At 38.7% G+C, this 144,179-nt stretch overlaps 1 protein-coding gene across 1 annotated transcript; it reads left to right on the forward strand.

Moving 5' to 3' along the window:
- The first annotated feature begins 139,976 nt into the window (after positions 1–139,976).
- LOC149188043 (gibberellic acid methyltransferase 2-like) lies at positions 139,977–141,692 on the forward strand. Its single transcript, XM_089412915.1, has 3 exons — positions 139,977–140,591; positions 140,699–140,980; positions 141,105–141,692. Exons 1-3 carry the CDS (start codon positions 140,070–140,072, stop codon positions 141,468–141,470), a joined length of 1,170 nt encoding a protein of 389 aa, XP_089269041.1. The 5' UTR covers positions 139,977–140,069; the 3' UTR covers positions 141,471–141,692.
- The last annotated feature ends 2,487 nt before the right edge of the window (positions 141,693–144,179 follow it).

Here is a 144,179-nt window from a genome sequence, read left to right on the forward strand (position 1 = left end):
TAGTTCTGGTTTTGATAGGCACTATGATCTGTTGGAAATAATACTGAGAGGGGGGGGGGTGAATCAGTATTATCACATTAATAAAAAAATTTCATTTCCATAATCAGATTCATATATGCTACTTCCACAACTTCTTATGATTAAGTTAATCGATCTTCAATGAGTGCATTAGAACATTATCAACCATATTATCAGTTAATAGATGCAGTAACATAAAGTAGATCATCACACATAAGGCACACACATGAACACAATGATATAAGGTGGAAACCCAATGCGGGAGAAAACCACCTGCTGCAAGTCATCTCAATCTTCTTCTTAATAAGAAAATCCTTTTACAATATTTGTAATGGTGCAGTCTTATACCAGTACGGGAGCTACAACCCCCTTTTCTCTTGTACTAGCCGATCCATTTACTAGTACGCAGGCTACTACCTGCTACAATGCTCCAAAGATTTCCTTTAGCTCTTGTACTAGCTTAGATACTAGTACGTAGGCGCCGGCCTACAATCTTCTCTCCTCCAAGTACCACGTTTCATCAATTTTCATACTGGATACACTGAAGCACAACCCATAATCTGAAAGGCCACATTTCATCCAATTTTCATACTGGACCCAACAATAACATAAACAAGCTTCTGAATTACCCAAGTGCTAGATCCATACATATACAAGTGAGTCATCAACCAGATCTAGTCCATCAGATCACATGAAGATAAATCATTATGAACCCGATCCATTCATCTATCAAAACTGAAACATACTCTATCACTTCTCAGAATACTGTCATAATATCAGAAACCAGACATCACTTCAAAACCCAGAACACAGCAATAATAAACATGGACAACTAAATTGATTTCAAGAGAAGTACGCAGCTTCACCCATGTAATGCCTGCGTACAGTACGCACTGTTCTGAACTGTACACCTGCGTACCCACGCACTGTGCCAAATAGACTACCTGCGTACCTCCGCAATTGCAGCGCTTCTGCGCCTGCGTACCGGCGCACCTGCAACGCTTCTGTGCCTGCGTACCGGCGCACCTGCAACGCTTTTGTGCCTACGTACCTGCGCACTTTTCTTTCACTGTACCTGCGTACCTTCGGGCATAGATGATTTCAAGACTTCAAGAATAACCCAGACGGTCAGATCTACAGATCTGAACATGCGCCGAAGAGATCTCAGTCCATCAGTAGATTCGCCTTATTTAGATCTAGACCAGATCAAACCCTCATAAGATATTCAACCCAAAACATGCTTAAGCCAAATGATCTCCTTTGCTTTATATAGGCAAGCTCCTCCTAAGATCATGGAACAATACCATGAGCCGACACCATAATAACACAATACCGTCGGCTAAATACCAAGAGTAAAACATAAGAAACCCACATGTGAATTTCTTTGCCTTGAAATGTGTGCACTGGGGGTACGCACCTCCTGAACGGCTGGCCTGCGTATCTGGACGCGGTCCCTGCACGGTGTACCTGCAGGTACGCACTTTATGTAAGGTGTACCTGCGTACCCCTTATTTTCTTCAATATTTGATAGCTGATCATCAACCTGTGCTGCTGACTTGAAGTACAGTGATCTATCACCTGAAAGGGTTGCCATCAAGGACAACACTTTAGCCATAATGCCAACAATCTCCCCCTTTGGACTTGATGGCAAAACTTACTAAGAACTTGCCATTTGATTCCTTTGAGCTGTCTTGCACCTATGTATTATGTCACATCTGATATCTCTTCTGTAGATTCATCTGAATGTATATAATTGAGATGATCTTCTATGAGAGGGTTGCCATCAAGTACAACACATGCATCATAATGCCAACAATCTCCCCCTTTGAACTTGATGGCAACAACACCAAATCACTCTCCCCCTTTGACATCAAGGGCAAAGGGGTATGCTCCCCCTAAGAACATGCTCCCCTTGATTATAAACCAGATCTGCTGAAGTCTCTGAATGAGCTCCCCCTTTGTATATGTCATGGTGCTCCAATCTGATAATGGTCTTTTTGAGAACAAGCTGAGATGTCTGCTCTGCTATATAGTGTTGTTCATGCTCAAGCTCCCCCTGACTGTAAGCAAGGTCTGCAAAAAGATGTTCTACAAGAAGAACATGACTTTATATATCATAAATGACCTTCCTATCACCAAAAGACTCAATACATACATCCATCACCCATCACAATAAGGATCATCCATCCAACCAAGTGGGAATACATCAGAAATATGAAAACCAAATACATTACATCTTCATCCCATGCATAGTGGGGGGACATAGGCCGTTACATGACCTGAAGAGATGACTACAATAGATAGACCATTACAACATGAGTCTTGCTATGACCTTTACATCAAACATCTAAAGATCATGACAAACATCATCAACAGCACTGTATAATCTGCTCCATAGTATCTGTCAACATCAAGGACTTCTGCATCAACTCATAACCATAGCAAGATGAATCATAAGCATTGTCACCAAGGACCATAATGCCAACAATGCATTCAGGATATATGCTCCCCCTGAACCAGTGCCATCCGTCAAATTTGATCATGCATATCAATAAGAAGAATCAGCCAATAAATGCCTTAAGACAGGTACGCACTTCATCTTCTGCTCCCCTGCGTACACACGCAGATATCCTTCTGCTGCACTGCGTATATACGCAGACAGTCTTCTATCGAACTGCGTGCCCACGCACTGTTCCTTGAACCGCACTGCGTATTATTACTGCAGGGACGCACCCAAAAATACTATCGCGCCGCATACTTTTACTGCACGGACGCACCTGAAAATACTATCGCGCCGCGTACTTTTACTGAACGGACGCACCTGAAGCTTAGTTGCTCTGCGTACCCACGCAGTTCTCCTTCTTCTGCTCTGCGTACCGACGCAGGTCTCCTGTTTCTGCTCTGCGTCCCCACGCAGATCTCCTGTTTCTGCACTGCGTACCCACGCAGCTCTTCTGTTAAACACCTGCGTCCTTCTGATTAGGGCCGAATAGGCAGTCCACCAGAGTGGCACAGTTGCTCATATTCCCAGATCTGATAGATTCATTTCCAACTTCACTTGCCTACTGCCTTCAAACGAGCATATACGCGATTGTGTAGTATCCAACTCGCGTATATATGCGACTTGCCTTTATGAAGTTTGCATATGAGATTCAGGAACCTGAAGTTTTGTACTTTCAGCTCCCTCTGATTCTGGTATGTCAGTACATTGTGCTGTGCCATCCTTTTCTGACTGTACTTCCTTTTTCCTCCATATCTTCAAGCGTGATGATGACATTTTCTCCTTTTGATATGGTGCCCACACTTTGTTCCTGCATTCCTTAGCTATATGTCCAGGCTTGTTACATGCATAACATCTTACATGTTTCATATTCCTCCTGTAACAATCAACAGCTTTGTGACCAAACGTATTGCAAGCAAAGCAATATCCATAAAAATACCTTGATTGAGATGACTTGTCTGCATAATGGTCTTGAACTCTTCTTCTTCTACATCTAGCTGCAACATGTCCAAGATTATGACATACATAACATTCAACATTATTCATAGGAGGAGTAAAGGATTTTCTTTGAGGAATCTCTTTTCTTGGTTGATGGTGAGATTGATCTTTCATTTCTTCGTTGATCACTTTAGATTTCTCTTTAGAGTTCCTTGCCTCACCTTGTGGACAAGATTCACCTTCAACAGATTCATGGAAACCAAGACCATTCTTTATAGCAGGAGACCTTTGACTACTAAGAATATCATCCAAGACTTTAGAACTATCTTGAAATCGTAAAAGCTTATCCTTTTCTTCTAGTTTACCTTTCAAGATATTTACCTCAACCTGAAGTTGTTCTTCCTTTTCAAGAGATTGCCTTTTCAAATCTTCTTCAGCTTTCCTTCCTTCTTCCATTTGTTTCCTTAGTTTGAGAATCTCCTTTTCTTGTTCTTCATTTAGATCCTGCTGCATTTGACGAATTCTGAAAGCACATTCTAGCTGAGATTTTAGGCTGATAACTTCGTTTCCCTGTTTTTCAATATCTTGGACTAGATCTTTATTCTGCTTCTTTGATTCTTCAAGGTCTTCCTTTAGTGAGCGGATTGTGGCTTCAAGACTTTCATAATAGCTGGATCTATCTCTGAGTTTCATGATGGTTATGTTCTTTTCATTGACTTCATTTCTTAGTAATGTTACTTCATCCTGCAGCTTGTGATATTTATCCTTGAATAACTCTCGTTGGGCCTTAGCAGTATCATCCTTTATGTTCATAAGTTCTTCTTGAGTTCTAATTTTGTTTGTCAGTCTTCTAAATTCTGCTTCTATCTCATTTCTTTCTTGTTCACCCATGAGAGCTAATTCAATAGTTTCGCTTTCACTTTCATCTCTTTCATAAGGAAATATAGCTGGAACATCAGAGGATAACACAGTCATACCTGATAATGATTCTGAATCTGATTCTGAGTCTGAAGAGCTTCTTATGCCTAATCCCCAATCGATTCTCCCACTGTCATAGTTCTTCTGAGATTTCTTCTTCTTCTTATGAGCTTTCTTCTTAAGCTTCTTTCCCATTGTTCCACGGATCTCCTTCAAGCGATCAAGCTTCTATCAAAGGACCCGTTCTGATACCAATTGTTGGAAATAATACTGAGAGGGGGGGGGGGGTGAATCAGTATTATCACATTAATAAAACTTTTTCATTTCCATAATCAGATTCATATATGCTACTTCCACAACTTCTTATGATTAAGTTAATCGATCTTCAATGAGTGCATTAGAACATTATCAACCATATTATCAATTAACAGATGCAGTAACATAAAGTAGATCATCACACATAAGGCACACACATGAACACAATGATATAAGGTGGAAACCCAATGCGGGAGAAAACCACCTGCTGCAAGTCATCTCAATCTTCTTCTTAATAAGAAAATCCTTTTACAATATTTGTACTGGTGCAGTCTTATACCAGTACGGGAGCTACAACCCCCTTTGCTCTTGTACTAGCCGATCCATTTACTAGTACGCAGGCTACTACCTGCTACAATGCTCCAAAGATTTCCTTTAGCTCTTGTACTAGCTTAGATACTAGTACGTAGGCGCCGGCCTACAATCTTCTCTCCTCCAAGTACCACGTTTCATCAATTTTCATACTGGATACACTGAAGCACAACCCATAATCTGAAAGGCCACATTTCATCCAACAACATAAACAAGCTTCTGAATTACCCAAGCACTAGATCCATACATATACAAGTGAGTCATCAACCAGATCTAGTCCATCAGATCACATGAAGATAAGTCATTATGAACCCGATCCATTCATCTATCAAAACTGAAACATACTCTATCACTTCTCAGAATACTGTCATAATATCAGAAACCAGACATCACTTCAAAACCCAGAACACAACAATAATAAACATGGACAGCTAAATTGATTTCAAGAGAAGTACGCAGCTTCACCCATGTAATGCCTGCGTACAGTACGCACTGTTCTGAACTGTGCACCTGCGTACCCACGCACTGTGCCAAATAGACTTCTTGCGTACCTCCGCAATTGCAGCGCTTCTGCGCCTGCGTACCGGCGCACCTGCAACACTTCTGTGCCTACGTACCGGCGCACCTGCAACGCTTCTGTGCCTGCGTACCGGTGCACTTTTCTTTCACTGTACCTGCGTACCTTCGGGCATAGATGATTTCAAGACTTCAAGAATAACCCAGACGGTCAGATCTACAGATCTGAACATGCGCCGAAGAGATCTCAGTCCATCAGTAGATTCGCCTTATTTAGATCTAGACCAGATCAAACCCTCATAAGATATTCAACCCAAAACATGCTTAAGCCAAATTATCTCCTTTGCTTTATATAGGCAAGCTCCTCCTAAGATCATGGAACAATACCATGAGCCGACACCATAATAACACAATACCGTCGGCTAAATACCAAGAGTAAAACATAAGAAACCCACATGTGAATTTCTTTGCCTTGAAATGTGTGCACTGGGGGTACGCACCTCCTAAACAGCTGGCCTGCATATCTGGACGCGGTCCCTGCACGGTGTACCTGCGGGTACGCACTTTATGTAAGGTGTACCTGCGTACCCCTTATTTTCTTCAATATTTGATAGCTGATCATCAACCTTTGCTGCTGACTTGAAGTACAGTGATCTATCACCTGAAAGGGTTTCCATCAAGGACAACACTTTAGCCATAATGCCAACATGATCATCATCATTATCATCCTTACAGGAGGAGTGGAAAGGGATGTTTTCCAGATGAGTTCAAGAAAAAAAAGCCACCTACCTTTGATGGGGATTTGAAGAAGCCAAACGATGTAGAAGCATGGCTACTTGGGATGAAGAAATTATTTGAGTTGCATGATTACACAAAGAATATGTTCAAGTTCAGAATAGCTATCTTCATCCTCAGAGGGAAAGAGACATCTGGTGGGAAGATGTGAAGCAAGTCAGAGACATCAGGAAAGAAGACTTGAGTTGGCATGAATTCAGGAGACTTTTCAAGAAGTACTTTTCAAAGAGGTTCTACGACAACAATGTCAATGAATTATATGAGCTAAACATAGGATAAATGATAGATGAGGAGTATATGACCAAGTTCCTAGAGTTATTGAGGCATGTATCATATCTTAAGGATGAGAAGGAAAAAGTTTAGAGATTTTTCAATGGATTTCCATTAGCATTTAGAGATCGCAATTAGTATGGCTGACTTGAGGAAGTTATTAGGAATTGAAGAATTTTTATGAGCATTCAAAGCATAAGACAAAATATCAGCAAGGTTGGAAAGGGAAAGAAAAAGCTAAAGGTAAATGGAAGCTGAAAAGAACAAGGCCTCAAGATGTAGGTGAGATAGAAAATGTTGCACCTTACAATAAGTTTAATGGGTCACAACATGGAGGGCAACAAAGTAAAGGTGATGGTATAGGAAAGTTACAGTGTTGGACATGTGGTAAGAAGAATTTTAAGAGGGATTTTCCATAGAGTCTGGGTGGTAGGCATCAAATTTACAGTGCACTGGAAGCGCGGACAGCTAGGGATGTTGGGTAGAGCATTCCACAAATTTATGCAGATCTGGATAACAAGAAGGCAGATCACTAGGAAACTGTTATTGAGATGGATGGTAAGCTTTGTGATCAGGTTATCTCCATTTTATTGACCCTTGATCTAATTATAGTTATCTTAGTCCTGACCTAGTGGATAAATGTGGTTTGAATAAAGAAGTGAATGTAGAATACTAGTTAGTGCAATTGACTGTAGGTACAAAGAAGAGAGTGTATCAATGGGTAAGAGCTTGTACATTCAAATTGAATGGTATGCCTACCTCAACACATTTGAATGTATTTCCATTGGGATCATATACTATGCTTTTGGGTATGGATTGGTTGTATCTTCATAGGACCAAAGTGGATTTTTATGATAAGGCCATTAAGTATTTGGATGAAAATGGAGAACAGGGAATCCTGCAGGGTAAGAAGAAGGAAAATCAGCTAGAATAGTGACATTTATGTAGGAAAAGCACAGTCACAGTAAAGGGTGTGTTTTATTTGCATTGCAAATTTCCAGTGATAAAGTTAACGATGTTGAGGATTCGAAGGTACTGAGTAGGTACTCAATCTTGCAATAGTTTTAGGACATGTTTCCAATAGATATTTCACAGTTGTCGCCTCACAGGGAAGTGGACTTCTCCATTGAGATGGTACCAGGGGTAGCACCAGCATCGAAGGAAGCGTATAGGATGAGCACACTAGAACTAGTAGAGCTGAAGTTACAATTGAATGAAATGCGTGACAATGGATACATTAGGCAAAGTGTATCACCGTGGAGTGCACCATTGTTTTTTGTGAAGAAGAAGGATGTTACTCTTAGGCTATTCATTGATTACAGGTAGTTGAAAAAGGTGACCATCAAGAACAGATGTATGTTGTTGAGGATTGATGACTTGTTAGATCAATTGAAGGGAGGAACAGTGTTCTCGAAGATTGACTTGAGATTAAGATACCATCAGGTACGCATTAAAGAAGAGGACAACTACAAGACTTCTTTCCAGACCAGGTATGGGCATTATGAGTTTGTTGTAGTTCCATTTTATTTGAATAATGATATAGCTACATTTATGTGCTTGATGAATAGTGTATTGCATCCTTATCTAGACAAGTTTGTTATTGTATTCATTAATGACATCTTAATATATTCTAAAAATGAGGAAGAGCATGCCGAGCACTTAGCATCAGTCTTGAGATTACTGAGAGAGCATCAGTTGTATACTAACCTTAGTAAATGAAATTTATTTCAGACAGAGGTACATTACTTAGGACATGTTGTTTCCAAGGAAGGCATAACAGTGGATCTAGAGAAGATAAGGGCTATCATGGAGTGGGTAGCTCCTAGAAATGTGGATGGGGTAAGATCATTTATGGGGCTGGGAGGTTACTATAGAAGGTTCATCAAGAACTTCTCTCGCATTGCATATCCTATTACGTCACTGCAGAGGAGGGGTAAGAAATTTGAATGGACAGAGGAATGTGCAGCAAGTTTTGAACAATTGAAGTAGTTGTTGATGAATGCTCTAGTGTTATAGATTTCATATCCAGAAAAAGAGTTTTCGATGTCTACAGATGCTTGCAAAGAGAGGACTTGGTGGAGTTCTTATGTAGGAAGGATAGGTAGTGTGCTATGATTTGCAGAAAATGCATGAGCATGAGGAGAACCATCTAACACATGATCTTGAGTTGGCAGTGAGCATCCATGCATTGAAGATGTGGAGGAATTATATTCTTGGTAGGAGGTTTGGATTGATGAGTTATCATAGTGGATTGAGGTATCTATTTGACCAATCAAATTTGAATGCCAGACAAGCTAGATGGTTGGCCATGATCAGTGAGTTGGACTTTGAGATCAAGTACATCAAGGATAAGGAGAACAGGGTTGCAGATGCTCTTAGCAAGAAAGTACATGTGAATCACATAAAAAATATGAGTTCTTATGGGATAAAATTATAGGATTAGATCTCAAAGGAAGGAAAATAGGATGGCAGATACATGGAGCTTATGCATAGGTTAAAACAAGGTACAGGTGGTCAGGATGTTGACTATCATCTTACCATAGATGGTTTGGTGAGATTTAGGGCAGGGTATATGTGTCAAATGACAGTGAGCTCAAGAATATTATCTTACGAGAGTTTCATGCGAAACCGTACTTAGGTCACCTACGATACTAGCAAACATTGAGAACAATGAAGAAGTTTTATCATTGGCCGAATTTGAAGAAGGATGTGGCATATTTTGTGGCTAGATGTTTGGACTATTAGGAGGTGAAAGTAAAATGTAAGCATCCAGATGGACTACTATAGCTGATAATAATTCCATAGTCAAAGTGGGAGGTCATTTCCATGGATTTCATCACAAGTTTTCCAAGGACATCTAGACAACATGATTCGATCATGTTTGTGGTGGATAGGTTGACAAAGGTAGCATACTTCATTCCAGTGAGGTCTACGTATTCAGCTAGTGATGTGACATAGGTGTTCATTAGAGATGTAGTGAGGTTGCATGGTGTACCGAAGAATATTGTGTCAGACAAGGATGCTAAGTTCACTTCCAAGTTTTGGAAAGAGTTGTTGGCAAGTTTGGGTACAAAGTTGGCCTTCGACACAACTTATCATCCGCAAACATATCGACAGAAAGAGAGGGTCAACATGATATTGGACGATATGTGGAGGATGTATGTGATGCATTAGCAATGAAAGTGTGATGAGTATCTTCCACTGGTGGAGTTTTCTTACAACAATGAGTACCAAGAATATTTGAGGATGAGTATGTTTAAAGCATTGTATGGCTGGAGTTGTAATACTCCCGTTAGTTGGAGTGATCTAGTGAACAGAGTATTGATAGGACCAGACATGTTGGCATAGATGGAATAAGAAATGTAGGTAATTAAGAAGAATATAAAGGAAGCATAGGACAGGTAGAAAACTTATGCAGATTGGAACAATATCGTTAAGGAGTTTTAGGTTGAGGAATACGTGTATTTTGACATGAAGCTTAAGAAAAGCTCCTTGAGGATTGGATCATGTGCCAAGATGGCACCTCAGTTTTGTGGACCTTTCAAGATTCTTGAAAGGATTGGACCAGTAGCCTATCGACTTGCACTGCCTCTGACAATGAAAGTCCATGATGTTTTCCATGTGTCATTACTTAAGAAGTATGTTAAATATGTTGATCATGTGATTGACTGGTCTGTATTGTAGGTGGAGCCAGATGGATAATTCTAGTCAGAACCTTAGTGTATATTGTAGAGAAAGATGCTCATGGTCCAGAATCAAGAAATCGAGCAAGTTAAAGTGCAGTGGAAGCACTTTGGACCGAATGAAGCTACATGGGAGATGGAGAATCAGAAGTAGGTATGTATCCATCTCTATTCACTGATTGAGCGAATTGTTTTGGTATATGTTTTGGTGTGATGTTTTTGGTATATGTACATATGTATATGGATGTAACTACCCCCATAAGATATGTTATAAAGCTCCAATAAGTGGTATGAGTGTCATGTTGTTATGTTTGTTATGTTCTTATGTGTCATGTTGATTTTATTCTTCGCAAGTTGATCATTGTAAATGTTGCATCAAGCTAAGTTATAAAGCTCCATGGGTAGTATGTTTTTCTTTCAACAATCTTGTTGGTTGTAGGTGTCTTTGAACATCGAGGATAATGTTACCCTAAGGGGGAGGGTTATATAGTATCCATGATAAAAATTCCATGTAAATAAAGTTAATAAATGAGAAAATAATAACCAAGGCCATGGGACACGTATTCCAAGCTGAGTGTTGTGCAAAACATCCTAGTGTGGTGTTCATTTGGTTTATTATGGCTAAGGAAATTGGTGAAGTATTTGGAAAGGCAAAGTGGCATTAATTCGCATTTTATTTATGAAAATAATGGAAATTAGGAGAAAAGGAAGGTGAAAGGTCACAGGTTTCATGTGAGGAGGAAAATGAAGGAAAATAATGGAAAATTGAAGAAAATAGAGGCCTCATTAATAAAAATGCTTATGAGGATCAGTTGGTACCTTTTTTTAGTTCAGTTTTGGAGCTCTCTTTATTATCTCTCTCTCTCTCTCCCTCTTGGAAACTTAGAGTTTTCTTGGAGAAATCTAGCATTGGATCAAGGAAAGCAAAGGAAGGAAAAAGAAGGCAAAGGGAAGAAGAGATCAAGAAAGGAAGAGTAGGTCCAAGTAGCTACAACAGGATAATTTGCATGTATCGATTTTCATGTGTGATTTCCTTGCTTCATTTGGCATGCATGGTACATGAACTTATGTATTTGGTTCTCTCGTTGTCATTGGCATGGCTTTTTCTAGGTGTCACAGTGTTCTTAAACCTTGCCTTTCCATTTCCAGATAGTCATGGTGTGATGGGTTGTATTTTATTTGGTTAAGTTGGGTTGCAAAATGGTTTCAAAACTCAGTGAGGTGATCTCTGAAAGAAAGAACACAAGGCCTAGGAATGCTTAGACCGGGCTGGGATTATGGTAAATTCAGAATTTGTATGCCTCAGTGGGCCTAGGAATCCTCAACCGGTGAATGCTGGGATATATGGTCAAGCCTAGAGGTGTGAGCTCTCAATCAGGCCTAAGAATCCATGATTAGTGAATGGTGGGATATACGATAAAGCCTAGAAGGTGGAGTCATGATTAGGCCTAGGTGCCCTTGACCATTGTATGACAAGATGTACGGTAAAGCCTAGAGACTAGGAGAGAAGAAAATTCTTCACGGTGTAGGTGGATATATACTATGGCATCCATGCTTGTTTAGGATTTAATGATTTTGTGGGGATTGCGGTAAATCCTGAGGAAAGCTGGTTTGATTTGGTTTTGAGTCCCATATTCATGCTTGGAATATGGCATGAGGGTGATTGGCTGAAAGATAGATTTGGTCAATCCATTCTATGGTCGGGTGGTTCATGGAAGTCACATACCTGGTATTCATTAATAATAGGTCTTTCTCCTTGGTATTTCTTGTGTAAATGTACTAGCTTATATGTGTATTTTATGGTTGTTATATCCTTGTTATCTATGTCGGTTATATGATTGTTATGAGGATGTTTTATGACACACATGATGTATGACTCTCATCATGTTTTGATTTTCAAATAAATGTATAATGTATTCATAACCTAATAGATGATAATACAACTATTTTGATATGGAAACAATTCTTCTTTATGAATGTCAAATAAGCATGAGACCCCTATGCTCAGATCTGTTGTTATAACCTGTAGATTGCATATTTCTGACATGCTTGACGAAATACCTGTCACGGCTAGTAGGGTTCTAGCCAAGTCATTAATCAAGTGTTTGCCTTATTACCTTTGTTTCAATGGTGTTTATCATTTATGAAAGATTCATGAAGTTCTGGGCAGTGGCCTAAGTCCTAGCCTTGAAAAAGTGGCACAAAATTTGGGGTTGCTGGCTCAAAACTAGCTAAAAAATTCCACAGTCGTTGGCATGCCCTTGATTTTACAGCAACTGGAAGGCCTCAGTCACATACATGGATTGTCAAGGGAGTGGATGGGGGTCTAGATCAATGAAATGTTAAGTTGCCTCATGGGTTGATCACCTAGAAGGCTTGGTTGGATCTTAAAGGTTCTGTAGCATGTGTGGAAGGTCAGAATGTTTTGTTTTTGTCAACTCCACTTCCTTAATTATACATGGGTAGTTGAATCACATCATAGTATCCTATCTTCACATGTTGATCCCAACAGACCGATTAACTTGGGTAAATGTGGGAGGAGGGTGTAACATATAGGAAATAGAAGAAATGGTAAAAAGAACCAGGTAGAATTTGAAAGCAACTCGGGATATGTAGAAGACTTACTATGATCTAAAGAGAACACATAAATAATTTCAAGTGTGTGAGCATGTCTATGTTAAAATAACATCCAAAAAGAGTTCCTTGAATCTAGGGAGCTACTCTAAATTGGCCCCTCGATTTTGTGGGCCATTTGAGATATTGATGTTAGAAGAAGTTTTGAGGTCTAAAATGGGCCTAAAAATAAATGTGCTACAAAAATCAAATATATAAGAACCAATAGGATTGAAGATGATGATGTCAACCATCAGGGATGATTTGCCATTTTTGGAGTAAAAAAGTAAAAATATTAAAAAAAAAATACTACTTTTTCAACTCGTGTTTTCAACTTATCTCTGATGGTTTTACTCAAATTTCTAGTAGGAGTACTTGTTTGATGTAGAATTTAATTTTTCATCTAAGGAGTACCTATGTTACATACTTTTGATGGACCTTGCTACATGAAAAGACAGAAATACATGAAAAAAACATGATTGCAATCACATTTTTTCATGTATTTCTCATTTTCGTTTAGCATGGTCCATTGAAAGTATGCAAAATGGATACTCATTGGATGAAGAATTAAATCCTGCATCTAACAAGTGCTCATGTTCAAATTTTGAGTAAAACAATAGGGAAATAAGTTGAAAATACGAGTTCAAAAAATATTTTTTTTTTCTCTCTAAAATTTGATGATGTAATCTAATATTATTTTATTATTTCCACTATTATTTTATAATATTCCTTAGGAGGCCCATTTTAGAACTCAAAATTTCTCTAATACTAGGGTAGGACTCGCAGCCTACTTAATGGCACTACCAGCCCACATTAAGATTCATAACGTGTTTGATGTTTCTCTTATATATGTATATGTATATGTATATGTATATCTACATCTATATATACATACATATATATATATATATATATATATATATATCTATATATATATATATATATATGTATATATATATATATATATATATATATATATATATATATATATATATATATATATATATATATAGATATATATATATATATATATATATATATATATATATATATATATATATATATGACTCAAGTCATATAATTGATTGGCATGTTGTACAAGTTGAATCGAAAAGAGAATTCCAGGTCGAGCCATTACAAATTTTGGACCAAAGGGAGATTATATTTTGAAATTGAGCCATCACCTAGGTTAAAGTGGAATGGAGGTACTTTGGGCTTGAAGAGGCCACCTAGGAAATTGAACATGAGATGAGAAAGACATTTTCTATGTTGTTTCAATGAGGATGAATCTCTGGAAGAACAATGAGGAAATATTCCCTTGTAAGGAGAGGGGAAATGTAATATCCCCCAAAAAATTACTATGTGAATTTCATTTATTTACTAGTTGAAAAAATTAAAGGACGTGTGATGTAAATATTATTTTTATTTTCAATAATGAAATAAGAAATTATGTTTGGTATATTAATCCTCTCATAAATATGTTAAAGGCTAACATGAGAGATTAACCCTTAACTGCCAGGAAAACGATTGGAGTTAGTTATGGCTAGAGGGACAAAAATAAAAAGGAAGAAAAATCATCCTTCTATTATTATTATGCCTCTTTTTCTTTTGCGAAGAGATAAGAAGAGGAAAAAGAAAAAAAAATTAGAGAGGAAGACCATTGATAAAATGGCATGAATAAAGAAAAATATCATGTGGTAGACTATGTAAAAGGAACTATGTGAGATAAAGAAACTTACCTTTGAAAGAGATTACCAGTGGGAGGGAAAAATTGGTTGAACACAGAGAATTATCAAGACATTGTTAAGGGTTCATAGTTGATTCCTAATAAAAAAACTCTAGATAATTTTCCAGATAGCTAAGGGTGGAGCTCGGGGGATCTAACAGAGAGTCAGTTCAAGGGTGGGAGGATCGTGGAAGCCTTTAACCTATTCTTGAATGGATTTAGATAAGTATATTCAATATTTAACTATTAATATTAGATTGTGAATGTTGAGATGTATAGTAAACAGAAAAGTAGAAAGTTACTATAGAACTTACAAATTGAGATTATAATATGTTAGGAAATAATGTTATTGTTGCTTAAAATGAATGTGTTTGTATTAGGAAAGGAGTTGTGTTGGGTTAACCTTTTTGTGTTAGAAAATTATATATTACAGAGCAATGGAACACATAAAATATTGTAGAGATATAAACACAGAAAATGCATAAAACAAGAGAGACACATATATACGTGGTTCACCCAGTTTGGGCTACATCCACGGAGAAACAGCCAGTCCTTCGATTTATATTATCCAGCAAACTGAAGAGATACAACCTACAACATATCGCTATAATTCCCTCTTCGCTCTCAATCTCCTCTCTCTTCCTCACTCATGTGCCCGAGCCTATGATGCCACAATGTCGTATCTTCTCCTGTAGAGGTTAAAGAATTAACATAATTAGAAATACCATTGCATAAATACAATGTACCAACATTTTCTCCTTTTTCTATTACTGGGGATCCTTTTGTGACCTTCCAGGATTTATCTGTAAAAGTAGTCACATAGCCTTCACCTCCCAACTGCCCTGTTGAAATAAAATTTTTCTTTAGATCTGGGACATGCCTTACCTCCTTTAATAGCCATTGATTTCCATTCTGCTATTTTATGAAAACTGTACCCATTCCAACAATTTTACAAGTTTTATCATCACCCAATTGAACCTGTCCAAAATCTCCTTGAACATAATCATGAAAATGTTTCCTATCAGGTGTGGCATGGAATGAGGCCCTTGAATCTACCACCCAAGCATCAATAATATTTTCTAAAGAAAGAATCAAATCATCTTGCAACACATCACCTGTCATATTCGCTTCATGATTGTTTTCTTACTGCGCGTCTCCTTCTTTTCCCTTCCGAGACTTGCAGTCTTTCTTCGGTGTCCTTTCTTCTTGCATTTCCAGCACACTATCCCTGATCTGGACTTGGATCTGCCTTTTCTTGACTTATTGTGATATCCTAGACTATTTTCTCTTTCCATTTTTCTTCCCTTAGTCTCTGCAGTCAATGCATTACCTAATGTCTCATCGGAGCTTTTTCATCACATTTACTTGCTAAGGATTGCACCAACAACATCATCAAACTTTAAAGTACTAAATCAAAAGACAGAGTTACTAATGGCCATAACTAAACCATTCCAAATTTCTAGCAATGAGCACAGAAATAATAGAGCCCTAACTTCATCATCAAAAGTTACCCCTACAAAACTTAACTAACTAGTAACTGTATTAAATTCATTTAAATGATCAGCAACATATCCACCTTCTGACATCTTCATATTTAATAAACGCTTCATAAGAAATACTTTATTTGAAGCCAAGGGTTTTTCATATAGTTTGGCCAATGTCGACATTAAACCCTCTGTTGTCATTTCCTTTGAAATATTAAATGCTACCGACGCCGCTAGGCACAGCTGTATTATTCCAAGTGCCTTTCTGTCGAGAATATCCCATTCTGTGTTTTTCATACTCGTTGGCTTCTTTGTCTTTCCGCTCAATGGTTGGTACATATCTCTATGATACAGATAATTTTCCATCTGCATCTTTCACAGCTGGTAGTTTTGGCCATTGAATTTTTTGACCCTAAACCTACCATCTTCCACCATTGTTCCCACTTGAACCAGGAACCCTTCTCTCCTGCGAGTTTTTCAGCCAAATAGACCTTCAGCTCTGATACCAATTGTTAGAAAATTATATATTATAGAGAAATGGAACACATAAAATATTGCAGAAATATAAACACAAAAAACGCATAAAACAAGAGAGACATAGATATACGTGGTTCACCCAGTTTGGGCTACGTCCATGGAGAAACATCCAGTCCTTCAATTTATATTATCCAGCAAACTGAAGAGATACAACCTACAACATATCCGTTGTAATTCCCTCTTCGCTCTCAATCTCCTCTCTCTTCCTCACTCAGAATACAGATCTACATAGACGCAATACAATTCCCTCATATATAACAAGGGGTTGCCTTTTAGGGAAAAAAACCCTAAATTAAACATAACTTCTACTGTCAGATCTCTGTCTAATGAACGACCCAGATTGACTACGAAATTACAACATTTTACAAGGCAATTTTACATCTATTCTTAGCTTTGGGGGCACTGCCCCCGATCCCCCCGCCAGGGGGGCTCCCAAAAGGTCGCAGCCGCCCCCCCTGGACCCCCCCTATAGTGAATATTTTATGAGCAACATTGCCGCCCCATTTTGAACTAGGGTCCAATGCAACGATACCTTTGAATATAGAAGATAATTAGGCTCCACACCAAACATGTTGTTGCAGGACAAGAAATGTGCACGAGTGCAAGGCATGGGATTTTTATAGCATTTGAAAACGACAAGAGGATATTGTGAGGAATGTCATGAATTAAGTACAGATAGAATTAGAATAACAGACTAGATGAGTTTCTAAGAACAAAAAAAAAGAACTAGAGAATTGTGTAATATATATATAATATCAAGGTTAGGGTTGGGGCTTTTACATAGGTTAGTAGTGTGGACTTGTAGAAAACATATAAATGTCGTAGGTCAACACATTAGTCCTAAAAAAATAGGGTTAGGGCTTAGTAAAATGATGTGATTCTCCATTACAAGGGTCCACAGGGTCTTTGGCCTATAAACTTACATATATATTTATGTTTATAGATATATATACATATAATCATACTATTATGTTATAGTACTAATATTGTTGAGAAAATATAGAAGTAAATATCTTGAAGACTTATACAGTTGCAAAAAATAGATTATACAATGAAACAAAAATGAAGTTGCATTCAAGTATTTAATAGCAAACATGGTTTTGGAAGAAAAAAAAGATATTACATTAATTAGTTGTTGTAAATATTAAGAGAGCAAGAATTGCCAATATCAACATCTTCAAAGTGAAATTTCTATAATGAGAAGTAAGGCCTATAAATAGAGCCATATTGAGTGCAATTTTATATTGAACAACCTAGTTAATTATAAATGGACAAATTTCATGACATGCAAATGTATTTAATATTATCATTGAAACTGGAGGAGAAATAAATGTGCGAACAAAGGTACTGACCTAATTTACATAGTCCTTAGTACAACAAGAATGAAACCCTTATAGGGAAAGAAAAATCTCATGGCAAAACTCAAAAGTTATAATTACAAATATAAAGTCATAATAAATCTTTGTATAAAAGTCATACACAAAAAAATAGATCGATGGCTAGTCTAGGACAAGACTAAATAACCATATCTTGTATAAATTTAAATGAAATTGTTGTCATTCCTAGAGACAACCTCTAGGTTGAGTGGAGACCAGTGCCTAGGACATCTTAGTGAGTGCTTTTATATTTGACTACAAACTCATAGCACATTAACTCTTCAATATAGTTCAAAAGAAATTGACTCATAACCTTCCATAAGAGATGCAACACACGAACTAATGTAGATAATAATTCACAGGAATGTCAATCTTCAATTCACAGTGGACGATCCTAATTTAAGTTTGCAGCTTATCATCTATTTTTAGGGAATGAGATAGGAGAGTTGGGAAAAAATGAAAATCGATACATAAGGCTTAAATGTTTAAGAATTCTATGTGTCAGAGTTCAGAATGAAATGAAAGGAGAAGATATGTTAATGGGGTGCAAAGATACATGGAGCGCTTTTAAGGGCTTAGTTTCCAAATACATGCAAGCATCATTCATTAGCATCTGATTTAAACGAGTTTATACATTTATGAAAAACACATCCAGTAGCTACTATTACATGCAATCTAAGGAGAGTATTGAACACATATGTAAACACAAAAAAGAATACATATTGTAAACTCAAAAAGTCGAAATCACCAAAAACGTTTTATTAATTTCCAATGAAGCATACATTCATTAAGATCCACAGTGTTGTTCATATGAAAACAAGAAGCGATTTCCCAAAGTTTTGAACCCTCGTTCAATTCAATAAAATTTTTCTTATAGAGCCTCATAGAGAGAGAGCCCGTTACAAAAATATTCTTTCTTGATTTCATCATGGTAACTAATCATGTCAAAAACTTCACCGTGCTCTGTGGCATAATTGTACTAAACGAATACTAACAATCTAAATAGAACAAAATATTTACATAAGAGATCCGAGTAAAATTTTGTAATCGATCTAATCATAAATATATTCAAGTATGGTACGTTGGTGGTGTAGGCTATGTGGATGGTTCAATGATTTGAACAATAAGTGGATTAACAAATTTCTCACATCATTTCCATAATGCTGGAGGTGGCCAAGGAGCTGACAAGAATCGTTGATATGTGACTTTAAGATTGGTCAGGCCAACATAACTTAGCCTGTGACGAAATAGGTTCCTCACCATTCGCAGCAGTTGAAATTCTTTCTTTAGATAATTTACTAGTGTTTTACCTTTGTGGCTAGTGGTTTTCTCATGTGACGAACATTCCTTTCTTTTAGATTCAACAAGTCTCTTGCTATACTTCTCTCAAAGGGTCATATCCCCAATAAAATGCCAACAGTTGGGTAATCTTGCTACGACAACCCTTTTGAACTTGTCATTGAAGGCAACCACATCATTTGACACTATTTGGAGGCATTCCTATGCTTTGACTCTAACCTCCTCCTTTAAGATAACTTTGGATATCTCAATAACAACGCTAAATCTATCCACCATGTTGATAGGCCTCGGCTCATTGATCGGACTTTCATTATCAAACCGAATAAATTTATTGGTGATCTGATAGTTCTTCTCGCCCTCCTCTTTGGTAGCTTGTTGACGGTGCTTGACCCGCCAACATGTTAGGGGATCTCCCCAATAATAAGTCCCAATTAGACCTCAGACCGTTTTGTGTAGGAGTCCCAACAGTGGGTCGTACGGTATCGCCTTGACCGCAGTTTTGAACAAAGGAAAGGAAGATGTTCCTATTGGTAGCAAGGGTGTGACATATGCAGTAAGTCAAGGAAGGTGGATGAGTGGTTCTAACACACGGAGGGTGAGGTGAGTGCACCCCTTGGAAACCTGTGATAGAACGAAGTTAAGAAGGGAACACATGAGCAAAGATGCATCACAACATGGAAGGAAAGTAAGCTAGCAATCCAAAGTGATGGTTAAGCCAACAACACATTTCAGTAATATTCATGCATACATATACAAAAAATAGATACACATGCATGCATAATCAAACATATACATATATCATTTAGAGTAAACAAGATAGCTGAAATACAATACGACATATGCATGAAACGAGTTGGCTTTGTTATATTAATAAGTATAAGTTCCAGTCATACAATACAACCATGACCAACCACTAGTTCTGACAGTGGAATGTTACAGTCACTACCGCCTGCTCCTCTAAAGAGATATAATAGCTCTGCACAGTGGAGAAGCCAAGGCTCATTACAATACTGTCCAAGCTTTCTCGCAAATAATCTTATCAGAAGCTTGGCTGACCAAAAGCCTTTACAATGAGTTGTGAGGGACTATTTATAGTAGAGGGTGGGGTGGCCCTTGACATTCCCCTTTGTGACAGTTCATCTACCCTCATGACACTTCACCTACTCTATGACTGTTACATCCAACTATCGACACTTGAACTTACACTTGACAAGACACTACATACAATTTGCACATGTACACATGTGAGACAAAATAGGATTGAGCAAGCCATGCAGGACATCACTATGACTTGAACAACTGTGGGAAGACCATCTCTTCGACATCCTCATGGTGGTCAACAGTAGCAAACTGATGCCAAGCTCGGTAGTTTAGGATGGTGCCCGTGTACTCTAAGGTGACATATTTCTGGAAACGAACTCTTGCCTCCATAGCATCCGAGTACATTACTCGGGCTCCTCTGTCCAACTCGTCTGATAACATTCACATCATTGTCTTAAGTGCGACTAGACCAATAACATACTTGTGCATGGTGTCTGCACTGATCACTAAGTTTGGGCTAGTGGCTATGCACATCAACTCATCAAAGTACGAGTCAAGCTCCAGTCAGACTTGTGCCTTTTTCTTTTCTTGGGTGAGTGTACCAATAGATGGGATTGCATGTGTGCGCACAACAACATCCATACTCCTGAATATCTGTTCATGGGATGCCTACAAACTAGTGATGAGCTGCAGGAGATCTTCATAGTTCCGTGTTTGACTCCAGATGCATGCTTTCAGCTCGACCGCTCTAGGCTTCATCATCTTAAGCAAGTATAATGGGGCTCCCTTGTATCTCATTGTCCATGTTTGCATGTAATCAATAGCAGCATGCACGTTATACATGATACATACTCTCTTAACACAGTTGCTACCAACCCTTGAGATGGACAATTGCCTTATGCATGGTACTGGTGAGCTCCAGTATTGTAGCAATAATGCTACAACTCCTGGGGCTTCCTTCTCTAATTTTATCAACCCGGTAGTTCGTAACAAACTTGGAAGCAACGGTGCTGTATGCACAAGTACTAGCTCTTGTCGCAGCTGTCACTTGGTCAGCTGGCACAAGTCCACTAGGGCTCAAGCCAGCTTCTATATGTTCTCAGAAGAAGCTTTTTAAGTGATGAACGAAATCTATCTCAAAGGAAATTAACCTACTTTGCAAAAATGAACTGAAAGCCAACAAAACATGGAAACCCTAGTAAACCCTAATTCTACCTAGCTTAGTCCTTCTGGTGCAATGGTGGGAATGCAACTACTGAAAGTGATGTCATTACTTATACTAAGATGAGGTGCATGTATCTAAACTACTTTCATCTGAAGAGAACATGTTTTTGTATTTTTGCTCAAGTTGCTGGAATTATTATGACTATGCTTCTTACTGGGTTTTGACTGTGCAGGGGTAAATCAAGGGGAGGAAGGCTTGGAAAAGGTCAGGAGGACTCTAAGAGGGTCTAAGGGATCCCTCACATCATCCCAGAGAAGTTCACAAAGTTCAGATGCCTGGCAACCGTGTTTGCAAGCTTCTACAGGATGTCTGCAGGGGATTCTACAGGAAGTTCAGGATTTCTACAGGAAGTCCCGTAATTTCTACAGGATGTTCTGCAATCGGAGTTTTGGGTGATGGATGAGTGAATGAGCTGTATGGGTGGATAGGGAGGTAGGAGGGGAGCATGTGACGGCTTATGGACAGAGAGATGAGATGGAGAGGGGGTGTGCAAAGCTGGTTGGTCTAGAGGAGGGTAGAGGCAATGGAAGGCCAAAAAGATTGAACAACGCGGATGATAGAAGAGTTGGGAGGCAATTGATCTAACTGGAAGACGAGTAGATGGCCTAGGCACGGCTCAGAAGGATAAGGAAACGATGAAGTGGTGCTGCGCAGTGTAAATGAAACAAATCACCCCTGTCTTGCATATAAACGAAAGTTCATCAACCTATTCTAACTGTTTTATTAGGAACCAAAGAACAACAATGTAGTTTAAAGGGAAATCGTGCATGGTGCTGAAACAAAGAGTTATTCTCCAAGATCGAAATGCATGGACACTTCTACAACCGAAAACATTACATCAAGACTTTCATGAATATGTAAAACAGTGTTTTTGGTAGTTGGCACGGTCTGCACTTCCGGTCCCCAAACAGAGGTGAAAGTGAGCGTGCATTCAACCCTTTTTGGAACTCAAATTCACTTCAAGCTCCCTACTCTAATCTAAACTAATGAAGCAATTTTGTTCATAAAAATAACCTACGTAACCACACCAAAACAGTCAACTCAGCAAACTGTGTTTTCCAAGTGCATGTAAAGGAAAGAAATGCAATGCTGAAAGAAAGACAAGTAACAATACAAAGGAAGGAAGCCTTAGGCTCTCAGGTTGGGCCCAACCCTGAGAGCTTAAGCTCCTTTAAGAACTCAGAGTTGCCTCAAATTTGCCTGCTTATTCATTAAAAGATAATAGTCAAAAGTCTGATAACATGCCAAAAATGGCTTACAAAGAGCAAAACAGAGCTATAGCTCGTAATTCAGAAGCTGCAACAAAGTTTCAAAAGTCCCCATCGAAGGCTACAGCCTCAATATTTATACATTATGAGGGCCAAGCTGGCCTCCTAAATTAGTGGAGCTTGGCTGACCAAACTAAAAGTAAACTGTTGTTCCCTTAGAATCCGTTGGCTGCCTTCTAGCTCGGTGGTGATAGCTGTTGGAGCTCAAGGTTGTGGGTGAAGATCACGAGGAAGGCCATTCAATGTCGTGGACAGCCTTCCTACAAAATCTCAATGCCACCTTGGCTGTCTCCTAGCCTCCATCTGCGTGGTTTTGCTCCATTAATTGTCAAAAAACCTGAAATAAACGTGTGTTAGCCACCTAGGAATAGTGACTGCCCTTCATTCGCACAAATAACATAAATATACTAAAAAATGATGCATAAGTCATGAAAAATGAAGGGTTAAGCAAGGATAGTGAGGCCAAATGAGCCCAAAATGTTACCAAATTTGGGGCTCATCATCACCCCCCAGCTAAAATATTTGCTCATCCTTGAGCAACTAGTCCAGCTCCTCATCCTTCATTGCCTTTACTGCCACCCTCACATCCCAAGCCTCTGTAGTAGTGTCCTCCTTGCTGATATGGAACCCAGCCTTTCTGTTCACCTCTTCCCACTGTTCATTATCATCTTTTTCTGTGCTGCCTTCCATCAATCCTAGCAGCAGTGGTGGGCTTAATTTGAGGCCAATCCAGCTGGCCTGGAGGTTTTGCATGGATTTCTTATAGAGGGGCACCCGTACTAGGGCTTCCCTCATCCGAGTTGGGGTATGATACTCTCTGATTTTCAGACTGTGGGCCAATGTATTCCATCTGCGGGTGCAAGCTTGGACAGAGTTTTCCCCTAACAGTCTCTCCATGTCCTCAAAATGCGCTATGGCCTGGGCCTGCTGATCCATATATCTCAATGAAGCTTGAGGGTCGGTGGACAAGTGTTGGTGTGCCGAGATTAGTGCAACTGGATCCCCTGGTTCTGCTCTAATTAGCAATGGCTCATTCAGCTCTCGGTTCATGACCGCCTTAGCTTTTGCTGCTCTTTTGTCCTCATGGTTCAACCATGAGGAAAATGCCATTAATTTCATATCTCCCAAGGCGGTATTGGGATCCCATGAAATTACATTAGGCGGGGCCAAATTATGGGGGTAGAACTCCACTAATTTGGCCTTATCCTCTGGTAAACTAGTACTGCATAATTCAGTAAATTGCTGCGGGTCTTGGAGCTGAGAGATACCCCTTTGCACTAAGGTATTGATTTGAAATTGCAGCCATTGGTCTTTTAGGTACAGGCCATAGGATTTGGCCGGCTGTCTGCACTGTATAGCATCCATGGCCCAACTGGCCATGCAGGCCAATTGTGCCTCTTTCTGCTGCAGCTGTTGTCTGAGAGCTTGCACCTCAATTTGTGCTTGCTGTTCTGCTTCCTGTAGATGCACGGTTGACTCCCCAAGACCGGTTTGCAGTTCCTTTTTGCCTTGTTGTTCTGCTGTGATGTCCTCTGAGGATGTGCCTGTTCCTTTCCTCAGCTCTTGTAGCTGCAGTCTAAGTTTTTCGTTTTCTTCCTGTAGGAACACCCGCTGGCAATTTGCCACGTGTTTAGCCATAGCCAATTCCTTTCTAGCCTCCTTGAGTTGTTCCTCCAAGGGGCCTATGTCTACTACACCTTTTGATTTGCCTATTTTCATCCACGTGTGGGTCCGTACTCGCTCTTCCTCCAATGCAAAGAACAGTGGCACAATGAATTTCTGAGGTATAATTTTTCCAGCCTCTAAGAAGTTGTAATATGAACTCAAACTTGGCTGAGGGCTAGGCTCTGGAATATGCTCTTTCTCTACCTCTTTTGGTGGCTCTACTTCGCCCTCCCTCGGTGGTGATGAGGGTGCTTCTCCTTCCATCCTCTCTGTCTCCTTAAGCCGGGCCAAGGTTTCCTGTAGAGCATCCTCAGCATCCTGTAGCCGGGCTTTTGAGGTCAACTGGTCCAACCTATCTTGCCAAGTGGTTTTCTTCGGGCTCCCCCTCTCATAGGTGACTGATATCTTCGAGGGGGACCTCTCCCTAGGCGAAGTAGGGGCATCCTCTATAGTGATTGGGCTGCTGGATGGAGGCTGTGGCTTGCCCGTTTTTATTCTCACACTTCTCCTAGCTTTAAAATATAGAGGGACTTCCCTCTTTCTCTTCTCCTTTGGCTTAGGAGGTGTACTGAGGGCGGCCAGCACGGCTGCTGCCTCCCTTGCAAGAATGTCAGCTTTCTTCTCCTTGGGTTTTGCTTTTTCAGGGCTTCCTGTAGAAGACCCTTTTTCAGTTGATTTCTGGCTTCCTGTAGAAGCCGGTTTTGGTGTTCCTGTAGAAACAGGTGGCACCGCTTTGGTTTGTTTTGCTGAATGGGTTTTACTTTTTGACTTGGCTGTGGCTGCTGTCGAGGCACCTTTGCTGACGTGGACCTGCTCAGCCTTGTCCACTCTGCTTTGCAATCTCTTCTCTCTGGCTGTCAGCATGGGTGTGTCATCCTTCTCTTTAGCACCCTTTTTCTCGTGCTTCTTCTTTTGCTCTTTCTTTTGCTCTGTGGTCGTGGGTCTCGGGCCTTTTTCTTTCTTCCCTGCGGGCACTGACTCCTTCTCCTCACTGCTGGATGAACCGAGCTCTTCGGTCAACATCCTTATATCTCCATCCTTGGTCAAATTCCTGAAGGCTTCCCATGAGAGAGGAACCTTGTATGTGTGGAGCGCATCCTCCACGAGGAGTTTAATGAGTCCATGGTGGGCTACCTGGTCTGGTGTGCCTTCTTTCAACTTGGTGGCACATTCAATCATAGACTGTAGTAGAAAGTAGGGGATACTTAGTCTGTTCTCTACAGGTAGGTCCATCTGATGCCTTAATTCAGTGAGTAACCGAAAATGGTACCCGTATACAATGCTAAACCGGCCTTCGCAGGTGATGTACTTCATAATCTGGAGGCTAACTTCACTCCATAGTGGCAGCAAGCTGGTTCTACGAACCCCATTTTTGTCTTCTGAGAATTCCTCCTCTGGGGGGAAGAATTCCTTCTTAGCCTTCTGTCCCAACTTCCTTTCTTCTTTATCCCATGGTAACCCCATTGGGAGCTCAGTCACTCGGCTGATGAATTGTGGGGTGAGTCTGAGACTCAAACCCCTGAAGTTGACGGTGGCCAATGTCTTGGATTTCGGCTTCAGAGCTTGCAAAAACTCCTCTGCCACCTCATCATCGTAGCCCTGCAATTTGTCGCAAAACGACATCCATTGAGCTTGCGTGAACAGCTCCACCACCTCAGGATTTTCTCTTAGCTTCTGTGAGTCGGTTGGTTCCCTTCTGATGAACCCACCCGGCATGGTGAAAAACTGCTGCGTTAGCTGGAGGTGGCGGGTGCGAAAGAAAATTGGCCTACTGGGACAGAGCGTAGAATTACGCCTCTGCCACGCATACAATTCACGAAAACTTATCTCCCGACGAGCCTTAACACTGCATAATTATAACTCACATCCTGTAGGACGACAATTCATGCAAACGGCAGACAATACTTGCAAATTTTTTACGACCAGACTGTGGAACGTCGACTCTGCCACCTTCGAAACCAATTGCATGGATGGTTCAGGCTTACCTTTTTAATCCGCCACCTTTTGACGTGAAGAGCCCAATTTCCTGTAGAAGCAGCTTTCCTGTAGACGCAGCGGCACGAATTCTGGAGGATACTGCAGTGGGTCTGCGCCTTCTGTGCTGCTATCAGACGTTCAAACGGCCGAAGACTTGGAGTGCCGAGCTTCAGAGGAATGCGGATGCTCACTCGCCTTCCAAACGGCTGATGATAAATGCGTGGGGTGGCGATCTAGCCGATAGATTTGAATCCGGCGGAATTCGTGGCGCGGGGGTGAGCTGTCCCTGCCGGACCGTTGGATGACGTCGTCTACTCATTCCCCTGTAAATTCCCTGACTGCTGCATCATTCGGCGCAGATCCGCCGCCGTCATTTCTGTTACAACTCGTTTCTCCCCGAGTGGACGGTTCTCACGTGTCCACTACCCATTCTTTTCCACGGCCACCATTCTATACTTCCGACTAGACCAGCTGACTGGTCGACGTGGCCAGTTGAATGGCCATGCAACTGCTCAACCCATTCATTTCATGCTTGCAAACATTTCAAAGTGATATTCATGTAATTCGACGAAAGAAAGGGCGAGGCACTTACCTGTGCGGCCGCGACATGCTTTTCCAGGCTTTAGGACGACGATGACTAGATTTGCTTGCTGCTGCTGCCATTTACACAGGTCCGGATTTGCTTGCTGCTGCTGCTATGTGCACAGGTCCGGATTTGTTTGCTGCTGCTGATGATGAAGCGTATGACTCCGCTGCATGCTCCCGCTGTACTATTGCATGTTGCAGGCGATTTGAATGGTGTACACTCTAGTTGGCTAAACTGCTACGGGATTCCTGTAGGATATCCTGTAGCAGTTTGTCCTTCTCGGGTGCATGCTGATGAAGACAGTGGCATCACGATCCCGCTCGCAGGGCCCTTGGATAGTTGGGTTGAGTTTTGCATGGCATCTCGGCATCCTTTTTTTCATTTAAGAATTGCTTCCTCTTGCTAATTCACTGATCTGTTTTGATTGTGCAGGTATCTTCATTGCATGTCGACAGGGGTGGTAGAAGGAGGTGACAGCAGTGTGTGAAGGTGAAAATAGTAGCTTGCATGCGTCCATACCGGACCTTGGTCGTTAGATCTCCTCATACAATTAGTTCTGGCCCGTCCAAAACTTCTACAGGAAGTTTCCTGTAGAAATACAGAACTTCCTGTAGAAGACTGAGCTGTGAGGAAATCGTGCCCATACCTTAGAGAAGATGAGTGTTCTCGGAGGAGGTGCTAGTAGGGTCTCCTGGCAGCATGATATGGACCCTTGTCTTCAAGTTGAGGGACCTCTTCTTCCTTCATAAACCTGCAACCTGCATGCATTGCCACATTGTGAACTTGCTGTCCCTGCTTTTTGTGTTTGTTTTTTTCTTTTTTCTCTTTTTTTTTTTTTTTTGAAAGACAGCAGGGGCGCCTCCATGAGGTTTTCACCCTTTGCCATCTGCCTCAAGCGCCTCAGAAAGGTTTTCACTTAAGGGTCTTTTTCAAACTTTTTTTCTCTTCTTTTTTTTTTGAAAGACAGCAGGGGCGCCTCAATGAGGTTTTCACCCCTACCATCTGCCTTGGGAGCCTCAGAGAGGTTTTCACCCAAGGATCTTTATTTTTTCTTTTTTTTTTTTTTAAGATCTTCAGGGTATGCCCAAAACAGAGGCAGAACCCTTCTCTATGACCAGCACTGATTTCTCCACAGTTTTAATGAATTCTTGTCTTGAGAGAGGTTTCCTGTAGATTTTTAGTCGATGCCCATTGACAAGCATGGGGATGGCCTCCTCATCAATGGTCCGAATGAGAACAGATCCATTGTCATGACATTTCTCCACTGCATATGGTCCCAGCCATCTGGTTCTCAGCTTCCCCTTGAAATCTTTATGCCTGGAATCATACAACAGCGCCCAATCTCCTGGCTGAAATTGCTTGTCATTGAGGTGTTGGTCATGCCACACCTTCCTCTGAAGTTGAACCACTTCTGTGTGAAGAAGGGCCTGCATTCGGTGCTCATCCAATCCATTCAGCTGCAATAACCTTTCTTGTTGGGCATGGCTGAGATCTAGGTCCAGCTGAGCTGCCATCCTCAAAGTGTTGTATTCAAATTCGATAGACAGCAAAGCTCTCTTCCCATAGACCAGCTCATAAGGTGTGAAGCCGGTTGTGGTCTTCCAAGTGGTGTTGTAAGCCCATGTGGCCTCAACCAGGTGATCTGCCCAATCCTTCCTGCTGCTGCTCACCACCTTAGTCAAGATCCCTTCCAATGCTCTATTGGTGACTTCCACCTGCCCATTTGCTTGAGGGTGATAGGGGGTGGAAGTCCTATGCTTGATTCTGTGATGAGCTAGTAGGTCTTCAATTAAGTTGGATGTGAACTGGCTTCCTTGATCGGTGACTAGCTCTCTTGGGTAGCCAAATTTGTAGAAGATGTTTTCTCTTAAGAACTCAGCCACCTTGTCTTCTGTTGCTGCTTTGATTGCCTTGGTTTCTGCCCATTTTGTCAGGTAGTCGGTGCACACAATGATGTAAGATCTCTGCCTCGAAGGAGGGTTGATGGGACCCACAAAATCCATACCCCACTTCTCAAATGGCTCAAGAGTCACTTGAGGTTGGAGAGGCATTTCATCCCTTTGAGTTGGTTTCCCCATCCTTTGGCATTGGTCACATTGGCTGATATACCTTCTGACATCTTGATGAAGTGTGGGCCAATAGTAGCCTGCCTGCAAGATTTTGAAGGCAATCCTTTTTGCTGCAAAATGTCCTCCACAAGGCCCATCATGATAAGTGAGGAGGATATCAAAGACTTCCTCCCCCCTTACACAACGCCTTAAGATCTGATCAGGGCCAAGCTTGAATAGGTTGCCCCCGATCCAAGTGAACGAAGCACTTTTTCTGGCGATTCTGCTATTCTCTCTTGAGGACAGGTGCGGAGGGAACTGTGTGGAAACAAGGTAGTTTGCTATATTAACAAACCATGGAGAGAGTACTGAAATAGCAAACAGATGTTCATCGGGCATCTGGTCATCCACTGTTCCATCCTCATCTGCAGACAAGTCCAATCTAGATAAAAAGTCAGCAACAACATTTTCTTTACCTAGTTTGTCAACGATGGTCAAATCAAACTGCTGCAACAAAAGTAACCATCTAATAATACGAGCATTCACATCTGGTTTATTCATTAAATATCTAATTGCAGCATGATCAGTATGTACAAATGTTTGATAGCCAGTGATGTAATGTCGGAACTTGTTCAGTGCATGGACCACGGCCAAAAATTCTTTCTCGGTTACAGTGTAGTTCAGTTCAGCCTTGGATAAGTTTTTGCTAATAAAGTAAATGGCATATGGAAGTTTTTGTTCAACTTGTCCTAAGGCTGCCCCTATGGCTTTGTTCGAGGCATCAGTGTGGATGTGGAAAGGTAGGGCCCAGTTTGGACCTCTCAAGATTGGGGCAGACACCAACTTGTCCTTTAATTCATTCAGAGCCCTCTGACAATCGTCAGTCCATTTAAACTCCACATCCTTTGCCAAAAGGCCAAACAATGGCGAGGCTAACTTGCTGAAGTCTTTAATGAATCTCCTGTAGTACCCTGCTAATCCTAAGAAACTCCGAACATCCCTTACCTTTTGAGGAGGTGGAACCCTCTTGATGAGAGCAATTTTGTTAGGATCCACCTGTAACCCTTGGCAAGAAATGGTATGGCCTAGAACGGTCCCTTCAGTCATCAAGAATTCACATTTTTCAGGACTAAGGGATAGGTTCATCTCAATGCATTTGGTTAGGACTTTTCCCAGATTGGACAATGCTTCCTGGAAGCTGGACCCATAAGGAGTGAAGTCATCCATATAGATTTCTACTGCATCATGGACCAGTTTCGAGAAGATGCTCAAGACAGCTCTCTGGAAGGTAGCAGGGGCATTGCATAGACCAAAGGGAAGAACTCGGTAGGCAAAGGTACCCCAAGGACAAGTGAAGGTGGTCTTATCTTGGTCTTCCGGGCTGATTTGGATTTGGTTGTACCCGCTAAACCCATCTAGGAAAGAAAAGAACTTCTTTCCTGCCAGTCCATCCAACACTTGATCTATGAAAGGTAGAGGAAAATGGTCTTTCTTGGTAGCTTTGTTCAGTTCTCGGTAGTCCACACAGATTCTCCACTTCCCATTTTTCTTGGGAACCAACACCAGAGGGGACACCCATTCGCTATCCGAGATGGGGTAGATGAATCCTGCATCCAACAGTTTTTGCAATTCTTCCTTGACAATGTCCTTAAGGGCTGGATTCATTCTCCTCTGGGGTTGCCTAACTGGTTTACAATCCTCTTTGATGTATATGTGATGGGTACAGACCGAAGGATGGACTCCTTTCATCTCCTTATAGCTCCAAGCAAAAGCATCTAGATGACTGGCCAACAGGCTACACAGCTCCTTTTCCTGGGAAGGAGATAGGGAGGAGCTGATCTTTAACGTTCTCTCAGGGCCGAACTCCACATTTTTGACTCTGGGAGTGACAGGGTTGGTTGCACAAAGATCCACTAAGGCGCTGGCTTGGGCATCTTCCATCAATTTCTCTAAGGATAGTGCACTGGGAGGTGGATTCTGGATCAAGGTCTCAATCAAGTCATCCTCGGTTGGGGGGTCTCTTCTAGTGGTGTCTAGGGTGCACAAAGGTGCTGAGTACACCTCATCCTCTTCTCCTTCCTCCAACCAAAGTGGTAAGTCATGCTCTAATGAGGGTTGGGCAGGAGGGTATAGGACTAGCTGCTTGGACATAGGACCATTTTTGATGGTCATGTTTCCTGCACGACAGCTTATGTAAGCATCTGCGGTGGCTAACCAAGGCCTTCCCAAAATAAGAGGGTATCCAGTAAGCTTTGCCTTTGGTTGCAGAACCAAGAAATCTGCAGGGTATTCCCAAGAGTCAACAGAGACCAAGACATCCTCCACAATCCCTTCGGGAGTCACGGTGGAGCGATCTGCTAGTTGTAGGACTGTCGAGGTCTTCCTCAAGGAACCCTGAAGGTTGAGTTTAAGCATAGTATCCCTGGTCATCACATTAATGGCAGCCCCCAGATCAATCAAGGTGTGAGGTATGATGGTGCCATTGATGTGGACATCTACTACAGGACTCCCAGGATCTAGATACTTAGGGCAGATGACTTGTCCTAACATAAGGTCAGACAGCTGTCCTAAGACATTGATGGTTGAAGCATCTCTCTTTCGCCTGCCTGGGTGTCTGAAACACTTTTCCTTAACCAGTTTGTTGTATATCGGTACATCTTTGATGGCTTGGAGAAGTGGAATTTTCACACACAACTGTTTGAGTTCTCCCAGAAGCTCATCCTCCTCTGGGTTGGGTTGAGTGGTGGTCGTTAGTCTCTCAGGAAAGGGTGGAATAGCCTTTGGTTCACTTTCCTGTTTATCTTCCTCATCCTCTGGAGGAGGAGGTTGGTGATCCGGAAGAGTCTTTCCAGATTGAAGATTGATCTCCTGGATCTCCATAGCATAGGTAGGGCATGATGTTTCCCCAGTATATACCTGCTGGGCCTGTCTGTTGTTGGGGTTCGCGTTCGGTTGAGCAGGCATTTGAGGTTTCCTTGGAGGAGTAGGAGGTAATGGTTGTGGTTGAGCTGGTGGTGGAGGAAAAATGGCGGGAGGAGCATTGTACTGGGGCCTCCACCCCGATTGAGGTGCATTCCACTGAGGTTGTGGCTGGGCATGTGAGTGATACGAATGAGTAGTGGGTTGAGTATGATACTGAGGTGGGTAAGACCATGGAGGGGGCATAGACCAAGAAGGATGAGCAGGGGGACCCCAGGAAGGCATAGGAGTAGATTGGTTGGGGCTGTAATAAGCTTTGGGTGCCCCTTGCATCCCCTGCTGGTAAGGTCTAGGTCCTTGTGGCCTCCTTTGGTTGAGGAAATAGAGAGGTTCAGTGGGGGCTTCTGTCCCTTGATACATGGCTTTAAGCCCAGGTAAGGTTGGACATTGGTTTGTGGGGTGGTCCTCCTCACAAACAAAACACACTTCAACCGAATGTAATGGGCATTCGTTCTTAGGGTGTTTCCTTGTGCACCTAGGGCAGAAGATAGCCAAGGCCCTCTCAGCTTCTTCTTTCTTCTGCTGGATCCTGAATGTGTCAAGTTGCATGGCAATGGTCTGTCTCACCTCACTCTTGAGATCTTCTAATTGATTTGCAAACTCATGTTTGGAGAAAGGAGTACCAGCTGAGAAGAGGTTTCCTCTTCCTCTTTTCCGGGCTGCCCTAGAGTGGTTTCTAAACACAGTCTTTATATCCTCATAAGGCAGTTGGTAAATATCTCCTCCAGCTAACATGTGAAGGGTATCTAAGAGGTCTTCAGGGACTCCTCGGAGCAGGAACAACTTGAGGGATTCAGGGTCAAGTGTGCACTTGGACTGTTTATAACTAAGTTGGAACCTTTCCTCGTAATCCTCTAAGGACTCATCATTTCCCATGGTCATCCGAAAGATTTCTCCCTTGGTTTCCTTGGACCTACAGTAGTCCCGGTATTTAGTGTTGAAAGCTTGCTGCATCTGAGCCCAAGTGGTGATATTGTTCCCAGGTAAGCCCATGAACCAGCGTAATGCTGCATCCTTAAGGGTTGAAGGGAAGAGTTTCAGCTTCTGCTCATCTTCAGTATAGTCATAGGTTCGACACAGGACAGCAAACTCAAATAGGAAGGTATCAGGATCTTCAGTAGTCAGCACATGGAAGTTAGGTAAAGCGGAGGGGCTAATATTCTTCATTTTCATGTCTCCATTGGTCTCTCGGATGGGGAAGGCACCTTCTATTCTCTCATCTTCTTCCCTATTGTCAGCCATAGCTTCAGATGGAATGGTCTCTAACTCTTCTTCTGCTATAGGATCTTCGTATATCTCAGGAGGTTCACCTATAGGTTCTTCAGGATCACTATCACCAAAGAAGAGAGAAGGGTGACTCAGTGATGTGGTGGGGGTGTTGGGTAAGAATTTGCCTGTTTTATCACGGTTCCTACGAGGCATGAAATGGAATTTTTTTTTTTTTTGATTGCTTTTGCTTTTTCTGGTACCTGCAAAACTGAAACAGATTGATCTACAACTAACTATCTTGCTGAAATGAAAATGGAGAATTGAAATGAAAGCAGGAAAGAGCTAATCTACTTTGCTCAAATGAAATTGCAGGAATTGAAATGCTAGTCTACGCTTGCAGAATGGAAATGCTAATCTACGTTTGCAGAAATGAAATTGCGGAATTGAAATGTTAATCTAGGAAAGCAGGAAATGTCTATGCTACTTTTGCAGAATGGAAATGAAACAAACTACTTAGCAGAATGAGAGAGTAGGAAAATAGAAGAAAAGCAACAATCACTAATACTCTGACGCTTCCCCGGCAACGGCGCCAAAAAGATGGTGAGCTCCAGTATTGTAGCAATAATGCTACAACTCCTGGGGCTTCCTTCTCTAATTTTATCAACCCGGTAGTTCGTAACAAACTTGGAAGCGACGGTGCTGTATGCACAAGTACTAGCTCTTGTCGCAGCTGTCACTTGGTCAGCTGGCACAAGTCCGCTAGGGCTCAAGCCAACTTCTATATGTTCTCAGAAGAAGCTTTTTAAGTGATGAACGAAAGCTATCTCAAAGGAAATTAACCTACTTTGCAAAAATGAACTGAAAGCCAACAAAACATGGAAACCCTAGTAAACCCTAATTCTACCTAGCTTAGTCCTTCTGGTGCAATGGTGGGAATGCAACTACTGAAAGTGATGTCATTACTTCTACTAAGATGAGATGCATGTATCTAAACTACTTTCATCTGAAGAGAACATGTTTTTGTATTTTTGCTCAAGTTGTTGGAATTATTATGACTATGCTTCTTACTGGGTCTTGACTGTGCAGGGGTAAATCAAGGGGAGGAAGGCTTGGAAAAGGTCAGGAGGACTCTAAGAGGGTCTAAGGGATCCCTCACATCATCCCAGAGAAGTTCACAAAGTTCAGATGCCTGGCAACCGTGTTTGCAAGCTTCTACAGGATGTCTGCAGGGGATTCTACAGGAAGTTCAGGATTTCTACAGGAAGTCCCGTAATTTCTACAGGATGTTCTGCAATCGGAGTTTTGGGTGATGGATGAGTGAATGAGCTGTATGGGTGGATAGGGAGGTATGAGGGGAGCATGTGACGGCTTAGGGGCAAAGAGATGAGATGGAGAGGGGGTGTGCAAAGTTGGTTGGTCTAGAGGAGGGTAGAGGCAATGGAAGGCCAAAAAGATTGAACAATGCGGATGATAGAAGAGTTGGGAGGCACTTGATCTAGCTGGAAGACGAGTAGATGGCCTAGGCACGGCTCAGAAGGATAAGGAAACGATGAAGTGGTGCTGCGCAGTGTAAATGAAACAAATCACCCCTGTCTTGCATATAAACAAAAGTTCATCAACCTATTCTAACTGTTTTATTAGGAACCAAAGAACAGAAATGTAGTTTAAAGGGAAATCGTGCATGGTGCTGAAACAAAGAGTTATTCTCCAAGATCGAAATGCATGGACACTTCTACAACCAAAAACATTACATCAAAACTTGCATGAACATGTAAAACTGTGTTTTTGGTAGTTGGCACGGTCTGCACTTCCAGTCCCCAAACAGAGGTGAAAGTGAGCGTGCATTCAACCCTTTTTGGAACTCAAATTAACTTCAAACTCCCTACTCTAATCTAAACTACTGAAGCAACTTTGTTCATAAAACTAACCTACGTAACCACACCAAAACAGTCAACTCAGCAAACTGTGTTTTCCAAGTGCATGTAAAGGAAAGAAATGCAATGCTGAAAGAAAGACAAGTAACAATACAAAGGAAGGAAGCCTTAGGCTCTCAGGTTGGGCCCAACCCTGAGAGCTTAAGCTCCTTTAAGAACTCAGAGCTGCCTCAAATCTGCCTGCTTATTCATTAAAAGATAATAGTCAAAAGTCTGATAACATGCCAAAAATGGCTTACAAAGAGCAAAACAGAGCTATAGCTCGTAATTCAGAATCTGCAACAAAGTTTCAAAAGTCCCCATCGAAGGCTACAGCCTCAATATTTATACATTATGAGGGCCAAGCTGGCCTCCTAAATTAGTGGAGCTTGGCTGACCAAACTAAAAGTAAACTGTTGTTCCCTTAGAATCCGTTGGCTGCCTTCTAGCTCGGTGGTGATAGCTGTTGGAGTTCGGAGTTGTGGGTGGAGATCACGAGGAAGGCCATTCAATGCCGTGGACAGCCTTCCTACAAAATCTCAATGCCACCTTGGCTGTCTCCTAGCCTCCATCTGCGTGGTTTTGCTCCATTAATTGTCAAAAAACCTGAAATAAACGTGTGTTAGCCACCTAGAAATAGTGACTTCCCTTCATTCGCACAAATAACATAAATATACTAAAAAATGATGCATAAGTCATGAAAAATGAAGGGTTAAGCAAGGATAGTGAGGCCAAATGAGCCCAAAATGTTACCAAATTTGGGGCTCATCAGGTACCAAACTTGGAATACAACGCCCGCATCACTATGTCAAGGGAAAATACTTCATCCAATATTGCCTTCTTCAACTCTACTTAGGTGGATGTTGTAACCAATTCTCCTCCCTGCTTGGCCGTTTGTAACTCCTTAGCCATTTTCTCATTCTCAGTTATCAAGAAACGAACACTTGAGCTAGTGGCTTTGCCATATGCTCTAGTAGCATCGGCCAATGTTGTTGGATACTTGCGCACATCAGACATGATCACTCGTTCCTAAAACTGCATACGAGATTTGTGGTCATATGGAGTTGACACTTTGTGATATTGCACAACTCTATATTTGGACTCATCGAATGAGATGTTGTGCATCTCTCCCTCTGGATTGTCTCCAAGGATTTTGGTGTCTCCTTGGTCGCTTGGGACTTGCTCTGCTTCTGGATCTGGTGAAGCTAGTTGGTTGACCTCTTGGTGGTGAGGCATGAGGTTGATATATTGCTCTAATTCCTATTGCTCCATGTCCGTATCCATCTGCTCAAATGCTTGTTCAATCTCTTGAGAAAAGTCCTTCTCCTGTGATTTCTCACCCTATGTCCTTGATGCCAACTATTCAGATGAGTCATCTACCTATACGGTGCAGTTTCATATGTCGTAGATGTTATGCCCCCTATTGTACTTGTTGTTGATGCGCTTCCTTCTCCTATTTGCACAGCTCCTATTCCTTCCAAAGTTGCTCCTTCAACTCACACAAATACTTCTTTGTTTCCTCCATTCTCCATTTTTCTCTTTGCCTTTGTGTGTTCCTCTTGTTGCATTGTTGCGTCTTTGTCTCTATTGCCAAAGATTCTTTCTGCACAAGTGGGTCTATTCGGAACTTGCAGCTTTGTTCCTCCTCCATGCTGTCAACAATCTTCCTCTTGCCATTGTCGCGCGCTGGTATGTTTACTTCTGCTTCTGGTGCTCTCCTAGATGTTGCTTCACATTGCTTCGCTAACCATTTCAGAGCAATGCTAACCAATTCATTGGGCCTAGACAAGTTGTAACAATATCTCCATGGGTCCTCCTATCCCCAATGGCATTCCCCGTGGATCCACTGAAGTTGTAGTCTCGTGCAGTGATATTTTACAAAACAATGTGGGTCATATAGATTGTAGCTTCGGGCGTCGAATGGATATTTCTTGATCCCCTATGCTTCGACATCTACATGCATGAAATTTTGTATCTCGTATAACCCGATCCACAATGGAAGAGCGGGCCAAGGTGATTTCTTCTTCCTATGTAGCCTGGCTGATAGTCCTACCGAGATGTGGTATGATACTTCCTGCATGATGAGTTGCTCTAAGGCAAACTTCGGTAGAACATGCAGAGGCTTCCCTGCATTGTACATCCGTATGAAGGTGTCAGACAGTGAGGCATACCAATCTGCTATATCGATCAGTGCCTCCATTTCTGCCTTCGACATACACGGTGGATCCTATTCAAATATCATCTTGTACATTGGGGTGACAAAATGATTGGAAAGTTGTGTGATAACTCATCTGAATCTGCATTCGGAAAACATCTTACAATAAGTGTTCATAGAGGTCTCTGTCGATGTCCATGCCCACTTCAATCCCGATAATTCTTGACAAGCACAGATTGCATCCAAGATGTAAGCGGACATGTAGATTTCTGCTTGCTGACCTTTGGGTGGCTGTCGAGCTCTTGTTACCTATTCCTTCAACCTGTGAGCCAGCATTTTGGACCAGTTGCATGATTTGCCTTCACTATCCAGTTGGTCCAACACGATCACCCAACTCTATGGCAAGGTTTCCGTGCTCTCTTGGCCATATAAGAGACATGTAAATATGACCAAGTATTGATATGCCTTCCATAGTATCTTCTTCTTGTAGATCTGGTTGGGTGTCATCCTAAATTTGGATGGCTCCTTCACCCAATTATTTAAGATATCTTTGGAGTTGGAATTACTGCTGGGTATGCTGAAGGGTGTCTCCATGGTGACCACTAGCTTCGACATATGATACATTTGTTCATAATCGTTTGTCTTGAAGGTAGCAATCTTCGTCCCGTTGACGCTGCTCAAATGTCATCGTCTCAGGATCAGTGTGCAAGACGATCCAATGTATCATGTTCACGCATGGGAACATGGGATACCTGCATGTAATCTGGTACAAGGCAAACTTGTGAATGTTCACATAGACTTGGCGGTCTTCGAGGTCTTCCCCAAATCTGCCTGCAAATGCATCATTGACCTCTTGCCATTTCAACTTGATGTCCTTGTTTACAATTAGCTTGGTGTCTTCATAGATCGACAAACTTGTAGACACTCGCTCAACTGCTGCTCCTGTTGCACTTCCGTAAGTGTCCTTTGATCCTACTCTCTTGGAGGCCATTGATCCTGGACTGTTGTGAGGCGAACGAACACCTACTAGATCTGGAGACATGGCGACATGCATGGCAAGAAATCTGTCAGCTAAAACCAAAGAAAACTTTAGGAATGACATGCAACATACCTGGGGATTGACTGGCAAGGATTTCACAATTTTTTCTGGGAGGCCGGGAGACTAGCTGCCAGAAATGCGCATAAGGAAGTCTGGGCTACCAGGAGGCTGACTGGCTGCTGGAATTGCACAATGTGCAATCCAGACTGGCTTGCTGGCTATTGGGATTGCATAATACGCAATTCCAATTGGCAAGGGTTGCAGGCCCAATGACTGCATTGTGCAATTATCTGGGCTAACAGTTATCGCCTCTTAGAATTTCCCAATGCAAGACTAGAGCACAGTCACTTAGTAGAAATGCACATTTTCTGGGAGGAAGGTAGGGCCTTCCCTCTTAATATTACGCAATTCTATCTTGATGAGGCAGAGTCCAAGCCAAGGGTGCCCAGACCTGCCAACAGGGAACTGAAAGCGAATGTGAATGTGAATGCATGGCGATACTGAGTGTAATCAGGAGTGAATGATTGTGCATGCAAATAGTGAATGTAATATTTAGAAAATGGAACAAAATGCATGTGTGTGAAGTGAGTCGTCGAATCAATGACCGTTCGTGCAAAACAGTGTCATGCATGTGACAATAGTCAGATGCTAACGAAAACTGAAACGGTGCTAGTACAAGCTAATATGTATGTAAACGATAGCAAGCGTTCACATAAGTCAATCAGACAACACTCACACAAGCCAAAACAAAAAAAGTGACAAAAATGCTGCAAAAGACAAGTTAAGAGGACTTACCCATAAATAGTTGAGCTAGATGTGTCGAAGACTCCTAGATGTGTTGTGGGATGTCAAAGCTCCAAGATCAATGTGAAGAAGTGAGCTCTGAAGCATCGAATAAATAATTTTGAGGTTCATGACGTGCATGCCACAAATCTAGGAAAAAGCGACACTTGGAGGAAAGATTCTAAAAAGATCTTTGCATGTAACCTCCAGCTACTAAAAATAGCTCCGAAAAATCTAGGAATTCTTTTTGTATGTTGCTTTTTTCTATTTCAGGAAAAAGCATCCCATGCATGCAAGTCAAGTTTTCTCAGTCTCGGGTGGAACCGGTCAACATTATGGCACATGCAACAATCTACTTGATTAAGGGTAACTTTTGTGCATTTTTAGGGAGGAATTTGGGCTAGCTACCCAAAAGGATTGTGCAATTTTTGGGCTTAGCAACTGACTGCTGCGCAGGATTGTGAAATTTCTGGGTTGAGCAGTCTTGTTGGGCCAGATTCCGTAGTTTTTCTAGGGAAGGTTGATAGGCAGAATTGTGCAATTCCTAAGGCTAGCAGGCTTCCAATTAGGATTGCGCAATTTCTAGAGGGAAGGCTAGTTCCCCTCCAGAGTTGCCCAATTTCTTAAGGGAGTTGTTTAGCCTGCAGTTGGACCAAGTCCAGGGAAGCAGCCTGTGAGGGGAATGCAACAAGATATCATGCACAAGTTTTCATGCTGCTAGAAAACCACTTAATCTTGTGTACTTGATAGTGCAAGACATGTTGTTGAGGATGGTTGGTAGGTAGGCTCCAAAATGAAGCTAAGGCAAAATTTTGGAGGGTGGTTGTAGCTGCTACAACACTTGGCAACACACTGGTAGAACTCTAGCTCTCTGAATGGACCTTGTTCGTGAAAATCAAGTCTAACACCTTCGGAAGTATTGCTTAGTTCTTTGTTTGTTTTGGTTTCCACACTTGCTTGATTGTAAGATGTAGCATGTGCCAAGCTCTTGGTCGATTGACACACATTCTAAGCCAAGTCAATATAGTTGTTTCGATTAGGGTCGAGGGGTATATTAGTGCACAAGCGTATAATCATCACAGTATTGGTTTCATCTCTGGTGTTGCCTCACTGTCAGGAGGCCCGGACAGTACCCTGGCGGAGTCACACAGGAACACAAGCATCACTCCGCTTCTAGCGAGCCTGGTCAGTACCCTTGAGAAGTTACTTGCATCACCTCTCTGAGTAGGAATCCTTTCTCTTCTTTCGCCTTATTCATTTTCATTTTTCAAATTTTTCTCTTTTCATTTTTTCTTATTTTTCATTTTCATAACTATGCATAACACTCATTCATTTCAAAGGCAGAAGAGGGATCCCGACTTATTGAGAGTATAAGAGGTTGTTCCTTCAGAGAAGTAGTTTATTATATATGCCTCTAACGTGATTTTTAAGGTTTCCCCCTCACCTTACTCGACTTGACAGAGCTAACAAGGGTTAACCCAAAAAGAACCATCTAGAGTAGGTGACACTAGTTAGCACGCAAGTGTTTGTGTTTTCACCAAGGTTCACTTGGAACATTACGTATTTTCCATCGACGTATCATGAACTAAAGATAACAAGTTCTTCATACAGAGGCGGGACGACAGATAACCAAGTAATGATAGTTGCACAAGGCCTCTTGTACTTTACCCACCTTGTTTCAAGAGTCATGCATAGTTTCATGTGAAACTAACCTACGAGCGCAAAACAAGCAAACAAACACAAAACAAAGAAGAAGCAGAATTAAATGAGAAAGCAAAGCAAGTAAGAAAACAAGCAAGTAGACAAACAAATAGGCGAGGTAATTAAGAAAACAAGCATGCAAGAAAACAACCAAAATCAAACACTAATCCTACTCCTAAGCTAACGGTGCACGGGCCGGATCACGTGAAGTGATACTTCCAATGCAGCCATCGGTGCATTGGTTGACCCATGTTCGTGAAGGCATGGTCTGCGAGAAACATGGTTTTGTGAACCAGAAAACAAGAAAGATATAACAATGAAGACAAACACACTCCATGTTTGAATGTGTCCACAGAACATAAGTGAGTGCAAGTGCATGACATACGGTCCGTGGACTTGTCATGGTGTTATATGACACTACGTGCATATGTTAAGCATACGCATACTCTTAACTGTGGCATGCAAGTACATTAAATAAACAAATACAACTTGCATCGTGCACGCATGCTTGCTATGTAAGATTCCTCCAATGCATGAGCGATGGGATCGTGTAGTTCGAGTGGAGGAAGTATGATCTATGTGTGAAATTGATCTTCAATGCATATAGATGAGTGATGAGGAGTCGTGGGTGTTTCAACAATTTCCTGATTGGAAGTAAGACCAAACTTAGGGAAGTGAGGGCCTGACATAACCATCAGCTTGGGCTGAACTGCCTCAACAATCTAGGGCGTTTCAAATTCATCGACAGATAGATCATCATAAATAGGTGGCTTCGAAAAATCAATTGTGATAGAATCATCTTCATGATTGAATAAAGGAGAAAATAGATCACGACAGCTACGATTAGTAAAATCAATGATTTCATTGACATCCTCATGATCTAATGAATCAAATAGAGGGGTACATGAGAACTGGACAAATTCACCCTCTGTGTTTCTGGAAAAATCATATGAAAAGTCAAGTGGATTTTCAATGAATAATTTATCCTCTCCATTGTCGGATGATGGACTAACATTTGGTGTGTCCTACGAATGATCAACAATGGGTGCATCCATAGATGGAGATACACATGCTAAATCATGGATGGTAGGTTCACCAAAGATGTTAGGAAAGAATGGAGGAGGCTCAGACAGAAGGGAGTCATCCTCTCCTGAGTGTTAATGCTCAAGATCCCAGTCATACTCTTCATGAATGACAATGCATATTAGTTGTTCAACACAAACTCTGTCGTTAGATCGATCCTCATTCAAAACAAGTGTAGAGTCTGGAATGGAAGAACACAATACAATGCAATAGGGAGGATGATCAGAATATGAGGACGGAGGTTTAGGTACGAAATACATGTGATAACCCATTGTATTCCAAACCACGTCTGTGCAAAAATCGGAAGGAGCCATGTCAGGAGGACGTTCCAGTTCAACAAATGTGTGTGCATGTTGTCCCACATCACTTTGCGGTGGTGGAGCTGTTTCATGAGGGGACGACGGATAGTCACATGTGACAATGACCATGTCCATCTATGATTGTGTAGCTCCATCAACGAAGTATGTTTATCAGGTCCTACGCTTGAACTTATTCTTTGGATTAACAGATTTGATAAGACAATATTCGTATTTGTCAATGAGATACTGAAATTTCATCTCACTCTTCGAAGCTTAAAACTGCAAAACACACAAGCGCTGCCAAAAATCATTAGGTGATTCTTGCGGAGCCTTCCATTGCTCTAATGGTTTTTGGTCAAGATGTTATGGATCAAAATGATGGAAATTATCTTCAATGAAATCACAGAAATGCTCGAGTGAGTGCACTCTGTCAGCTGGTAGGCTACAACACCACCTAGTGGGGATTCGTGAAGTGTTTACACAACCAGCAGATTGGCCTATTCGTCAGAACATCCATCTTCTTCATCAAGTATGGAAAGGAAGTCATTTAAGAACATAGGCTAGGCCACTTCACCTTCACCGTCATACGTGAATTCAGACAAGAGATAAAAAAACTCCCTTGTGATGTTGAGAGGTTTGGCACGCAAAAAACATCATGGACGGGTGAGTGTAACAGCATCCATGATAGATGTGCAAAGGTTCAAAATAGGATGAGAAGACAACCTTGTAACACCAGAAATGTTGACGGTGCTAGACCTGACAACATGTCAGGGGATCTCCCCGATAGGAAGTCCCAATTAGACCTCATACCATTTGGTGTAGGAGTCCCAATAGTGGGTTGTACGATATTGCCTTGACGATGGTTTCGCACAAAGGAAAGTAAGATGTCCCTGTTGGTAGCAAGGGTGTGACATATGCAGTAAGTCAAGGAAGGTGCATGAGTGGTTCTAACACACAGAGGGTGAGGTGAGTGCACCCCTTGGAAACCTCTGACAACACAGAGTTAAGAAGGGAACACACGAGCAAAGATGCATCTCAACATGGAAGGCAAGTAAGCTAGCAATCCAAAGTGATGATTAAACCAACATCACATTTCTGTAAGATTCATACATACATATACAGAAAATAGCTACACATGCATGCATAAGCAAACATATACATATATCATTTAGAGTAAACAAGATAGTTGAAATACAATATGACATATGCATGAAACATGTTGGCTCTGTTATATTAAGAAGTGTAAGTTCCTGTCATACAATACAACCATAACCAACCACTACTTCTGACAACGAAACGTTACAATCACTATCGCCTGCTCCTCCAAAGAGCTATACTAGCTTTGCACAGTGGAGAAACCAAGGCTAGTTACAATAATGTCCAAGCTTTCTCTAAGATACTCCTATCAGGAGCTTGGATGACCAAAAACCTTTACAATGAGTTATGAGGGACTATTTATAGCAAAGGGTGGGATGGCCCTTGACATTCCCCTTTGTGACAGTTCATCTACCCTCATGACTCTTCACCTACTCTATGAATGTTACATCCAACTATCGACACTTGAACTTACACTTGACAAGACATTACATACAATCTACACATGTACCCATGTGAGACAAAATAGGCTTGAGCAAGCCATGCAAGACATCACTATGACTTAGACAATTGTGGGAAGACTAGCTCTTCAACATTCTCATGGTGGTCGACAATAGCGAACTGATGCTAAGCTCGGTAGTCCATGATGGTGTTTGTGTACTCTAAGGTGAAATCTTTCTTGAAACAAACTCTTGCCTCCATAGCATCCGAGTACACTACTCGTGCTCCTCTGTCCATATCGTTTGATAACATGTGCATCATTGTCTTAAGTGCGGACGTACCAGCAACATACTTGTGCATGGTGTCTGCACTGATCACCAAGTCTCAACTGGTGGCTACGCACATCAACTCGTCAAAGTACGAGTCAAGCTCTAGCTGGACCTGTGTCTTTGTCTTTGCCTAGGTCAGTGTCCCAATAGATGGGATTGCATGTGCGTGCACAACAACATCCATACTCTTGAATACTCGTCCATGGGAAGCCTGCAAACAAGTGATGAGCTGCGGGAGATCTTCATAGTTTTGGATCTGACTTCGAATGCGTGCTTTCAGCTCGACCACTCTGGGCTTCATCATCTTGGGCAAGTGTAACGGGGCTCCCTTGTATCTCATTGTCCATTTTTGCATGTAATCAATAGTAGCATGCACGTTCGACAAGATATGTGTTCTCTGAGCACATCATTTCTTCCAACCATTTACATGGACAACGCCTTATGCACGATACCAAACTTGGAATACAACACCTGCATGACTGTGTCAAGGGACAATACTTCATCCAGTATTTCCTTCTTCAACTCTTGATCCAAAATGGATTTTGGATAGACTTCTAAGTCTAAGTGTTCCTCACAGAGGAAAATGAAAGTCCAAGGATGCTCCTAGAAATAGTCCCATTGCATAGATATTTTCATTCTGAATCTACTGCAATTTGAATGGGCTAAAATGGACTTCAGATGCAGAAGTTATCACAGAAAGAAGATTGCCTTTGTCCTTTGAAAAAGGAGGCATTTCTCCTAAAAATGGCATAAAAGGCTTTATAAAGGAAAATCGCATCGGAAGGGTCGAGTGGAGGACTTAAGGCAAGGGCAGAAGGAACCTCTGACTGTGACCTCCGACTTATCACATCGGAGGTAGGCCTTCGCCTGATGTCAGGACCCCAGGCTATGCGATATGCGATTGCTGATATCAACATCGGCGAATCGGCGTCAACGTATGGCATATGAAAAGACCCGGGCCGTAGCGAATGCGATATGCGATAAAGTGATCCGTAGCGTGCGATCTCAGCCGTCAGATCAGGAAAGGAGATCAACAGCCAGGAATTAATCGGCGGTTGGGAGATCGTTGATCCCCAACACAAAGGGCCGATGTGATAGCGATATGCAATGGGATATGGACCGTCTGATCGAGGAGTAGATCAACGGTCTAGATTTAATCGGCGATCGGTGATCAGTGAACCCCGATGTTAGGGCCAATGCGATTGTGATAGCGATATGCCGATAAGGGCCGGACCCGATGGGTTTATAGACCCGATTTCATAATTTTTGAAGTCCGGGAATTCAGATTTTTCAATGTATTCCTGTGTATTTGGGGTTTTGTCCAATCCGCCTATGTGATGCAATATGCGACTAATGGCGGACCCGATAGGGTTTATAGGGGTGATTTCATGGAATTTGAAGTCCGGAATTCACGCCCGATAGTGTAATTTTTGGAAAATCTCTGTGTACTGGAATTTTTGTCCATTTTCAGGTTTTTTCCTGGAAAAAGGCCCCGATCCCTTTGTAACAGCTCTTGATCATTGTGACAAGCTGCAAGTGGGCAATTTTACAGACAATGATGTGTTTGGGAATGCGCAGAGCCACAGAGTCATAGAGCTAGATGGCCAGTCGAACAGACAAGGAGAAGAGAAGCCACAGAGCCGCAGAGGGATGATTACATGCAGAGAAATGGCTGGGGAAGCCGCAGAGCCAGAAAAATGCCTCAAGAGAGCCAGAGAGCCCAATTGATGGGGTAGCTAGCGAAAAGCTAATGCGCAGAGCAGCTGAGGGAGTCTTGGAGTCGCTTGGAGGTCAAGTGGAAAAACCAGAGAGCTGAAAGTTATCAAGACAATCGCTTGGAGGTCAAGCAGACTGCTGAAAGCTCACAAAGCCAGAGCCAGAGCCAAGAGCTAGAGCCAGAGCTAGAGCCAGAGCTAAGAGCCAGAGCTAGAGCCGACAGCCAGAGCCAGAGCCAGAGCCAAGAGCCAGAGTAAGAGCCGAGAGCCAGAAAGCCGAGAGCTTCAGAGCCAGGGATGAGATGGTGTTCTAAGCCCATTGTGTTCTATGTAAACCAATGGAGTTGAGCATGGAGCTTGTAAAAGAATTGCTACCTTAATCCCAAAGAACCTAGTTGAGTTGACTAGAGCTCAAGGAGACGTAGCCCAAGAGTTTTGGGTGAACTCCATATTAAACTTGTTGTCTTATGTGTTTGTTATTTGTTGTAATATTTTACTATTATATGTATGTTATATCAGCATAAACAACAAAATTTTAAAGCACATAAACAATCAAAAATAAACACCAGCATACACCTTATTTTCAAGCACATTATTAATTCTGCAATTGGTTAATCATTTGGGTCTTGGGAATATATAAGCTTTGGGAGTGGGAGAGGTTCTTGTAAGCTTGACAAGAAGCCTTTAGTGCCCCATTTTTAGATCAGGTGGTATCATAGCCTAAGATTAGTTAACCCCACCTTCAAACAAGGTGATATCAAAGTTGGTTATACCAAAGCAAGTGGTATCAACTCAGAATTCTTGATTAATAGAGCAAAGATTGCTTGTCTAAAAGGTGTTTGGGCAGTCAAGGATTGATTTTCTGATTGATTGTATGCTTGTGTGCAGACTGACTATTATTTGAGTTTTCAGAGGTGAAGGGAAAGCTATTGATAGCTCAATCTAGGAAGGACAAGAAGGAAGAAGGGATGAAGGCATTCTTCTATCCCAAAGGACCTCAAAGCAATCCTTGAAGCACAAGAGGTTTGTTGCAAAAGGTTTCTTAAATAAACTCTTTATTAATCTTGTTTGAAGTTCTTTGTTCATTGGCATAATGACAACTTCTACAAGTGTATCCTCAAATTCCTCCTTCATCACAAGACTCTTTGAGGGAGACATGAAGCAAGACTTGTTCATCATGATGGAAAAGGTGAGAGAAATGTATGAGGATGGAAGGAAGAGTAGCATACTTAGAGAGCAGTTGAATTTCGTAGAGGAAGAGAAGTAGATACTTTCTGACAAATTGTAGGAAATGGAGAGGCAACTTCATATTGCAAATATGAACCTGAAAAGGATGCATGAGTTGGAGTCACAGCTCTTTGTTGACAAAGAAACCTTGGTCAAGTATCAACTTGAAGAAGAAGTAAACCATTCAAGTTTGTCTTCAAATTCTTCTAAGAATGCTTATATTGGTTCTTTTGAAAAACATACCAAAGGCATAGGTTCCAAGCTAATGTCCAAGATGGACTATGAAGGAAAAGGCTTGGGTAAGCATGCACAAGGTATTGTTGAGCCAATAATGGTTGAGGAAAGGCCTAAGTATTTGGGTCTTGGCTATGGACAACCTTATGGAGAAAGTTCCAAAGCTACCATGAAGGCCATTGAAATAGCTCCAAGAAGGAGTTGCATTGCAGGCCTTCTACCTCAGAAGTGTGAACATTGTATTCAGAAGGAATGCAATAGCTTGAAGCATCATTTGCAGGATGCAGGTGTTCAGAAGCACACACTTGAACCAGAGAGTTGTGGAAACTCTGAAAGCCTTGAAGATATTGATGGTATTCAAAAGGGAGCCACTTCTTCACTTGCTTCACCTCCTCATGAAGGAAATAATGGTGAAAGAGAAAGGTATAGATCTCGTTCTAATCATCTTCCTTTTGATTTTGCAAAGCATGATAAATTTCCACATAGATATGGGAAAAGAATTGCATGTTCCTTTTGTGGCTTGGATAACCATAATGTTTCTAGATGTTGGAAGAGGATAGCCACATGTAGGAAACTTTTGAAGGAAAAGAGGCAAGAAGCCAAAGGTCCATTGGACAAGGCAAATCATGTTGTCAAGAGGATGCACATGTATTGCACTTACTGCAATAAGCAAGGGCATCTTACTGAAAGGTGTTGGACTCTGAATCCAGCAATGCTTCCACAAAATCTAAAGAAGGTGGAAAGAGAAGATGGCAGAAATGGAAAGGAAGTTTCCATGAATGATGTGTCTCAGGATGATTCACATGTTGATGCTGATGTGTAGACAAAGGAAAGACCTTTGAAATGGATTGGTAAGAAATGGTTAGAGTTCTTATCCAATTAAGATTGCATGCCTATTGATGCATCTATTTGCATTTCTTTGTTGATGAGATGCAATTTGCAGGTTTCTACCAAGAAGGTGAATGGAAAAGTTGAGTAGGAGGCTCACTTTGTTGCTGCAACATTATATTTCATTTCAGCTTCGAAAGTACAATGTGCTTAAGCGAAAGTTGAAGGATGAAATGCATGCATGAGCATGATGTGCATGAACACAGGGATACTGATGATTTCCTTGTATTGGAACATGTATGTGTGATTAACTTTGAGGGTTGATTGCTTTGTTGTAAACATGCATGTAATGTTGACTTGGGAAAAGTTAACTTGGTCTCCAAGATGGAGATAATGATGAAGTGTTTCATCTTTTGAAAAGAGTCCTGATGGTCTTTTTTTCTACATGCTTGACTTGAAGGGTCATTTGTTTTAAAAGCATGTTTTGTGGGCTTGTTATCTAGTCCATCATTTGTATGCAAATTTAAGACAGGGAGGTACTCACAAGATGTGAAATCTGTTTCTTTTGTTGAAGCAGGAGTTTAGTCCATCCAGTTGTTGTTTGTATTTCTGTTGTTATTAACAGTTGTTGTTGACAGCTTTTCAAACAGGTATAAATGAAAATTTTGTGAAGCAAATTTACTTCACATTTGTTTGAGCCACCTTGGATCAATAATCAAGGCAGAAAAGTTCAAACTATCTTTTGTGACCATCTCAGCAGGAGTTCTGCAGGAAGGCAAGGAGGAAGACAGTTCTTCATAGGAGAACCAGCACATCCAGGAAGGAAAGTGGTCAAAGGCTTTGGTTCAGAGGCACTATGCAAGGCAAGTGTATAGAGGCTGAAATAAGAGGGTGTTGTTACTCTCATTTACTATTCAAATCAATATATTAGTCTTTTGGGGACCAAAAGTTCTTTTAGTGGGAATGTGTGATCCAAAATGGATTTTGGATAGACTTCTAAGTCTAAGTGTTCCTCACAGAGGAAAATGAAAGTCCAAGGATGCTCCTGGAAATAGTCCCATTGCGTAGATATTTTCATTCTGAATCTACTGCAATTTGAATGGGCTAAAATGGACTTCGGATGCAGAAGTTATCGCAGAAAGAAGATTGCCTTTGTCCTTTGAAAAATGAGGCATTTCTCCTAAAAATGGCATAAAATGATTTATAAAGGAAAATAACATCGGAAGGGTCGAGTGGAGGACTTAAGGCAAGGGCGGAAGGAACCTCCAACTTATTGCATCGGAGGTAGGCCTTCTGTCAGGACCCCGAGCAATGCGATATGCGATTGCCAATATCAGTGTTGGCGGATCAGCGTCAGCGTATGGCATATGAAAAGACTCAGGTCGTAGTGAATTCAATATGTGATAAAGCGATTTTCGAAGTGCAATCTCAGCCATCAGATCGGAAAAGGAGATCAATGGCCAGGAATTAATTGGCGATCGGGAGATTGGTGATCCCCGACACAAAGGGCCGATGCGATAGTGATATGCGATGCGATATGGACCGTCCGATCAGGGAGCAGATCAACGGTCCAGATTTAATCGATGATCGGTGATCAGTGAACCCTGATGTCAGGGCCAATGTGATTGCAATAGCCATATTCCGATAAGGGCTGGGCCCGATGGGTTTATAAACCCAATTTCATAATTTTTGAAGTCCGAGAATTCATATTTTTCAATGTATTCCCATGTATTTGGGGTTTTGGCCAATCCGCCTATGCGATGCGATATGTGACTAATGGCAGACCCGATAGGGTTTATAGGGGCAATTTCATGGAATTTGAAGTCTGGAATTCATGCTTGATAGTGTAATTTTTGGAAAATCTCTGTGTATTGAAATTTTTGTCCATTTTCAGGTTTTTTCTTGGAAGAAGGCCCCGATCCCTTTGTAACAGCTCCTAATCATTGTGCCACACTACAATCGGGAATTTTGCAGATAATGATGTGTTTGGGAACGCACATAGCCACAAAGTCACAGAGCCAGATGGCCAGTCGAACAAACAAGAAGCAGAGAAGCTGCAGAGTCACAGAGGGATGATTACACACAGAAAAGTGGATGGGGAAGCCGCAGAGTGTAAAAAATGCCTCAAGAGAGCTAGAGAGCCCTATTGACGGGGTAGCTAGCGAAAAGCTAATGTGCAAAGCAGCTGAGGGAGTCTTGGAATCACTTGGAGGTCAAGCAGAAAACCCAGAGATCTGAAAGTTGTCGAGACAGTCGCTTGGAGGTCAAGCAGACTGCTAAAAGCTCACAAAGCCAGAGCCAGAGCCAAGAGCTAGAGCCAGAGTCGAGAGCCAAAGCAAGAGCCAAGAGCCAGAGCCAAAGCCGAGAGCCAGAGCCAGAGCCAGAGCCATAGCCAGAGCAGAAAGCCAGAGCCAAAGCTGAGAGCTTCAGAGCCAGGGATGAGATGGTGTTCTAAGCCCATTGTGTTCTATGTAAACCAGTGGACTTGAGCATGGAGCTTGTAAAAGAACTACTGCCATAATCCCAGAGAGCCTAGTTGAGTTGACTAGAGCTCAAGGAGATGTAGCCCAAGAGTTTTTGGTGAACTCCATATTAAACTTGTTGTCTTATGTGTTTGTTATTTGTTGTAATACTTAATTGTTATATGTATGTTATATCAGCATAAACAACATAATTTTAAAGCACATAAACAATCAAAAATAAACACCAGCATACACCTTATTTTCAAGCACATTATTAATTCTACAATTGGTTAATAATTTGGGTCTTGGGAATATATAAGCTTTGGGACTGGGAGAGGTTCTTGTAAGCTTGAAAAGAAGCCTTTAGTGCCCCATTTTTAGATCAACTCTGCTCGAGCGGATGTTTTAACCACTTCTCCTCCCTACTTGGTTGTTTGTAACTCCTTAGCCATTCGCTCATTCTCAGTTATCAAGAAGTGAACACTCGAGCTAGTGGCTTCGTTATATGCTCTAGTAGCATCAACCAATGTTGCTGGATGCTTCCACACGTCAGACACGATCACTCATTCCTCAAACTACGCAGGAGATGTGTGATCATCCAGAGTCGACACTCTACCAGATTTCATAAACCTATGTTGGGACTCATAGAATGACATGTTGTGCATCTCTCCCTCGAGATTGTCTCCAAGGATTTCAGTGTCTTCTTGGTCGCTTGGTACTTGCTCCACTTCTAGATCCGGTGAAGCTAGTGGGTCGACCTCTTGGTGGTGAGGCATGAGGTCGATATCTTTCTCTAACTCCTGTTTCTCTGTGTCTGTATCCATCAGCTCAAGTGTTTGTTCAATCTCGTGAGCAAAGTCCTGCTCCTACGATTGCTCACCCTGTCTACTTGGCGTCAGATATTCATATGAGTTGACTACTAGTATGGGTGCAATTTCATCTATCTGTACATGTTTCACCCCTTGTTATACCTATTCTTACTGCACTTCCTTCTCCTTTTTGCGTAGCTCCTTTTCTTTATGGAGTTGCTCCTTCAACTCATGCAACTCCTTCTCTATTTCCTCCATTCTCTATTTTTCTCTCTGCCTTTACACGTTCCTCTTGTCGCGTTGTTGCCTCTTCGCCTCTATTGCCAAAGCTGATTTATGCACAAGTGGGTATGCTCAGAAATTACAGCCTTGTTCCTCCTCCATGTTGTGAACAATCTTCCTCTTGCCCTTGTCACGCAATGGTATGTTTACCTCTGCTACTACTGCTTCTGTAGCTCTCTTGGATCATGCTACTTCACTAACCATTCCATAGCGATGCCGACTGGTTCATTGGGGCTGGAGAAGTTATAACAATATCTCCATGGGTCCTCCTCCACCCAATGACATGCCCCATGGATCCACTAAAACTGTACTCTCATGTTATGATCTTTTACAAAAAAAATTCGAGTCATACATATTATAGCTTCAAGCATCGAATGGATATTTCTTGATCTCCTCTACTTCGACATTTGCATTGATCCAAATGGAAAATGGCATCTACCCATGGTATTCATCCACCCATGGAATTTACCCATGGTATTGTAAGTGGCATCCACTCATGGTATTTATCCACCCATGGTATTCTAAGTGACATCCACCCATGGTATTCATTCACCCATGGTATTTGGCCATGGTATTGTGACATCCACCCATGGTATTCATTCATCTATGAAATTGACCCGTGGTATTGTAACTAAAAAATACTATAAGTAACAAGTCGCATTTTACAAAAGGATAGATTGTCCACCACAATGTAGTCCTTACAGTTATTATCTATTTTAATAAAAAAATTCTTTGTGGTTTTGTTTATCAGGCATTCTCCTCTTTTTCTTCTGGCAATTCAAGTTTTTAGATCTTGGGGATCTCTTCCCCCAAGATCCATTTCAATTTCTCAGATCTTGGGGGCCTACCCCTAAGATCCGGATCAGTGGTATCAAAGAAGGTTACAATTCCATGGTAATGAGGGTTTCATGCATATTTCAGTTTCAAATTTTTGTAGAAATATTCAACAAACTTCAGGCATGCGCTGCGACCTCCACAGAGCACTTTCTTGGGCCAAGTAGGAAGAATTTTTCTTTTTTCATTTTTTTGCAGGAATTTTTTTTTGGGCGGCGAGTTTGCAGATCAGATATGAAACATTTGGTACAATATTTAAAAAAAAAAATAACAGATCTAGATTCCTTGTGAAAAAATACCAAAATTCAAAAAAAAATCGGCCAAATCAGAGTCTGGATGAGGGAGATATCGTTGATTTAAAATCAGTTATGTTGTAGAATTTTTTCTGATGACAACTGGTGGACGGCGACTCTCCTATCATTTTTTGAAGTTTTTGTGCAGAATTTCAGAAAAAGGATTGTAGATCTGAGCTCCTCTTGAAAAATCACCCAATTTAAAAAAAAAGGGTCGAATCGGAGTTTAGATGTGGGAGATATCGCTCATTTAAAATCAACTATTTTTTTCAGAACTTTTGTGACGAAAAAAAAAAAAAAAATTGCAGCATGAATCGAAGATTCTAGGGTGTCCAGATAAGGATTTCCAACACATGGAAAGATTCAAAATGGTCCTTCTGCTTCCAAAACCATGTTATAATAAATATTCTGAGTTATATTAACCGAGTTATATCCATTTTAATTATGGAGCAACATTCGGAGTGGGTTCCTGTTGGAGACATGCCCTCCCACCCCACTTTAGTAAGCACTTGCTTCACATTTATCAGTTTCAGCATAGCAACATTCGACTTGGGTGATTTTTAGATGTGCCTTCCCACCCCAAGCTATGTAGGCACCTGCTACTTCATCAACAACCAACATCATGGTTATGGCTCAACTGCACAAAATCCTTGTCATCGAAGTCCATTTGCTAGGCCGCACACTATTAGTATCACAGTTGGTCACAAGCATTACAGGGTATCTTTATCCTTGGATCTTCGTTTGTCATGGTTATGGATCATCCAAAAACCCACACTTCATCGAAGTCCATTTGCTAGGCCTCACACTGTCAATATCACAATTGGTCACAAGCATTTCAGGGTATCTCTATCCTCGGATCTTCATTCATCATAGTTATGGATCATCCAGAAACCCACACTTCATCGAAGTCCATTTGCTAGGCAACACACTGTAAGTATCACAGTTGGTCACAAGCATTACAGGGTATCTCTATCCTCGGATCTTTATTCATCATGGTTATGGGTTAACCACATAACCCCCTTCTCTTCAGTGGCTCTTCATATTCAACAAAGGCTTCGCAGGAGGGAACTTCACGTAATGGGGACCATTGCTTCTTAAGGAGGGAGGAATGATCCAAATGAAAAATGGCATCAACCCATGTTATTCATCCACCCATGGAATTTACCCATGGTATTGTAAGTGGCATCCACTCATGGTATTTATCCACCCATGGTATTGTAAGTGACATCCACCCATGGTATTCATTCACCCATGGTATTGTGACATCCACCCATGGTATTCATTCACCCATTGAATTGACCCATGGTATTGTGACATCCAACCATGGTATTCATCCACCCATGGTATTGTGACATCCACCCATGGTATTCATTCATATATGGAATTGACCCGTGGTATTGTAACTAAAAAATACTATAAGTAACAAGTCGCATTTTGTAAAAGGACAGATTGTCCACCACAATGTAGTCCTTACAGTTATTATCTGTTTTAATAAAAAGTTTCTTTGTGGTTTTGTTTATCAGGCATTCTCCTCTTTTTCTTCTAGCAATTCAAGTGTTCATATCTTGGGGGTCTCTCCCCCCAAGATCCATTTCAATTTTTTAGATCTTGGGGGCCTACCCCCAAGATCCAAATCATGCATGCTTGAAATTCTGTATCTCGTATAATCTGATCCACAATGGAAGAGTGAGCCAAGGTGCCTTCTTCTTCCAGTTCAACCTGGCTAACAATCCTACCGAGATGTGGTATGATACTTCCTACATGATGAGTTTGTCCAAGGAAAACTTCGGTAGAACATGCAGAGGCTTCTCCACGTTGTACATCCATATGAAGTTTTCAGATGGTGAGGCATACCAATCTACTATATTGATCAGTGCCTCCATTGTTGCCTTCAACATGCAGGGTGGCTCCTGTTCAATTATCATCTTGTACACCGGGGTGACAAAATGATCAGATAGTTGTGTGATAACTCCTTTGAAGCTGCATTCAGACAACATCTTACAATAAGTGTTCACAGAGGTCTCCGCCGATGTCCATGCCCACTTCAAGCCTAGGAATTCTTGACGAGCACATATTGCATCCAAGATGTAAGTGGACATGTAGATTTCTGCTTGTTGACATTTGGATGACTATCGAGCTCTTGTTACCTATTCCTTCAGCCTGTGAGCCAACATGTCGGACTAGTTGCATGCTTTTCCTTCACTGTCCAGTTGGTCCAACGCAATCACCCAACTCTGTGGGTATGTTTCCGTGCTCTCTTGGATATACAAGCGATATGAAAAGATGACCAAGTATTGATACGCCTTCCGCGGTATCTTCGTCTTGTAGATCTAGTTGGGTGTCATCCTGAATTTGGCTGGCTCCTTCACCTAGTTCTTCAAGATATCTTTGGAGTTGGCATTACTACTGGGTATGTTGAAGGGTGTCTCCATGGTGACCACTGGCTTTGAAATATGATACATCTATTCATAATCCTATGCCCTAAAGTTAGAAATCTCCATCCCGCTAACACTACTCAATGTCATTGTCTCGGGATTAGTGTGCGAGACAATCCAATGTATCATGTCCACGCATGGGAATACAGTATACATGCATGCAATCTGGTAAAATCCAGACTTGTGAATGTTCACATAGACTTAGCGGTCTTCGAGGTCTTCCCCAAATGTGCCTGCAAATGCATCATTGACCTCTTTCCATTTCAGCTTGATGTCCTTGTCTACAATCAACTTGGTGTCTTCATAGATCAGCAAACTTGTAGACACTTGCTCAACTACTACTCCAGTTGCACTTCCATAAGTGTCCTTTGATTCTGCTCTCTTGGAGGCCATTGATCCTGGACTGCTGAGAGGCGGCGAACACCTACTAGATCTGGAGACATGGCGACATGCATGGAAAGAAATCTGTCACCTAAAACCAAAGAAAACTTGAGGAACGACATGAAACATACCTGGGGATTGATTGGCAAGGATTGCGCAATTTTTTCCAGGAGGCTAGGAGACTAGCTACTGGAACTGCACAAAAGGCACTTCGGGCTACTGAGAGGCTAGATGGCTATTGGAATTGCACAATGCTCAATCCCGACTAGCTTGTTGGCTACTAAGATTGTGCAATGCGCAATTCCAACTGGCAAGGGTTGTAGGCCCAGTGACTACATTGCGCAATTTTCTGGGCCAGCAGTCACTGCCTCTCAGAATTGCGCAATGTAAGACTGGAGGACAGTGAATGGGTAGAAATGTGGATTTTCTAGGAGGAAGGCAAGGCCTTCCCTCTTAGGATTGCACAATGCTACCTTGCTGAGGCAAAGTCTAAGCCAAGGCTGCCCAGACCTGCCGAAGGGCAACTGAAAGCGAATGTGAATGTGAATGCATGGTGATATTGAGTGTAAGTAGGAGTGAATGATCATGCATGCAAATAGTGAATGCAAGATTCAAAAAACAGAACAACATGCATGTGTGTTATAGACATTTTTGGGCACTACGACCCCAAGCATGAAATTTCCATAAACCAAGGGCTCCTAAGTCCCTAAAAGTGTTGTTCTAACCCCTAAAGGAACAAGGTCAACTGATTACAGCTTCTCCCAGAAGTTCTCCATGAAAAGCTGGTCAAAACAGGATCATTTCAGCTGCTCCATAGGCAAAGTGCATTGCATCTCACCTAAGTACACTCTGTGGGTGCGTTGCATTTCAAAAAGCCCTTCTATGGGGTGCGATGGGCGAGAAGTGACAAATGGTAGTGTCAATCCGCGAGGTGGAGAGGCATGGAATCTTCCAGAAACTTCTCCTGTGACACTTGCCTCTCTGAATTCGACCAAGGATGAGTAAGAGATCATCAATCTCCAAGTGGAAGCAAGAACTATCAGAGGGAAGACACTAATCAAATCACAAGCTGACTCATCTCCCTTACAGATATCTATATATGGATCCCTCATCCCAGAGATCCAGAGGCTGGAATTTTGCATCTTGTAAGGAATTGCTGTTGGTTTCTTGAGGCAACATCACATTGTTGGGTGATCTAAGCTTTGTATGAGGTGAAGAAGGGCTTACTTGTTGAGACGATGATGCTGGGTCAGAACAACCGGTTGTAACTCCCTTGGCTCTTTCTTGATTATCAATAAAAGCTATTCAAGTTTTCCTCCATACTCTTGTGTCATTTATGTTTTTTGCATTTGTATGGTCAATTTACATCTGATCCTAGATTGTTTATGATTATAGATCCATGTTCTCATATAGTGTTATGCTACTTTGATCCTACAGGTACTCTGTGAAGCTGGGCGTATAAGGAAGCAAGTAGCAAAGGACTATCAGAAGAGAGAGGAATCGAACTAGGAGCTAAGCGCAAGATAGAGGTTGGTCTCCTTTGTTCTTCTCTCATCTATATTTCATAAAGGAAAAACGAAAGTAGCTTTACTTTGTTTGTTTCTAAGGTAGCTACCACACCTTAGTGGGATAAGCAGTTCTGTGTAGACACTTTCCCTGTAACAAAATGGCGACTCCGCTGGGGACGAATTAGGTTGTTTGTTTATCTTCCTTGTTATTTATTTTATAAACTTACAAATGGAGCCTGAAGTTGAGCTAGGTAGCTTTCGAACTGCATTTGCTATGCAAATGCAAAGTAGATAAATGTTGCTTTAGTCAATCTCCGGGTTTTGTTTATAAATTAAATAACTGATTTACAAACTCTCTGATTGCCCCTTGTGGTAGCTCTAGTAACCTCCTTAGATCTACCCCTGATTGTTGATTTACTGATTACCATTTGCTCGGCCAAAACCCATGAACTGAACTGCAAACTGTGACCCGGAACCCAAGCAAAGTCTCATCTCTGGCCCAGTGCAGGTTCTGTTCTGTGAATCTGAAATTCAGCGCACTTCCCGAGTGTAGTAGGTGCGCTGCATTTCAAATTCACTGTGTTACAGGTGCGCTGATCAGACTAGGCATTGTTTAGTTTTGGTTTTTGTGATTCATTCTTTTCAGTTCTATTCATGAATTTTGTTGCCTGTAATCAGTATATCTCTGTTTGAAACCCCTTTTCCTTGCTGTTATTCCGCCTCCAATGTGCAAAGAACTGTAAATGTTTTTGTGTATTTGTTGAGTCATTTTCAGTTCTCCTTTGCAAAAAAGTAACGTAGTTGTACTGTCGATTCTCGATTTGAAAGTGTCGTAAGTGTCGTTTTTAGTCGTAGAAGAGAGTCTGATTACTCTTGATAGTCGATTACCCTGTTACTATTGTATTTGGTCTGAATTTATAGTTTTTCTAGTGTCGAAAGCAAGTATTCATTTCCGAATCATAAAGTGTTGTGATTGTCTTCATTTTTTATTTTGAAAAAGAAACTTGTTAGTAATTGTCGCTTGAAAAGTAATTCAGATTTTCACATTAGCTTTCTTTTTATCATTCACATGCTAAGAAAGCCGAAAACAAATACATGCATGTGCATTTGCATTTAGACTGTTTGATTGGTTTGATTTAGGACAGTGCATTTAGTGTGTGCTCTTTGCTCTTTGTGAAAGAATATTGTCTCTCTTTCCTTAGTAGCTAGGATTTTCATTGCACAAAGAAGATAAAAGACTGTTTATCATCTTAGATTGCATTTTAGGAATTGTATATTTACATCTCGCGGTGAACCTGAAAGGCAAATTTCTTAACCAAGATCAACTATAAAATAAATTTCATGAATCTAACAACGCTTTGGAACCTAACGTAGAACATCTAGAAGTCTAGGCTAGAGACGTATTCCAGTGTCGTAAAACCTGGTAACTGTTGTTCTCACTGATGGTTGGGTGATTCCTCCACTTTTAGATGATAAGTGCCAGTGCGGACTTGTGCTCCCATGTACCATCGAGTATATTTTAGGAGACCACAATAGGCTTAATCCTTTATCCATAGGAAGCCGTGTCTGCCACCCTATCGATCGTAATGCACTGAACACAGCATTCGGGAAGATTGACTTCCGTACTGTAAAAAGTATTCTGCAGTTTTGCGATTGGTTTGGTAATCCCTCTACCTAGATTTTCAGAGCAGTCCCTTTCGTTCCTTTTCAGACTCAACGGAAAAGGTCCATCTGAGCACTTGTCACTTTAGGCTCATTAAAAATCGAAGGCGACTAGAGTCATCCTTTGTTTTTTCTCGACTCTTTAAAATTGAAAAAACAAGTTGTGTCAAAGCGTCTAAAATTTATTTTAAACGGAATACTCATCACCCTTTCCTACGTTGATCTTAGGTTGAGAAAATGGAATCCACCAACCAAGGAATTCCCCTTGGAGGAAATCCTAGTCCCTTCTCCTCTTGGGGAGATGTTGGTGCACCCCATATGGCCACATTGTCGCTTCCAGGATTGACAATCGGCTTGCCCATATGGCTCTTCTCAACCTTTGTCGTTCAGAACACCGCAATTCCTGAACAATCGAGTCAGCAACTAGACGATTCCAGAGTTACCCACCAACCTTCTACTTCCTCCAATTCTTCCTCTCCTCCTTCCTCTTCGCTTGATGGGGCTGGTAAAGCCAAAAGTCAAGTACCAGAGAAGAAGAAGGAAAAGAAGAAGAAAGAGAAGAAGAAGAAGGAGCCAAAAGCGAAAGGGGGCAACCAAACATCGTCTAGCGAAAATCCACACACTGCACCGACCAGGCCTAAATCGCCATGTGTCATTTGCAAAGGAGACCACTATCATCGAGATTGTCCCTGTATCCCTCGGATCTTAAGGGACTAGTCTCCTCGTTTACACAACCCGGTGTCGTCAACCTCTGATGATCATGTTGAAAACACACCGTTGACTAGTGAAAGTGAAGCCCCAGGACAAAAAGGAAAATATAGATTTCCTTGTAAACTATGCGAAGGCGATCATGCCGTCCACCGTTGTCCCTTCTTAGACGAGGCTAAAATATTTTTGGACGATCGTCCGGTTTCACCGTTACGACTTCCTCCTGGATATAAAAAACTCTTGCCAAGTCCGTCACTAGTTGAAAATCCGGCTGACCCGCCCAGGTGGTCAGCTGAAGCATCTATCATTGAAGACAAACCATCTGAACCCATACCAGATGAAAGTTAAAAGGTCGAGGCGGCAGTTGACCCAGTCTTGCCTTCAGAGGTTTCACCTTCAGATGATACAGTCACAGAAGAGAATAAGGGTGCCACCGTCCAAATTCTTTTCGTAAGCACAGACTCCGATGAACATGGGGGCAATTTACCCATTCCTTTACCGCAGGAAGGAAATTCGTCAGAGTCATACCTGGCCGTCTATTCGGTCCCACCTCCAAGCAACCAAGTTGTCTCCTTTGACTGGAATCAACTAGGCAGACCCCGTTTATCGGCTAGTGTACCATTCCAAATCATTGCTCAAATATATAGAATGGTTATGGCCGGTACCATCATAGATGAAGGGGCTTCTGTGAGTATCCTTTCCTCAACTGCTTGGAAAGCGCTTGGTTCACCATCACTTTTGCCTGAGATGAGAAATCTAACAGGCTTTGACAAAGGAACCAGTCGACCATTAGGGATCCTTCCCAATGTGCCCATAACATTGAGAGGGAAAAACGTTCAAATGAACGTAATGGTAGTCCAAGGACCCCTGGATTATAATCTACTCCTTGGACGAGACTATATTTATTGCATGAGAGCAATTGTCTCATCACTCTTTAGAGTAATGTGTTTTCCGCACGAAGGAAGAGTGGTCAAGCTCGTAGACCAGCTTTCATTTCCCGGTTCACACATGGAAAATAGTCATATACCATCCCTAAATGGTCTTTTCACACAAGGAATGTCTCATCAATCCCCAATCCGTCCACCTGAAGAGCGTGAGTGATTTGGGGGACATGACTGAAACCCAGGGGGCATGCACCTTGGTCTGCTTCGGCAGGAAAACTTCGGGTATAGGGTAGGTTTCCGCCCGTGATTGGAAAAGGGGGTTAGACTGGAATAAGATTCCCTCGTCAAAGTTATGTGAGTGGACACCTTTGTCTATTTCGGTAGACATCGTCGAAGAAGTGTTTTGTTTGCAGTGTGAATAGAACAATCTTTGGTAACCTGAAAGAGGTAGACCTTTCCTGATAAAACAAATGTTTTGTCGGTGATTGGAAGGGTGACCTTGAAACTCTGTTTTATACCTGGGGGCATGCAAACCTTTTGGCATGCAAGCGAAGAGCGATCATTTATCTGTTTTTTGGATTGGTCGTTTCCTAACTTGCACAAAGAAAGGATGTGGGGCAAAACTCAAAAAATTGTCGTTTTCATATATGAGACATTCTTATTTTACGACTGGATTAATCGAGCAGTTTTAGCACATAGTTCAAGCTCGTTAAAAAATAAACATAAGGCATGAGCAAATGTTTCTCCCCGCGTTTAAGCTCATTAAAAAATGAACTATTTCCCGGTAAATAACCATCGTGAATGTAGTACTTCAGCCTTTAAAGCCTTGGTCGTGTTCTCATCATCACCTCCACTCTGTATTGGCCGATCATTCACCTCCGTTTGATTTTTTATCCCTTTTGACGAACAGCTGCGAAGAGTGATCCCACTAGCCATCCTTGTAACGCTGTCGTGATTGGAAAATTCCAAACCTTACCTGGAATCAGCTGCTACCCAATTTTATCACTCGTTCCTCAAAAGACGAGTCTCCTTTAAGCTCTTTTCAACTGACTCATAAAATATGAAAAGATTTCCGAGCCATTGGCCTCTCCAGCTCGTTAAAGGGACCGGAAGTGTTATCCCTCCTTTAGATTTTAATCATTTTGGACCTGAGGGATTATTACACAAAAAGATCGAGCGCTTGTTTTGTTCGGCTCGTTATAAAGATCGAGAATTCATCCCTTCTGTATTGTTTTATACTTTTTCGGACTTAAGGGATTAGATGACGAAAAAGGAATTTTGGAGTTTCCTTTACATTCCTTTTCAGACTCTCTAAAATTGAAAAGGACTGAGTTATCTTTGTCGTTAAACTCGTTAAAACTTAATAGCGACAAACTTGTCCATAGCAGACAAGAACGAGTTTCACTATCGCTAGGCTCATTAAAACATAGCGATGGGTTTTCCCGAAGGGAAAATTATAGAACAAGCATATGTTATCCTCCTCAAGCTTGACAAAAATAAAGAGGTACTGGTCAGCAATGACTGGGGAAAAATTGGGAAGAAAACTTGTTGGTAGCAAGTCGCTCTTGAACATGACACTTTCACTCCGCATCCAAGTCGGGTTGGGTTGTTTCATTCACCGGTCACATCACCATGGTCCCATCACACCATCCACATTTGGGGTTAATGCTACCAATCCATCATGTCAGTGTCGCCGATATGTTCAAGAGAAGTCATTCAGAGAGTTCACCTGTGTCTCACCTGCTACAATACATTTACACTCCATTCTTTCATGACCGCCACCCTGGACCTTATATCACCAGATCGTTTTCACCTCCATTAAAATCATTTGCTCCGTTCCGTGTCATTGATGTGGGATTCATTAAGGCCCTCCTATGACGGATCTCTTCTTGTTGACATCAGCTCATTATCCAAGAAGTCGATCTATGAACACCTCGTTCAGTACTTTGAAGCTTGCATGCCTCAATGGCAAGTTTCTCACTTCCGGCGACAGGTTTACATCAATGACCTTCGACCGAAAGATTTTGCGTGGTGTTCGATGCCAAGTCCTTTATTCACACCACGTGAATTGTACTGTAGTACCTTGAGGGTCATTATCATTATCGGTGATTCCTCTCGCGCCTGTTAACAGCTTACGTCATTGGCTGGTAATCAGGCGATGTCTTTCCATGTTCAACTCCAGAACATCTCTCACATGGATAGACTTGTACTTCGAGTGAAGATCGAACGAGATTGAAGACCCCGGATCTAGTTTCATCCATCCGGGCTGCGATATATATTCAGGGAAATAAAGACATCAAATGTACATCATTGCTGCACAGATAATCATCCAATCAAAGGGATGATGACTCTACCAGAATCATCAGTCTACACTCAGGCAATTGTCTGTCCTATGTACATGAAAATGAATTTATAAAGCTGAGCATGGGAATGCCTACCTCAGCTAGATCATGAAAAAATTATGAAGATAATGTATTGTATTGTATCTTATTACAGGTCTCCTCCCAACTTGAAAGAACTTCAGATCCTCATAATAAAGCATTTCACCCGACATCAAAAAGATTAACGACCTCATGCTTTAGGGGGAAACTGTTATAGACATTTTTGGGCACTACAACCCCAAGCATGAAATGTCCATAAACCAAGGGCTCCTAAGTCCCTAAAAGTGTTGTTCTAACCCCTAAAGGAACAAGGTCAACTAATTACAGCTTCTCCCAGAAGTTCTCCATGAAAAACTGGTCAAAACAGGATCATTTCAGCTGCTCCATAGGCAAAGTGCGTTGCATCTCACCTAAGTACACTCTGTGGGTGCATTGCATTTCAAAAAGCCCTTCTATGGGGTGCGATGGGCGAGAAGTGACAAATGGCAGTGTCAATCCGCGAGGTGGAGAGGCATGGAATCTTCCAGAAACTTCTCCTGTGACACTTGCCTCTCTGAATTCGACCAAGGATGAGTAAGAGATCATCAATCTCCAAGTGGAAGCAAGAACTATCATAGGGAAGACACTAATCAAATCACAAGCTAACTCATCTCCCTTACAGATATCTATATATGGATCCCTCATCCCAGAGATCCAGAGGCTAGAATTTTGCATCTTGTAAGGAATTGTTGTTGGTTTCTTGAGGCAACATCATAGTGTTGGGTGATCTAAGCTTTGTATGAGGTGAAGAAGGGCTTACTTGCTGAGAGGATGATGCTGGGTCAGAACAACTGGTTGTAACTCCCTTGGCTCTTTCTTGATTATCAATAAAAGCTATTCAAGTTTTCCTCCATACTCTTGTGTCATTTATGTTTTGTGCATTTGTATGGTCAATTTACATTTGATCCTAGATTGTTTACGATTATAGATCCATGTTCTCATATAGTGTTATGCTACTTTGATCCTACAGGTACTCTGTGAAGCTGGGCGTACAAGGAAGCAAGTAGCAAAGGACTATCAGAAGAGAGAGGAATCGAACTAGGAGCTAAGCGCAAGACAGAGGTTGGTCTCCTTTGTTCTTCTCTCATCTATATTTCATAAAGGAAAAACGAAAGTAGCTTTACTTTGTTTGTTTCTAAGGTAGCTACCACACCTTAGTGGGATAAGCAGTTCTGTGTAGACACTTTTCCCTGTAACAATGTGTGTGAAGCGAGTCACCAAATTGGCGATCATTCGTGCAAAACAGTGTCATGCATGTGACAATAGTGAGATGCTAACGAAAACTGAGACAATGCTAGTACAAGCTAATATGCATGTAAACGACAGCAAGTGTTCATAGAAATCAAGCAGATAGCACTCACACAAGCCAAAACACAAAAAACAACAGAAATGATGCAAAAGAAAAGTTAAGAGGACTTACCTGTAAATAGCTGAGTTGGATGCGTCGAAGATGCTTGGATGTGTTGTGGGATGTCAGAGCTACAAGATCGATGTGAAGAAGTGAGCTTTGAAGTGTCGAATAAATAAGTTTGAGGCTCATGACACGCATGCCACAAACCTAGGAAAAAGTGACACTTGGAGGAAAGATTCTAAAATGATCTTTGCATGTAACCTTCAACTGCTAAAAATAGCTCCCTAAAATCTAGGGATGCTTTTTGCATGTTGATTTTTTCTATTTCGGGAAAAAGTAACCCATGCATGCAAGTCAAGTTTTCTCGGTCCTGGGTAGAACCGGTCAACCTGATGACACATGCAACAGCCTGCCTGACTAAGGGTAACTTTTGCGCAGTTTCTAGGAGGAAGCTGGGTTGGCTTCCTAGAAGGATTTCGCAATTTCTGGGCTGAGCAGCTGATTGCTTCCCAGGATTGCACAATTTTTGGACTCAACAGTCCCACTGGGACAGATTGCATAGTTTTTCCAAGGAAGGTTGATAGGCAGAATTGCCCAATTCCTAAGGCCAGCAGGCTGCCTATTAGGATTATGCAATTTCTGGAGGGAAGACTAGTTCTCCTCCAGAATTGCACAATTTCTTGAGGGAGCTGTTCAGCCTGTAGTTGGACTAGGTCCGGGGAAGTAGCCTGTGAGGCGAATGCAACAAGATATCATGCACAATTTGTTATGCTACTATAAAACCACTGAATCTTGTGTACTTGACAATGCAAGACATGCTGCTGAGGATGGTTGGTAGGGAGGCTCCAAAACGAAGCTAAGGCAAAATTTTGGAGGTTGGTTGTATCCGCTACAACACAACTTCAATGAAGCCTTGATAATCCTTGATCACGATCTTTTGTTCATTCATTAACATTATGGACTCCCAGTTGTTCCTCATCTCATCGATGATCTCGTCTGAGACCAGTTACCTCGCTTGCAATAGAGACATATTCTCTTTCAATTTTACCTTCAGTTTAGTAACCTCTTGATTCACTGCCTGTAAATTTTTGTTGATGAGTTCAGCGGTAATCATAGCAACCTCCATTTGATTTTCCTTCTAAGCTACACTTTCATGAGAAACATCCAAATCTCTTTGCACCTTCTTCATCTCCCCTTCCGAGAGTTGTAACTTAGAAAGGGTCTTGGTGAGTTGCTAAGTGGGGTTTTGAGGGTCTTCGGGCACAACCACTACACATACATGAGAGTTATTTTCATTTGCAGTTTAGTTAATTACTGCTTGAGGGCTACTATCTCATTATTCCTTTCAATCAACTCCTGAGACATGATCCCTTTTTCTCTCTCAACTCGAGAAATCTCTTGAGATTCCACATCTTCAGTGCTCGAAATCTTCAACTTATGCCTCAACTCCTATATTTCCTTTTGAGAATGATGAAGGAGATCTTCCACTATCGTCTTATCCATTGGATTGACTCCCATTTTACGATCATATCCTTCAAACTCTCATTCTGTATATGTATGGCCTTGGAGTTAGCCCTCTCTTGCTTTAACATGTTTGCAACCCTCTCTAGCAATTTCTTGGCTTTGATGATGGTCATTGCATTATTTTTTAGATCATTCTATAACATTTCTGCCACCTTCTTGTGGAAATTTATTTTATCTGATAAGGGAACACTTGCTAGATCCAAAGAAACATCCAAAGTTTTAAACTGAGAACCTAAAGGAAAAGATTGTGCTAATGGATGTTGTAGTGAAAAATTAATTTGATTCCACTCTAAATCGATAACAATCAGCAGTATGGTGTAATAGGGTACTGATTGGGATGTCGTTTCTTATTGTATCTACTCCCTAACTTTCTTGTTTCTTTCCTCAATGACCTTTCCAATAGGCCAGCTTGACTCAGTAGTAGTAGCACCTTCTTGAGTGCTCAGAACTATCACCTCTGTAGAACATGAGGCTACAGCTTGAGCTGGATCCTCCAGGATCTCGTGAAAACCTGATTAGTCTGGCCCTTTTTCCACTAGATTGGTTACAAAATATCCTTCTTATTCAAGGTCCTGACTTCTTTCCTTTTTATTTATATGTATTTCCTCCATCTTGATGTCCCCAGCTTGGTCAACAATCCCTTTTTACACTTTTCATGTGGTGATTGGGGTCTCAATCTCCATTTCTGTATTCAGAGGCCATGAATCAAAATTAGCTTTCCATTTTATTTCGGGTCTGGGCTCGTGTACGTAAGTTGAGGTTTTTATCTTTTCTCTCCTTTAGGAAATGACACCCTTGGGATCATAGTGTGAGATATTTCCCTGGTCAAACTCCATCTTTTCGAGTAAGGCCTCAACTTCCTTGAAGGTCTATCTTGCATTCACAACAAAAGGACCCAAAGGATTCCCCAATTTAAATGTATATCCTTTCTTTACATGAATGAAATAGAGCAGGTCTACATTCAGGCTCTGCCTAATGAATTCTAGGGAAAAAACTCTCATGGGCATGAACAGAGGTAGGTGGTAAGGAGGGAGATCACACCCATAGACCCTTATTTCTGTATAATTCTCATAAAGATACCAGTCTCCCACCATAGTGTCTTTGCTAAGTTGGGGAAGCTCTTTTTGTTGGGGAATAATTTTCGGTGGAGAAGCACTGTGGATGATCCTATATGAAATGGCCATAAATTTTGATATGAACTAAGAGTAACCACAGATGTTTGGCCTCCTCTTGACCATAACACTCCAATCAAAGATGAAATTCCTTTGTTTATTGCGATTAATAACACTTGGACCCAAACAATCAAACTCATTGATGTGGGTGTACATGAAAAAGTAGAAAAGCAATGAATAATATCAGAAATAGGATGTGGTGGGAAAGTGATGCAGTGGAAAGCATATCGTTGTAGATAAATATGCTGAGATGTCGAACAAATAATTGGGTTGCATCATTTTATGTAGAAATCCCAGGATGGCTTTGTTGGTCATATTGGCGTTGTCTTCCCCCAATAAACATGAAATTATAGATAGGATGGGTTGAACGGGTTCAATGAAGACGATGACTGGGAAACTCTTGAGATGAGCTAGAGATTGCTCGCCGGGAACTAGGATATTTTTCAAGAAGTACTATTTTTCATTAGGCAGAAGGGTAACATAATGATAGACTAGGGTGACATCTGTAAACTATTGCATCCCAAAATAGGTGGGGAATACTAGGGTTTTTTGGATCAATTCAGGGGTTATTTCATGTATTTTGGCCCTAGAGGTAGAAATGAAGTATTTTTTCTCATCAATGTATGTTACAGAAATCCAGGAAGTGAATTTGTGGAAGTGATGTACATATGGCGTGACTTGGTAGTATAGACTAGAGTCAACTACTCAGAAGGTGTCTTCTCCCTTGACATGATTTCCAAATAGGTCAAAACGAAGGTCGGCGAGGTAGTAGGTATAGGTTGGGTAAAACTTTGGCCCTCGATGTCCATGAGGGGTTCAAAGCCAAAAGAGGACTTGACTTCATGGATTTTTGGGGTTTCAAGTGTCATTTTCTTCATTTTACGAGTAAAGCCACAAATTACAAGTGGTCGTGGGTCGTAGGTTACCTTCTTTCCATAGGAGAAGTTGAAAACAACATCAGGAGAAGGTATTTGGGTGCTCCAACTAGGGACAATGTATTGGATGCAATGCACTAAGAACCTATAGCTTAGTACTTTGCTCCTTGGGCATGGAGTCATTTTATTGAAAAAAGCTTTGTTGAAATAAAAAGAAATAACATAAAACTCAAAATAGTATTGGTTATTTACAGATAGCACATTGGTGTTTGCAATGAGTGAGGGTGGTAACTTTAGTGTTGAAAGTAAAACTTGAGAAACTTCCCATTAACGGTAGCTCAAGTGCTTCACCTTCTAAGTTCTCCAGCAAGAAATTATTGTTCCCTTTTTCTTCTGTGATCTTGAAAGGCCCGAACCATAAAGGGTCAAATTTTCCATGCTTGCCTTTGTCTTCCCTCCAAAAATCCCATCTTAAAACTAAATCCCCAAGCTGGATATGTCTATCTTTTGACTTTTTATCAAAAAGGCTTCATTTTTTCTTGGTAATTGGTCAACTTATTATTCACCTACTCTCTACTCTCCTACAGTTCCACTAGCAAATTTATCCTCCGGGTCAAGGCATTAGGCTCCTCCTAAATGTCCTGTAATATTTTGGCAACATGCATAGCAAGTTATATGGGGAGAATTTCAGCCCTCTCGTAAACCAATTCGAAAGGATATTTCCTAGTGGATCTCTTAGTCGTGACCCTGTTATCCCATAGGGAAAAGTTTAGTTGTGAGTCCCAATTTATCTGGTTTCCTGCAATCATCTTCTTCAAGATCCTTATTAAAGTTTTATTTGAAGACTCATCTAATCCATTTCCCTATGGATAATAGGTGGTGGAATGACCAATTATAATGTTGTACTTCTGACAAAAATCAATGAACTTTGTTGACTTAAACACTTGGGCATTTTTAGTCACAATTTTCTTTTGGTAGTCAAACATGGAAAGGATGTTTTCCTCCAAGAATTTAATGACTACAGTATCGGTTGTATTTCTGGCCGGGATTTCTTCCACCCACTTAGTGAAGTAGTCAGTAGCCGTAAGTATCCATCTATTTTGGCTTCTAGAAGGTGGGTGTATTTTGCCAATGAAGTCTAAACCCCACTGCCTGAAAGGATTTTCAACAAAGATCAAGATTAGTGGAAGTGATGCTAGTTTTTGTTTCTCTATGACCATTTGACACTTCTCACAGGCCCGAACATAAGAATGAACTTCTCCAAATAGTTTTGGCCAATAAAAACTTGCTTTCAGTACTTTTTGTGGTGTAGCCTTCCAACTATAATTTTCTCCACAAACGCAATCATGGAACTCATTCATCACCTTATGAATTTCCTCTTCAATTAAACATAAAAGTAGGATCGCAATAGGGTCTTTCCAGTACAATTGACCATTTGATATAACAATTTTTTTGGGCTTGTAGTCTCAAAGCCTTGTACTTCACTTTATCCAAGTTCACTACGCATATTAGAAACAACGGATAGTGAACAATGTCTTTATACCAGTCGGATGCGACATACTTCATCTGGATTTTCTGGATTGTTCTTTTGATCATCTATTGGTGCATCTCTTTTCTGACGTCTTCATGTCCTCTAGTTAATAATTTTATGCTTAATGCTCTACAATTTATTTCTAATATGATTTTAGCTAACCCCTAGCCTTTGATGAGTTTAGTGGTCTTGATTTCCATTTCATACTCCTGGATTTTAGCGATCCACTTGCCTCTTCTTCAATCACTATCTCCTTGCACTAGAATGTCCTTTAAGGTTGTTCTTGGAACATAATAAACTATGTTGGATTGAAAAACATAAATTCTGAAAGACTTTAAGGCTTTGAACAGGGCACAAGCCTGCTTCTCTAGGATCTTATACTACATTTCAACATCATGCAGAACTTGATTGAACAAAGCTATTGGTTATTCGTGTCCTCCACTATTCTTCTGCAATAAGACAACAATCACAGTATGAGGAGAGGCGAAAGAGAATATGTAAAATGGTTTGGAATAATCTAGGCTAACCAGCGCGGGAGCTTCTGTAAAATCTCTTTTAATCCTGGAGAAGGATTCCTGGGAATCTAGATTCCATTTCACTTCATTTTCCTTCTTTAACATCTCTATGATCTCGTTTACTATCTCGGTGTAGTTGGGTATGAATCTCCTCAAGAAGTTAATTCTCCCCAGGAAAACTTGGACTTATTTCTTCTTCCTTGGTAGAGGAATGTTGTTTATGGCTTCCACCCACTTGGGATCAATATTCACCCCTTTTGCTACTAGGTGCCCCAATAGTTTTCCCTCACTTAGGGCGAACTGAGACTTTTTAGGATTTAAGGACAAGCCATATTTTATGCATTTCTCAAAAGTGAGTCATAAGTGTTCAATGTGCTCCTCATCTATTTTAGAGAAAACAGTAATGTCATCCAATTAAATTACTACAAACTTGTCATGTTCTCCCACAAATTCTATATCCATTTCTCTTTGAAAAGTGGCTCCTGCATTTATGAGACCAAATGGAATTTTTGCATACATGAAGGTTCCCTAGGATGTGGTGAATGTAGTCTTATTTTGATATTTTGGATGCACATCCACCTGATTATATCCTGAAAATACATCCATCATAGACATCCGAGATGACCTTACTACCTTTTGTAAGATATAATCCATTTTGGGCAAAGGGTAATTGTCCCTTAATGAGGCTTTGTATAGATTCCTGAAGTCCACACACAACCTTATTTTTCCATTCTTTTTCCTAACAGGAACTAGATTTTCCACTCAATCTGAATATCTTAGCGGTAAAATGATTTTGTCCTGGAGTAATTTCCTTACTTCCTTATCAATAGATGGGAGTAGAAGAGGATTGATCTGCCTGAGTTTCTGCTTGTATGGTTTTGCCACATTCTTCAAGGGAATCTTATGTTGAATAATATTAGTATCAAAAAATTTTAAATCATCATACGACCAAGCGAACACATCTCTATAATCTCAAAAAATGTTCAGGTACCTTTTATTGTACTTGTGGTAAATTCCCCTTGACAACTTGAGTATCCGGGGCTCCTTTTTTGAACTGTTGTTGCACTCCTCCACTTGTTCTTCGACTCCTTGTTTAATGGGTTTGAAAGCCACATAATTTGAGTTAAATAATATTTCCATTGGAACCAAACCCCAGGGAATAATATTACCCTTCAGCTGTAAAATCTTATGCCCCGCGATGGTTTCTTCCCAAGTAGCCTACTGCTCATCTGTTATCTTTTCATCCTCTTGGTCAATCACAAAATTTGAGAATTCCCAAATGACTTCCATGAAATGTTTGATCTTCTCCTCGTCCTCAAACACCTGCCAATGTCTAACATTATCTGGTACTAAGGGTCTATATCTAACTTCAACCTCATACCTGAGAAGTGGATTTTGAGGCGGTTTAAAATTGTTGGTAGCTATGGCCAAGGAATCAACCTTTTGATTTCTTTCTCTGGGAAGAAATTGAACATTGAAAGCTAATAAAAAGTTATCAATCAGATCCCAGACCTTATTCCTATAAGCCTTCAATCTCGGATGCTTGGTTTGACACTGATTTATAATTTGCTTCACTACCAACTCATAATCTCCAAACACAATTAAACACTCAATGTTCAAGTTTTTTGTTGCTTCTAGGCCCAAAAGTAAAGCCTCGTACTCATCAACGTCATTGGTGGCCTCGAATTCCAATTTAAACTATAGCAGGATCAAACTACCTTCCGGGCATATCAACAACACACCTGCCCCATTCCTTTCCTTGGAATAAGCACCATCAAAATATAACTTCCATACCCTGCCACAATCCAGTAGTTGTTGGTCTAGTTGAATTGAAGGTTGCACCTATGTGTCTTCTAAGATCAGATCATCCTCCTCTAATAGAAAGTAGGAGAACTCTCTTTCTTTCCCATATACAGGGGCATTGTTCGAACAATCCACTCTCCTAACTATATTAACAATCCTTGATTCTCTATACAGTTATCTTTCTTCTCCATGAAATATAGGAATGGTAGCATAAGTCAAATCCAATTTGATGGAACCTCCAATATTGGATCCCCATGACCTAGATAAGAGCATACCAAACCTTGTCGGGGGCCACTACAATATCCATCACTACACTTTTAACTAGAATTTGATCCAAATTCACCACTAAATCTTTAATCATACCTAAACACTTTACCCTTTTGGAGTCAAAATATAGAGATCTTTGTATGGTTTGGTTATTTGCATCCCGAATTGCTCCATGACAGATAAAGGCATCAGGTTATGGGAAGCACCTAAGTCTAGCATATAGTTATGTAGCAGAAGGTCATGTACTACTAAGGTAACATAAAAAGGAGCAGTGGAAGGATCTTGTTCTTCAACATGGGTTCCCAAAACAACCATAGGCCTTTCTTCTTAGATATTCAAACTATCATGTAAGGGGACTGCAGTGGATGGACACATGAACTGGGAAACCTGAGCTTTATAAGTGGGTTGCTTTAACAATTTGATCAATGGGACATGGATTTTGACCTTCTCAAGCTCTTGTTGGAGATTAAAGACAACAAGACTCTTCTTAACTATGACAACCTCAGTGAGCTCTTTTTCTTTATCACAGACTGGTTTAGATGGAGAGCGTGATTTTTCTACTTTAAGAGCTTCGGCCTTATGATAGATTATATCTGAGGACTCCTTATTTTTTGGTAAGACTGGGTCTAAAGGCTTCTTCCCTTTGTCTGTTGGTTTGGGAGAGTTTTCGGACGAGGGATCTTCATCTTGGTCCTACATCCTAGATCTCTTTTTGGAAGGCCTAAGATCATATTTCCTATGTAGCTAGGCTTGCATGAAGTCAGCAAACTGCCTATAGTAATCATCAATTTCACCATCATCCTATGGTGCATCTAAATCATCCCCTCCTTCCTCATGCACTTTAGCTTCCTATTCTTCATCAGAGAAAGAAGAGAATAGGTTTTCTTGAACCTCACTGCCTTCTTGTATCTACACCTCTAGATCATCTTCTAGGTATAATGGGGGTTGAATGTGGTCTTGCTTCTCTTTTCTCTCCCTTTTCAAAATTTGCAAGGGAGTTCTCTTGTATTGAGTATTGAGACCTCGATTAGAAGCTTGTGGATTTTGTCGGGGAAGATTTTTATTTTCTAGCTCTAATTTGACAAGCTTATTAGATGGGTTTCTTATCAACTTATTCATTTCCTCCATTTTTTTTTCATGGGTTTCTTTCTCCTAGCTTGAGGAATTTGCTTCCTCTTTTCCCCTCCTCCTCTCTCCAAGATTAATTCTGCCTCTCAACTTCCCAGTAAAGGTAAAGTTTGCTTCAAATTCTAGAGCATCTATTTTGAATCTAGTCTAGAGTGCGAGACTTCCTCTCCCTGAGTGTGAAACCGAAATTTGGTTCAAAAGCCCCAACAAAAACTACTTTGGCAACTTCTTGTGGAGGTTTAATTTCAGCAAGAAGACTATTATACAATTTATTGAACCTTTTTATGAATTATGACACATTTTCATTGTGTTTCTTCTTCATGGCATTGAACTTAGTGAGGATGTAACCATGATCCCTCTCCTCCCCCCATTTCTACATAAAAGACTTTTCCATCTCTTCCCAGGTGGTAATGGAAGCATATGGTAGAGACTTGAATCATTTCCTAGCCTCACACCCCTTTTCTTCTCACCTTATCACAAGGCGTACAAATTTCATACCCAGAGAAAAATATTCTAATTCTTTCCCTGATAACACTGCCAGAATATGTTATTGTTCCTAGAGATAGCCTATGGGTTGAGTGGAGACCAATGCCTAGGACATCTTAGTGAGTTCTTTTATATTTGACTAGAAAATCATAACAAATTTACTCTTCAATACAGATCAAAATAAATTGATTCAGAACCTTCCATAATAGATGCAACACAGGAACTGATGTAGATAATAATTCACAGGAATATCAATCTAAAATTCATGGTGGTCGATCATGATTTAAGTTTGCAGCTACTCAACTATTTTCAGGGTGTGAGATATGAGAGCTAGGTATAAATGAAACTTAATAAACAAGGCTTAAATGTTTAATAATCCCATGTGTCATAGTTCAAAGTGAAATCAAAGGAGAAGAGATGTTAATGGGGTCCAAAGATACATGGAGCGCTTTTAAGGACTTAGTTTCCATATCCATACAGGCGTCATTCATAAACATTTGATTTAAATGAGTCTATACATTCATGAAAAGCAAATCCAACAACTACTATTACATGCAATCATAGAAGAGTATTGAACACATATGTAAACATATAGAAAAGAATACACATTGCAAACTCAAAAAGTCAGAATCACCAAAAACTTTGTATTAATTTCCAATGAAGCATACATTCATCAAGATCCACAATGTTGTTATTATGAAAACAAAAAGAGACTTCCTAAAGTTCTGAACCTTTGTTCAGTTCAATAAAATTATTATTATAGAGCCTCATAGAGAGAGAACCCATTACAAAAATATTCTTTCTTGATTTCTTCACAGTAACTGATCATGTCAAAAACTTTTGTGTGCTCTGTGGCACAATTGTAACAAAATACTAACAAACTGAATAGAACAAAATATTTACATAAGAGATGTAAGTAAAATGTCATAATTGACATAATAAAAAATATATTCAAGTATGGTAGGTTGGTGGTGTAGGTCATGTTGATGGTTCAATGATTTGAACAATAAGCAGATTACCAAACTGCTCGCAATGTTGCCATAGTGCTGGAGGTGGAAAAGGAGCTAAGAAGAATCATTGATGTGTGACCTTAAGATTGGTCAGGCCAACATAACTTACCCTGTGATGAAATAGGTTCCTCACCATTCTGTTACCAGGAATAGTGTCTATGCAGAACTGCTAATCCCACTAAGGCTAGTGGCTACCTTAGAAACAAACAAAGTAAAGACTACTTTTGTTTTCCTTTATGAGAGATAGATGAGAGAAGAATAAAGGAGACCAACCTCTGTCTTGCGCTTGGTTCCTTGCTTGATTCCTCTCTCTTCTGATAGTCCTTTGCTACTTTCTTCCTTGTATACCCAGCTTCATAGAGTACCTGTAGAATCAAAGCAGCACAATACTATACGAGAACATAGATCTATTATCATAAACAATCTAGGATTAGATGTAAATTGACCATACAAATGCATAAAACATAAATCATACAAGAGTATGGAGGAAAACTTGAATAGCTTTATTGATAATCAAGAAAGAGCCAAGAGAGTTACAACCAATTGTTCTGACCCAGCATCATCCTCTCAGCAAGAAGCCCTTCTTCACCTCATGACAAGCTTAGATCACCCAACACTATGATGTTGCACCAAGAAACTAGTAGCACTTCCTCACAAGATACAAAATTCCAGCCCCCTGGATCTCTGGGATGAGGGATCCATATATAGATGTCTGCAAGGGAGGTGAGTCAGCTTTTGAGAGTTGATTAGTGTCTTCTCTCTGATAGTTCTTGATTCCACTTGGAGATTGATGATCTCTTACTCATCCCTGGTCGAATTCAGAGAGGCAAGTGTCACAGGAGAAGTTTCTGGAAGATTCCATGCTCCTCCACCTCGCGGATTGACCTTGCCATTTGTCCCTTCTCGCCCATCACACCCCATAGAAGGGATTTTTGAAATGCATCGCACCCACTGTGTGTATTTAGGTGGGATGCAACACACTTTGCCTATGGAGCAGGTGAAATGGTCCAGTTTTGACCAGTTCTGAGTAGTTTTTCATGGAGAACTTCTGGGAGAAGATGTAATCAGTTGACCTTGTTCCTTTAGGGGTCGGAACAACACTTTTAGGGACTTAAGAGCCCTTGGTTTATTGACATTTATGATTGGGGTTGCAGTGCCCAAAAATGTCTATAACACATTCCCAACAATTGAAATTATTTCTTTAGATAATTTACCATAGTTTTCCCTTTCAGGGTAGCGATTTTCTCATTGGACGAACCTGCCTTGCTTTTGGCTTCACCAAGTCTCTAGATATACTACTTCCAAGGGGTCATCTCCCTAAGAAAATCTCAACAGTTGGGTAATCCTGCTAGGACCACCCTTTCAAACTCATCACTGAAGGCGACCACATCTTTTGACACTATTTCGAGGCATTCCTCAGCTTTGACTCTAGCCTCCTCTTTTAGGATCACTTTGGATATCTCCAAAGCGACGATGACTCTATCCACCACGTCGATAGGGCTCAGCTCATTAATCTTCCTTTCATTAACAAACCAAATAAATTTATTTGAAATCTGAGAGTTCTTCTCGCCCTCCTCTTTGGTAGCTTCGAGGAAGCCTTCGTAATCTTTGATCACGATCTTTTGTGTGTTCATCAACGTTATGTGGTCCCATTTGTTCCTCATCTCATCAATGATCTCATCCCAAACCAACTGCCTCGCTTGAAATAGAGACATATTCCCTTTCAGTTTTGCTTTCATCTCATTAACCTCTTGATTCATCGCCTGCAGATTTTTATTGATGAGTTTGCCATTCTTCATAGAAACCTCCAGTTGCTTTTCCTTCTGAGATAGACTTTCATGAGCATCACCCAAATCTCTCTGCACCTTCTTCAACTCCCCTTCCTATAGTTGTAGCTCAGTAAGGGTCTTTGTGAGTTGTTTAGTGGGGTTTTGAGGGTCTTCTGACACAACCTCTACACATACATGAGAGTTTATTTTCGTTTGCAGTTCGGTTCATTGTTGTTTGAGGGATACTATCTCATTATTCCTTTCAATCAGCTCCTTAGACAAGATCACTTTTTCCCTCTCAACCTGAGAAATCTCTTGAGATTGCATATGTTCACTTCCCGAAATCTTCATATTGTACCTCAACTCTTAGATTTCCTTTTGAAAATGATGAAGGAGAGTTTCCACTGTCATCCTATCCTCTGGATTCACTCCAATTTTTACGATTAGCTCCTTCAAACTCTAGTTCTGTATATGTACGGCTCTAGAGTTATCCATATATTAATTTAACATGTTTGCAACCTTCTCTAGCAATTTCTTGGCTTTGTTGATGGTCATTTCATTCTTGTTGAGATCATTATATAGTATTTCCCCCACCCTTCTTATGGATATTTATGTTATCAGATAAGGGAACACTTGCTAGATCCAAAGAAACATCCAAATTTTTGAACTAAGAACCTGGAGGAAAAGATTGTGCTAATGGATGTTGTAGTGAAAAAATCATTTGATTCCACTCTAAATCCATAGTAGCCAGTAGTCTGGTGTGATAAAGTACTGATTTGGATGCCATTTCCTATTATATCTCCTCCCTAAATTTCTTGTTTCTTTCCTTAATGACCTTTCCAGCAATTCAACTTCACCAAGTAGCAGTAGCACCTTCCTGAGTGCTAAAAATTGTTACCTCTACAAAGGATGAGGTTGTAGCTTGAGGTGGATCCTCCAAGATCACCTGAAAACCTAGTTGGTCTGGCCCTATTTCCACTAGCTTGGTTACAAAATATTCTTCTTCTTCATGGTCTTAACTTCTTTCCTTTTTATTTATATGTACATCCTCCATCTCGATATCCCCAGCTTGGTCAATGGTCCTTTTTGATGCTTTGTCCATGGTCACTGGGGTCTTGATCTCCATTTATGTATTTAGAGGCCATGAATGAAAATTAGCTTTCCATTCGATTTCGGGCTTGGGCTCATATACATAATTTGAGGTTTTTATATTTTCTCTCCTTCAGGCAATGACACCCTTGGGATCATAGTGCCAGATATTTCCCTAGTCAAACTCCATCTTTTTGTGTAAGGCCTCAACTCTCTTGAAGGATTGTCTTGCCTTCACAACAAAAGGACCCACAGGATTCCCCAATTTAAACATATATCCTTTCTTTACAGGAACGAAATGGTGAAGCTCTACGTTGAGGCTCTGACTAATGAATTCATGGGAAAAAACTCTCATGGGAATGAATAAAGGTAGGTGGTAAAGGGGGAGCTCACACCCATAGATCCTTATTTCTATATAATTCTCATAAAGATACCAATCCCCCACCATAGTGTCATTTCTAAGTTGGAGAAGCTATTTTTGTTGGGGAAGACTTCTGGGTGGAGAGACATCGTGGATGATCCTAAATGCAATGACCATATAGGTTTATATGAACTGAGAATAACCATCGACTTTTGGTCTTCTCCTGACCGTAGAATTCTAATCAAAGACGAAATTCCTTTGTTTGTTGCGAGTAATCACACTTCGACCCAAAAAATCAAACTCATCGATGTGGGTGTACATGAACAAGAAGAAAAGAAGTGAATAATATCAGAAATAGGACATGATGAGAAAGTGATGCAGCTGAAAGCATATGGATGTAGAGAGATAGGTCGAGATGTCGAACAAACAATTGGGCTGCATCATTTTTTGTAGAAAACTCAAGATGACATTGTTGGTCGTATTTATGTCGTCTTCCCCCAATAAACACAAAATTAAAGATAAGATGGCCTGAATGGGTTCAATGACGAGGGTGAATGGGAAACTCTCGAGATGAGGTAGGGATTGCACGCTAGGAACTAGGATTTTTTTCAAGAAGTACTATTGTTCATTAGGCAAAAGGGTAAAATAGTGAGAGACTAGGGTGACATCAGTAAATGAATGCATCCCAGAAGAGGTGGAAGACTAGGACTTTTTGGATCAATTCGGGGGTTATTTCAAGTATTTTCGCCATAGAGGTAGAAATGAAGTAGTTTTTTCTCATCAATGTATGTTGAAGTCAGCCAAGAAACAAATTTGGGGAAGTGGTGTATAGAAGGCGTGACTTCGTAGTATAGATCGAAGTTAACTACTCAAAAGGTGTCTTTCCCCTTAACATGATTTTTGAAAAGATCAAAACGAAGGTTGGCGAGGTGGTAAGCATAGGCTGGGTCAACAATTTGGCCCTCAGTGTCCATGAGGGGTTCAAGGCTAGAAGAGGACTTGACTTCACGGGTTTTCGGGGTTTCAGGTGTCGTTTTCTTCATTTTATGAGTAAAAGCACAAATTATAGGTGGTCATGGATGGTAGGTTACGTGGTTTCCATATGAGCAGTTGAAAACGACGTTGGGAGTAGGTCTTTGGGTGGTCTGGGTGCTCAAATAGGGGTCTTGTGAAAACGACTGACAGGGAGGATTGCCCCAGGAACTGGAGAGTGACTTTCAGGAAAAGGAGGTGGGAGCGGGTCACTTTATAAGAGGAAGGGAAATGGTAAGATGACATGATGGTGACGTCAGGATAGGGGAGACACATGGCACGACAAGATTGGTCAGGGGAGGGAGACAAATGGACTGGAGCAGGGCCACCAAATTTCCTCTTACCATACATATCGTGTTTGCTTGATGAAAAGTGCCAGTGAGTTAGCCCACCTAGCATGTTATCCCCACTGTACTTCGACAGGTCAGCCAGCGGATGTGTAAGTCTCACGCTCACCCCCCGAGATGGAACTAAGATGTCGGATCGTTATTTGACTTTTCAACTACGGGATTTCATGCAGGCTATCTTCTGCTCAAGTTTTCCCTCCTATATGATCCAGGAACATTGTTGGTTGGAGACTAATGGTGATTAGCCTAGAAGTTGTGTGAATTTTAACCAATAGTTAGGCCCGTGTAAATCTAGTTATCCGCCTTCTTTGTTGCTCGGTTAAGAGCCCGATGAGTACCATATTACATTTTCGATTCTTCCACCTATGCCCTAACTTCAGCATTTCTCCCTTAGACATGCTTTAACCAAAATTCTGATTTTTGAGGCCATAACAATGACCCTTTGTTTCCATTTTTTTTTTAATTTAGAAGAGTGATGATAGGAACCATGATAATCTAGAGGACCATAACATCTCAAATAACCTAGCAAGAGATTGTAAACAAGGGAAAATAAGCACCCTCGAAAGTAGAGCAGACTGAACCCAAGAAATTCCTAGAAAATTTGTTTCCAGTAGTTCTTTAATCCAAGTTTTGGCTTGAATGAGCATACCCAGGGAAAGAAATAATGCAGAGTCATTAACCATAAAACCCTTGATGGAAACTTTTAAAGAGAGGAAGATTAAATAATAAGGGTTTCAAATACAACTATTTACCTGTAGATGTTAGATGGGTCACCATTTTGTCCCTACAAGGAAAATAAGTAATTGACTTATATGCAACCCTTGCATGAAAGAACAGAAACAAAAGAACATTGTAGAAGAAAAGACAAGGTTTGAAATTTATTACCCTTTGATAAGCATTCTTTTTTAAAGGTGAGATTCTAGATGGGTCAGAGACTATTCTAAAGTAAAACCATGTAAAAAAGAAACTAGTGTCATGGGCTTCAAAGCCCCTTCTCAACGCATCGGAATACCTGTGAGGCAAGAAAAACCAATCAGTGTGTTATTTGGATGTGGAAAGGAATTGAAAACTAATTTAACAAAGCCAAAATAGAGTACATAGAACTTGGGAAAAACTTACCAGGAAGCAAGTGGTGAGCTCCAATATTGCAGCAATGATGCTGCAACTCTTGGGATTCCCTACTTTAATTTTATCAACCCGGTAGTTCGTAACAAACTTGGAAGCGACGGTGCTATATGCATAAGTACTAGCTCTTACTGCAGGCTATCACTTGATCAGCTGGCACAAGTTTGCTAGGAGCTTAAGACAACTTCTATGAGTTCTCAGAAGAAGCTTTTAATTGTGATGGAAGAAAGCTAACTCAAAAGAGGCTAGTCTACTTGCAGAAAGAAGATGAAAGCTGAAAGGAAACGCAAACCCTAGCAAACCCTAGTTTTACCCACTAACCCTACTTGTGCAAGAAAAGAGATGGAAACTACTGAAATGGATGCCATTGACTATTGAAAAGGTAAAATGCATGTATTCAAGCTACTTCTAAAGGAAAATATGGAAAAATCATCTTTTTGTACTTTTGAGCAATTTTATGCAGAATTATTATGCTTGTGTTTTAACTATTTGTGACTGTGCAGAGGTTTAGTGGTGAAAGGAAATGGAGTGGGTGTTTGCAAGAGGTTGGGAAGGTGTGGAGAGGACCTAAGGAGTCCCTGGTACCCTTCTGGAGATTTCCACTGCACTCAGATTTTGAAAAATCGCTCGCATGAACTTCTACAGGAGGCTGCAGGGGATCTACAGGAAGTTCTACAAGAAGTTCTATAGGAAGAGGCCGAAAGTGGTTTTTAGAGGGTTGAAGGTGGAAAAACGGTGGGAAAGTGGAAATGAAGGATGGATAGAGATGTTAAGGGGTCTAGGACCTTGTAAATGAAGATCAGGAGTGAAGGAGATGGTTGGATTTGTTCAAAGGTCAAGGAAGCAATTTTGCACAAAAATGTAGAAATTAGGGCAGTTTGGGAAAGTATGGCGAATGAGTGAAGGAAATATTGAGAGAGGGACTGGAGCAAGTTGTATGATGGAGGAAGGATAGGTTGGAGTGTCTTATAGGTGTTCTGCACACTTCTTTTCAAAACTGACCCAAGCAAAAACTAAGAAAACAGAGTTTTACCTATTTTGACCTAATTCTGACCTAAAAAACTAGAAAAGTGCTGAACAAAACTTTATGGATAGGAAGTTATGCAAGAAAGCTATGGAAACTGAGCAAGAACAGATCTAAGCATGAAAACACAACTGATATCAACTTTTCCAACTCGAAATCTAACACTAGCAATTGCATTGGAAGGCAAAAACAGTGTTTTTGTGGCAGCAAGAGTGCCTTGGTCTCAATTCATGGTCCCAAGGAGGGAGAAAAGAGATCAAGGCCTTCTTGGTAGCCTTTTTGTGTATCTTTTTCTGTTTTCAAACTATCTAATCAACCTGAAGTAAGAACAACTATCTTAATCGTCAAAAATAACCTAAGTAACAAAGCAAGATTTAACCTAAATAATAGAAATTATTTCTTGACTGCAAGAAAAACACATATAAATACACAAAGAAGGTGTTGGGAACTTGGGTTGGGCCCAACCCCAAGAGCTACAACCCCCTAGGAAAGATCAGTGCTGGTTCAAAGCTGGATTCATCTTCATTGATCAAAAAAATAATAGTTACATCACAAAACTGTCTGCAAAAGGAGCTCGAAAATGAGCTGAGTACAAGGCTACACTAAAGTGTGAAAATAGACTATCAAATGGCTAACAACTAACTAAAAAAACTGAGGATCTAAGCCTTCTTATTTATACAAATGGAGACTCCCAACAGTCCTCCTAAAATTAAGGAACTCGGCTTCCTAGAATTGAAGATAACATCAATCCTACTTGACTTGCTCGGCTGCCCCTTGGAATCATCGATGTGGGCCCTTGTACTCCGAGTTTCCGATGGAGAATTCAACGTAAGGGCTCATAAATGAAGGGGAAACTCTCCTACAAATCCTCTCCCTGTTCTTCCACGAATTTGGTTGCCAAATGCTCATTAAACCTTTGATTTTGTCTCAAAATTGACCAAAAATCTGCATAAAGCACACATTAGACTTTTTGGCATAATGACTAACCCAATTCACTCTATTAGCATAAATATAATAAAGAACATGCATTAAACTAATGATAATGGTGGATTAAGTCGAATTAAGAGGTAAAATGAGCCCATATAATCACCCATTTCTGGGGCTCATCATCACCCCCTACTGAAGGTGTTGCTCATCCTCTGAAAAACTAATCTATCTCTTCATCTTTGATGGCCCTGGTGGCCTCCCTATCATCCCAAGCTTCTGATGTAGTCTCCTCATGTGTGCCATAAAATTCTGCCTTCTTGTCCATGTCCTTCCACTGCTCCTCCTATTCTGCTTGTTTGAATTCTTGTGCTTTTCCTGGCCTCGAAATACATGGAGGCCTACCTTTTTCTCTTTTCTTTTGGCTTAATTGGTGTGCTCAGGGCAGTGAAACCAACTGTTGCCTCTCTTTCCAGAGTCTTAGGGGACCCTTTTCTTGGTTTTGCCTCTGCTTCCTCTTTTTCTCCTCCTTCTGTCTCTTTTTCTTTCTCTGTTTGCTCTGTTTCTTCCTGTTCTGTCTCTTCATCCTTTTCCTCTTCTATTTTAGTTTCTTCCTTCTCCTTTTCTTGTCCTACTGAGTCATCAGTTGCTTCATCTTCTCCCCCTTTCTACTCTTCTTCCTCACTGTCAGAAGGACTGATATCATAGGTGAGGGCTTTTATGTCACCTTCTGCTGTCATGTTTCTGAAGACTTCCCAATTAGGGAGTGTGAATGTATGGAGGGCTTCTTCCACTAAAATTTTAATTAACCCATGGTGAGCCAGCTAATCTAGACTCCCTGCCTTAAACTTAATGCTGGAGTCTATGAATCCTTCTGTCATGATGTTTAGTGACTGCTGGAAATTCTCAGGTGAGGAGGAAGGCAACAAACTTTCAAGACCAAAAATAGAGGAACAACTGGGGTTTGTCTTTCTGGAACCAGAGAGGGAATTTTTTCGTGTTTTTTCACAACAACAATTTGCAATTTTTCCTCTCTTCAAACTGTTTCCAACCTGAATTTGCTTCTCAGTTTTTGAAAAGAAATCAATTTTTTGACAGAACAGAGAACAAATAACACAGTTTTTTTCTTTCAGAGAGTGGACAGTCTTGCAAATTCGTTTTTTTTCACACAGGCTTAGTTTCTATGGTTGCATCTCTCTTTTTTTTACAGCAAAATGTGAGGAAGGAAAAGACAGATTTTGGATGCAGAGAAGAAAATGGAGAGACTGTGTAGAACTCAGAAAAAAAATATACAAGCAAACTTTCAAGCTTCACTTTCCTTTCTTTCAACCCAATGTTGTGTTTTTAATCCACCACCTTATACAAATAGGTCATATGCAGAGAGGTTTCCCAAGCCTACCTCGTTTCAAGCTTGAATTTTGACAAAAATCTCAGATTTTTCTTCTATAGAGCTGCTCTCTGCCCTTCCTGTAGACGGTGTTTTTTGCTCCTGTAGATTGTGTTTTCCGTTCCTGTAGAACCCGATAAGCAGGAGGGTTTTGAAAAATGGCAGAGAATGACTGGTTCGCTGCTATGGAACTGTTATAGATCTTGCTGCAGCTGCGGGGATGATGATAAAATGGAAACAAAGGTGGTGAGAGTGTTTCAAAGAGGAGTTCTTACGGCTGTTTATGGAGACTTCCAGTGATGGAGGGTGAGTTGGACAAGTGTACGTTGGCCCCATGCAGACCGTTGGTCCCCACTACAGTGATATTATGAAACTGTATGTTTTTTGCCCGTAATCACTTTCCATCATTGGCAGTTGAGCTCAAAACAGCTGCAACTACCTGACTGTTAGATTTTTCATGAGTTGACTAGACACATGTGCAGTGTGATCTCTGGATGAGCGCGATCGAACTAGTTGAGGGTGTCCAATTAACTGGCCACCTTTCTGGCTTAATCCCAACCATTTCATTCATTTATGAAGTTTCGAATCATACAGATGCAAATAGAGAAACTGGTTTAGACACTTACCTGTAAGTCGAAATGTGCGTGCTGCTTGGTTCTTTTGCTGCTGCATGCTCATATTCAATTGCTGCATGCTTGTATAGCTTCTGCTATATGCTTTTTGCTATCTGATGTGTGGCTATTTTTCTTGTGTAGGTATCCTCTGGCTGAATCTAAGCTGCAGGAGTTTGCTTCAACCTTCAGATTTGCACCCTTATGCTGCTGATGCTAGACTTTTGCAGGACAGTGACTTGTTTTGTCCATAGCTCCCAAATAGTAGACTGGATTAACTTGAAATTTTCTAAGCATGTTTCCATCATCATTATGCACCTCCCATAGCCAAATTGTGGTCAATGGATGCACAAATTTTGAGAAAAATTGAAAATGGATGAAGATGATGGAGGTCGATTTCTTGGAAACCGTGCACTAGAATTGGCTGAAATTGCTTGGGCACGTTGCCATCATCACTATACAACTCCCCATGAAACAGTTTTTAAAATAGATGCACAGTTTTCAATTTAGGGAAAAAACAAATTTCTGCTCTATGTATTTTTGTATCAAAGCATTTTACAGTTTTTTGGACAGTAAGAAAAAATGAGCTTGGGCTGTAATGCAGACTTGGAATTGATGGGAGAGAGGTTTGAATATTGCAGGGGAATTTATAAACCCTTTATAAAGCTTCCATGTTCCCCAAACTACTTTTAAAATCCATTTCTAGGTCTCTATAATTTCTACAGGAGCCTCCTGTAGAAAACATAGTTTTTAGAAAAGAAGCACAGTGAGGTGGAAAGAATGTCAAAAATGATGGAGAAGGGTGAGGGAAGGTAAGATAGGTGGTGTTATTGGTTTCAGAGCTTTCTTGGTACCTGCTGCTGCTTCTTGAAGTTCTCCTGCAGACTTGCAATACAACTGGAGTTTCATTTTTCTTTTTCTTTTTTCTCTCTTTTTTTGTTTTTTTTTTTTTGAAAAACAACTAGGGTGCCTCAAGGAGGTTTTCACCCTAATTTCCTGCCCTGGGCGCCTCCAAGGGAGGTTTTCACCTAGGGATCTTATTCTCTTTCTATTTTCTCTTCTTTCCAACCCATTGACTGCCTCATGGAGGTTTTCAATCAATGAGCCAATCTGAGGTGCCTCCGAGGAGGTTTTCACCTTAGATTTTTATTTTTCTCTTATTTTTCATTTTTTTGTTTTTTCTTTTTTTTTTCTACCCTACCCTACTTGAAAAAACAAAATCATTTTCAAGTATAATAATACTTCCAATGGAGCCATGTGCACATCGAGATGATAGACAAAATGATGTGGAGGCTTGAAATGCATACTTTGACAGGTATCCGGATTTCAAAGACCAAATGATTTGACTTTAAAGGGATCAAGCATAGTTGAGGAAGAGAGTATTGCTGCAACTTAGTGACCGTCTGGAACCATATCTTAATATAGCTGTGATGTCCTTGGTCCTTTTGCTGATCTGGATCATTCTTCATGTCTTCTTCTATCATGACCTTCACATCTTCCTCTTTTTGCTGATTTTTCTCTTGAATACATGGAGGATTTGATGGTAACCATGAGGGAGCTCTCTTGATCTCTGATTCTATTGTCTTCTCTTTATCAAGTGTAGCCCATGGTTCTTTGATCTTCTCTTTTGCATCTTCATCTGCTAGATGTGGTCCTTCAATGATATCAATATAATCTCTTTCTTGCAATACTCTTCCTGAGCTATGGTGAATATCATTGAGCTCAAGAGGAGTTGTTTGGAAATGTTGTGCCTCAACATTGTAATTGGGTTGAGCTACTCCAATGTGCGGGTTTGAAAATGGTTGTACGGGTAGTTGAGTGGGAGTGTATATTTGAGATGGATGTGGATGGGGTTGTGGTTGGGCAGGTGGTTCCCCACTATATACTTGCTGAGCCTACTTGTTGTTCGGATTCGGGTTCGGTTGAGCAGGTATTTGGGGTTGCCTTGGTGGAGCAGGAGGCAATGGTTGCCGTTGAGCAGGTGGTGGAGGAAAAGGAGTGGAAGGAGAGTTGTATTGGGGCCTCCACCCCTGATGAGGTGCATTCCACTGAGGCTGTGGCTGAGCATAGGAGTGAAATGAATGAGTAGCTGGTTGAGCATGATATTGAGGAGGATATGACCAAGGAGGGGGTGTGGACCAGGAAGGATGAGCAGGGGGACCCCAAGAAGGTATGAATGTGACTTGGCTAGGGTTGTAGTATGCCTGAGATGTCCCTTGCATCCCCTGCTGGTATGGTCTGGGTCCATGTTGTTGGAAATAATACTGAGAGGGGGGGGTGAATCAGTATTATCAAGTTAATAAAACTTTTTCATTTCCAAACTCTGATTCATATATTCTACTTCCACAACTTCTTATGATTAAGTTAATTGATCTTCAATGAGTGCATTAGAACATTATCAACCATATTATCAGTTAACAAATGCAGTAACATAGAGTAGATCATCACACATAAGGCACACACATGAACACCATGATATAAGGTGGAAACCCAATGCGGGAGAAAACCACCTGCTGCAAGTCATCTTAATCTTCTTCTTAATAAGAAAATCCTTTTACAATATTTTGTACTGGTGCAGTCTTATACCAGTACGGGAGCTACAACCCCCTTTGCTCTTGTACTCGCTGATCCATTTACTAGTACGCAGGCTGCTACCTGCTACAATGCTCCAAAGATTTCCTTTAGCTCTTGTACTAGCTTAGATACTAGTACGTAGGTGCTGACCTACAATCTTCTCTCCTCCAGGTACCACGTTTCATCAATTTTCAAATTGGATACACTGAAGCACAACACATAATCTGAAAGGCCACATTTCATCCAATTTTCATACTGGACCCAACAACAACATGAAGCACATAAACAATCTTCTGAATTACCCAAGCACTAGATCAATACATATACAAGTGAGTCATCAACCAGATCTAGTCCATCAGATCACATAAAGATGAGTCATTAAGAACCTGATCCATTCATCCATCAATGTATAAACATTTAATCAATCACTTCTCAGACTGTTGTTATCAGAACATAATACCAGACATCACTTAACAACCCAGAATACTTCAGTAAACAACAGAAGCAGCTAAGACATATTCTAAGAAATGTACGCAGCTTCTCCAACGGAAACCTGCGGGTATCCGCCCCTGCACCAACTACTGACCCGCGGGTATCCGCAGCTAACTGTCTTATTTTCTGCGGGCATACGCATTGTACCCTCCGTCTTTCTGCGTACCTCTGTTCAGATACGCACCTGTGTCTTCTGTTGCGCCGCGTACTCCTACTGTGCCTCCACACCTGCGGCTTCTATCGCGCCGCGTGCCTCCGCACCTGCGGCTTCTGTCGCGCCGCGTACCTCCAAGATACCTCCGCAAGTCGCCTTCTGTAGCGCTGCATACCTCCGCAGCTGCACCTTATGATGCGCTGCGTGCGTCCGCACTTTTCCAGTGGATCGCCTGCGTGCCTCTCGCACTTTCACCGTGTTGCGCCTGCGGTCCTGAGGTTATAGGTGTTTTTCAGACTTCAAGCATACCCCAGTCTATCAGATCTACAGATCTGATCTTGCGCCAAGATAATATCGACCCATCAGTAGATTCGCCTTACATTACTCACCAAGAGATCATAGTCTTTCAGATCTAGCTCCCTTAAGATATTCAACCCAAAAGCATGCTCAAGCCAAATGATCTCCTTCCTCTTTTATAGCCTTAGGCCTTTCACAATACCACGGGCCAAAACCATAATAACACAATACCGACGGGCTAAATACCAAGGGTGAAACCCCACGTGTGCTTTTCTCTGCATGAAAGTGTGTGCACTTTAGGGTCCGCACCTTTTACATGGTGCACATGCGTGTATGTACGCACTTTATCTGTGATATTCCTGCGGCTCCACACCTTTTTTACTGTGTACCTGCATACTTCTTATTTTCTTCATTATTGTGAGCTAATCATCGATCTCTGCTACTGACTGGTTGTACTGTGATCCATCACCTGTATGAGTTGCCATCAAGGACAACACTTTAGCCATAATGCCAACAATATCCCCCTTTGGACTTGATGGCAAAGCTTACTTGTGAACTGTCATCTGATCCCTTTGTACTGTCCTACATCCATGTATTCTGTCATATCTGATATCTCTTCTGTGGATTCATCTGAATGTGAGATGATCTTCTATGAGAGGGTTGCCATCAAGTACAACACATGCATCATAATTCCAACAATCTCCCCCTTTGGACTTGATGGCAACAACACCACATTACTCTCCCCCTTTGACATCAAGGGCAAAGGTTTATGCTCCCCCTAAGAACATGCTCCTTTTGACTATAAACCAGATCTGCTGAAGTCTCTGAATGAGCTCCCCCTTTGTATATGCCATGGTGCACCAATCTGATCATGCTCTTTCTGAGAACAAGCTGAAATGTCTGCTCTGCTATATAGTGTTGTTCATGCTCAAGCTCCCCCTCACAATAAGCAAGGTTTGCAAAAGGATGTTCTACAAGAAGTACATGAATCTATCATAAATGACCTTCCTATCACCAAAAGACTCAATATATACATCCATTATCCAACCAAGTGGGGATCATCCACCCAACCAAGTGGGGATACATCAGAAATATGAAAACCAAATACATTACATCTTCATCCCAGGCATAGTGGGGAAACCAACATAGGCCGTTACATGACTACAATAGATAGAGACACACTATTACATCATGAGACTTGATATGACATTTACATGACAGAGACCAATCACCTAAACAACACTGTATGATCTGCTCCATAGTATCTGTCAACAGCAACTAGATCAGCAACTTGCATTAGTGCATGAATCATCAAGGTATGTCCGCATCAACAGAATTTCACATTCTATGTGAGAAACACCATAGCCATCATGATCATCATTTGGGAATATCTGCATCAATCAACATATGTACGAAACAACCTATCATCATATAGGTAAGAGCTCATCATCATCATGTCTCCAACAATGCAACTTTGAATAATCACCCCTGTATCCAGCCAACAATCCTCATCCATTTGTGCCAAGAATGAAAGGAATCATGCATCATAACTGTAATATATGATCTTTATGCATATGTCAACAGCAGCATATGAGTGACTCATCATCAAGAAGATGTGAATTCAAGCTAAGTGCTTCCCATGCAAGCACCATTAGAGAATCAACCATAAATCTGATCCAAGAACCATGTGAACAACTCATAACCATAGCAAGATGAATCATTTATCCATATAAGTATCATCACCAAGGACTATTAACCATAATGCCAACAATGCATTAAGACCATATGCTCCCCCTAAACCTGTGCCATCTGTCAGATCTGATCATGCATATCAATAAGAAGTATCAAGACATCATCAATATCAAGTTAGAACCAAAACACTTCTAACCATCATATCCACATATCATTATTATTAATTAGAGCAAAACTAATCCTTTTCTTGAATCTGTCCCTACTGCCTTTCTTCAAACAATCATATACGCGACTGTGCAGTAACTAACTCGCGTATATATGCAACTTCCCTTTATCAAGCTTGCGTAGGAGATTGAAGTTTTACACTTCCGCCTCCCTCTGTTATGTCTGTATGATGTGTAGTGCCGCCACTCTCTGACTGAACTTCCTTTTTCTTCCATATCTTCAAGCGTGATGTTGTTTTCTCCTTTTGGTGTGATGTCCGCACTTTGTTCCCGCATTCCTTTGCTATATGGCCAAGCTTGTTACATGCATAACATCTTACATGTTTCATATTCCTCCTGTAACAGTCAGCAGCTTTATGACCACACATATTGCAAGCAAAGCAATATCCATTAAAGTACCTTGAATGTGATGATCTTTCTGCATAATGGTCTTGAACCCTTCTTCTTCTACATCTAGCTGCAACATGTCCAAGATTATGACATACATAACATTCAACATTATTCATAGGAGGAGTAAAATATTTTCTTTGAGGAATCTCTTTCCTTGGTTGATGATGAGATTGATCTTTCATTTCTTCGTTGATCACTTTAGATTTCTCTTTAGAGTTCCTTGCCTCACCTTGTGAACTAGATTCACCTTCAACAGATTCATGGAAACCAAGACCAGTCTTTATAGCAGGAGACCTTTGACTACTAAGAATATCATCCAAGACTTTAGAACTATCTTGAAATCGTAAAAGCTTATCCTTTTCTTCTAATTTACCTTTCAAGATATTTACCTCAACCTGAAGTTGTTCTTCCTTTTCTAGACATTGCTTCTTCATGTCTTCTTCAGCTTTTCTTCCTTCTTCCATTTGTTGCCTTAGTTTGAGTATCTCCTTTTCTTGTTCTTCATTCAGATCCTGCTGCATTTGACGAACTCTGAAGGCACATTCCAACTGTGATTTTAAGCTGATGACTTCGTTGTCTTGTTTTTCAATTGCTTGGTGTAGATCTTCATTCTGCTTCTTTGATTCTTCAAGATCTTCCTTTAGTGAGAGGATCGTGGCTTCAAGACTTTCATAATAACTGGATCGATCTCTGAGCTCCTTGATTGTTGTGTTCTTTTCAATGACTTCATTTCTTAGAGATGTTGCTTCATCCAACAACTTTTGATATTTGTCCTTAAATAGCTTCCTTACCTTGCTTCCTCTTTCTAGATGAGATTTTAGTTCGGCAATTACCCTTTCGAAAGCACAGTTCCTATTGTCCAACAGATCTTGCTGAATTCTGATTTTGTCTGTAATACTTTTAAATTCTGCCTCAATTTGATATCTTTCTTGCTCACCCATAAGAGAAAATTCAGTAGTCTCACTATCACTTTCATCTTCAACTTTTCCAAAAGGAAAGATAGCTATAACATCAGAGCATAGAAAATTCATACCTGAATGTTCATCTTCATTCTGAAATGATTCTGAATCTGAAGAGCTTCTTATACCTAATCCCCAATTGATTCTCCCACTGTCATAGTTCTTCTGAGATGACTTCTTCTTCTTAGGTGCTTTCTTCTTAAGCTTCCTTCCCATTGTTCCACGGATCTCCTTCAAGCAATCAAGCTTCTACAAAAGGACCTGCTCTGATACCAATTGTTGGAAATAATACTGAGAGGGGCGGGGGGGTGAATCAGTATTATCAAGTTAATAAAACTTTTTCATTTCCAAACTCTGATTCATATTCTACTTCCACAACTTCTTATGATTAAGTTAATTGATCTTCAATGAGTGCATTAGAACATTATCAACCATATTATCAGTTAACAGATGCAGTAACATAGAGTAGATCATCACACATAAGGCACACACATGAACACCATGATATAAGGTGGAAACCCAATGCGGGAGAAAACCACCTACTGCAAGTCATCTCAATCTTCTTCTTAATAAGAAAATCCTTTTACAATATTTTGTACTGGTGCAGTCTTATACCAGTACGGGAGCTACAACCCCCTTTGCTCTTGTACTAGCTGATCCATTTACTAGTACGCAGGCTGCTACCTGCTACAATGCTCCAAAGATTTCCTTTAGCTCTTGTACTAGCTTAGATACTAGTACGTAGGTGCTGACCTACAATCTTCTCTCCTCCAGGTACCACGTTTCATCAATTTTCAGACTGGACACACTGAAGCACAACACATAATCTGAAAGGCCACATTTCATCCAATTTTCATACTGGACCCAACAACAACATGAAGCACATAAACAATCTTTTGAATTACACAAGCACTAGATCAATACATATACAAGTGAGTCATCAACCAGATCTAGTCCATCAGATCACATAAAGATGAGTCATTAAGAACCTGATCCATTCATCCATCAAAACATTTAATCAATCACTTCTCAGACTGCTGTTATCAGAACATAATACCAGACATCACTTAACAACCCAGAATACTTCAGTAAAAAACAGAAGCAGCTAAGACATATTCTAAGAAATGTACGCAACTTCTCCAATGGTAACCTGCGGGTATCCGCCCCTGCACCAACTACTGACCCGCGGGTATCCGTAGCTAACTGTCTTATTTTCTGCGGGCATACGCACTGTACCCTCCGTCTTTCTGCGTACCTTTGTTCAGATACGCACCTGTGTCTTCTGTTGCGGCGCGTACTCCTGCTGTGCCTCCGCACCTGCGGCTTCTATCGCGCCGTGTGCCTCCGCACCTGCGGCTTCTGTCGCGCCGCGTACCTCCAAGATACCTCTGCACTTCGCCTTCTGTAGCGCCACGTACCTCCACAGCTGCACCTTATGATGCGCTGCGTGCGTCCGCACTTTTCCAGTGGATCGCCTACGTGCCTCTCGCACTTTCACCATGTTGCGCCTGCGGTCTTGAGGTTATAGGTGTTTTCAGACTTCAAGCATACCCCAGTCTATCAGATCTACAGATCTGATCTTGCGCCAAGATAATATCGACCCATCAGTAGATTCGCCTTACATTACTCACCAAGAGATCATAGTCTTTCAGATCTAGCTCCCATAAGATATTCAACCCAAAAGCATGCTCAAGCCAAATGATCTCCTTCCTCTTTTATAGCCTTAGGCCTTTCACAATACCACGGGCCAAAACCATAATAACACAATACCGACGGGCTAAATACCAAGGGTGAAACCCCACGTGTGCTTTTCTCTGCATGAAAGTGTGTGCACTTTAGGGTCCGCACCTTTTACATGGTGCACATGCGTGTATGTACGCACTTTATCTGTGATATTCCTGCGGGTCCGCGCCTTTTGTACTATGTACCTGCGTACTTCTTATTTTCTTCATTATTGTGAGCTAATCATCAATCTCTGCTACTGACTGGTTGTACTGTGATCCATCACCTGTATGAGTTGCCATCAAGGACAACACTTTAGCCATAATGCCAACAATCTCCCCCTTTGGACTTGATGGCAAAGCTTACTTGTGAACTGTCATCTGATCCCTTTGTACTGTCCTACATCCATGTATTTTGTCATATCTGATATCTCTTCTGTGGATTCATCTGAATGTGAGATGAACTTCTATGAGAGGGTTGCCATCAAGTACAACACATGCATCATAATGCCAACACATGTGGCCTCCTTTGGTTCATGAAATAGAGTGGTTTAGTGGCACCTTTGGCCCTCTGATATGCAGCTTTAATTCCGAGCAAGGAAGGGCACTGATTCATAGGATGGTCTTCTTCACAGACAAAACACACTTCTATGGAGTGCAATGGACATTCGTTCCTAGGATACTTTCTAGTGCACCTGGGAAAAAAGATGGCCAAAACCCTCTTGGCTTCCTCTTGCTTCCTTTGGATATGCAAGGTATCCATTTGCATGGCAAGCATCTGCCTTATCTCGCTCTTGAAATCTTCCAGCAGATTTTCACATTCACCTCTAAGGGATGAGTTGGAAGAAAAGGTATTGCTCCCAACATTTCTGTTTTCAGCCATGGGCTCCAGAGGAATGTTTTCTTCTTCTTCTCCCCGATAGGTTCTTCAAATATGTCTTGCTATCCACCTAAGGGTTTGTCTTGATCACAACCATTGAAGAAGAGAGAAGGTTGGCTGTGTGAAGCAGTGGGGGTGTTGGGCAAAAAAAAATTTGAAATATCTCTACTCCTACGAGGCATGAAAGGAAATCTTTTTGGTTGGTTTTTGTTTTTTTTCTGTTTGTACCTGCAAAAACTGAAATGGATTGAACAACAAATTGAAACTAACTAAAATCTATCTTGCTGAAATGAAAATGCAGAATTGAAATGAAAGCAGGAAAGGACTAATCTATTTTGCTGAAATGAAATTGCATAATTGAAATGAAAGTAGGAAATAGCTAATCTATGCTTGCTGAAATGAAATTGCGGAATTGAAATGAAAGCAGGAAATGTATAATCTGTGCTTGCTTAAATGAAATTGTGGAATAAAAATGAAAGCAGGAAATGTCTAATGTACTTTTGCAAAATTGAAATGAAACAACTACTCTACTCTTGCTGAAATAAACTACTTAGCAGAAGGTTGTAGTAGAAAATAGAAGAAAAGCAGTAATCACAAAATACTCCGATGCTTCCCCAGCAACGGCGCCAAAAAAATGGTGAGCTCCAATATTGCAGCAATGATGCTACAACTCTTGGGACTCCCTACTTTACTTTTATCAACCCGGTAGTTCATAACAAACTTGGAAGCGATGGTGCTATATGCACAAGTACTAGCTCTTACTGCAGGTTGTCACTTGATCAGCTGGCACAAGTTCGCTAAGAGCTTAAGCCAACTTCTATGAGTTCTCAGAAGAAGCTTTTAACTATTATGGAAGAAAGCTAACTCAAAAAAGGCTAATCTTCTTGCAGAAAGAAGATGAAAGCTGAAAGGAAACGCAAACCCTAGCAAACCCTAGTTTTACCCACTAACCCTACTTGTGCAAGAAAAGAGATGGAAACTACTGAAATGGATGCCATTGACTATTGAAAAGGTAAAATGCATGTATTCAAGCTACTTCTAAATGAAAATATGGAAAAATCATCTTTTTTTACTTTTGAGCAATTTTATGCAGAATTATTATGCTTGTGTTTTAACTATTTGTGACTGTGCAGAGGTTTAGTGGCGAAAGGAAATGGAGTGGGCATTTGCAAGAAGTTGGGAAGGTGTGGAGAGGACCTAAGGAGTCCCTAGTACCCTTCTGGAGATTTCCACCGTGCTCAGATTTCAAAAAATCACTCGCATGAACTTCTACAGGAGGCTGTAGGGGATCTACAGGAAGTTCTACAGGAAGAGGCCGAAAGTGGTTTTTAGAGGGTTGAAGGTGGAAAAACGGTGGGAAAGTGGAAATGAAGGATGGATAGAGATGTTAAGGGGTCTAGAAACTTGTAGATGATGATTAGGAGTGAAGGAGATGGTTGGATTTGTTCAAAGGTCAAGGAAGCAATTTTGCACAAAAATGTAGAAATTAGGGTAGTTTGGGAAAGTATGGCGAATGAGTGAAGGAAATCTTGAGAGAGGGACTGGAGCAGGTTGTATGATGGAGGAAGGATAGGCTAGAGTGTCTTACAGGTGTTCTGCACACTTCTTTTCAAAATTGACCCAAGGAAAAACTAAGAAAACAGAGTTTTACCTATTTTGACCTAATTCTGACCTAAAAAACCAGAAAAGTGTTGAACAGAACTTTATGGACAGGAAGTTATGCAAGAAAGCTATGGAAACTGAACAAGAACAGATCTAAGCATGAAAACACAGCTGATATCAACTTTTCCAACTCGAAATCTAACATTAGCAATTGCATTAGAAGGCAAAAACAATGTTTTTGTGGCAGCAAGAGTGCCTTGGTCTCAATTCATGGTCCCAGGGAGGGAGAAAGGAGATCAAGGCCTTCTTGGTAGCCTTTTTATGGATCTTTTTCTGTTGTCAAACTATCTAATCAACCTGAAGCAAGAAAAACTATCTTAATCATCAAAAACAACCTAAGTAACAAAGAAAGATTTAAACTAAATAACAGAAATTATTTCCTGACTGCAAGAAAAACACATATAAATACACAAAGGAGGTTTTGGGCACTTGGGTTGGGCCCAACCCCAAGAGCTACAGCCCCCTAGGAAAGATCAGTGCTGGTTCAAAACTGGATTCATCTTCATTGATAAAAAAAATAATAGCTACATCACAAAACTGTCTACAAAAGGAGCTCGAAAATGAGTTGAGTACAAGGCTACACTAAAGTGCGAAAATAGACTATCAAATGGCTAACAACTAACTAAAAAAACTAAGGCCCTAAGCCTTCTTATTTATACAAATGGAGACTCCCAACAGTCCTCCTAAAATTAAGGAACTCGGCTTCCTAGAACTGAAGATAACAGCAGTCCTACTTGACTTGCTCGGCTGCCCCTTGGAATCATCAATGTGGGCCTTTGTACTCTGAGTTTCTGATGGAGAATTCGAGGTAAGGGCTCATAAATGAAGGGGACACCCTCCTACAAATCCTCTCCCTTGTTCTTCCACGAATTTGGCTACCAAATGCTCATTAAACCTTTGATTTTGTCTCAAAATTGACCAAAAATCTGCATAAAGCACACATTAGACTTTTTGGCATAATGACTAACCCAATTCACTCTATTAGCATAAATATAATCAAAAACATGCAATAAACTAATGAGAATGGTGGATTAAGTCGAATTAAGAGGTAAAATGAGCCCATATAATCGCCCATTTCTGGGGCTCACCAGCAAGCCAGTGAATACCTTAAAATGTGTATACATTCGTCTTAAAAACCCTTGAGTGTTCATTCAAAGAGAGAAAAATCAAATTCGCAATGGTATCACATACATAAACGAGTTTAAAATCCCACATCCTCGTATGATTCAAAGCAAGATTGCAAAGCCTCATCTGCCTCATCAAAACAAGCACAATGAAACTCTAACAGTGAGACTAAGTAGGGTAGTTACCATAACCCTCGCCAAACTTAATCTCCATCCTTCTTTGTAAAATATATGATTTACACCATTGAAAATCAATTGCTAGCTAGGGTTCCACAAGGCTGGTGAGGACCCAAACCACAAGGCAAAAAAACACATGAACCCTTGTCAATGGCAACCATATCAGGTGGTGTCATGTTGATTTCCCATAGAAAAGGTATAATACAAAAAGTCTATCATAGAGGCGATTCAACACATGAATGTATGCATTCCAACTTGAGGCGAGTTCATAAATATTAATTGACCATATATATATATTTATATATATATATATATATAGAGAGAGAGAGAGAGAGAGAGAGAGAGAGAGAGTTGACCGCCATACGGCTAGGCTTAAAATCATGGTAGTAAAGAAACACCACCATGAAGGCCCTAAAGGTGATCTCTCATAATGATACAAAGTTTGTAATACATGCTAAGGATTAATGTATATATAGATTAATATACATAATATATATATTTATGTATGGAAAGAAAAAATACATAAGTAAATACTTAGGGAACTGAGAGTAAGTGAAATAAAAAAGGAAAAGAATGAACGCAAAATTAAGGGACAATATTGAAAGGTAATAATAATGCTTCAGAACCTCACCTAAGGTCTATTCTAAACAGCAATGACCAAACCATGGTATTTATATACACATGTCAAATTAAAAAAAAAAAAAAGTATTCATGAATGTATAGGTGAATCAGTAGGAATCAAGTATCATGTACAATTACCATAAGTTCACAGGTAAGTAAAGCAAAAGTTAGGAAAAATGTTCAATTGGAAATTATGAGATGACTTACTTTGTTTGTTTGTTTTTTTCAATTATTGTGCCAATCTAGGTAAATTAAAAGTTTTCTACATTAAAAGACGAAGGCGTTATAGTTTCGGTGAAGGTAGGATAATTGAAACTGCTTCCAAGAAATTAACAGTAGAAAGTAGTGAGATCGTTGAGGAGAAATGTGTGGTTGGGGGGGGGGGGGGGTTGTGTGGAAGGGGGCTCGAGAGGTAAATGAGCTATAATTAGATTTTCACATGGAACATCTAGAGGAGGTTTTCGGAAATACCACTACATCATTGTCAACCAAAGAGATATAAGTGCCATATGCATTACATTGATCTATAAGAGATGGTACCCAAAGTGACCCTGGAAATGACCAAATTGAGAGGCCATCATATGGGTCCTTAGAGTAGTCCACCAAATCCTCTTCCAAATATGTAGTGGCTCTGATCCAAATGTAACCAAAAAAAAAAAACCTACCCAAAAAAACCACAAAATTACAAATAAACTCTAACCCTATCCATTAATATACATAAATCAAACCTCTATGTTCCATTTTATTCACTAAAAAAATAACACTTATAAGTACTAACCTTTATAATACTTACCCTTATAAGCCTTCACCCATGACATTCATAACCCTCAATCCCCACATCTCATAAATAAAATGGATATTTACTCATATCCTATATTTGATTTCAAAAACCAAAAACTAGCAATTAAAACATGTAAATATAAAATATTAGATTGCATTTAAACTTAGTTGTTATACTATATAAATATTTAACTTACTATAAATATTTTACTGTATATATAAACGGCCAAAAAACAACAAATTGTTTAAAATTAATAATGATAAAATACTAACCCAATCTTATACATATCCCAATCTCAATAGACATAGTTATAACTCGCTTCCTTTATGATGTAGATTTTCTCCAATCCAATTTATGATAATAAAATTATCATTGTCAAAAATGTCAACATCATCACCATATCTCGATATCAACAAACATGAAAATAACCCGTTTCCTTTATGATACAGATGTTCTCCAATCCCCGATAGTAAAATTACTTTGACAAAAAGTTAACATCATCACCATGGAAATAGTTGATTCCTTGAGCAATAATTCAATCCATAAACTGATTAATATTAATCATCTATTATTATGTGTAACTACCACCAATCCATACACTGAATAATATTAATTATCTATAATCATGCGTAACTACCACCATGGTAGGTGCACAAATTTTGTTTATTATTATATTTAAATTTGTTTCGTGTGAGATTATTTTGTCAAATTATTATATATTTTTTAAAGTTTGGTAGGACTATATCTTCATTATGTCCAACTTCTCATCTCAATCAAGAATATCATAAGATTTGAACCCAAGACCTCTGATTCGGTGAGACTTCATTCCCACATCCATTGCCAATTGAGCTACCACAAGCGGACAAATTATTACAAAATTACTAATAATGTGATATTTTATTATTTATTTTAATTTTAATTTTATTAAATGTTAAAAAAATTAAATTATTAATTAGCATAGATTTAATTTAACTTGAGATTTATCGAGAAGAATCAACTATTTCAAAATGTAAACTTTATTTTTAATGTAAAATTTGAAGAAAAGTTTGCATCGAAAGAGATTTGATTTCCTTAAATCTTAAGTTAAGATGAATTTATTCTAGTTTTCAACAATGCATTAATAAAATGTTTTGACCATATTGAAATAATTTATTTACATTCTCCATAAACTCCCCCCCTCACTCCTCACCCCTCCCACACACACACACACACATATATATAATTTTGTGAGTAGAGAAATCAACATACTGACATGACAAGGGGTTCAATTATGCCTACGTGAGCCACAGAGTCCTAACAATAACACTTAGGTGAGTCACACATTGCCACAAGTAAAATTTGGGGATTTGAACTTCCATTCTCACCTTCCATACCACTTCATTATCATAGTGATTCTTAATTGAGTTACCCCTTAGCGACTAGTTATATTGAAATATTTGATTTCTACCCTACATCAAACTTTTTTTAGTTATTAATATTTTTAAAATGTTATATATCAACTCCATATTAAGAATGAAATAAATTACGCATCTCATTTACACTAGAAAATGAAAATATTACAAAATTTTAATTTAATTACTTTATTTTCCTCTATTTAAAGTTGATATAAAATTGTGTTATTTAATATGAACATTTAAATAATTTTATCTCCACTATATTTTTGGTTACTACTATTTTTTAATTTGTTAATGTAAGTATTATTAATGTAACATTAAGTGACAACATCTCCCTCATATTAAGTTGTATAGTACTTCTCACTACTTTTTTTAATAGAATATTAAGAAGATTTATCATTTTAATATATGCCTAACACAACCACATTTATATTAATATAAATGTGGTTGATAAACGCTGATACGCATATGATATAATAATTTATATTAATATTAATATTAACATTATTATTAATATTAATATTATATTATTAATAATAATAAAGTTAAAATAACGCACATATATGCAAATATTATAAAAAATAATTGAACATAATTTAATAAAATAAATGATGAAATTAAATAAAACATATTAATAAAAATTAATAACATAAATATATAACATTATTTATGATAGAAAAATATGATAAAATAAACAATCAAATTAACAACGAAATATTAATAATAAAAATTAACAACCGAACTAGAAATATAAAACCATAACATTAACGAATGTGAAATGTTGGTAATTTAAAATATAACATAATGTAATTAATTAAGTATAAGCATAGGAAAAACTAAATACATTGAAGAGAACATAAATTTCGACATCAACAATAATTGTTGTCAATCACTAACAAGCATTCACGGTAGTTAAGAAAGGACAATTCCGACAATGTTGCTCACAATGCAACAAAGAAATTTGATGAAATGTTAAACATTACATGACCAATGACAACAATCCAACGTTTAGTAACATTGAAAGAAATAATAATAACAATAACACCACATTTGACAACAAAATTCAACTCTCAACATTCGACCATGACACACTTATTTCATAGCAACCTCTTCCAAAACACAGCCAAGGCGGTGGCAAAAGCAACACCAATTAAAAGCAAGAGGATAATGATCACGATACTTCACGCTTTCAAGCCAGACCCTTCGTCTTCCTCCCTGATTCTCTTTGGTGAAAATGAATAAAGTTTGAACATCTGATTTCATTCCACTCAAAACATGAATATGCCCATCGACAAAATAAGGATGGAAGCCATGTCTTCTATCAAACCTTGCATGAATAAAAGTAACAAAACTAATGGTTTTTGTAATTGAATTAATCGCTCCGATGTAATAATTACCATCAATGTTCTCCATGTTTGTGAATCATTGGCAAAAACATATAATTAAAATCAGTACATTCAAAGAGAACAAATTAACAGAAACAAAACTATTCATTCATGATTTTGCCTATTTCATATTAAAACATAAATATAAAAGGATTCAAAAGAAGGACAGAAAAAAACCCAAATAACTACAATTCAAGAAATCAAAAACGATTTCTATGAAATGGTCTTATTTAATTAAAAAATAATTCAAAAACACTAAACTGTATTGAAGATAAATACCCAAAAAATGATATTGAATTTAATCGCTCCTCTTTCTTTCTAAGTGTAACATATGCACTATCTTTCATTTTTGCATGACGTTGAAAAGAAAAAGGCGGTGAACTCCACAAACCATCTATTGATTTGACTCTTGCTATAGTGGTAAATGTTAGACCCTACCTTTCTCTGTCTCCAATATCTACGGTGCCTTGTCGTAAAGTCATCCCTTGTGATTTGTGTATTGTCAACGCCCATGCCATTTTCAAAGGAATTTGTGTCATATTCCCCCTAAGAACAGGCGGAATAGGTACAAGAATTGGAAAATCCTTATCAAATGAAACACCACTATACTTTTCAAACATAACTGTAACAAATTGTGAAAGTTGGGGCGGATTTGAACCAGGCGCAAAAAAAATATTGTCAATATATCCAATTACACAATTAACCAGACCAACTTCAACCCACAAATTACACATTAACATCACGCACTCTCCACAACATAGGAGTACTTCACGCTCCAATATATCATCGTCACTATCACTTATTTTTGTTCTTCTACTACTTTCTGCGACGCATATCGCAATAGGATAATTTAACATTTTAAGCATTTTTCGATTATGCAAATTGATGATATTATTCGTTGCAAATAAGTGAACAAAAGAATCAAACAAAATCCTTTGTTGTCGATCCAAACAAGTATCAATACGGTCATAAGAAAATCCCAAGCAACAAGAGAAGGCTCTGCATTTCTAATATTGGCTAAAAGATTGCAAAAAGATGCTTGTCTGGGATCATCTCCTTGTTGCCTATAAATTTGTCCAGAGCCACTACAATGTTGAAGCTTTCCCACAAAACTTTCCTAGTTGTTCTACCTGCATACAACGGTTTCCCCTTAATATGAGGCAGTTGGGCAAGGTCACCCATAAGAATGATGGACCTACCACCAAAAGGACAATCCTTATTTTCAGGAAAGGCTTCTCGCAAACGAGAATCTATTTGTATGAATAGCCTTGGACCTATAAAGCTCATCTCATCAATCAATATATATCGAACATGTCTCATTTCCTCTTGGAACACTGCCAAAGCCTACCCACACAGTGGCTTCATATCTTTTATAGGAATTTTTAAAGAAGAATGTATTGTTTTCCCACGTATGTTAAAAGCAGCAATACCAGTTGGAGAAAGCAATAACAATGGACTTTTTCCATTCATTGTTGCACTAGAAAGAGCATGAGAAATACACCTAATGAGAGAAAACTTCCCTATTATAGTAGTACCTGGAATAATCATTTTCAAGGCACCGTCATTTTCACCATTAGAAAAGTGTCGAAAAATAATTTCAAAAGAAGCTATTTATTTTTCTGATAGAGATGAAGGCAAAAAATATGTGTCTGTAACGAACCCAGAATTCAAAACACGTGCAAACTGCACTTGTTTTACAAAATTGACCCCTTCTTCTAATAAATCATTTGGCACCATCATTTCCTACTAATTATAATCAACATCAAAGTCCCTTCTACCAAGATTATCAAGGTCTGAACTATTTACACATATTGGAGTAACTGACCGTGAAAAAACCTGCCACTCTTCAAAATCTCGATCAACATGTTCTTCATGTATAAGTGGTTCCACATCCTCTTCATCACCTTAATTTGGCAACGGGCCTCGATCAACATGCCACGCATGATATCTCCAATTTCCCCAACTCTCAACAATACTTTAAGTAGACAACCAATATTTGAACCAACATCACAAAATGGCTTGTATAAAACAAACTCACTCCAGCAAAACATTTCAAACTCTTATAACCCCTCATTAGGAACAACACAAAATCGTGGCCAAACACAAATGATAGCCTGCTTATCACGTGGCCTCCATTTGTCTCGCCTATTCTTCTCCTCAAAACTCCATGATCTTGTTGTTTCTATAAAGCATAAATGCTCCAAAAAAATAGGTTGGCTTTGATAAACCTGAATGAAATTTTTTTTGCACAAAACTTCATCAGAATGCATCAAAACCCTTTGGCACACTTTCTTGCCAACATTCAAGGAGAATAATTTACGACTACAGACAACAAGAGGAAACTTTAGTAACAAATGGCACATCTCTTGAGCTGCAATGTCATGCTAAACAAGTGTCTTAGTAAGGAACCTTCTATATGCAGATAATACAAGAGCCTCAGATGCACTCCCGCCAACAACTCTGATCAACACTTCATGATAAATTTTAGATATTATCTCTGCCTTTGAAGCATATTTTGCAAGATACTTTAAAACCTAATGTCGAGAAAGAATGGGATGACAATCAACATTTTCTCCCCACATTGTTAAAACATCAACATTGTGAACATTTAAATGGTCATCATTTCGTGATGGTTCATACTTCTTTCTCCCTTTTTCATATATCAAAAATTTTGACTCAGGATGAACCTCCCATGTAGCATGATAGCGACATGAAAGAACATACCCTTTTTTACATAAACAATAATCAACACTACATTTTGTACGCCTTTGCACATGGTTAACCATATGCTCATAATATTCTTCAGCATTACAAGAAAAAAATTGTTCAATGTTCAAAACAAATGGATCATTAGTTAAAGTTCAAGGGATCATGACATATTGATGATGTATCTCACATAGATTACATGTTTTAATGTCTTTGTCAAAGTACCGCTTTTCTACATCAACAACAGTTGCATTGGACCAATCCAATGTTTCCATATATGGTGCTTTAGACAACCACAATAAATCGTGGATATGGGCAGAACCTTTATTCCGCCACTCATACCTGAAATGATTGAGAACATGCAGCTAAAATGTAATAAGCACTCATAACAACATACATTTTCCTTCAAATCATTATAAAATTATCAAAAAGGAAGAACAACAAACCTATACCAAAAGTCTCTAGCACCAATATATCTCTGCAAGACTATGTCACAGAAGATATTGAATCTTTGGTGCATGTATATAGCAACTATATGCGGGTACTGAATAACATTTTGAATCTTTCTGGCATGCTCACTTTGTCGATCAGAATCTTGGCTTGAAGGCATAACACTATGCAAATCAGGCCACTTTGTGTAAGCTGCACTCAATTTAAAAAACAATGTGGGGAAACCTAATTGGTTGATCATATCAATTAATTCAGAACGACACTTTTTCAAATAAGATCTTGTACCCCTAAGCAAAGATCCAAAATTCATTAATTTCTCAACCAACTTATTATTTGGCAAATCAGAAAGTTGTTGACGCAACTCCTGAACAGTTGCAGGAACATTTTCATGAATATTTTTCTTAAAAAAAAATGAAGTTGTTCCCTGATTATGATGTCGCATAATCATATTCAACAAGAAATATCAAAATCAAGGATGGATTCCAAATCTCTGATCATAAAATCTCAATAGATGCAAACCATATTCATGCATTTGAGCATTGAAAATTCGAGGATGCAACCAATCAACATCGCCTATAGTGAATAAAGTGGTGAATGCCATATCTAGTAGTCCTTCAATATTATATTCATTAATGGGAGATGTACCAATATTTGGCCAATCTATTGGTTCAATGGATGTGTTATTTCCATTTTCAATAAATCTTTTGATTCAATCAACTTCCCGGAATTCACGAAGCGAGAAATAAAGGATAACAGGTGACAGTGCAAACAATTAGCCCCATATGTTTCAATGGTTGCATACATCCTAGGTATATCAACAACATGACTATCAACATATTGTAACCTGCTAGAAACATCAGTGGGTCTTTTTGGGAGAGAATCAACTGAATCCATGTGAATTTCGACATCCCTATAGTACTTGTTCATTTCAATTTTATAATGCAACACATCCATCACAATGTGTCTCTTCACATAGCATTCATATTATTGAGATTGTACACCTTGCCTTCTTACAATAAAAAAATCTAGTTCTTCAACTCTTCATGGAAGCTTCTTCGCAATCGAAGGAATATCTTGTGGAAAACATATCATGTGGCTATTATTTATATATTGACCACCACAAGCATGCATTGCTTGCAATATTGGAATTACCCATGCTATTATCATCTCTTCAACTTGTGTCAAAATTGTTAGAACCTCAAGCTACTCCCCTGGATCCATGTTGTTAAAGTGAGAAAAGCGATGAGCACCTTTCTCAAACTTACATATTTTACAAATCGGCCCCTTATGCAATCTAACAACTTGTATACCAGGATAAAATTCATTACATACATGGCACATATGCATACAATCCAAATTATCAATCCTCGAACAAAACATTTTATGCACATCAACCATTTGTTCGTTAAAATGATACCGAACACTTTCATTTTCTCTATGAAACAATATCCTAGATTAGAGATCATGTGAAAAAACTCGTGGAGCTGGAGTATTGGTTATATCATTTCTTTCTATAAAAAAATGGGAAATAATTCTTCTATATTCATTACAACTGACCAAATTTTACTTCGAACAAAGAAAATAACATCTGTAAGAACGAAATATCTACAAAATAAACCAAATTTATATTAATATAACAAAAAACAATTTACGTTTTCTTCATTGTTGCATCTTCCATTTGAAAGTGGTCGAACTGATATTGCTTGCGCTGCTTGCAAATTTCTTTATCGACCATTACTTAGTTGAACAGAATTCTATGAAAAAGCATCAACAAAGACATTTGTAAAACAGTATAAATTTAACATTGACAACCACTAAACCTTTGATAATAAATATGGATTAAGCACATGCACTCTGCCAAGAGGAAAATTATTCTCACATTCTTCAGCTTCAACAATATTCTCTGTAGAGCTACGTCCAAAAATATTGGTTCCAACATTTCCCAAATCATCAACCATTTTAGAAAGCATATTACTATCACCAAAAACATCATATGCAACAACTTCTTCTCTAGAATCAGATTCCCTATCTTCCATTATAACATCTGTTGCACCATTTCCATAGCCCCCAAGGTTCTCATCTCTATCAAGGGTCCCTATGTAAACACAATATTCAAAAACATAGAACATCTGAGAAGATATACGGAAGAAGACCAAAATTTCGAGAGAATCAACAACAAAGAAAACAAAAATGAAATCAAAGTATAGACAAAGTTTCTAAACTTATGATTAATGTTATTGTACATTTCAACATTTCTTGAAGTTTGACAAGTTAGTCGTCAACCCTCGCATTCAAGAAGAAATAAAGATTTGACTACTTCTGAATCTATTTTCTGGTTACTAATGATTTTGACACTCTTCTGAAAAAACAATACACATAAAAAAAAATAGTAAAAGTTTAGATGCAGAAGAAAAGAAAATGAAAAAGAAAAAAAATTGAACTACCTACATTGTTCCAAAAAACACATTACATACATATTCAAGAGGGGTAGCTATATTAACAATATAGTCGCTACCAAGAAAAGCCTGACCCTCTTAACCAACACAGTCTCCCAAATTTTCAACCATTTAAGGAAATTCTTCATTCCTACAGTTATCATGAACTCCAAAAACTGCATTTCTTTCATTGTTTTCACAGGAAATAACATTTTTGTTCATATGAAGACTCTCTTTCGAAACAAATATATCTGAAAAAAAAGGAGAAAAGTTAGTAAACCTTAAAAAAATATAAGTTCTTTCAGATGATAAACATGCAATGAAATGACAATCAAATCAAAATTTTCACCACTCTTTTCATACTTACGATTTATAGGTCATCCTTCTTCATCACTCGCTAAAGCTATTTTCTTTCGTTGATACACGACTCTTCTCCATGCTTTAATGACCTCCTTATTTTGATGATACCACTTTTGTTGGTATTCACTTAATCGTTGTCGTGTAGCAGCAGAGGGAGGTTTTTTTGCACCACTCTTGCTTCTTATTTCACTCAACATCTCTATGATAAAGTGAAAGTCAGTTGAAAATTCGTTTCACAATTCTGTTTCACGCTAATACATACTCTACAATCTTGAAATAACTAAAAACTATGAGAAGTGCAAAGAAGAAATATTTGAGAAATTATGTTTCCCACAGAAGACTTGGAACACATACAAAAATGTTCCCCTTACAACATATAAATAAGAACAGAAAGAGGACAAGGAAAAAGAATACAACAGATATACGTGGTTCACCCACTTGGGCTACATCCATGGGAAGGTTGCCTTCTATTATCTCCAGAGATATCCTACAATCTTATAAAGAGAGAAACTAGAAATAACCCGCTACAAATGGCAGTATGCTATGAGCACAGGATAAGATGTGATGGTATCACAAAATGGTATTTTTTTTAAGAGGCTCCCTTGACCCTATTATATACCTAGAGATGTGGAGGAATTACTCTCACATATTAAATGTGGGATAATATAATTCTCCAAAATAACACCTCTTTATATAATAAATGGATACAAGACTTTACTATTCCATAATAAATATGGGATATAATGTATTACTCTTTTACATAAGATTGTGGACAACTTCTAACATAATACAAAGACATTATTACCTTCCAAGGAATATAATATATTCCAACACTCTCCCTTAATAATGGTTGGGAGAAGGGGCCATCCTAACACTAGCGAAGGAAGGAGTCATTACTGCTCCCCATTGATGACAACTTCCCTCCTTCCAAGAAAAGAAAGAAGATGCACATGCTTCACTTCTGTCAAGGATTTGGTGAAGATATCAACTGCATATTGCTCGGTAAGACAATACTCCAGAGAAAGAATGCCATCGGTGACACGACCTCGAATATAATTAGCATCAAGATCGAGATGCTCCATCTTGGAGTGATATAACAGATTATAATCAAGCTGAATTCCACCCTGATTGTCACATTTCAACACAATGGATGATTTTAGAACTAGACCAAGCTCAGTAAGAACATGCCATAACCAAACCGCTTTTTTAGCTACTTGTTTGGCTTCTCTATACTCTGCTTCACAGGAAGACAAATAAAAAGTCTTTATCTTATTGTTGGACCAAGAGATCGAACCTGAACCAAGTTGAAAAATGTAACCAGTAGTTGACCGTCAATCAGAACTGTCACCTGCCCAATCAGAATCTATATAACCAGAGAGTAAAATTGTAGCACTGCTCGAATAAAATACATCATAATGCAATGTCCCGTGTAAATATCGCAGAATAATCTTTGCTGCCTACCAATGACTTTCACGAGGTTGTTGCCTAAATTGAGAAACCATATTGACCGTAAAAGAGAGATCTGGTCTACTGTGAGTTAAATATATCAAACTCCCAATGAGTTGACGATAAAGAGTAGCATCAACCAGTGGAGTGGTACACTCAATAGTAAACTTTACACCGGGTTGAAATGGCATAGGCGCAGGTTTACAATCACTCATATGGAAACAAGCCAATAAATTTGTCACATACTTAGGCTAAGAGAGAAAAATACCATCAACCATATGCCAGATTTGAAGACCCAAGAAATAGTGCAATGTACCAAGATCTATCATCTCAAACTGCTTCTGAAGAGAAATTTTCATATCTTGAATTTAATACAAGCTCGTTGATATAAAACAATAATTAGGACATTATCACCAAAGTTCTTAACATACAGATTTGGATTAGATATACAACGCTTAAAACATTATTCAAGAAATATGCATCAATTTTATCATACCACACCCTAGATGCTTGTTTGAGACCATATAAAGATTTGTGTAATTTGCATACTAAACTTGAGGATTCAGCAGAAATAAAACCAGGAGGTTGTTGCATATAAATTTCTTCAATAAGATCACCATTTAAAAAGACACTTTTAACATCCATTTGATGAATTTCCCACTTATAAGATGCAACAAGTGATAAAATGGTTCTTATTGTGTTCATTTTAGCAACAAGAGAAAAAATTTCATTATAATCAATACCTTCAAGTTGATTAAAACCTTTTGCAACTAATCTAGCTTTATGCTTTTCGATATGTCCTTCTACAGTGAACTTAGTTTTATAAACCCATTTACAACCAACTAAATTCTTTCCTAAAGGAAGAGGAACAAGAGACCAAGTCTTATTTCTCAAAAGAGATTCATATTCAACATACATAGCTTGTTCCCAGTGAGCCTTACCCTTAGCTTGAGCATAAGTAGTAGGATCATGTGTGGCCAAAACTTTGGTCATAACAAAAAAAATAGATCTAGTTCGACGAGTGTCGGAAGGATTTCCGACCTCACTACCTGCAAATTCAAGAGTTTTCCAAGCCCAAACAGGAAGAGTAGAAGGAACATGAGTCACTTCAAGAGCTTCATGAGTTTCAGGTGGAATACTTGAGGGAGAGGAAGAATCAAGATCAATAAGAGGCACAGAACTAGAACAAGGAGTAACATGAATAGGAGTAACAAGTGGTATTGGTAAATTTAGGGTAACATGAGATTCTACAGACTCAGGTGGGGAAGAGAATTCATGAAATTGAACATCCCTTTTGATTATGACACTTTGATTAGAAGGATCAAACAACTTGTAAGCCTTGGAATTCTCATCATAACCAATGAAGATACACTTGTGATATTTGGGTTCTAACTTTTTCCATTTTTCATCAGGAATATGAGCCTAACATTCACAACCAAACACCTTAAAATTACTAATATCAGGTTTACATCCATTCCATTTTTCCTCGGGGGTAACATGCTTAATAGATTTAGTAGGAAATCTATTTAAGATAAAATTATCACAACAGATGGCTTCAACCCAAAATTTCTTATGTAGTCCTTTAAAATAAAGAATGCATCTAACCATTTCAACTAAAGTTTTTCTTTTCCTTTCAGCAACACCATTTTGTTGAGGTGTGTAAGAAACAATCTTTTGATGTTGAATACCATGTTTAGATAATTCTTGCTTAACAAATTCCCCCCCCCCCACCATTATCAGCTACAGGGTTTTAATACTTTTACCAGATGCATTTTCAACCATGCATTTAAATTCTTAAAATTTTACAAATGTTTCACTTCTATTTTTCAAAAAATAAACCCAATATTTTCTACTAAAGTCATCAATAAAGGTAAGAAAATAAATTGCATGAGATTTTGAAGGAACTTCAAGAGGACCAAAAATATCACTATGAATTAATTGCAGAGGTGCTTTAGCATGCTAGGATTTAACTTTATCAAACATTTCTCTATGATGTTTACCAAGAACAAATCCTTCACAAACACCAGTAGTCGAAGAAACATTAGGCAAACCGTTAACCATTTTAGTTAGCATTTTCATATTACCATAATTCAAGTGACCCAATCTTTCATGCCATAATTGGCTTAGTTCATCAACATGAGCAATGAGAATAAAAGGGTTATCTCTTAGTTGAATTAAAACCATCAAATTTATATAAACCAGTTGTATGATCAACAAGACCAGAAGAGACTAATTTGTAATTTCTATTGATATCTTTAAGAACATATTTATCAGGCCAAGCTTCAAATTTAAAACCTTTCTGACATGCATGATAAATAGAAATTAAGTTGATGGGCATGTTTTGAATATGAAAAACATCTTCCAATTGACCATTAGAAACATTAATATTACCATAACCAATTACATAATTTTTTTTACCATCACTAATAGAAACTTTCTGAGATGAGTACCTATTAGTGTCATAAGAGGTAAATAAAGAAAATTTACCAGTCATATGTTTAGAAGCACCAAAATCCATTATCCATTCCACATTAGAAGAAGAATTGCTAGACGAAACAAAAGATGCACATAGAGCTACTTGAGATTCATTAGAATTTTTCTTGTTAACTTTAGCCATTAAACGTTTCGCTTTAAAGTAATTTTTTTCAGGATGGTTAGTTTTACCACAATGCTTACAAAGATCATACACTTTCTTCCTCTTACTAGTTTCATGATGTGCATGAGAAGCATGACCATTATCATTAGTATGATTAGAAGTGTGTGAATAAGAACCTTTCTAGCATTATTAAAAATTTTCATAGGATTTTTATTATGTGCCATAAGAGCTTTATTAGGTGATACATGTCCTGAAGCAATCAACCTTTCCTTCTCATTTATCAACCCTTTACAAAAATCTTCAAAAGTAGGTTTCATGGTACTTTGAGACAATTCAAGAGCCCTATTCCTAGTTTGGATGAACATGTCAAAACAAGATGGCAATTTTTGTTCTACAAGAATGATAAGAGCAGTGTATGTCTTCTTTTCATCTTTACCACAATTATTTAAATTTTCATTTAAGGTTTTTAATTCAGAAAGAATCTTCTTTTCAAGGTAATAAGAGGAAACCTCATCAGATTTATCAAATAAAGAAGCAAGAATTATCCATACCTCAATCAAGCTGTCTTTTGCCTCAATACTCACCTGAAGACTATCTGAAACCATTTGACCAATGACCCCTCTTGCTTGATCACACTTTTATTCCCATTTAATCAAGGCTTGAGCATTTTTAGGTTTCTTGTGTTCACCATTAACCAACCTCCCTAGATTCTTACTCTTGAGAACATCAATCATTTTCCTTTTCCATGCAAGATAGTTAGGACCGAAAATTTCAGGGACAAAAGTTGCTTCTAAAGTCATAATGATAGAAATTTTGACAAGAAATATAAACCCAAATGCAAGAAATGATAAGAGAAAAAGTGGATAGAAAACTGTAAATTTCTGTAGTTTATTTTGTCGTCACCAGAAAACCTGAAAACACTGTCAATCTTAAATGAGCGATAAGTTTGCTTCTAGTACTCCATTTAAGATGATTTTTTTTTTAAATTGGGTAGCTCGGCAAGAAGAACCCAAATATCTACTCTGTTCTGGGAAATTATTCACAGAAGGTAACATATCTGACAAAAAACGTTGGGTGTCAAAACAAAGAACACTCAATAATACTCCAAATGCTCATTATAACCAGTGTTCGGAAATGGCGCAACCACTCTGCATCCACTTATGTGGCTGGAATTATGCTCTAAACCCTCAGAATGCCAATATTCTGCCCTACAAAAAAAGGACCAAAAAACTTGATGAAAATCATAGATCTTATAACGAGAAGATATATCCCCTTGAGGAGAATCGAAAAACCATATAGATCTTACAAAAAAATAGTCAAGATCCCCTTGACAAAAAAAATTGCCAAAACCTACATAACAAAGTCAGGGTTATGAGAAAAAAAACTCAAATATGTGGAATCATGCCCAGATCTGAAGAGAAGCCTAATGGCGACCAGATAGAAAGAAAATATACAAAAAATAATGTGTGCCCAAGTAAAAAAAATTGAAGATACACGTCTATGGTTAAATTCAAAGAAGATGCTAGACCATATTAGCCATGGCTCTGATACCATGTTAGAATATTAGATCTACTAAACTAGTTATCTATCTAAGAAACCAAAAATATCTAAAGATATAAATAAGAACAGAAAGAGAACAAGGAAAAATAATACAACAAATATACGTGGTTCACCCAATTAGGCTACATCCACGGGAAGGTTGTCTTCTATTATCTCCACAAATCTCCTACAATCTTACAAAGAGAGCAACTACAAATAACCCGATACAAATGGCAGTATGTTGTGAGCACAGGATAACATGTGATGGTATCACAAAATGATATTTTTCTTAAGAGACTCCCTTGAACCTATTATATACCCAGAGATGTGGAGGAATTACTCTCACATATTAAATGTGGGATAATATAATTCTCCAAAATAACACCTCTTTATATAATAAATGGATACAAGAGTATACTATGCCATAATAAATATGGGATATAATGTATTACTCTTTTACATAAGATTGTGGACAACTTCTGACATAATACAAAGACATTATTACCTTCCAAGGAATATAATATATTCCAATAGAGTACACATTTCAAAATGTCTCGGATTTACTACATCCCTACACATTTCTCTAATGCTTCCAAGTAGAACATTTATAAGAGAAATAATTTTATTGCATATTTATTTTATATGCTTCCATCCCTCTATCCAACATTGGGTGGTAATCTCGAGACCTGCAGCTCCTTATGAAACATGCCCAACATGAAAAATATCTTCTTACCTAATCCGTCTACACCTTATGCGTGTCAATCCCTCTATCCAACAGTGGGTGGAAATATTGAGACTTTTAGCTCCTTACGACCTCTGTGTTTTCCGCCAAAACTAATTATAATTATATACAATGCGAAATTAAAAAAAAAAAAAATACCTTTGACTAAATGTAACTTCACAAGATTTGGGTGATTATTATACTCGCGAATAATTCCAGATCACATTCACCATTCCGTAGGTACCCATAGGAGCATGAAATTAATTATTTAATTCGAGTAATAAGTCAAAATTATTGCACTTTCAATTTTTACAACCGCTCACATTAAAATTATATGTGTGCTTTATAGTTGTCATCTATATTTAGTCCTCCAAGCTTGTTACTCAAATTTACGACATTATAGACTGTTTAATATGATGTGGATGGTTCTCGATCTCGAGAGTACCCTCCAAATATGGGCGCCCTCCTTTAAACACTTGGCAGCAATCTAACAGTCACCATTCAAGGACTTGGTCCAACGACTGGGGTTCTCTCATGAATTAGGGTAACTGTTTTTCCTAGAAGGTTGTCGAGGATGGTCATTTGCACCTTCCGAGGGTTGAGGGAAATGGCTCTGCAACCGGGTTCTGAGCATCAGCCCTTTGAGCAAATGGACAACCTTACCTATAATCGAGACATGTTCCTCACTAGGTTCTCACTGGTTGAGTGCTTCTGAGATAGTTTTTCTCCTGATTTGAAACCCTCATTGCCTTGTGTTAAATTCCAACAATGAAAATAACACTGAGTTTGATTCCTTAACTAACTAGAGAGGTTGGGATTCCTCCATAGTTATAGAACAAATACCATGGTTAGAGTCTGCTCCAACTTCTGATTTTTACAAGGGTTCCGCTATTTGTTCCAGTTTTTATCCAATTCTTTTACAAATGAAAGGAATCTGAAAAATACTTCCCGTTGGATACTTTTGTTGAAAATGTCAGGCCTATTCTTTAAATTTTAACTAAGATACTAGGAAGAGATGATGCTTGAGTCACTGATAAATTCAATTTAAATCTTTTTAGTTTGATGATGAAACCTGAAGGTGTCTTGGTTATACCATGTTTTTGGGAAGGGGTTTTCAATGCTCAATTCATGAACATGTCACTTACTAGTTGTTTCAGATTCCCTTCTCTAATTACATATATGTTCTTATACACTCATGTTGAAAAGTTTACGCACTTGAAGTTAAACATCATGGATCTCAATAAGTATAAACAATTAGTGGTTTTTTTTTACTGATGTGGTGAGGAGTAACCCAAAGAATGAAAACCTGATGGATTTTGCTGCCTCAGTTTTTACCCAATTCTTATATGTTGTAACTCGTTTAAATTTTTTCCTATAAATATTTCTAAAGCATATTTTTGTAAAAGAAAATAGAATATTAAAGAAAAAAGAGAAAAAGATAGGAGTTGAAAGCACTTGGGTTTGTTTTATTAATGGATTGTTTTTAAAATTAATAATCAAAGTTTAGCATGCTAATCAAAATTAACACAGTGATAAGAGCCTAGAAATGGGTCCTGGTTTCAACGTTCGAAAAGATCAAAGGACAACCATGTACAATAACAGAATGAATTTATGCGATGGGGCCCACATAATGGGCCAAACCCGACAGCACAAATTGCCTGAAAGTTAACGGGAGGTGTGCCTCTACAAGGAATTTCAAACGAGTCTGTTGACTTTAGATCTACAACTCCGATTGAATGCAAAGGCACTCCTTTGAAGAGGTCCCGTACTGGTGATTGCCCTCGCGATGTCGTCAGCAAGCGAGTGCGTTGTCATCAGTAAGTGATACCACCCCCACCACTCATCTTGCCACATAGCCATTCCCTCCACCGTCTGTCACTCATGCATGTCATTTTAATCATTTATTTCACTCTGCAGAAAATTTAATATTCTATAGAAGCATTGAAATCATGTTCTCCCCTCTCGCTCTTCCATTTAACCTATAAATTCCCATTTTAACTCATTTTCATGTACTCTTGTTGCCTGCTCTTGTTGTCATGGCCTCCGAATTCACTTGAAAACATCCCAATCAACATTTTCTACCACCGCTATATATTTATACAATCACTCATTACTCCAATTATCTGAAAATTTCAAAGAAAACTGTCTTAGCGATGTCATTTTCTCACATTCCACTCATCGACACTAAAATAGACATTTTTTTTATAATGTTTGCACTTTAAATCACTTGGCAACCTATGAGTATATCCTTACAAATCAAGCCAATTTCCCATTTTATGTTGTCACAGTTAGGTCTGGTCTCCTTGCATCTTTCACCTCTGAAACTCACCTTTTCCTAGAATTTATCCATTGCATAGTATCAACCATGTATCCACATAAATGTTTTCTAATGAATAAGTCAGGAGAAAACATTTTCTAGGTGTCCTCCCTTCTAATTCAGAAAGCATTGTGTTTCCCCTCTGCAAGTACATATACTTATTTTTCTGAGGAAACACTATTAGTTTATTTTGAAAAATTGTCAAGTCAAGAGTATGCCAAATTATCTTTTATTTGATGCCAAGAGGGAAAAAAATTTCTTTAGAGTCAAATCAGTTCCCGTTGGATACTTTTGTTGAAGATGTCAGGCCTATTCTTCAAATTTTAACTAAGATCCTAGGAAGAGATGATGCTTGAGTCATTGATGAATTCACTTTAGATATTTTTAGTTTGATGATGAAACCTAAAGGTGTCTTGGATATACCAGCTTTTTGGGAAGGGGTATTCAATGCTCAGTTCATGAACATGTCACTTACTGGGTGTTTCAGATTCCCTTCTCTAATTACATATATGTTCTTATACACTCATGTTGAAAAGTTCATGCACTTGGGGTTAAACATCATGGATCCCAATAAGAATAAATAGTCAGTGGTTTTTTGGACTGATGTGGTGAGGAGTAACCCAAAGAATGAAGGCTTGATGGATTTTGCTGCCTCATTCCTTTCAGTAGCATATTCAATTATCAATAGTTCACCTTCACCCTCTATGTTGCCAAAAGCTCAAAATTTTCTTCAGTTGAGCAGAGATATGAAAGTAGGAGACTGGTATTGTTTTGAATATTATTTTGAGATTAGGTTGTATGGAGTTGATATTGAGCCTTACAGACTGCCAACCTTTGTTCCCATGAGGTTGTTTTCTTTGGATTTTATAAGGCAGAGTTTAAATGTGGACCAAGTCCATTTTGTTCCAGCCAAGAAAGGGCATCTGTTTAGATTGCCAAGAACTGTGGGACCTTTCATTGTAAACACCAGGCAAGCAGCAAAAGAAGTCCAAAAACTTCTTGAAGGGATGGATTTGTTATTGGGAGAAAAATGGGCTTATGACCCTTTTCATGTGATTTCCAACAAGAGAGTGGAGAATGGCTATGCCCCTTTCTTACATGAAGCTTGACCAGAGATTGAGAAGATGGCTAATGGAGGTCAATATGTTTCAGCAGGTGGACTAAAGGTTGACACCCCTTTACAAAATGAAAATAATTTGAAGAGAGGTAGAGAGGAGGTCATTGAGTTGGATGAAGATGCAGATGGAGCAACCAAAAGATCAAAACTATCTGATGAAGGAAACACAACATTAGTTTTTGGTTTCCAATTACAATTGGGGGAGACAATTTGCACACCATCCTCTCCCAATCCAAATGAAGCTACTCAGAGCTCTATTCCAATGATCAAACAAATGTTTTCACAAATTGAGGATAGAAATAAGAAGATTAGAGAAAATATGGAAACCCAACAGGAGGCTCAATCGTCTTTAGATTATCAAACAAGATTGTTATCTGCCATGGATCTAGAAAGGGATCAACTTAAGATTTCCTTTTCTCATCCTTCTGCATTATTTGTTTCCTCTTCAACAGGTTTCCAAAATGTTAATTTAACAATGGATGCTAGGAAGATACCTTTACCTGATAAATTTAATTTCCACAGGTAGACTCAAGAATTAATTTATAATGATTTGAGTAAAATCTTTTCAACTTCCAACAAAGCTGAAGACATGTTGGAGAAATTTATTAGTCAACTGAAGTTGGAAAAGGAAAATTCAAGGGCATTGACAACTCAAAATGAAGAGTTGAAAAAGTTAGTTGTTAAAATTGGAGTCAACCCTGAAGATAGGAGTGCAGTTCAAAAATTGTTGCAGGGTAAGGAGGCAGAAATTCAAGTACTCAAGAAGAAATTGAAATTACCTTCTATAGAACATCCAATGGCTACAAAGGTAGCATAGGTTGAAAAAGAGAAGGAAGTGTTGACTAATGAATTATTACAAAGGAACGAAGAAGTGACTAAGTTAAAAGAAATGAATGCTTCCTTGCAGCAGAAAATTGACTCACATGTTTGTACAATTCTGGTGCAAGAAAATTCCGAAGACCCAGCTGCAAAACTAACTCAGGTCATGACTGAGTTGAAACTTGCTGAAAATGAAATGAAAAAGAATCAAAGTGATTTTGACAATGCAATGAAGGTCCTCAAAGCCATTGAGCATGAGTTATTGATGTCAAAGGAGACTGTTGAGAAATACAGAAATGATTGCTAGCTTGCCTACCAGGAAATCAAAGAACTGAAAGAAAAGGTAAAAGGAAACATGTCCTTGATTCAGGAAAGGGAAAGCTTGTGGAATGATATTATAAATACAGCAAAAAATATTTGGGGATTATTTCTTATTGTTGAAGAAAAAAAGATTATTGTTAGGGATCTAGAGGATATAATCATGGTTGCTAAGCAGAAATTACAATAAAGAGCCCAATTTTCCAAGAAGATGATTGATTTTCTGAATTCCAAGTCAGCACAAGAGTTAAAAGAAGTTGGAATTAAAGAAAACACTGTGTGTAATGGAAATCGATAAAATAACAATGAATCATTTATATAGGGAAATGGATGAGAAGAAACTGAAAGAAGTAAAGGAGTCTGTAATGAAATTTAATGCTTCTTTTGACAAAATAACTAGGGCAGGTTTACCATCATGTTGGGACCAGCAAGGAAATTTTCTACCTTGGGAGACTTATGAGACACTGCTAGTAGAAGCCAAAAGAAAAATTGGTTCTACACATGAAAATACAACAGTACTTAAATGGGCTACTATTGTTAATTATTTACACAAAGACTTTCAACTTCTTTGGATGATGAGGACACTGTTTGTTGAAAAGCCAACATACAAAAAAATCATTGAATTCAGAATGGCCCATGTCAAGTTTATGAACAACTCAAATGAAAAATCAGATATCTAGAAAAAGTGCAGAGAATGGATGTCACCCCAAGTAGCCAATGTAGGAGAAGGACCTTCTTTTGTTCCTGAGTCACAAGTCATCCAGTGACAAAGATTTTTTGATAATGTTTAGCAAAAATGTTATATTTCATCGTAATTTTATTTTATAAATGTAATATTTGAATAGTAGGGCAGTTGGTCCTGAATTAGTTTAGAAGGTTGACAGTTTTATAACTATCCTTTCTGAAATTTTGTATAAAAAAAACTTTCTAAGGAATTTTGGGGGTTCCAAAATTTTGAACCTCAGAGGCAAATACAATATTCTACTTTCACATTTCATGTGTTGATGAATAAAGTTTTCACAGTGATTCCAAAATTTGTTGGGTAAAATAAGTCTTTCCCTTTTCATCTTATGTTAATTTTTCTTCTTAGAAAAGAGTAATGAAGCTATTGGGCTTTGATTTTACAGTGTTGTGAGTTTGAGTTTTTGTGAATTAAAGTTAAAAACCCTTAATGATGCACTCCTCTTTTCTAAATTTCATTACATGTTAATCATATTTCTTCTAAAGTTGAAGATAAAATATTATGTTCAAGGCAACCTATCATCTAAAACTTTCCACCATCACTTATTTCTGATCTTTATTCATTTGTATTCAACATCAAAAGGCCATTTTGGAAACATTGTTCACATACGGAAAGTTAAAGGGTTTTAATCAAATTTCTGGGGTTTTATGAAATGATGGGACAATCAATTAATCCTTTTACAGTTCACAATAAATTTCTTGGGAATTGATCTCCTTTAATCCAGAGATTATCTCCCAAGGTACAACATTATCAATGGAGCTTTGCTTTCAGGACAAGCCACCACATAGCAACAGACATTGCCAATGAAGGAGAATAACTTGCCAATATGTGAACTCCTATCATTCCAGGTTGGTTCCAAAACTTAATAAGGGAAATAGCTTGTTTTCTGTTTAATCTTTCGGGCCTATTGGAGTTGCTAGGTTCGAAGAGGGTTTTACCTAATGTTAATCGTTATGGATTATTTCCCTTGGATACAGATTTTTCTGGCACCATAGCTTTGAGGGTTTTGAAGGAACTCACCACGACCTTCCTCCAACTGAGTCTTTTTTATGCTCGTTTGTTCCTACAGACCCTCAATGCGTTAACTTCACACCGTCCTATTTCAGAGGGAAAGAACAACTATAGGGAAATGGCCTAATTTTCTCAGCCTTCTATTATTATACAGTCCACTCTTCTGAGGTTTAGAATTTAAGAGGTTCACTGCTACTATTTAATTTATTTTCCGCCCAAATGTAATTAAATTTGGCTACAATTTTTATTTGGAACAGTTCTGTGGTTCTAGTTAAAAAATTTACTTGTGAATTTATGTGTATAAGTTTTTTTTTTTTTTCAGAGAAAAAAAAACAACATGGCTTTATATTAAGAGAATATAAAGGTCAAAATATACATATTCAGAAGAGACTGATTGTCATAGATGCCCAGGCCTCTATATAATGATGCAGGACTAAATCCATGGCAGCAGATAATACCTATCGACATTTACAAAAACCCTGATAAAAGAACACATGTGAAGGAACAGTGACAAATACAGAGACAAAATATAAGCGTCTCCTGGATAGAAGAGACAAAAACTTTAGTGGTTGTTCCAAAAGGAGATCCCATCCAAATACAAATAGGGAAGACGGTAGCTACATCCTGCGTTATGAAAAGGAAACAGAAACAAATGAAAGAGTGACCTCCGAAGACACTCCGAAGACAAAACCACTTCAGGTTCACCACCCACAGCAAAACTAATGGGATCACATATTGTAGCAGAAGATGTTAACGATAGGAGTCATGGCAAGCCAGAATACGCTGTAGAATAGCCTGGAGAGGCTCCTTAGAATCTTGGAAGATATGCGCATTCCGCCAATTCCACAGGTGCCAGCAAGTGATAATGAACAGCGATCTCCAAGAGAGGGATTGTCTGCTCCACCAGAGAAAACCTTCCTGTACAGAAGAAAAAGAGATGAGAGGAAAAACAAAATATGTTGATAATTCATACCAGATTGTGAGGGAAGTCGGGCATTGAAAGAACATGTGCATATTTGTTTCCAAAGCATTTCGGCACATGGAGCATCTACTTGGACCCTGCCAATTTTTCCTCTGCAGATTCTCCCATGAAAGATTTTTGTTCCAGAAAAGCAACCAGGAGAAGGTGATCATCTTCATCGGGCATTGCGCTTTCCAAAAACAGAGAGGAAAAAGAGGAGAAGGATTTCCGGCAGCAACAGAAATCATTTCCGCGTATATGTTCTTGACGCTCACAGGTTTATGAATTGACCATATCAGATTGTCTCTAGTGCCCGAGCGGGAGATTCCCAAGCAGTCAAGACTCGCTTTTACCCTCACCCATAGAAGAGTCGACTGACGAGGCAGATGAAGCTCCTCCCCATCCTTCCAAATCGGAGAGGCACCAGACCACTCTTTGATTAATTTATCCCATGTAAAGATCCCCAATCTATGAAAATCATATAGCAGTGAAGGAGGAAATGTGAACCCCCGGCCAGATAAGATACGATCAAAAGCAATAAAAATATGTGATCCTGAATATAAAGTCCAGCAGAATTTCCCAAGGAAGAAAGGATGGATTTTCCGCAGGCTGTTCCAGATCATGGAGCCGTGTTTGGTACCAAGGATCCGTTTCCTGTACCAGAATTCAACAGGCTTATCCCTCAGATATTTGGTCTTTACAAGACTACTCCACGGACCGTTCCCAAAAATTCCTCTGTACAGAGACTTGCAGAGAAGAGCGTTACCAAAAGAACGGAGGTGTATGAGGCCCCATCCACCCATACGTTTTGGAACAGAAATGGATGCCATCTTTACAAGATGAAATTTACATTGATATGCTTTTCCTCCCCACAAAAAATTTGCAATCAACCTGTTCATCTGCTTGATGATTTTGCTGGGAAGGTAGAAAATATGAGCCCAGTAGACTGAAAGTTGACAGAGGACAGATTGTGCTAGTGTGAGCCTGCCCGCAAGTGAGAGGAATTTATATTCCCATAGTGCAATCTTCTTGTAGAACCTTTCCAGCAGCCATTGCCAGTCCCTAGTAGAATATCCTTTTGCCTTTAAAGAGAAACCCAGGTAGAATGCCTTTAAAGGAATTTATGTGTATAAGTTTATGGAAAGAATGAACCCTTATTTTTTTTGGTTACCATAATTAGAAATAGAAGGACTCTAATCCCTCTCGAGGGTTTTCATATCAGTTTTGTTTTCAGCTAAATATATTTTTCGACTTGATGAGATTCAACTAACTGTAATTTTAGTCAATTTGTAGTTTAATGATGAATTTACAAGGAGAAAATGACTCCTATTTTGTTTGTTTATAGCACAGTCTTAAGTCCTCAAAACACCAGAACCGTTCTTTCACTTTTTAATGCAATTTCACATGATTTAACTGTCAGTTCCCACTTCTGTTTCTGACTTTAACTTGTGAATTAGTTTGCAAATATTTATAGTAACTACTTGCCATAAGTTTTGTTTTCCTAGAACTGTACAGAGATACTTGCAAGTATTTATTGTTCTTTTCCTTCCTTACTCACTCTTCTTCTTAGAAATAAATTAAATTGGATAGCATGTTGATTTTCTAGTTAATAATCAGTTTGCTTTCCTATTAAATAAGAAGTTTACTTTCCTATTAAATAAGAAGTTTACTTCTCCATTTAATGAATAGTGAACAGGGTTCTTTCTTTCAGAACCCTCCCACTTACCTAACTTAGACATATCAGCACAAAGAAAATTTCCATTGTGTTTCACTTCTGTTTTGGTGTTCTATAAATTACCAAATTGTCTAATTCAACTTAACTTATCTGTTAACAGAAAAATGCTAATTAATAATACCTCAGGAATTCCAGATACTAAATTTATCTGCACTAGGCACAATAGGCACGCTTTCAAGAAAGCAGACTCGAACTTAAAATTTTAGTTAAATTTTAGTTATGCATTTGGTAGATATTAGAGTTTCTAAGGACTATATAGTTGTTTCTTTAATGTTCATGTCAGGCATTCCAGATACTAAATTTATCTGCGCTAGCCACAATAGGCACGCTTTTTTCAAGAAAGCAGACTCGAACTTAAAATTTTAGTTTTGCATTTGGTCGATATTAGAATTTCTGAGGGTTCCATAGTTGTTTCTTTAATGTGCATGCTTATTTTTTAATGTACATGCTTGTTCCTTTAAAGTATAGCATACTATTACTTAAATATTTCCTTTAAAATTTAAATAAATTTGCATATTATTATTATAGACCTCAGGACTGCCTTCTTCTGGCTAGGCCACTGCCAGGCTAGGCCAGAGGACTAACCTAGGTTTCTAAGTTACATACCTATCATCTTTTCCTATTTTTATTTATATGAATGAACCTCTAACAGCTAGAACAAAATTTATTTTTTACACAACAATAACTTAATACAATTTATTTCCACTTGTTATGAATATAATTACCGAGCTTATACAAGGAAAGTCAACAACAGTCATAATAGTTTATTTACTTCATATTTATTTTAACAGATTGTATTCACTCGTAGTTTCCATTTTTACGCCTTGAAAGTCAACAACAGTCATAATAGCTTATTTACTTCATATTTATTTTAATAGATTGTATTCACTCGCAGTTTCCATTTTTACGCCTAGAACTTCAGGGAGACCCCTTCTCCCAACAGCTCCCTTACAGTTTCACTGTCACATGGGGTTTACATTTACCTCTCTCTGCTACAACAAACTTAAATGATTTTTAGTAATTTCAATAACAAACCAGGGTTGCCCTAACACCCCATCTCTTCACTCTTTACAAATTAAGTTCACATATTCTTTTTATTTTATATGTTTTTTTATAATAATAATAAAAAGTTAATTCGAATTAACATCCCCTGCACTAAATAGCTAGATTAACATGCCAATTCATACTTTGAATAGAAAATATCGTTCAGTCTTCTTACTTGTTTGAAGACATACGACCACTATAGTATTCCTCTGCAACTGTAGTATTCGTCTCCAATGCCAAGCTTAGGAAGCACACCCCACCCACACAATTCACAATTCTATTCCAGCAGCAAAGTTGAACAAAGAAGAACAGAACAACCCAAGCTTCCATAAAATATGAAACTCCGCAAGCATGCAAGTGGTCTCAGCATCCACGATGATGGCAATCGTTTTCCAATCCACCCCCACCCCACGTGTTTTAGCATCCACTTCTACAAACAATAACTAGTAAAGACTAGTAGAAGTAGTCATTAACCTTAACGATTTTTTTTAACTTTTACCATACTAAATTACCTTTAATAATTTAGTTGTAACATAGTAAATTAATTCGTCAAATGTTGAGTCAACTTAAAGGTTGAGTGTACCTCGAATGCTTTGCCGGAGGTATTGAGGTTTATTCCACTCTGGTGCAGTAAAATTGTGGGTTCGAATAAGGAAAAAGTTTGTTTATTCCACCTTCGTCATCGAGTTGATGGAAGCCAAATATAGTAAGACAATAACATTTAACTTTAACGTGTTCTTTTAACAACAACATACATTTAATTAAAATCATTATAACAACATACATGGTGGTTTTCGTGTATTCATGAACTAAGTTTGTTTATTCGACCTTTGTCATCCACTTCATGGAAGCCAAATATAGTAAGACAGTAAGATTTAACTTTAACATGTTCTTTTAACAACAACATACATTTAATTAAAATCATTATAACAACATACATTAGTTATATTAATATTAACTTTTTCGTATATTAATGAACTAACTTTGAGAATGTGTTAACGTCCACCAACACTTCCACACTAAATCTTGCCATGTGTTTGGACATTTGCTTTTCCCTTTTCGTAGTCATGGATTAAACACTCAGACGAAGAATATGCTGGGCATATTCGCTCTTCATCAAATCCGTTTGTTGATTATCAATATAGAACAAAAGTCAACCTACCCTCTTCCACTGAAAGTTCACATATATACGCCTACCGACGAATTAAATTTTCTGTATATTAATGAACTAACTTTGAGAACGTGTTAACGCAACCGCCAACACTTTCACACTAAATCTTGCCACGTGTTTGGAGGTTTTGAGAACGTGTTAACGCAGCTGCCAACACTTTCACACTAAATCTTGCCACATGTTTTTATGTATATTAATGAACTAACTTTGAGAACGTGTTAACGCAACCGCCAACACTTTCACACTAAATCTTGCCACGTGTTTGGAGGTTTTGAGAACGTGTTAACGCAGCTGCCAACACTTTCACACTAAATCTTGCCACATGTTTGGACGTTTGCTTTTCCCTTTTCGCAGTCGTGGATTAAACACTCAAACAAAGAATATGCTCCGCATATTCACTTTTCATCAAATATGTTTGTTGATTATCAATACAGAACAAAAGCCAACCTACCCTTTTTCACCAAAATTTCACATATATAGACCTATCGGCAAATAAAATAAATTTAAGTAAAAGCTAAAACAAATCTATTGAACATCAAGAAATGTCTACTATTATAACACAAAATAAAATGCATCTAGGTTGGAGTTAAAAGAGAAATTCCTACCCAAAAAAGACTTACATTGGAATTATAATAGATGTAGTAAATATGGAGAAGGATCTATGATCTTCTACCATATTAATATATAAAAAGTAATTGCACTAAAATTTTGTAATAATTTAACAAATAATATAAATGTAAATATGTTTTGTTCAAATTTCTTAGAGGGAGATTGAGAGTGTGAGTCACTTATAAGGATTAAAGATTATCTCATAAGTTGTTCAAACTCCACTAAATCTAAAAATTATCATGACAATAAAATAAGAAATCATTCTTCTATCTAACATTAAAATTAACTTTTTATTAAAGTCAATTTTAATAATAAGAAAAAATTCATTTTATTTTTTTAAACAAATTTAATAATTTTAAATTAACTTTTTATTAAACTCAATTTTAATAATAATAATAATAAATAAACATTTATTTATTTTTTTATATAAACAAATTTAGTTCATTTTATACGCACCTTTCCTTCCGTATAAATAATATTTAACCAAATCATCCCTCGAGTGTGACAAAATTATCTTAAAAAAAATGTTTTCATGACGCAAATATATAAGTAATTTGAGGTGGATAAAGGAATAATAATTGTGATTTTCTCCAAAGGTTTATTTTAAAAATTTAATAAATATCTTCGAAGAATAAATATTTAATTTATTGAGAAGAACAAAATTATATTATTAAATAGCTATTAAAGTTGGATGGGATCATCACTAAGATCATATGCATTGTTGTTATTATAATTTTTAATTCAATAAAATGATTTGATTTACTCACTAAAATAAATTTGTAAATCACATTGTAATTAATAACTATGATTTATTTAAGTATATTTATTTAATTTCACAATTAAATTATTTAATAATCAATAATTTTACTCTAATTGAATTACATTATTAGAGGTAGAAGAATATGAAGAAACGATATGTATTGAAGAGTAATTTTACAAAAATTTAAATCTTGCACTTTTCATCGATTCAATTATTTTAAGCGTTATTCATATTTTTATGTTGTTTGGATAGTTTTAGTTAATTTATAGTTTTTTGGTTTAACTTGAAGTTTAACAGTATTGTGATATGTTTTTGTTAATAAATTGTTTTCTAAATATATGGACATTTAGAAGAAAAAAAAAAAAAACAAACAAAACAAGAAACAAAAAACCAAAAAAACTTTTATGGTTGATGAAACTTTTAATCTAACAAATTATAATAATTTTTTTATATATATTATACAATTTAATATCAATTCAATAAAAAAACAACAATTATAAATAATTAATATTTTTGAAATATATTTAAATTATAAATTTTATTAATCAAAATTAACTTTTTAAACTTGCAATTTCATGATCATACAACTCATTTCTAACCTCTCATTAATTTTTATTGAATATTATGTTAAAAAAACTAATTTAGCACATTAATAGGAAAACATATTAGGAAATATAAAAGGGAAAAGCATGTAGAATAAAGACATTTGATGGATGTTTTGGGGAGTTGACCATTGAATCGCAATTAAAATGAAAGGTTCATATGTTTTTACTAATTCGTATTATATTATGTTATTGTTTGGTTGAAAAAGTAATTTAGGACAATCCGAGCATAGTAGTATGGAGAATGTGTTTTTCTATTTTAAAAAAAAAAAGGTTTGGATTAGTTTGTGATATTATTTTAGTTAGGTATTCTTCTTAAAAGTGTCTAAATTGTTATTATTTTTTAATATGTTATTTTTCAATCTTAGTTATAATTACAATGTAAAAGTTTTGCCGTTTTCACTATTTATAGATACAACCAATTACACTGTACAAACTTTGTCGTTTTCATTACTTATAGATATAAAATTTTCATTATTAATTTTTGTATATATTCCTTTACTAATGGGTTTCTTTAGTATTTGAGGATGTTTTTCTATTATGGTTATTTCAATTAATGGAATTGATTAATTGATTATGGTTTTATGTTGTCTTTTTAAATCATTTTTATTTTTATTTTTTGGAAAGTTGACAAATTGTTAATGGGTTTTGTAGCGAAGGAGATAAAGGTAGATTCATACTCTTCCATGGATGTGAGGTTGTAGTTTTTTTGGATATGTATTCCCCAGCAGTGCAGATCTTCACATGTATTGCAGATGGCAGGAATCATGTGATACATCTAATGTAAAACCCTTATAGAATTTTCTAGTGACAAAATGGACGACGATATAAAGGAGCTCATGGATCACAAGCTCATCCCCCCTACATTATAGTTTTTTAGCCGCATTCCAACTTCCATAGGTCATCGCTCCATCTGCTAGATCAACTCATTTGACACCCATGTCCTCACCCCTCCCTGTGGCATGCGACAAATGGCTCTTCATGACAGTTGTCCAATCCCTTTCTCCACCACTGTGGTTTCTTCAGTCTCCCACCAAAACTTCCCTCCTATCTCCCGCATAGTCAATCCTCTGCCAAATTCCTCCAATTCTCCTTGGCTTTAAGGCTCTTGTGGTTCCCGACTAATCATCCCCTACTCACAAGAAAGGAAAATGTATTCACATGGGATGCAAGGTGGTTATATTGATGGTGGGGAATGATATTAGGCTCACTAGAGTCATGGATTATGAGGGGAAAATCGTTGTAGACTATTCTAGGGTTAAAGCATACTATGAGGTGCCCTTGAAGAATGGGTAACGTCATTGTGGAGACCTCTACTAGATTGTGCACCGGTGGTTCACACTTTGGATCAAGTGTGGTTGGATTTAATTTTTAGGTTGGAGGAAGATTACTCACATATATTAGAGTGGAACCAAAGTTAGGATCGGGATGATTTCCTCAAACCTTGGACCACAACTTTTGCCCTAGAGAAGGAATCCATGGATGAATTGAGGGTTTGGGAAATAATTCTTATTATGCCCCTCCAGTTTTGGAGCCAACAAACCTTTTTCACCATTAGTAACAAGCTAAGCTCCTTTGTTGGAGCAGAGGAAGGATGGCAAGACAAAGAGGATTGTCGAGTGATGTGGATTCAGATTGATGTAAACCTAAGGAATGGATTAGTAGCTAAAGTGGAGCTCCTTATGGAAAATATTGCATGGATCAGAGGGTGGATTATTGGAAATTACCATTCAAATTTCATCGGTGCCATGAGGCATGGAACCTATCAAAGATTACTCTAGTTGAGGGCCTCTAAGCCTTGCTTGAAATCCATCTATGTCCCAAAAGGAACCAATGGTCATTGTCATGTGAGGCGCTAGTTCAAAGAGTTTCTCAGAGGCCATATCCCTCTCCCCAGTTGGGTTTTCGTCGAGTGTACCTTCTTGTGGTAAGTCCTCTTCCCCTCCCCATTCCTATGAATTGTGTTCTAAGCACCCTTCTCCTCCTCTATGTTGTCTTTCATATACTAGGCCCTCCCTAAGTTCTCGCTTAGTGTGCCTTGGTCCACTAGTAGGTACTTATTATGTCCCTTCCACTCCCCTTGGCCAAAATTCCCTATCTCCCTGCACTTTGGTTTCTTCTCTTCCCCTTACCTACCTATGTAAAAAATTGAGAAAAAAAACTATGCACTACATCCTAGGAAAATCTCAAATACATCCTCGCTTCTAATGGTGGACTTGCCCTAGACATTCCTCCATTGAATCCAAAGGGAAGGAATTCCAATCAACATAAAGTGCAAGAGAAATCGATGTTAGAGAATAAGAAAGGTAAGCAAGCTTCCATGGATAGGCCACTTAGAGCAAATGTTACCCTCTCCAAGGATTCACCATGGTTCTCCTCTCATCTAATGTGAGGGGCATTGGAGGAACCCATAGAAAATTGGCCCTCAGGTGACTACTATCCATTTATAAGTTGAATGTTCTTATGATACAGGAAACCATGTGTGTTGACCTTAAAGCCCATAAGTTTCTTTAAAGTTTGAAAAAGGATTAATCTTACAACCACTCAAACCCTGAAGGTTTCTTAGAGGGGGAGTTAATTACTAGTTGGAGTACAGATTATAAGGCCCTAGCCATTCCTCTTTACCCTTTCTCAATTTATGTGAATTTGATATTCAATCAATTGAGTCCTATCTCACTACTAATATATATGGTCCTTATACTAATCATGAATTGAATTGGGAATAAGTGGTAGTTGTAGGGGTGCTCAAGGAACATCATATTATTCTCGTTGGAGATGTAAACTTCACTTTGGGTCCTTAGGAGGTATGGGGCCCTAGTCAGCACCTGGACCCACTACATCATTTCTTCTCTAATTTGATCATTTACAATCACCTAATGGATCTAGACGACTAGGATCACTCCAACCTAGTCGAATGGTCATTATGGAGGAAATGAGGGATCTAAGTGGCTGAAATACTTTTCCATTTTTGAATCACTTATGGCTTCTAGGATTTCCTTCAAATCTACCATGGGAACTACATGAGTATTTAAAAAACATTTCCTATTATTTTACGAGTATTTATGATCAATGACCCACAGAAGATTCCATTTAGGTTCTTACCCTATTGGCTAGAGGAAGGGGAGCGATGCTTATAGGTGGAAAGTAAATGGTGCCCTCTTATGCCCTCAGCGTCCTCATCCTATATGGAGTAATTTGCAAGTAATTTGGCCTCATTAAAATGAGCTTCTTGGGATTGAGTTAATATTTTTTCAGAGAAAAAAGTTGAGATCAGCGGAGGTAGAGGGTAGGATAGAAAATATATCCTCTACAATGGACACAAGAAAAGGTATTCCTTTATCAAGGAAAGGTCATGATTATTTGTGTGTAGTTGTGGATAGGTTTAGCAATATATGCATATTAATTCTTTGCAAAAAACAAATTACAGCTGAAAAAACAGCTCAACATTTCTTTCAAAATGTACAGGTTCATTTTGGATTGCCTACTTATATTGTAAGTGATCATGATTCTCTATTTGTTGGGAATTTTTGGTCAAGTGTATGGAACTTGATGGGCACCAAATTGAAGAAAAGTACATCCTTCCATCCGCAAACAGATGGTCAAACTGAAGTGGTTAACAGGACAGTTATTCATTTACTAAGAGGATATTGCAACAAGCATCCTAAGTTGTGGGATGAACAGCTGCATTATATTCAACATGCTTACAACCGAGCAAAACACTCTTCTACTCTAGCTGTGCCTTTTGAGGTATGTCTTGGTTATTTTCCTAAATCGCCTTTGGATCTCATCTTTGAGAAAGATGTAGTTGTAGATGGACATAGTGACATAGATAGAGCAGAGAAATTCATTGAGAAAATTCAGTTGATTCACTAAACAGTTCAAGAACAACTAGAAAAGAGTTAAGGAAAGTACAAGGCAAGACATGATAAGAATCGTGTGGATCATCAATTTCAAGTAGGTGATGAAGTTTGGCTATAAACTATCAAGGAAAGGCTTCAAGGTGAAGATCAAGGAGAGAATGTTCAAATTCCATCTATTCAAGACTTTTCTCCAGAATTCCTTGATGTGCTTCAGCAAGAGAATATACTTGACAGAAGGACAAGGACAACTAGAAGGGGAAGTATTGACTATCTTCGGGTGGGTCTCAAAGGTACACATCCTTCAAAGGCCAAATGGATTGAAGTGGGGAAGGTGAGGGGACAACACCCTCATCTGTTCAATAACTGAATATAAATCTTTTGTGGTCCAAAAGGCTTCTAGTGGGGAGGAGTGATCAGGTGCTCAAAATTATGCTAGAAAAAATAAAACTATCAAAATCTTGAAAAAATTAGCTTCAGATTAAAGAGCTCGTCATTATGAATCCAACAGTGCAAACGACACTCAAATCTAAGTTCATATGCAGAAGTTAGAGCAAGTCAAAGCTCAAGTTTGACTTGTCTATGTGGCAGGATTGGATTACATGGAAAGGGTCCCAACAAATGGGGAAGTGCCAAGTGGCAGGGTTCCATTGGGTTCCGCATATCACATTCAAGGAAAAACAAAGGATGTAGGACAAGAATCGGCCCCCGGTAGGTTGGGTTGCAATTTCCGATAATCACGTATCGCACCCAAAACCCCACTATTATTTGTTACCACTGATAAAGTTCTAATTGCGATGACTGCCAAGACGTGATACTTTATTGTGTTACAGTTTAATGTCTCGGCGAGTCCACAATACCGCAATCACAGTGTTCCCGTGTTAACAAAACCTTTGGTCACTGAATTTTGCTGATTGCGAAGATCGATGGGTTCCAGACACAGGATTTTATATGTTGCAGTTAATTATGCTTGGTGGGTCTGCAATATCACAATCACAATGATTTTTCATTCCATAAGATCCCGCAGCACTTTCCGAATGCGATTTGCGATATGGCCGAAAGGATATAGCCCATCGTGTGGTGAATTTCTCTCTCTTTGGAGCAAAAATGGGGTTTTTGGTCAGTTTTGGAGAAATTTGTGGAACAAATAGTGGAAGAACTGGGAGAAGTCATAAATTATTCAGTTCTTATCCAAATTGGATGAAAAAAGAGGCTAGATGGCCATTTTTTAGTATTCTGAACTCATTGAGACAATTTTTAGAGGCATATGATGATTGTAAACACACTTTTGTTGTAATTTGAGCATAATAGAGAGGGCCAAGCCATTGGAAGCTGGACAAAGCAGACGTAGCCCAAGAGGGATGAACCCCCTTATCATGTGTTTGTTGTGTGTGGTATTTTGATGTTATTTGCTACTATTTTTTTGTTGTTAAGCATATGTTTTATGTTAAATTGTTTCTAACATTTACATAAGAAACTCTCATGGGAATTAGTTGATTAAGAAAAAATATTGAATCCATAAGAACTTGATAAGCAAATGATAAGCATCTTTGGTTTTATTCTGAATGGGGAATTAGCACAACATTACTAATCTTCTCCATTTCAGATCACCTCATGCCACTGAGCTTCTGGTAATGCAATTTTGTCTTAGGCCATATTCACATTGGCTCACAGTGAAGGGAGGCGTTTTTAGATATTTTTGCATCAGTGTTGGTGGATTTCATTTTGAGGAACTTAGGGTGGAGGGCCTTCACTTTATATTCACAGTTTGTTTCTTGTGGTGGGGTGTGGTGAAACAATACTACTGGTCAAGGGTGACAATAACATACTTCCCAATTGGCTTAGCTATGTTGTTGACAATGTTTTTATCCTAGGGTGCCTTTCATTAATGTCAATGTTCTTTGTACTCTTCATGCACAATTCCAAATGTGGATTCGTATTTCAGCTGGTGGTCATTCTCTCCAATTTGAATCCCCTGGTTCAAGACTCAACAAGTATCCCATTCCCCTGCCCTGTCTCGGTATGTGAGTGTTGGTACCCTAGAAGCTTTTCTATATGGAATTAATATTGAGTTTTTAGAGTCTAGTTTCGAGCTCACCTGTCCATTACGTGTATTCAATTTACTTCCTTTTTGCAATTCCAAGTTATCTACTAGTTTGGGAAATTGGGTGTTTGCAAGTTTTACTGTTATCCACTTACATCTATTTTCATATCGAGTTACAGGGTTACTACTTCCATTGAGTATCGTCTTTAGGTTTTGTTTCTGGGATAGGTTGAGTCTAGGGGTTGCAAGCATCTTCTATTGAAACCTTTCTTCTATTCACATTTTTAGGGTTACATCTATTTCATTGTTAGCAGTAACCACCAGTCACCTTTATAAATTTCCTTGCCTTAACCTAGTTTTGAGGTGTTGGGGGGGTGATTTGGTCCTTTTTGGTGTTGTTAGTCCTATTACCGTGCTTAATCTTGGTGTCTTTGAGTTTGGCATCACTCCTTTTTCCAGTCGTCAATTATTCCCCACTACCATGTCCCCTCGCCAAAGGTAGATTAGTCGTAGAGGTGGGTCTAGCCTGACTCATTTGCAGCCCCGACATCTTTTCACTTGGGAATCAATGGCTTCATATTTTGACTTCATGCCTCTAGCATTACAGAAGGAAATTTGTTATATGGAATCTCATTAGTTTCGTGAATGAATCTATTTTTCTGATTATGAAATTAGAGATCATGGCCTTCAATGGCTCCCAGTTTTAGGAAGGTATAGGAAAAGGAGGTTATATTTTCTTCACTCCTTGTTGGTCCACCATGAATTGGACACATTATTTAGAATGGTCTTAAAGATAAACAAGTGGACACTATAGACTTTTCCCTAGTAGGAGGACATCAAATGAATTCTCTATAATCTTTGGTATTTCCTAGATGATATAAGTGCTCAGTTGGTTAGGGTGGAATCTTATGTGGTCTCTAATTCGGCGTCAGGAGATTTGTCTAACCCCCTAGTGGTACCATGGTTCCTTATGTTGACAATTCTCATAACGTCATAGTCATATCTTTTGACTAACTTTTGGCGGGTTACTAGATTTTTTTTTTTATCCAATAATTCATATTGTAATTGGTGTTCACGTTTTGGTCATGGATCTGAGTCATTCTAAAGTGACATAGCGTTTGGGCAATAGTTGCAAGTTTTTTTGTTCATTTGTTCTGGTGTCGGAAGCAATTTCCTCGCCTCTTCGAACGTGGTGCTCATAGGCCTTTCATGGACATGTTCACCTCAGTTTCTTTTGGCCTTAACCTCCAGAGGTCCAATGTGATTTTACATTTCATAATTTTCTTTAGATTGCGAGCAATGACTTCATAGTCTTTGTACGATTGTTGGATGTTGGTTTATGATTATCCCATCTTTGTCTATGGGGCTTATGTCGAGGTTGGTTTATAATGATCTTGTCTCTATAATGTTGGATGTTGGTTTTGAAAGCCCTTATGTGGCTTTTGGTGCCTCTATCTACATCAGTGGAAGCTTTGGTGGCCATCTTGTCTTGTTATCTTCTGATCTATTTGTCTACATGATGTATATGTAATCTTTTTTCTAGTAATAGAAATCCTTCGTATTAGTTCACAAAAAAAATGTTTAATAATAAAATATATTTATGTCTCAACACTTAATATGTTTAGAATATAATATATTTACATATATAATGTTATAATCCCTCTCAACACGTAATAATTCATAAATAAGATAAGTTCTTAAGCGATAATTATTTTTACTAAGATGTTATAATAGAATCACTTGGAAAATGTTTCATCTAGATTTTAAATATCTCATATGTTTTATATATATTAAACTTTTTATTACTTCTTCTTTTATTCTTTCATTTTTGTTTGGTGTATATGGGGAAATTGGGAATGAGGGTAGGCTTACACTCAATTGATATGGAGTCGATTCTCTCAAGTGTCATTATCACCTCTAATTGTATCCTCCCAATCCCGCACATCTATTCTCTCAAGTGCCATTATAACCTCGAATTGTATCCAACCAATCCCACACACAACACACAAAGATAATTTATGTCTGAATCAACAATATCAAAAGGAGTGCCTTAACAATGCACTCTTTGGCCAACTATTAAATCTTTGGTAGGTTTTGATCCACTTGTGTATGCATGGGTCATAAGACCAACTTTTAAATATGGTATTTTTAGGTGACCACTTCCTAAGGTGCCCCATAGATTTAGGGCTACATTCTCAGGAGAATTGAAATTGAAGAACCTAATGATGAAAAACTTTTAACTTTGTATCATTGAATCCAACCCCGGAAACAACTTTCTATTAAATATTAATTACATAATTTATTCTACATTGAACCATATATTTTCCATTCATTATAGTAATATACTCATTAAAATATCAATATATCATTTATAAAAAATAAATTTAAATAAATAAAATAATATTATTCACAATCATTTAAATTAAATATATTTTCCTTTATTTAAAATATAATTTTCTTCGTTTATTTTACCTATCTTGTAATAATATTTAATATTTTTTATTATATACTTTTATAAATATTTTACTTTACCTAAAAATGAAATATATATCCTTTTATATATATATATATATTTCTTTCCTTTATTACATACCAAATATACCATGAATACAAAGAACTGGAATTTGTAATATACTATTCAATGCATATCACAACGATTACGAGTTTCTTGCTTCCTGTCAAAGTCTATTTTGAATCAAATATGCACTTTTCAATATACTAAAATGAGCACAGGAGTTTGGAGAATGAAATATATACTCTGAGATGGATACCAAAATCAAGAGTTTTTTGATTCCTAGGAGTTTCTGGCTTCCCTTCAATGCACACAAAAATGAACAGGCGTTTGTAATATACTTTTCAATGCATATAAGCAGGAATTTGTAATACACTCTTTATTCACATATATATTACATTAAATATAATGTAATATATAATTTTCAATGCACATTAAAATGAAAATTGGGGTGTGGAGGAGGTGGTGGTGTGTATAGGTTTTTGTTTTAAATCAGTGTATATGAGATATAGAATTTGTAATATGAAGATAATATTAATTTAATAAATATATTGGATAAAAAAATTATTTACTCAATTTATTATTATATATAATTATTTTTCAACTTCCCAAAAAATATTTTTCTAATTTATTAAAAAAATTATTTTCCAACTTACTAAACATTATGAACAAGATACCCGCCCTCAATCCTTGTCATAAAATTTGAAAACTGATACAATGAAGGGGATCAATAAATCCCATGCTATCGGGCCATAAATGAACGGCGGGTGTATATGCCCACCGTTCGATTTTGCTAAGGCCGAAATCGAACCCGCCCACCGTTCGATTTTGCTAAGGCCAAAATCGAACCGTGGGCATATACACCCGCCGTTCATTTATGACCCATAGCATGGGAAATATGGCTCGCCTACAATGAACATTAAACTCCACAGAAACTAACTACTTCACACCTCTTTACAGCTCATAATTATAACATCATAATGGAATAAATGTCAAGGCAATGAAGTTGAGTGGAGTGGGTGGGAAGAGGATTTCTCCCTAGCTGGCGTTGTGTAGGCATCGATCCGTTGCAATTAAGATCCAACTCTATTACATACTACGCTTTCCTTAGTAGTGGGACCGGCTTCTATTCGGTAGTTGCTTCGCTTCCCATCGAATAGACTTTTGAGCACTTATTGTACAATAATTGAAGACATTTTTTCAAACTTGTCTTAGTGAGTACGGTATTGTTTCATTTAATGTATAGTTCGAGCAGACTGTAACTGAAACTTGTTTAAGCGAGCACGGTATTCTTAATTTCTTTCTTCATTTTATTTTATATTAGCAGCCTCGCTTTCTCTTTTAGATTGTGGGAATATTTCAGAGCGATTAAGTAATTCATTTCACTCTTCTGAATCAAAGATCTTAAAATCTAGCCCCATGGGGTAGGTGAGTTGGTAATCACAATGCGGTGAAGTTAGTTAGAAAGGCGGGCTCTGTACTGAAGGTCATGAGTTCAATTCCCCCAGACTAACCCTAAGCTGTGGAGAGGGGCAGGCACAGTTTCCCAGAAGGTTATAGTGGTAGCGGTCAGAATAGACTCTGTGTAATGCAAGTTATGAGACTGCTCCAGTTACCCATTCCTCTGTTAATAAAAAAAAGAAAAAGAAGAAAAAAGAAGATTTCAAAATCTAAATAGCTAACTCACACAAAACTGAAAAAAAAGATAGTTACCTCACTCACACAAAACTAAACTTCTTTTTTAGCACCTACCATCCTTTTATATTAGCTTTCACTGCACTCTGTTGTGTTCGTTAAAACTGTTCTATAAATCTCACAGAACCTCAACTCTTTATCTTCTGAAAGATCCAGTAGAAGGTCGCCATTATAATGCATTTTCCACACATTAAGTACCTTAATCTTGAGTTACATAAAACGATATCAATGATAACAGTGGGAGGTATAATTCTTTATGTAACATGTTATGTTATATGATCGTTTTGGTTGTCGCAATTTTCGTACAGTTGTAGTGACAGTGTTATTTAATTATTTTATTAACAAAGTATTTGATAATTGTTTATCTAAGATTTTGTGGATTTTCCATTTCTATTTTAATTTTACAATAACTTAATTTATTTATTGCTATTCTTTTTCACTATTAATATAAAGTTGAAAGATAACATGTAAAAATATTAATAGCAAAAAAAATTAATATAAATTATAAAATAAATATTTTAATATAAGTACAAATTTTAATATCAAATATAATTAGAAAAAGAAAAAAATTCTTATTTCATTAATAAATACTTTCTAATTAAAGTAGAAGAAATTTTGTAATTCCTATAAATAAACTTCCCTTAATTCTCAAATTCCCTAAACTTTTTATCATTTTACTATAATATAAAATTCATACTTTATATCTTAGTATATCAACTCTAATATATTAATTTATTATCTTAATATTTATTACCCTATTATGTTAAAAAAATTATCTTAGGCTTTAAATGTAGTATTATTTCTTATTTAATTAGAAATAATATTATATTAAAAGTAGTTATTTATTCATTTAAAATTAATTAATTATTTAATATATTATTATTTCTTATTATTTATTTATTTATATGAAATTATTTATTTATATAGAATTATTTATTTATTTAAATTATTTTTATATAATAATTATTATTAATTTCCATATTGTCTTTCCAATTTTATTTATTTATTTTTTATTATGTCAATTCATATTTTCTTTATTTTTATTATTATTTATGTTACACTTTTTTCTCTTAACAAATTTTCATCTTGATGATGGGTGGTCCTCTAGACTCTAAACACTTAGTAAAAAATGTTCACTATGGATATAATTCCGATAGTTATTTCTTTAGATTCTTAAGATGTTCATTATAGAATTGATATATAACATTTTGAAAAATATTAATCATATATATAGACAAACAAATAAATAAATAGATATATTAATATATAGCATTTAAAAAAATATTAATAACAAATATATATATATATATATATGCATTTACTCCACTTATATGGAATAGGGAGCACCAACTTCTCCCACCGCAGCGTCTCAAACTTTTGCTGCGCTTCTGCGGCTCTGTTTCTGATATTAAGGTTCTGCGGCGCGGATCTCTTCACGGTTGACAACTCTAAACACTTACTACATTCAGATCTCTGCGGCTCTCCTCTAGGGTTCAGATCTCGTCACGGTTCTGCGGCTCTTTTTCTGATATTAAGGTTCTGCGGCGCGGATCTCTTCACGGTTGACAACTCTATACACTTACTACATTCAGATCTCTGCGGCTCTTCTCTAGGGTTCAGATCTCGTCACGATTCTGCGGCTCTTTTTCTGATATTAAGGTTCTGCGGCGCGGATCTCTTCACGGTTCTGGGGCTCTTCTGCTAGGGTTCAGATCTCGCAGATCCCTTCTAATAACATATAAAGGTTCTGCGGCTCTTTATGAAAACGGGATCGAGGGTTCACGGTTCTGCGGCTCTTCTTCGATCTCTTCACGGTTCTGCGGCTCTTCTGCTAGGGTTTCAGATCTCGCAGATCCCTTCTAATAACATATAAACCAACGCGATTCTTTATGCAAATCAAAACCAACAACATTGACAAATGTCATTGTGACTGAGTGAGGTAGGGCTCACGGTTCTGCGGCTCTTCTGCTAGGGCTCACGTTTCTCGTAGATCTGCGTAAAATATGGCTCCGAGCTTCGCAAAAATAACTAGTGGCTCATCCGCCTCTGGAGGGCAATCTCCTGCCCATATCGTGAGTGAAGCACCAGCTCCCACTATCCAAGTGGTTCAGGACTCACTCGATGAAGCTTTGAAGTTCTCCGAAAGTGCCCTAATTTGCCGGTTCAATGGTTTTTGGCCGCGGCTGATAGCACTCCACAATTGGATCTCGGAGGTATGGAAGCCTATCATTTCTGATGAAATTAATATCTACCCCTGTGCTAGAGGTTTCTTTATAGTAGATTTTGAAAATCCTGAAAGCAGACAATGTATTCTAGATTCCGGCCCTTGGTTTTGGGAAAAATCAGGCCTATTCATGAAGCCATGGAACCCATCATTCGATCCCTCTACAGCAGTGATAACCTCAGCACCAGTTTGGGTGAGACTGCCAAGCTTACCCTTGCATCTCTGGAATCTCTCCTCGCTAAAAGCCATCGGAAATGCAATTGGGAAATTTTACTGCAGGTGCCCAGAAACAGAGGAATATGCCAGAACCACCTATGCACGCATCTGTGTGGAAATGGATTTCAGCGCCGGATTCCCAGCTGAAATAAACCTAACAAGTAAAGACTATGTGTGGAACCAGAAGCTTGATTATGAAAGTGTCCTCTTCAGATGTCGATCGTGCTTTGAGACGGGGCATCTAGCCAAAAATTGCCCAAAAGCCTCTGAGAAAAATTTTGCTAGAAAAAACCACCACAGATCTACATGGTGGGAAGGAGCACAAAAAGAACACTACACTGTCATCAAAGAAGAATATTCTAGAGAAAACTCCGAGTCACAAGAAATCAAGGACGAAGGAAACAACTCTCAAAGCAAGCAAGGAGAAAGCCCGCCCCAACAAATCAACAGTTACGAGGATGTGAATACCGCAGAAAATAAATCTTCATTTAACGACAAAGCAGATCTCCTAAACCAAACTTCTCTGACTATAGATCGCGAAGCTAAGACACCAATGTCCCAAGAACCAGAAGAGATGAAGGAGATGCAAGACAAAGGAAGTTGGAAGACCGTAGAGAAAAGAAAGAAAGCTACAACACCAATCTCGCCAAGAAAAACGAGGAGCCAGACAAGTAAAAATTAAGAATATTGTAGGTCCGATAGACCAATTTGGTCTCAGTGGACGTTAACCATCATCATCATCATCATCAAATAAAATATTTCAATATTAGTTAAGTATATATTATGTTGAAAATTTAAAAAAGATAAATTTCTCACATTTTATCGTTGTGTTGCTCACAACTAATATCTATTCATGATACTAAATCTAGCGGCATAAATTTTTTCCCAAGCTTTTTTATTGAGAAATTTACATTTTAAAAAATTTAATTCCTCCAAACTTAGTGAATCTAAAATTATAATAAATCTAAGTTGTTTAAAGTTTCTATTTATTACATAAATTAATTCAATATCATTGAAAACTTACGTTTCATGAACTACAAATTTCAAAAAAATTGAATTTTGTAGTTTATGAAAGGTAAGTTTTCAATGATATTGATAAAATATAAATATTGATGCTTTCCTTTCTTAAAAAAAACACTACAAAATTCAAATTTATAAATTTAATAAATATTTGCCAAATTTTAAACCAAAAAAACTTTACAACTCGGATTGCCATCACCGCACTTACCATGTGTCTAGAGAAGATTCTCGACAGCTTCGCTCTCATTTTTTAATGTTCAAAGATTCTCGACAGCTTCGCTCTGACATTCACATTGGTATCACTCAAACTCATCAATGGACAATTGGGGCATTGAAAAGCAGCACCATTCAAGTGAGTCCTCGGAATGGCAAGTGAAGCCCTCGGAAAGGCCATGGACAACGGCACGCTTCACAGAGCCAGAGGCGATAATCTCGAAGGAGTTCTTCACATGTATGCGGGCGATGGCGATGCAAGTTACGCCGAGAACTCTGACAGACAGCGGCACGTTTTCGGGATGTTGCAGCCGCTGTTTGAAGCCGCCATCGAGAAGCTCAGATTTCCCCGAGAGGGCCCTCTCAGAATCACAGATCTGGGCTGTGCAACTGGTACTAACACCGTAGCAGACGTCGATTTTGTTGTCAAAACGCTCACAAATCTTTGTGAGAATGGCAATCATTCTAATGGCAGGAGCTCAATGCTGGAGTTCCAGGCTTATTTCTCTGATCTGCCTTCCAATGACTTCAATGGGCTCTTCAATCTGTTGGACCGACCTGGGCATTCTCCCTATTTTGTTGCGGGTGTCCCTGGATCCTTTTACAACGTTCTGTTTCCGAGATCCACCATTCATGTCTGCTTCTCTGTCATGGCGCTTCATTGGCTTTCACAGGTCAGCTCTGCCTCTTTATTATTACACCAAATTAAATTATCTGATTACATTATTTTCATAGCTCACAACTAAATTGAACTTTTCTGATCATATTATCATTATTGCAGGTGCCTCAGGCTGTTGTGATGAAGGATTCGCCCTCATATAATAAGGAAAGAGTGTGGATTAATGGAGGCAGGCAGGATGTTGCAGAAGCTTATTCAAAGCAATCTGAAAAGGACCTCAACACTTTTTTCAACTGCAGAGCTCAGGAGATGGCACCCGGAGGCGTGCTCTTCTTGTGTATGATGGGCAGACCAGACAGTTGGTCTCCTGCACAACAAGTTTCTGTGGGAGGCGAATTCTGTGGCCAGGACTTTGAAAATGCATGGGATGAATTGGTGACACAGGCAAGATGACAGACCATAAGTCTTGAATTCTTATCAAATCATTTATAGCTAACCATATGGATCTGTATACAGAGAATCCAGATATTAATGTATGAATTTGTTGGTGTTGTGATATGGAGTGCAGGGGATTATTGGCAGAGATTTGAGAGATTCTTTCAATCTTCCATGGTATTTTCCTAATGCAGATGAGATGAGACAGGCAGTGGAGAAATGTGGCGATTTTGAGATTGAGAACCTGCAAGTGTGCGAGTGGGTGCCGAGCATGAGTGAGGAGGATTTTGAAGAGTATATTAAGGACCCAAAGATGTTTGGGTGTATGAAATCCAATCTCGTGAAAAGCTTTGTGGGTAGTTTGGTTGAAGCCCACATTGGCAAGGAATGCACAGAGATTTTTTTCCAAGTATTTTCCGAGAAGGCTGCAGCGCTTCTGCAGCGCAATCCACCTTCTAGACTGGTCACCTGCACGGTCGCTTCGCTCATAAGAAAGTAGCCGACAGCGTCTTCAGAATCAATTCAATTTTTATATGAAAAAAGAATAAATTTTTGTTCGAGGTATTTCTTTTGATCAGGGTGTTTGTGTGGAGTTGTAATACAATTTAGTCGTGTTATCATTCGAAGGACATGTCGGACATCTTTATAAGAAGGGACATTATTATAAGAAGTCATATATGCTTAGGAAGGTTGGAATTTTAAAATAGATTTATCTGTCAAATTTGATAGTTTTTACATTTTTTAATTTGTTTTTACAATTTTCCAAAAAAAAATGATATTTTTATAAATTTATCTTTATAAGAAGGGACATTTTTATAAGAAGTGATATATGGTTAGCAAGGTTGGAATTTTTAAATAGATTTATTTGTTAAATTCGATGGTTTTTAATTTTTTAATTTGTTTTTACAATTTAAAAAAAATGATATTTTTATAAATTTTTAAATCATATTTGATGAGCAGATTATCTTTTGTTTTTACAATTTAAAAAAAATGATATTTTTATAAAATTTTAAATCATGTTTGATGAGCAGATTATCTTTAAAAATTTAAAATTATATTTGACTATCAAATTACCCTATGATCAACAATTTACCCATCAAATTTTATCTCTGATAGTAAAATGTGGGACACTGTATCAAGATGGAAAAGACACACAAAATTTTTCTATTGGGATTGCAAGGACATGGTTACATGGAGAATAAAAATGAGCATGGTGCGATTGAATTTGATAATACATCCACTTAATGGTATTATTGAATTTTATAAATGATTTGTATCATCTTGAGTAGATTACAAAATATTTTTGAAATCTAATTAACATAAATAAAGCAAGCATGTTGTTTGACTTCCCTAATAATATCCATAAAGTTGGGAAATATTCCAAAATCAGATTACGCTCAAGTAAAGATTTGGGGAGGCTTGAATGAATATATTTAACTTGCAAATAGAAAGCTAATAATTGAAGTCACGCTATTGTGTAAAGCTGTACCAATAAAGCGGATCATTATTATGTTATTTTAAAATTGGTTGTTTATTGGGGATATTTTTACATTTTTAAAAGAACTGTTTGGGAATAAAACACTAAAAATAATAGCCTTATTTAGTTTTTATTGTGTTTTGGGAAATGATATACTGATTACAGTGTAATAAGTTTATTTGCAGATGTATTTTATTTTTATTATAATTAAGGTATTTATATATAATATATTAATATATTTTTTTTGCTTAAGCAAGAGACATTTTTTCCATTAATTTAGACAAAAAATATTTACATAGGTTACAAACAGACACTAAGGTGCGCCTACTCCCCCACAGGGAGAGGGATAAAACCAAAAGAACCCATAAACTTGCTCTTAGGCCTCCAAAACTAAATTTAATAAAGCAAAAAGCTGACAAGAGGACCCCAAGTCCGCTCAGCAAAGCCCACAATTTAATTCCGCACACACTAAAATTAGCCCGCGAAAAAACGTAAAGCTGCACGATCAACGCTGACCGTTGATCTTGTTCTCTTGATCCAACGGTTAGAGTTAATATCGCGCGGTCTACAAGCCCGCTCAATAACGCGCGATGAGGGTGGTTTGCCAGACCGGTCCCCCGCCACGTGTTGATCTCTGAGTGGAATCGCTGGCTTTCCTTGGAAACCACTTGTGGTTTTGATTGCTCGCAAAGATAGTGGTTTTGTTCGTGCGGTATTGTTCTTTCGGTCCCACCTACTAGCCCGACCAAGAGTGGTCGTGGATCTGTCCTCTACGGATTTGACGACCTCAAACCAACTCGCATCCCCCATCCTCTCATGAGTTACCTTGCAGTAATGCTGGTAAGCCTTCATCACCCTACTCCATGCGTCGTTTGCTGAATGGCTTCGCTCATCCTTCTGAGAAACCACTGGCAGGTCTGAAAGCTTCCATTGTGGGTGGCATATCCCTCTCTGATTTTCCCCCTGTTTGCAATGGACAAGGAAGACTTGTCCTTTCGCATAGCAAGCCTAAGGAGTGAAATTGGCTTTCTGTGCCAATCTTCTCTATTGTCCCCTTTGTGCAGACCTTCAAAAGTGCCCTTAGAGAACTGACAGTGGATGTTCTCTAAAAAACTGTTTGAGGTTCTCCTAACCGTTAGTGACCAATGGTGAGATTCCATCAATTACTCAGTTATGATAATACCCTCTATCCTTAAGGGCCCGAGAATATCATTCCTCCTTCACCATGTCCTCCATTACCTCCTCCCACTAGCAGCATAAGTCTGTATGCTTGTTTCGAACCCCCTCATTGGCAAGCTAGTCCGCGACCTTGTTGGCTTCCCGACGTACATGCACCAACCGAAGATTTCTAAGAATTCTTAAATGTGATTGAATTCTTTGGTAGATTTGCAGAAGCTGCCAGTGATTCGAGACTTTCTCCAATGCTGCTCCAACGTTTATCTGCTTGATTGAGTTTATGACAAATTCTGAGTCAGCCTCTATGATGACATTATAAATGTTGTACTTGAGCAGTATTTCTAGGCATAATTCCATCGCCATGAGCTCTACCATATTGTTGGTCGCTTTCCCAAGGTAGCTGTGGAAAATGACCTGTATGTTTCCTTCCTCATCCCTCAACACCCCACCATAACCTGCTTCTCTTAGATTCCCTTTTGAGGCCCCATCTATGTTGAATTTCAGAAAACCATGAGCAAGGGGGTGCCAGAAAGCGTTTTTTGCTGATTTATTCCT

This window comes from Pinus tabuliformis, chromosome 3_1, assembly GCF_031772625.1.
Source record: "Pinus tabuliformis cultivar Carrire ecotype Pingquan chromosome 3_1, CPIR1, whole genome shotgun sequence".
Lineage (NCBI taxonomy): Eukaryota > Viridiplantae > Streptophyta > Pinopsida > Pinales > Pinaceae > Pinus > Pinus tabuliformis.

Excerpts from the sequence above, each read along its gene's own strand:
- LOC149188043 (XM_089412915.1), top strand. The coding sequence starts at position 140,070 with ATGGCAAGTGAAGCCCTCGGAAAGGCCATGGACAACGGCACGCTTCAC. Across the intron at positions 140,592-140,698 it reads CGCTTCATTGGCTTTCACAG|GTGCCTCAGGCTGTTGTGAT; the intron begins GTCAGCTCTGCC and ends TCATTATTGCAG. Across the intron at positions 140,981-141,104 it reads GGGATGAATTGGTGACACAG|GGGATTATTGGCAGAGATTT; the intron begins GCAAGATGACAG and ends TATGGAGTGCAG.